Source organism: Pavona decussata, unplaced genomic scaffold (assembly GCF_977016875.1).
Source record: "Pavona decussata unplaced genomic scaffold, jaPavDecu1.1 SCAFFOLD_223, whole genome shotgun sequence".
NCBI lineage: Eukaryota > Metazoa > Cnidaria > Anthozoa > Scleractinia > Agariciidae > Pavona > Pavona decussata.
Window position 1 is genome coordinate 4162136 of NW_028145628.1, and position 136029 is coordinate 4298164.

Below are 136029 nucleotides of genomic sequence, written 5' to 3' on the forward strand. Positions count from 1 at the left end.
AAAGTATACAAAGGATCTGTAAAAGATCTTATCTGCAAAAATATAAATGACTCAAATTTCTGAAAGGCTGATCAGACTGCGTAAAAAACTTAACACGCCAGCGACATGATAGAGACCAAAGCGAGAATTGGTCTCTATCTATCGGTTCTACGCAGTCCGATCAGCCTTGCAGAAATTGGAGTCACTTGCATAAGTGTTACATGACCTGAATCTTTTCCTTGGACCAATACAATATTTCCCGCCATTTTCTGGCCTAAGAGAATGGAAATATCATTAAATAAAACGTTTTACATTTATCCCTGAAGCAAAAACCAGTTCACAAACCTAGCATAAATAAATGATATTGAATTGTTTCTACTTTTGCTTTCTACCTAACAAACAATGACAAACGAAACAAAAAACTATTGCGTAACAACCATTGCGTGAAATGACAAATGAAGTAACCAGAAGCTCTAAACTTACATTGGATTGTTACATTTCCGGTACGAGAAGGAAATTCCTCTGCCACATTTCTGGGTACACTCCATATATGGACCCCACTGCCCCCAGCGGCCATCGATAGGCTTCAGTCTCCGCTTCTTCACACACTGTCCCCTTATAAAATGCACCACTGGATGGAAACAAAGTAAAGATAGCATCTTTAGCATTGGGATTTGATCTGTTTCATAACAGGCATCTTCTTCCCATCATACCTTACGTTGTAGCAGAAATATAGAAATTAGGCAAATTCGCACATTGAACCGTTATCGTTCTTCCTTTTCACGCAAATGTTGTAAAGTTCAGTGTACATGTACTTTGGGGAAGACAAGGGTTCCCATGGGCTCCAGTTAATTTACCAGCTAACAACCTCACTCTCAGTGTCTCTTCTCTTCCAAGCGGTAGGGAAAAACTGGAAAAGACAAAGAGTTATGCCAAGCTGTTTCTGTGTTACCAAACGGCATGTTGAACATTAAAGGGAAAACTATTTCCTAGCCTATCTAACATTAAAATATGAAAGAAATTGAATTTTCCACCCTTGCCACGATATGTTTGATTTTTTTGGACAGCCGCTCTAAACAGTTCTGAACTGAGAAAACGTGCGCGGACCATACCTGATGAAAAGCAACAATCGGGATGAAAAAAAGTTACCCGCGATTGCGCAAGTATGAAGATTGCGCTTTTCAACTGTTTCAATCAAGACCCATTAATTTCACAGTATACCCATTCAGAGAATACTAACTTTACGCATTGATGGCTGTATTTAGTCTAAGAAGTTGGTGACTTTATCACGACTACAGTTAGACCAGGACCAAGGTTTGTCATCAAAACTCAATGAACGCGCCAGTGAGATGCTGATCCCCTCTGCTTCGTGTACAAGGATTGTTGTCACCCTCATGAGGCAGAATAAAACTGTCGTGAGAAGCAAAGAGGAAAAACTGTTTGAAAGGTCTTTGAAAGAATTTGAGATTGGTTTAAAATGCGGAGCAATGAGGAGCACAAACATGGCCCAGTAAAGCAAAGGCATACTTCTCTTGCTCTTACATTCGTGCATGTTTAACAACGTAAGAAATTAGAGAATCGATTCAAATTTTATTTGTGTTTGCGCCTTGTTGTGTAAACTCAAACAGAACGGTCACAAACGCATGCAAATGAAAAGACAAAACACCTTTTTATTGCGTTTCGCCAATTGTTCTTGACTTTTACGATTGAATTGAGATCTTGCGTCGACTCCTGCTTTGAGAATCATTCTTGTGCTTCCTTTTGCTTGCCTTTCTATACTTACACGTGTCCTAGCTCGTGTGCTGTGGTGTATTTAGACAAAAAAAATCATTACCTGGAGTTGTTCTTTTGTCTCTTCCTGAGAATCATCGCAACAAGGAATCTGTTGAAGGAGACACTGAACCTAAAATAAAGAGAAGAAAACTGAAATACCGGTTTTGCTATTTCATTTACTTTGTTGAACTTTATGGTGATCTGTGATTATTACGAAAACTTTTTGCCACTGAATCCACCAATTGCACCTGTGATCAACCGAAAAACCAATCGTGATCGTCTAGCGGAATTTTCCGCGCTTGGTGCCTGTTACATGTATTTTCGTTGAGTACTGGCCCCAGTTGTTCAAAGGCCGGATAACTTTATCCAGTGGATAAGTCACTATCCGACAGTTTCAATCTGTGCAAAGATTTCAGTATTTCATCGTGTACAAGTGAATATGCACACTCTAACCACAGTCTAATTTAAGACTATACGAAAACCTTGGACAACGTTGAACGTGAAGTATATTTTAGACCCCGAATAGTGCCTTATCCAGCGGATAAAGTTATCCGGCCTTTGAACAACTGGGGCCTGATTGGTTCAATAGTTCTTTTCGCTTGTGTGATTGGCTAGTTGGAATGATGAACTTTCTTTTGGAATGAGGACTTTAACGTGGAATCCACAGGGAGGAAAATTATTAGCACTCCAAGAGAGAACGCAGCAAAACAAAACAATTCTCGAAACAAGTGGTGCAAAGCGGTGGAAGAAAACCAACTTACCTTTTCCTCGTGTTGTTCTTTTAAGCTTGTCACAAACTCGTTAGGTGGATTTCCACCGTCGCGTAAATTTTACGTGCGTACAGACGTAAATTTAACCGGGCTTTACGTACGTAAATAGAATAAGAAGCGATGTATGAGCCGCGTGCGTAAACGTAAAAAGTTGAACAGCACTCAACTTTTCACGTTTACGCACGCGGCTCATACATCGCTTCTTATTCTATTTACGTACGTAAAGCCACCTAAATTCACGTCTGTACGCACGTAAAATTTACGCGACAGTAAAAATCCACCTTAATAAAAATTTTTAAAAATTTCATCCTGGTGCTGCTGGAGTCAAGGTCTGAAAAACAACGCAAAGCATTCAGATAGGTTATAAAACCCTTCAGTATACTCCTTTCATTTTGCCAACGACATGTAGCGCAACTTCGTTCTAGTCTTAAGACCTGCCAAAATTCACTGCTGAGCTCGGTTGGCAGTTATCGACGTTGTCGGACCAAACAGATCAGCATTTTGACTGGATGAAGATCCAATCTATGCAACGGAAAACACGGGCAAAACCACAGGGTAAACAGACTTTACGGCATGCGCAGAGGCATGCGCATATGACCTGATCGCTGGATAAGGGTAACTTTGGTAATGAGATTGGATACGTCATTTCCGTCACCAGGTGTTGCAGTGCACATTACGAAATTCGACAGCTATTCGTTCAAGCACAGGCAGCCCAAGTTCGCGTCACTAGAGAGCGTGTAATAATTAATTACTAGTGAGCATGATGACCTTTAAGTGCAAGCAGCCATTGAGAATTTAAACGCATTATAAGACTTTGTATGGGAAATAAAATACTGTCGATTATGAAGTTTAAATAACGCTAAATTTAACTTTCATTCAACAAAAAGAATAAAACTGCCAAGTTCGCGGCGTCACTAGAGAGCGTGTGATAATTAATAACTAGTGAGACGATGACCTTTGAGTGCGTATTATAAGACTTTGTATGGGAAATAAAATGCCGACGATTCTGACGCTTAAAAAAACGCTAAATTTAACGTTCGTTGAATAAAATGAATAAAACTGACTCACCTCTGCTGTATTCTTTTGCGTTTTGGGGTTTATTTTGCCGTTTCGAGCATTCTTTGAAATCACTGTCATTCCCCTCATAAGTAGGGGTATAGAATGGTAAAATCCGAGACCCGCCGCGTGAGACCTTCATTTAAAATCCGAGACCAAGACTTAGCTACTTTTTCTGAATCCGAGCCCGAGACGTCGCGATGCAAAACGTGTTTTTTACTAACACTGCCGAAAAGCATAGTACGGCAATTTACGAGCAGAATTTATCCAAGCTTACATGTTTCACAGAAGCTGCAGACGCGATTGCGATGTTGAGCCGTTTTTCAAGATTATTGTTTGTTGTCAGTTTAGGACGGTTAATTCAGCTTGGTTTGCGAGCCTCTGAGATTCAAATTTCAAAATGCGAGATTCCGAGACCCGTTTTATTTTTTACGAGCTCGAGATTCCGAGACTCCAGTTTGAGACGCCGAGATTTTCGAGACCCGCCGAAAATTTGCCGAGACCCATTACTTTTCAAGGACCATTCCCGAAACGGTGACATAGGCTACAAAATTCACAAGGATACACCAGAGGCGAGTCAGTTCTATTCATTTTATTGAATGAAAGTTAAATTTAGCGTTTTTTTAAGCGTAAAAATCGTCGGCATTTTATTTCCCATACAAAGTCTTATAATGCGTTCAAATTCTCAACGGCTGCCCGTAACCCAATACCGCTTGCACTCAAAGGTCATCGTCTGACTAGTTACGTGGGATGCCTGTTCAGCCCACGTTATAAAATGGGGGCTGTTTGTTCTTCTTTGTATCCACAAATGCGCATCTTTCAATTATTAACTCGTTTTAGATGTATCAAATTCAGTTTTCTCCTAGAGGGGATTCTTTTGTCAGGAGGGATCGCAGGCGAGTTAATTACTATTGTGATTATTCAGGTCCTAGTGATCTCTCGGTGGAACTTAAGCGGTAAATCGAAAGAATAACTTCTAAGAAGCACTCGACAGTTCAAACGGTGGAAATTGGAGAGTTCAAGGCGAAGGAATCATGCTTCTGTTTGACAGTTGTAGAACCATCCAGAATACGTGGGGGAAAGATCATTGATAAGCTAAAACACATATCGCATGACTTTGTTGAATTGATGCTTAAACGCACCTGGAAATCCACTTCACAAAAAGATTAACTGTTTGATTGTCAATTTTTACTAAAAGTTTTCATTTAGGAAAGGTTTTTGCCGGTTTTCTTTCTTTCTTTTTTTTTATGATGAAACGAAAACAATTTGTAATCTTACACTTCTATTTACATGACCAGAATAGAAAACGTGAGTCATGCACTGATGCGTGACTGACAGCAAACTGTTTTTCTTTTTTAGCAAAATAAGTTACTTGACGTCACACTTTTGTATGAGAAACAAAAATATGATGAAAGATGTCAAGTTTTCTTGTATGCAAAAAGTTATGATTAGCAGTGAACTTTTCAAATAAAAAGAGTGCTCCTCTCAGCTGAAGACATTGCGGGAACTATTTTTTGGCGGCAAAATTTCAAGTAGCGCAACGCAATATCACGCAATCTTTCTGACTAAAACTATTCAGTTTATAGCTCAATCGCGAAGGGAGGGTAGTTTAGAAAATCGGTGAGGCGTACATTAAATGAGGCCACTGGTGCTAAACATAATCAACGCATCCCACGTGAACGCTCTGAAAAGCGTCTTGTTATTAATTATCACACGCTCTCTAGTGACGCTGCGAACTTGGCAGTTTTATTCGTTTTATTGAATGAAAGTTAAATTCAGCGTTTTTTGAACTTCATAATCGACAGTATTTTATTTTCCATGCAAAGTCTTATAATGCGTTTAAATTCTCAATGGCTGCTTACACTCAAAGGCAGTCAAAGGTCATCATGCCCACTAGTAATTAATTATTACACGCTCTCTAGTGACGCGAACTTGGGCTGCCTGTGGTTCAAGCCGTAAATTTCGCTCGCCGAAAATCTAGGTTTATCGAATGTTTTGACAGAATTTTCGCGACTTTTGTTTCAAATATAGAAATCCTAGCTCAGATGCGAAGAATGAAGCTTTTTTATTGAATTTCGCCCGAGTTATGGCGATTCGAAAAAATAAGCCTAACTCGGCTTCTTCCCTTCCCGAATTCTTGAGTGTTATTCGAGCTAAGCAAACTTCCGAGCCCACAGTAATTTGGCCGGTGGTAAATATTTTGTGTAACGCAATCGTAACGCAATGTAGCTGAGTCATTTGTGAAGTATTGCTTGGTTTATAGTGCAAGAAAATATTACACCTAATCTAAAGAAAACAAACATATATAGTTGTTTCCTTGCAGACCTAAAAGAAGACGCAAGAAAACCAATGAGTCCAACTTTGTAAAAATGCGATCCTGTCCTGTCGCAGAAGAATTTTCTTTTGTCATCCAGAGATCATCATGCAGAGAGCCTCCGAGATTTAAGCTTATAATTATTTGGCACACAAAGGAATCAAAGGCTTCAAGTTCTTACCTAAATCCGGTTCGTGCAGATTGTCGCTTTGCACCGACAATCTGCTGAACACTTTTCAGCAGCTTTTCTGCAGGGACAGCTTTTGTTTGCGCATTTTCGAGTGCAACCACAGCCCTGTTTAAAATAATAGATAAAACAATAAATAAATAAATAAATAAATAAATAAACAAAAAATGGATAAATAAATAAATAAATAAATATACAAACAGAAAAATAAAAAGATATATATAAAAAATATATTTCATTGCGCATATCACGCACCATTGGCATTCCAATCCTTTTCAGTTTTGAGTAGCATGAAGGATGTTCGTTCCATGAACCTAGTTTAATGGCCTTAGCTCCTACGAGTCTATTGTAGCTCAGTGGTAGAGCACCCGAACTAATAATTGGAAGGTCTTTGGTTCGACACCGTGATAGGAGCACTCGGAATTTCCTTTTGCCGAGTATGCCTGTGTGATTCACTGATCATGAATATATCATACTCATACAAAATATTGTCGATTCAAGTAATGTTCAACAGCCAGTAACATTTTCGATTCCAAGTACCTTTACCTGTCCGGAATTATCGGCTTTCGGACGCCTCGTTTGTTTACTGAATCGCGGAGTTTTGACCCAGTCCGGATCACGGTGGACTGAGTCTTCTTCCTCACTGTCGCTTAATGGCAGGGCCCACTCCGTATCTACCACTTTTTGGCTCGATTTTTTCGTTTTCTGTTAAGAAATATGACAAGGTGCCTTATCAGAACTGTTGAGACATAACCATTATAGTTTACAGATTAGGCTTAATTTCGTTATCACATCTCATTCGCGTCGATTAAAGAGATGAGAATAAAAGTTTTAGGCCGTGTCTACACGTCCCAAACCCTAAACTTTTGAAACCACGGAATGAAAAAAAAAATAATAACAAAATAAAACCAGATGCGGTACACTGTATTGACTTACCTTCTCCTGTTTTTCAGTCAGTTTTTTCAATTGCTAAAGCAAAAAAAAAAAAAAAAACAAATGAATAAATAAATAAATCAGTTGAAGGACAGAACAATTAGAGAAACATTTTAATGCTTGTGGGGTCATGTATCTAAAACAATATCGAGATAAACGCCCGAGCTGTGAGGATAAAATCTACAGTTATCATATTTACAATCGAATTGGCGTTCAAATATTTACAGATAAAAGTTAAAGGGGAAGTATCACGAGAATTTGATGTCATTTGAAAACCCCAAACCTTTGCCTGTCAACAGAAACAAGAAAATAATTGTCTAGTTTTGTTATAAATTATCACCCCAGTGAAACAAAACTGTGGATTAGTGCCTCTATTCAGAGACAGAGAAGGCCGGTATGGATTGAAACTTGAAAAAAATTAGGCTAATTTTTTTCAAGTTCTCGCATTTTTGTTTCCAAAATGCGCAAGAATAGATCAAGAGATGTTCCTTTCAAGAATTGAGTTGATTTCTTTCCTCTCGTTGTTCTAGAATTATTTTGTAGCTACATTAAGGTCTTTTTCACCATTTTTAAGAAAAGAGGTCAAAAACACCATGACACTTCCCCTTTAAGTTACAATAAGATTACATGTTGATACTTTGTTGATCTTGGAAATGAAGGGTTTAAAAATTGTTATCCTTTGAGACTACTTCTTTCGGCTTCCTACCTCATGAAGACTACTATTCTCTTGTTTTGAGGCGTGCAGTTCCCGTTTGAGCTTCTCGTTTTCCGCCTTAAAAAACAAACAAACAAAAATATTCAAACATTGTAGACGAATCTTTGCAAATATGAAATCATGAGCATAAAATTAAGTATATAGAAAGTCATCTTTTCTAAAACTTACAAGTGGATGCAGACGTTATCTTAAAGCTGAATTCGTTAAAATCTATTTTATTACAGAAAATTAAAGGAACAAGTTCCTTTTTTCGAGATGTTGGAAAGGCGGTACTTCACCTACAATACAGCAACTTTTTCATTAAAAAAAATCCCTTCTAATTGAAAAAGTAACTTTCTTTCAAAGCGTCGTCAACTAAAAAGCCTGAAACGAGGTGTCTTCCATAAACGGCAACCTTACCTGAGTTACTAAAGATCTAAAATGATAAAAGAAAGATGAAAAGTGGGAAAAAATTAAACGGCCGTGTTCATCATTTTGTTTTTGTGGTTGTTGTTGCTGTTGCTTTTCCTTCGATGCACTCGATTTAATTTTCCCCGTCATTTGTATTACATGTATCTGATTTTCAAAAATCTAATTTAAATGAAACTTGACAGTTTTGTAGGGCAAATTTCAAAGCCTTCTTCAACTTGCTTTTCCATTTACTATACAAACAGCAGTTACCGATGTCACGCGGCGAAAAATGTGAGAGGTAATAATATATCAACAACGCCGGGGTGCAAGGTTTTTATAAGGTGCTCCAATCACCGCGAAAGTTTGAGAAGTGTAGTTCCTTCTCCTCAAAATTCAATTTTGTCCTCGCGCGCAACATTTCCGTTGTGGAAAACCAAACGCCTGACTCAGGGTAGCCTTAATTTGACATAATAAGGCCCGGTTTATGCGTCGAACTTTACATGAGCCGAACCTAATACCTATTAAGGTCGACCCAAATAATTAAGTTCGGCAGTTGATTCAGACGTCAAACCTAACTGTATAAGTAGTCAAACTTAAAGCTAAAGTGAGAAAATAGATTTTCGTGGTCAGCGGCTGTTGTTTTTATTCAGTAAGATTCAAAATGGCGGGAACAGGAATTCTGACATGGAAAAGCTTGTTATTACTCGTCGCGATGGCCACGAGTTATTGTTCTTGGTCTCGTTTTTTGTACTCGTTTGGGACGAGTTAAGTTTCTGGGCTTGTATTAAATTCTTTAAATTGTCGGTTCTTTGTACTCGGCCCGGGCCATGAGGAGTGTATACAACAGCAAGCCAGCGAGGCATGAAAGGCATGCGAGGCAGACGTGTGAGGCATGATCAAAACATGCGAGGTATGCGAGGCATAAACAAACCCAAATTTAATGCATGTAAACCTACAGTAGCTGCTGAAAAATTCGCGTTAATTTAGTGTAACGTAAATTTTCTTCGTGTTGTCAACGTGCATTGTTAATTTCCCATAAAAAGATAGGTTAGGCACAGAAGGGCGATATTCCGTAACAAACCGTCCGCAAAATGTTTTTGCGCGTTTTTTGTTTGTTTTGTAGTGCCGACATTCTTTCGCGGAAGTTGACTTCTGAAAGAGTTTTATCAGACTATAAGGTTATCGAGGTAACCTCTGTAGCGTAATCTCTGTTTGAATAGAGTAATGTTTTCTTCAAATGTTGTTCTTGAAGATTTTGTTCTGAGAAGTCTTGAGGCTTTGCCTTTGGTATAGCCTGTAATGGAAAGTTTCTGTCAGTTTGAAGTTCGTGTACACATCAAGAATAGATTCTTTTTTTTTTAATCTTTCGTATCTCAGACAAGTATATTCAGTTGTTTCGAAACAAGAAAAACAAGCACATTCCTCTTTTCCCGCCATCTTGTTCAGAATGAAGTCCTTTACGTATGCCAAGTCGAATGGAGCGCGAAGACCTCTGGGATGTATATAATTTATACGTAACGTATGCATTTGGTTCGGCACATGTAAAAGTTTGACGTCTGAATCGAAGTCGAACTTTTGACGTTCTATTCAACTGGCCAGTCGAATAGAACGGCGGGTTGACCCAAATACAAATCTGTCGATCCTAACTGATTCAAACGTCGATTGTTACATGCGCCGAACCAAATGATTAGGTTTGGCGCATGTAAATTTCGACGTATGAACCGGGCCTAGCACCTCTACATTTTGCATGCTATATTGCCTACATGGGTATTAAGCCTTACCTCGAGTTCTTTGACCCTGTCCTCCATTTCTTGGGTGTCAACAGATTTTCTTTCATGGCTGAAAATTTTAATCAGGAAAATGATCAAGGTTAAAATGATCTTAAATAATTTGACCACAAAAATAAAGACAACAAAAAAGCAAATACTTGATACTTGAAGAACGAGAAGAAAAACGCCAAATTGAGCCACCCATTCTTCCTTGTTCTGACTCGTTTCTTGATATTGGTTCCTTCAGGTGACAGCTTACGTAACAGGTGTTCATTTAGCCGAGCGCAAAGCCAGAGGAAAAGAAAAATAAATTATATCTATTTTTTTTTTAATTTATTGCGTTGGACTTAGAAAGAACGCATTCCTAATTGTGTTTGGGATTGTATGGGAATGGATCTTGGGAGGCGTATTTGGCATCCTCCGCAAAGGAGATAAGGCTGGGATCGAAATAATTGAACACACTTCGTAATTAGAAGAAATAAATTTTTCTCTCTTTCCTTCTTGCCTCGCAATCTGCTCTCGTCGGTCTAGAGCTTCCCGCTCAGCTAAATAAACGCTAGTTATGGAGTTTGTTTCTGCGAGAGGACTTGTTTTCGCGGCATTAATTTATATGCCCCACCACCTTCCTTTGTTTGCTCAGAGAAAAAAAAATCAGTCAATGACCCGTCGGTGTTGTACCTTGATGCTCCTGCTTCATTTTCAGTGACTCTTTGCAGTTGCATTTGTAGTAACTGAACCTTAAGAAAATGGAAAAATTAAATTCAGTGCATTTGAACATTTCCTGTAGAAAGACTTCGAATGACGTGCAGTATAAGCAAATTTGGTTAGCGTTCCTTTCTTCGTAGATTCAATTACTTCAGAACTATTAGCTGTGTACAAGTTGTTCGGCGTATGTAAATCCAGCGAAGATCAGTTTTGCTACTTGTAAATGGGAGTAACGATGGTATTTTTGCATAATTCAGATCAAGATTTATTCAGCTATTTTCCCCCTTAAAGGAACGCTATTTTGCTCCGCTTATTAGTTGGAGAAGAAGTATGTGTTGTTGTATTTTCAACGTACTTGTTCTCTTAACCTGGTAAGTTCATCTGCTGCAGGGTCGGGATTGACGACAACCGGTCTGTTTCTTATCTCCCTTGCGCGGTCCGCGTATCTTAAGGTGGTAAGTGTTTCTTCCACATTCTTGTCCGCTGGACTCACGCAGGCGATCATAAGTGTGCTGCTGTTTCCTCCGAGAGAATCTGTGAAACAAAAAACAAGGCAGAAAGTGGTGTTACAATGGTATTTTTTTTTTATTACATGTACTTTCTGTTAACGTGGACAAAACGTAGTTAGCGAACTATGACTTGTATGAAAAGAATTTATGACTAAGGAACTTGCGGTAGCTTCGCACACGCCCAAACGGAAGCGTAAACTAGTATGTTTAGCTCAACTTTAATTAAGTAATTTAGTTTTACCTGAGATCTGTATTGGACACGTTTACTGCATTTGACTACTCACCCGTTACACAGTTTCATGGTTATCCCGATCAAGAAAGATTAAGAAAACTCGCCATAGAAATCGAATAAAACACTGTTATAATTATACGGTTTGCGAGTATTCTTCGGAAACGGATCGTCTTGGTTTTCTTGCGAAACACTTTCTAAAGCCAACTTGGCTGTAGTCGATAGCAGGCACCACTCATAATTATTGTGGATAGCTTACTTAAAAGGAACAAAAACATAGCTTGGAATTACTCCCTACGCCTTGTACATACTCATGTGATATGAATCAGTCTTTTTGCCCACGAGTCTTTGACACATTTCCGTTTACAAAGATTGTTAATAGACCTACGGTTTTCAAATATCTCTGTGAAGATTTGTTCTGAAGTTAATGATTAATTATCTTCCAGTAAATGACAAGAAGGAGGCATGTCGTTGATTTTATCCCCTTTTCCACCAAGCGTGCTCCGATTTATTATTGAGGGGATAATTTGTTGCTTACCTTCAAGTAGGCGCGTTAATTTGGAGTCTCTAAATGGGACGTGAACTTCGTCTTTTCTAAGGGCACTTATCACATTGCCGAGGGCAAGGAGCCCTTTGTTGATGTTGACTCCTAAGAAATAAAAAATAATATTATATGTATTAAGTCAACTCTAAATATTAGGCGGACACCCAATTGACTACTGCAATCTGTCCCCTTGAAAGAGAGCACAGGTGTCCGCCCGAAACGATAGTTTAGTTGGAATAGAAACAGACCGTGAAAAAGACCCCTCCACGGTTTTTAAACTTTTACATTGACTAGTACGTTTCTTGTAACTCTTTTCTTCGTAAAAGTAAATTTGGTTGATTAGTTAGGGTAGTCCGCACTAGTTAGCGAAACGCTATTAATTAACACCGCTGGGGAGGACGCCTTGCCGGTCAAATTTGAGAGTGATATGTTGAGAACTGACGAGGATATGCATCCGTAAAGTTGCGAGATTTTACAGACGTTTGTATAGTAAAGCCGCCGTTACACGTTGAAACTTTTATCTGAAACTTGTGTGCAACGGCGAACGAGACCAGTTTCGCGAAGAGGTGTTACACGGTGAAACTCTTGTTTTTTCACCACTGCGACCGTTGCGAGCCGTTGCAGAAGTAGGAAGCGGTTCTACTTTTCGTGAAACTTGTCTCGCAACGCAAGTTCGAAAAAGTTTCAGGAAACCGACCATGTTACACGGTGCAACGCCTGCGGAAACTTGTTTCGCAGCGCCGTTGCACACAAGTTTCAGCTAAAAGTTTCAACGTGTAACGGCGGCTTAATGGTAGTGGAATTGGTGGTGGTGAGGGGAGGGGCAAGTTTGTGGTGCCCCCCATCATACCGGCAAACGTCTGTAAAATTTCGCGACTTTGCAGGGCTGTATCTTCGCTCGCTTCTAACATAACATTTTTCATACTTGGCAAGTTTACTGATTTTGTAACGCTCTTTCCACTGGTCTTTATCAAAAGTCGAACAAAAAAAGGGGGAGGGGAGGGTCTATCCAGCTGAAACCAGCAAACCTGACTAAGACTTCGACAGAGTCCCGGTACAATTAGTTATTCCGAGATTGGTGAAGAAAAGAATGATCATGATTGCTTGGGTTTTAAGTCACGCTTTCGCGCATTACTCCTTTTATCGATAACCGTTGGAGGAATCTTTTGAAAACTTTTATGTTTCGGTGTGGCCGGAAAAACACACGTGTATATTAATCACTGTCTTTTTTCTTTAAGCAATAACGTAGTTGTGAGGAGCTGAAAATGCTACTCTAGAGTCTGAACGCAATTAATGTGCTGTACACGTGGTCGACCAGGCCCCAGTTGCTCAAAGAGCGGATAACTATATTATCCACTTGATAAGTTGCTATCCAGAATAGCAACTGCTTTTGGCAAGTTTTCCACACATTCCCATTCTTAAATTTGACATACATGTATATGCTTCTACTCTATTCACAAATTATAGGACTATCGGGAAAATCTATTCTGACACACATTTTATCTGCCGGATACCAAACTATCCAGTGGATAAATTTATCCGCCCTTTGAGCAACTGGGGCCAGATGTTATAAACATGGACGGATTAACTTTCAAACACCCATCCTGACTGTGAAAGTTAACCTATTCTAAGCCAACACTTCTTCTTATTCGACTTCCCAGCTTCATACAAGTCACACTTTTAAAGCAAGCATCTCTCTTAATGGGTACGTGACCCCACACAAGGTTACTGCCTGTATTTGTTTAAACAAAACATGTCTGAGTTGTTTAGATACTTACCTTCTTTAAAGCGCTCCCCTTGAGCGTGGGTCTTTTTGACCCTCTCGGATCCTGCCAGATCAAAAAGTTGAAATTTTGCCTTTCTCAGCTCACCCCTGAAGAGAAAGAAAGTTTCAGAAGATACGCTGTATGCTATTTTTACACAAGTTTCTGATTTTTTATTAAATGGGGATTGACGTCTCTATCATTGTAAGTTTTGAGTACTTTAGCTCAGGAATGTAGAGGTGTCACTTTTGTCCACAGTGACCTAGATCCTTGGTTGGTTACAAATGACCAGTAAAGCAATGCATGCAGTTCAGATGATCACCTCATTGGGCAAGGGGTTGTTGAGACAGTAATTTTTCTTTAAATTTTATCGGTCTCTATCGCAATACTCAAGCAAACATAATTATCAACCTATTGCCCAAGGTGTCTACTCGTCACGTCCCAGGGAACGGAGAGAACCTGGGAGCGAGCCTTACTAATCATGCAAACCACATGCCATAGGGGCAAAACAAGATCTCTACAAGACTGGAACAAGCAAACCCGTAAAGAGGAGTGGGGGACCCAGGGGGAGTCTGAAACCAAGAGTAGCTGGCCATTTCACTAATATGAGTTGTGATCCGTAAAAGCCATTTGCTGGATGACAAAGACCATCCTGATCACGGTTCAAACACAGTCTCCTGAGAGTTGGGATCTTGGCAGGTCATATCCACTCAATAGAAGAAATGCCTTAGGACATTTTCAAAATAATATGTATTAAAATTACCCATGCAGATCCCTTTGTTCCAGATGAATCATGAACACTGCGTGGGATCTGCTCGATCGCATGTTCATAGCTGTTGCCCCGGTTGCCCGATAGCCAGACCCTATCGTGAGGCACCTTATCATGTCATCTCTTCCGCTAACAGGAACTTCCTGTAAACCAGCAATCTAGAAAAAGAAAACAATAATCCAATGTCAATAGATAGGACAGTCAAGCTTGTTATATTTACAGTCATTTACACTGTACTCGGCAGCAACCTTGCTGTCATGGCTCTGAAATGCAAGGATATCCTGCCATCCATTTCTGTCTATCCCTTATCACCACCCACCCAAATGTTACATTGTGTCCGATTGTGCCCTGCTGTCAGGGAGGGGTGTCAGGATGTATAATGGACTAAAAGGGAAGGCCCATAGACTCTACTTGAAAGGGGTCCTTTTTTTGTCTGGATGTACCACAGTTTAAATGTGAAATGGCAGGTATTCAGTAGTTGAAAGGGACGGGAAAACATTGCGAACCTAATAAATAACACAGTGCTTCATTGATTTGTTAAAATCATTCCCTTCTGGTAATGCTTGATGTTTTTCTGGGATATAATTTGTTGTAGTGTTTCTGCTTTACATGTGGGTATGTGAAGGGGTGCATCATTTTCTATGAAAGATATATCATGAAGGATCACCTTTTTTGTCAAAGGGTAAGGGTTTGGATTCCAGGGCAGAGCCTCCTCATATAAAATGTTGTTGAGTATCAGTTGCTGCCTACAGTGGTTATAACTTTACTACATACTAGTTATGCATTGCTTTCGAGTAGTATATCGTGAAAGGCTCGTGTGTATACTAAGAAAAATAAAGTCGTGAGTGGGATATTCACAGTATACCACGAGAAAAAACTGCACAACTAATTTATCCCATGCCACTCGTTGAATTAACTTTCCTATTCGACTTCCGGTCCCAGGAATTCAAATTATTAAGCTCAAAACTGGGGTATTCTTCTTAAATGTTTTGGTTGTTGACAGTAATTTTTTTTAATGAAAATTGTGCAGGCTCTTCAATCGTTCTTTCGGCGGGAAAATTTTGTAGGCCTCCCCCCCCCCCCCCCCCCCCCCCTCCCAACTGACTGCTCCTATATCTCTGAGGATGTCTACTGTCTTGTACTTGGCTGCCAGCAGTCATTATTACGATCTCAGTTCTCTATCAAATTACGCGCGCCTCCATTGGTTAAAATCGATCATGTGATTTTCATAAGTTCCCTAATATGGCCTCAAAAACTTTTCCATTTGCTGCCATCAGATTTTGCTATGTTTCATGTCTGCATAAGGGCTCTGACAACACGATATGGGTGCAATATTTGACAAATCTTATAATTACCTTAATCACACCATCCTGAGTTTTTCTGACCGCTAATTTTGATCCTGGTGTACAGGGATTTAACAGGTCATGAATCTCTCCATTGTAAATCTGCAGAAAACAAGATGTACCAATGCAGTTTATCAAGATCCCTTATCATACATTGTACACTACACAACGTTTTTCGGAGGTGAGGTAAAGTGTTCCTGAGCTTATTGGCTCTCAGCAGCTCCACAGCTTATCCCAGTTCCCCAGCATGAATTGGTTGGTGTTGGTGCTCAACTGGTTCCAGCCGAGACTACGATGAGTTCCTTATATAAACAGTTAAGAGTGGCTTCAGTAAGGAAAAAATAAAAGTTTGCTCGCCCAGGGTAGGTTGGGTAGGCAGGTGATTCTTTTACCTAGGACAACTTTTTGTGAGATTTCTGCACAGCATACATTAATTACACGTACGCGCACATTTTGAAAGTCACATTCTATTTACATACTGTACGCTCTTCGTTTCTAGAAGAGGGTTAGTCAGTGACAGAGATGCATGTATAATTAATTGGGGTTGAAGGCTTTCCCAACTTTCCTCCAAATAAACAGCTCCTCAGGCATATGCATATCAAAGAAGGCCTTTTTAAACTAATATTTTCCCAGCTTATATTATAATCTGGGAAAACGTAACGTGTACCGTTGACTGTATTACATAATAGTGACTGGGATAAAAAACAAAGCATCAAGAAGCAATAATTGTCATTTGTGGTTCATCAATGGGTGTTACTAAACAGAGTAACGCAGTAACGAGTAACGGAGTAACGAGAAAACGAGTAATGGCAAAAATATTCCTCAGGTTAAAAAAAAATAATAAAAAAAGAAAGAGAAAACGAGAAACGGAGACTGGGATGAAGGGAGTCAAGGATATCTTCGCGCCACTGAAAAATATCAGAGGTTCTCTTCCTCTTGCATCGCATAGACTTGTTTAACAGAGGACCGCTACGCCAGCAACTAAGGCTGAAAACAAGGGAGACTTGGTTACGGAAGAAGTAAGCTTACAAACATTGTTTGTTTGTTCGTTGCCGTTCTTTCCTTCGCTGCTTCACATTGTTTATATAAATAAATGCTTTTTCCTGCCAAACAGATAACTGCAATATCGTCATCATTTCGGACAGTACAAGGCAAGGTTTTCTCATAGAGCACAAACACATTTGCTGGGCAAGCTTTCAAATCTTTAAGCGGACTGAGTAAGAAGCAACAAAGCAAGGAAATGTTTCTTAAGTAATATAACGAACAGATTCAGTAATTTTGTGGCAAAAAAAATCGAACTTTGCCATTTCAATTCGTTCTAAAAATATAGCGCAATATGGCCGGCTTGTAATACTGAATGATTTGTTATCGAAGTATTGTATGTGTTTGTAGAGTGCAGCAAACCGATTGACTCATGATTCTAAATATAAATCAATTTATTTCGCCTGCAGCTAAGAGTTTACTTGGCTGAAATCTTTAAATAGAAATTTGATATATAACACCAAGCGAAAATGTCAAACCAGTTTTGAAACCTTCTTTTGTCTTTTTTTCGTTTATAAACCTGGTTAATTTCCCCCCGTTTCTTTATTAATTTCTTTCTTTATTTGTCTTCCGAATACAAAGTGTTTACTAAGTATACGTACATTTCAGTCAAGAGGCGGCAGTTCTTGGTTTGTAACCCCATATCTATCGCATGCTTCGGGGTTTTCTGATGTGTACACGAAAGAATGTGAATAAATTAAAAGTGGCTCGCGGTCATGTACGTGTACTTGAGTGTCAACCGTTTTACGACAATTTAGAAAAACGAAATTTAAAATGTCTTTTTTCCAAATTCAGAAAATATTTTGTGTTTTTTTCCTTCATTATATCAGGCAGACTTGGATCTTATATTTGTTCCACGGGTTTTATATTTACATATTTCTTCTTTCTGGAGAATCTTAATATCTAATTCATTAGAAATGTCAGTTTTGCCTGTTTCCGAGAGATTGTTTTCTTCCAGTCTCTTTTGAAGAGATAATATATCGGTTTCTAAGCTTGACTCCTGTGATTTCATTTTGGTTTTCTTTTTCTTTGCGTAGTGAAAAGAAGCTTGATCGAATTTGCATTTTCATAGTGTCCCAAAGGAGAACGGCGTCAACCTCTCTGTCATTTTTGTAATCATTCGCCACACCATTGATTGTTTCCTTGATTAAGTCAACATACTCGCTATCTGACGAGAAGGAGGTATTCAGTTTCCAGAAACCTGGTCCCCTAGGATTTGTATTATTTGCAAGATGTAGTGTTAGAATGGTCAGTTTTATAGCCAGGTAAAATGTCCGCTTTTGTAATCGTTGTACTTAAACTGGAACTGGTCAAAAAGAAGTCTAGACGGCAGTGCACATCAGCTTTCCTCCTTCTCCAGGTGAATGTTTTGACATCTGGATTAACACGCCAGATATCAACTAGATCTAACAGGCTAGCAATGTATCGAACTTCTTTTAACAAGTTTTATGAGTGGTCGGGTTTCCTCCATATTTTTTTTCAACCTCCAGAACCAAGTTATAATCACCTCCGAGGTCTATCTCTTCGCAGTCGAAAGAGAGAAGCTGATTGAGCACACTTTTAAAGAAGGACGGGTTATCGTCATTTGGCACATAAAAATTTCCTAAGGTCAAAGTCTTATCCTCTGTTTTGACTGTCTACTATGACAAATCTTCCCTTTGGATCAGAAAATTCTTTCAGAATTTTATGTTTAAAATTATTAAAAAGCATACAAGTTCCGGCACGAGCACTTGAATAGCTGCTAACTGTGACAGCTGAGAAACCCCATTCTGAGGTCCACAAGATCTCTTTCTCTTTAGTACAATGAACTTCTTGAAGAAAATAAATTGCGTAGTTTTTTAACTTGAGCCAGCGAAAGGTCTCACGCCTTTTCATGGTATTCGACAGCCCTCGCACGAGGAACAGATCACTAAATCAGATCACTAAATCTTCGGCGTAAGTGTTGATTGTAATGAGGTGTGGATGAAGACTATTGGTTGGATTTTCAAACCGGTAAAGATATGCGTGACGACTAACACCTTGCATAAAGAAGCATCATTTTTGGACGTAAGGAGAAAAATGCATTTGCAGATGCCAAAATAAAATACATACCAGAACACGAAAATACACATAACAAACTACATAAAATTCATCCTGGGTTGGGAAGTACACAAAATACAGTAAACAGGACCGGGAAAACAGACTTACATTAACATACACGAAACCAACAAAAAGGAATTCGCTATTAGACTTAGGTCTTTTGATAATAGGGCCATGTATCTCGATCACTTCAGAATCAATAGCGCGAGGCCTAATAAGAACTCAAACTCAAAGCGACCAGTACACGGTGCAACGCCTGCTGAAACTTATTTCGCAGCGCCGTTGCACGCAAGTTTCAGCTAAAAGTTTCAAAGTGGAACGGCGGCTTAACACCCACCACATGACCTGATGTCAAAGTTAAGTTAGTATACGCACCTCTAAAAAGGACGCCCTTAACAAGAATTGGGTCTTGTCTTTCCTCTCTTCTATCACGTCGAACAACGTTTTTATCAGTCGAGGAATCACGCCATTCATCTCATCCCTTTCGTTGCACATCACAGCCGTTCCCATCGAGTACGTTTTGCCCGATCCGGTCTGCCCATAAGCTAGCACTGTTGCATTGTAACCGTTAATAAAACCATCAAGCAAAGGAACCACCGCTTTTGAATAGAGATCCTCCTGTTTGCTTAACGGATCGAAGACATAATCGTATGTGAAAGCTTTTTTTTCTTCACTGCCGATTACAACTTGTGTGCGCCCTGGAATACACCTGACGCACTCCTTGCAGCCATCGCTGATCTCTCTCCGAATAAGCGGTCGTATTCTCAGAGCCACACGCACGGGAATGGTTTTTTCCTCTGACATGATTATTCTTTTAAATTTTCAAGAAGAGATCGGATAAACGCGATCAGTCAAGAATCGACAAGATTCTGTGAATAAAATTATTTTAACCGCTTAAAATACCCGCCACATTCCCGCCACATCCCAGAAACCTTCGCGTCAATCTCGTACCCAGAGTCCTCAGGCGGATGAGCGGATGAGCTCCAGGGGAGTCGAAAAAAAAAGAGAAATTTTTTGATTGACTGTCCCATAACAGTTTGCATTGTTTAAAAAATAGCGCAGAAATCCTGCGGTAATAAAATTCCAGTGCCCCAGCAATCTCGTACCCAGAGTCCTCAGGCTTTTTGGTCAGCGGGTGGTCTGAGCACTCTGTCTTGGGGTAATCCAGGAGAAGGGAGTTATCAGGGACCCGGCCTGATCAATCGATGACAATCGATCATCGGAAATCCAATCGATCAATCGATATCAATCGATGTCAATCAGTTAATTGATATCGATTGATTTCGGTCAATCGATGACCAATCGATAATCACAAGCTTGGGTCAATTAAGCGGACTGTTTTCGATTTGTAATTTTAGTTCCGCTCGTGGCCGTATACGTGACTGGTGACCCAAACCCGTACAACATGCCTGAAGTTATTTTAACTATCTACAACGTTGTAGTTAAAGGGTATCATGAATGCCCATTTTCTGTTGAACTTGATGAGTGTTTCGTTGCTCAAAAAAAGAGGGTAGATTGCGGGAACGCGCTAAAAGTTCTAGACACATCACGTGGTCGTGGGCAACTGGGTCACCTCCAACGGGATTTGGTAGCACATTTGTTTTCCGATAACAGTTTTACTTTTCTTGCCTATACCTACAATAGTTCTTTAGAAAACTTTTGAATGCAGAGGTCCACACAACGCAGGAATAAAACTTGCTGGTAATTTTGCCGGATCTCTCTTGTGAAAGACCTCGTGTCAGGCGTCACTTGAACGTGAAAATACAAAACTGAATGAAAGGCTAGCACTACGGCAAAGGGCAGATTTATTAGTGGCCAATATTTCGACTAATAGAATTAGTCTTCCTCAGGGCCAGAGCTATACTGAAGGAGAATATAATAACGGCTCGAGGTTAAAAATGAAAAATACATGGAAAAACATGATTGGCTAATACATGATATGATGACAGCGTACTTGTAAATATGAGATAACAAAAATATAGTAACGGCTCCTAAAATTAAAATTTGAAAAAATACATGCCAAAAAATGATTGGCTAATACATGACATGAAGACAGCGTACTTGTAAATATGAGATAACAAAAATATAGAAGTGTACAATCAAGGTTCAGCGTTCGTTTTTCCTGTTAATGCCTTCTGGAGATAACGTTTTCCCTCTATAATAGTTCTTTGTTACCAAGAGCCACACGCGCGAGCAGAAATGAATAATTATGCAAATCAGTCGGTAAAAACGAGGTGGGGTAAGATCGGAGGAGGTTGGACACGGTTCGAAAGGCATTATTGTTGGTCGCATTAGCGATTCACGAACGCTCTTTTATCGTGGTCATGAAATCAACATGGCGGGCTTTTAGGAAGAAGTGAGTATCAATATTAATCATTTAACGTACTTGTTTTTAGCTTTGCGATTTCAAACCCACAGGACACGTTCGAGTTGGTACTGGTCTAGTTGCAGGAAACTTTTCGACTCTAAACTTAATTTCTAAGACAAGTTAGGGCTCGACTTCGCTGCTTCATTGTCGGCCTTTGTTGCGCCTCGTGAAATTTGAGTTGATGTTACATTTTGTCAATTTCTCTCCAAACTCAAGCTTCTCAGACTTCAAAATTAATATCCATTCCAAAGAAGGTTAATTTCTTAATAGAAAATGACCAGGCGCCCCTAAGCGCCTCTTTGGTTAGTGAATTATACGATGTTGAAGTAGTTGGATTTTTGCCACTATTTGCCTTTCACGCCATGAAACGTGACGAAGAACCCGCGAGTCCGCGTAATCTCCTGGTTTAAAAAAATCAAATTTAACTACCGGTTCTTCATTTCACCAGGTAAAATCATGACGAGCAAGCGGCCAGTGGGTAGTCCAACTGAGAAAAGCTAACCAACTACGAGGAGAATAGATGGAATAATTGGAAGCATTGTTTTGTTGCTTGTACGTGGGCAAACATATCCGTTGGTTTGACGAGAGAAACTTAAAGTTAATTATCACAAGCACAGATCCACAGAAAAATTAATAACTAAAAAGGGGAACCACTTGCGACTTAGTTCCATAAATTAAGAATCAGCTGTGCAGAAATTACATTCTACTTATACTTTTAAAGTATATCTTGTATGCTTGTACAACAATTTGCATGCCTGAGCTGTATACACTCTATGCATAACTGACTGTATAAATTTCCATATATTCCCATACAAAAAAAATATTTTGTCACTTCAGGCATGTATTTTACATCAAAAGTCAAGCATATATGAAATCTCTATTGATGATTTGACTTATTACCTCTGTGCTTATTGTATAAATATATAATTGTGTATAAATTGTATGTAATTTGTGTTGTTAATAAAAGGGATTGACAGCTGATTTGCAAGATGACCTTCAAAGTAGATGTATGCTAATTTGATCTTAATTGCACTTGACTATTGTCAGTAGCTGAAATCTCTGGTATGCTCTGCAAACTATGTCAAGTCATCCACCTTCACATTGGTGTACAAAATACACTTCGATGTAAACAGGCCCTTAGTTTATGAGTGGGGGCATGCCTTGTGAGCAGAGTTCCCCTCAATTTGTATTTCAATATTTCTCCAAATTATCCAATAACATATAATTACTGGTATAATGGATATGTTGTAGATTTAAAGTGACTAGTACATGTAAAGGAGAGGAGGACATCTAGTGTGACTATAATACTGTGCCCCTTTGCCAAGTTATGAATCACATGTGCAATATGTACAGCAGTTTTCATTATAAATGTGATTGTTATTATTAAAATAAAATAAAAACAGATTTGATAGTTGGTAGCCTGTCTTGTTAGTACTGAACTAAAACTCTCCAAGATTAAAGAGAATATTGCTCACAGGTTTTTTGGAGTTTTTCATAAGGCTGGACCACTATAGTAATGGGAAAGGGGGGGGAGGGGAGGGGGGGCAAAACTTTTGTGAAGTCAATATTTTTATATTGTGTGCTATCATAGTTTGTTAGACTATGGAAACGAGATACCTTTTTTGAGCAGCTTTTTGTACTTACTCTGAATTTTTATTGTTCATTTGTGATTCCTTACCAACTTACTATTTGGCTTTCACACTCTATGTTTGAGGGTACTAATGTACATAATCTCCATAACATTGTTTTGTGTATTGATGTTTGTATTAAAAGGGCTTATTTTCTTTTGAATATATAATTAAAGAGGGAGCATGCACCCAGGCCCTATGCCCCACTGGGGGCTCAAAGGACTAAGAGAGAGAGAGAGAGATGCACCCAGGGCCCCTCACCTTGATCAAATACAGTACACTGACTCTTTCATACAAAGTAAGGGTCTGCCCAGTAAAGGAAGGTAGAGTATTTGGCATTGTTTACAAGGTTTTTTGACTTATTTCATTCAAGATCAATTTGATGTTTTCATTTCCCTCATGCAACATGTGATGTAATAAAACAAATTATTATTGAAGAACTTGTTATATCAAACATATTTAGTACTCCTGTGTGGCTAAAATCTATGACTCTTGCAAGCTGAACTTGTGTGAGAGCTTTTTTCCATGGCCCAGTCTCATTGGCAACCAGTATACAGAATGGTTAAACAAAATTCCTATCCAGTAAGGCCGTGAAAATCTTCATTTCCCTACAATCCTTGTTTACTTCATTTCGTATTATAATATTCGGCTATTTCCACCAGAATTGGATTCCAGTAGTTATGAACTCTGAATATTTCAATGCCAGATTTTCGAGCCCGTGATCGTACATTATAATTCAAAAGGTACGATTTCATAGAAGGACGACAGGATTGGTTTTGCAATTGTATGGAAGTGGTAATTACACTGATTACATGGAGCAGTTTCGGCTGTACCGGCTTTCGATCGATCGATCGCAAGGATCGCCGTATAAACCCAACGTTTTGAGCGTTAAATTAGTCAGTCGATGTGTGCTAACGGTAACCGGAGAAAACTCATCGAATAAATTGCCGAATTAACCGATTGTCTGCCTTTTTGAAGCGAAAATTTGTCATTCCTTGAGATCCGCACAGCACGAAGGTTTGTTACAACTGACCTCAAACCGACAACTCGTCCCAGCATGCCTTTCGAACCGTGTCCAACCTCCTCTGAGGTAAGATCGAGAAGCGAGTCACGCAATTTTCGGATCGCACTCACTCGACTATAACAAAGAAATATGAGAGATTACTCGCAGTCTACATAACCCCACATGTACATTTGATATATGAACCAATAAATTCTTGTTGCTGTTGTTGTTCGTTGTCTTATAAGCGGGACGTAATATGCAACCCTCCATAATCGGACGTTCGATCTATCTTCTTGTTAAAAGGAAATACGGAAACCGATGACAATCGATGACAATCAATGACAATCGATGGCAATCGATGACAATCGATGTCAATTAAAAAACACACGTTTTTTGATCATCGATTGGTCATCGATTTCCGATATCAATCGATTAATTGTTATCGATTGGCATCGACTGCCATCGATTGTTATCGATTACCGATTTCATCGATTGATCAGGCAGGGAGTGAGCGCGGCTGATTCGAGGTCTCGGGCCATCGTGACGTCACGGGAAACTCGAAAATGGCGGCCGGGTTTGTGTCACTACTTCAAGCTTATTTTTCTTGATTATTTAAGCTTGAAAATGGCTTGTCATTTGGTTAAGGAGACTTAAAATATTGTTCTGTTGCTGGAGAGGTGAGTGAATATTTATTGTTATTTCAGAATCCTGCGGAAAGGCTTTTCGAAGCGTTTCGGCTTGCACCCCTGTATGAAAAATTGTGCCAGAAAGATGTGTTTGTTCGCCCGGAGAAATTGGGTTTTTTTCGACTTAGATACTATCAGTAAACTTGACACTCGACTCCAGAGTAGCTTATAGTTCTAGCAAAATATCCAGTATGTTAAGGCATGTACTAAAACCAGGAACACGGGAACACCGGAACACCGAATTTGACGGTGTTGTTTTGTTTTCCCATTACAGACCATGTAAAAAATTTATTTATTTATTTATTCACCACGACATACAAACATAGAAAGTTACAATGAATAATAGACTAGGATTACAAGTACATAAGTTTAGAGTAAATAATAATAGTAAAAAGAAGTAAGAAGTGGCGAGGAGACCTCAAGAAACCCCCGGGCTTATTCTGAGAGGTCTCCTCGGAGATATGTTGGGACTTTAAGACCAGTAAAGACATTGTATTGAGATTTTTTAACATACGGTGGTGGTAAGACTATAAAGACATAACAGAGTCGGACGTTTCATGCAAATAACTGAGGAAATCAAGAAGCTTTCTTTTGAAGGTGGATAGACTAGGGGAAGACGTAATTGATAATGGCAAAGCATTCCATATTTTTGGCCCTCTATAGAGTATAGTAAATTGCTTGATATTAGTTCGGCAGGTGTGAGGTCACTGTTCATTGAACAAACTAACAATTAAATTTATGGCCGAAATTTCAGAGAATGAGACAAGTTTTCTTAACAGAATTATTTTTAAAGGAAAACGTTTCAGTAATGGCGGTGAATCGATCCTAATGAATTGATCCATGTACGAATTACAAGCCTACTGAAACCTTTCAGTATACACATTATATCTCGAGCCATCCACTGGGTGTGAAAAGATGTTTTATTAAAGGTTAAGCACTCAGAATACTGAGAACAAACTGTTCTGAAACAAAGTTTGAAGAAAGTATCTCCAATTTTAACTCGCGCTTCGTAACGCGCGGATACCCTATCAAGATCATACAGACAACGTTATCAGAAGTCAGCTTCGCCGAAAGACAGTCGGCTCTACAACAAAAGAAAAAAACTCCTAAACAAATCTTGCCTTTTGTAACAACATACCACCAATCAGTGCGTAACCTTAAAAACATGTTGATGCAAAACTGGAACACAAAATCAGCCTTTGCTGAAAAGCATATTAAAAAATCTGCCAATTACATCCTACAAGAGAGGACAATAAGGACCTGCTCGTTGGGGCAAAAATATAAGGCAGCGTACATAAAAATGTACACTTGTAACATAACGCAGTGAACCGTACAGGCCGGTCATTTCTATTATTATCACTGTTGTAATAATTGTTGGAAAAGTTAAATATTACTTTAAAAGCTACAACTTCCTTCTATGTGGAGTTTTGCGTCTGAGATTGTGGGGGGGGGGGGGGACCTTCCTTGGGTTTGATTCTTTATTTGTTCCTTTCTTAATACCTCCTTACCTGCTTATTACTTTATTTCTTCATTTACTTTTTTCTTTCTTTCTTTCTTTTTTTATTTATTCGTTCTTTTTTTCTGTCTTTCTTTTTACTTTTTTTCTATATTTTTAGCGCCTGCTTCTAAGCTTATTATTATTATTATTATTATTATTATTATTATTATTATTATTATTATTATTTTTAGAGCAGTCTGAAATGCTCAGTATTGAGTGACAGACCTACTCGGTAAATAAATAAAGATAACACTGCAGAATTGCCTGGGGAATACCAAATGAACATCATTAATTCACTTATGAACGATGCACATAGTGTGTTGATGAGGAGATGCATTTTTTGACAACAACATGTAGAAAGATTTGGGGAACTATAAATCCACATTTAGAACAGTGCTGGAACATTTCTTAGTGTGTCCGTATCTGTCTTCAATGAGCTTATTGTAGTCAAACAGATCAGTAGGCTGCTACAGAAAGATTTATTTAATAATAAGTGGATGAATTATGCGGACGCCCGAGGAAACAAACATTTCGGACTTTCCTCGCTATTTTGTCCCCGGGGTAGTTAATCGATAAAAATCATTCGATAAATCTATATCTATCAATAAATTGAATTTAAACAATATCGACTTTATCGGTCAATCGATAAAATTCGATGCTCACACGCCGACGAAGTGTTAATGTTATCGATTGTATCGGATTCATCGATGGTTAGTGAATGGTTAAAAATTATCCTGTTTCCATTGAGGGAGTGTTTGATTGTGACTCTTTAAATTTAGATTTCAAAGGCGGCAATGAAATGATTTGCTGACAAACACTGTACAAGACACCAAAGAGACTGCATTATGATTTTCTTCCTGATTTTATTGTTCGATTAACCGGGTTCAATCACAAACATAAATTATTTTTCCTTTTCCAGCTTCTCGGCTTTAAGGTTGTCGTCTAAATTTTCTCTTTTTCCTTTGTTCTGTTGGTTTTGAAACCATGTTTTAACCTAAGAAATATGGGGAACAAGAAGTGATCAATATCAGGAATGATTCAAAAGTATTTGCATGACTACAATGTAGCCTCCTAGAGCTCGTCACGTGATTAGCCTCCTACGCAGACGTTCATATAGTTTCCTTCGCAGCCGTTATTAGGGTCGTCATGCAATGACCCTAATAATGGCTGCGAAGGAGACTAACGTTCATAGGGCCCATCACGCGTTTCTCCTCCATGTGGGGGAGGAACACGTGATTGTCCCTGCGAACGTCTGCGTAGGAGGCTATTGCATATTTATAATTCAAAAGTATAGTTATCGATAAAATAATCATCAATAATATTTGATAAAATAAACTAAATACACCTTTTTTAAGGAAAGGATTATACAAAGAGTTGTAAAACTCATTAGTCTTACCAATGTTTCGCTTCCAAATCTAGAGTCTCGGCCAATTTGTCCGTCAACTCTGGGCTTGCATGGCCGTTAGTTCTTCGAAAGGCTTGCCTCAATCCAGACAACTGATACTCAAAAAATCACGAAAATCTTTCCCTTTTAAGACTGGGTGAAAGAGCAACGAGCGTGCCATTGTGTTACATCAGCAAACAAGAAGCTGTTTCCAGCTTATACTCGGGCCATATTTGACTGTGTGGTGCGTAAAGCCTACAATCTTTTAACAGTGATAACCTCAAACATCGCCAATTCCCCCAAATAGATAGCCTGCGTGCAAGCTCTCTTGGGGGTGGATCCTTTTTCCCCCTCCCGCCCCCCACCCCCAAGAGAGCTTGCTCGCAGGCTACCAAACAGATAGATACAGAGATATAGTGAGGCAATAAGTAACCACCAGATAGAATTGTATTTCTTGCAGTCAGAATGAAATACAGGGGAAAATGACATTTGTCATACGAATGCTTTTTTATAATCCCCGGGCTTTAATCCTTACATTTCCACCTTTCGTTTAGAGACAGAAACCATTTGTACGGTCCTAATATGTATATTTTTGGTTAAACAAAACTAACCTTGAGGCACTCAGGTTAGCCTAAAAAACACTCCGGTTAGCCTAAAAAACACTCCGGTTAGCCTAAAGAGCACTCCAGTTATCCTAAATAGCACTTAGCTTAGCTTAAATAGCTCCCCGGTTAGCTTAAGGGTTAGCAGTTTATGTTGGGGTTGTTCATGCCTCGCATGCCTAGCATGTTTTGTTCATGCCTCGCACGTCTGGCTTGCATAAATGTTGGCTTCACACTAGAAGCTAAGCTAGTTTCAAGTAAGCACTTGATTCAAGTGCACTTAAAATTCTCAAGTCGCACTTTAGATAACTTGGCTTCACACCTGGTGACAAAGTATACACTTGAAGCACAAGCTGTCAATCATCGTCCACGGCAAAATCAGAAATGCTATTGTTTGCCGGAAAATCATGGAGCCTTTGCCACGGAAAAACGTTTTATGTTGTTTACTCTTTATTTTGTCTTTAATTTTAACTCAGAGAGTTTAACATTACAGGAAATGCATAGGTACTTCCTTGTTTACGAGTACTTGGTGACAAAACAAAAAAACAGGCGACATCTTCTGAACTGAAAATCGATGGTTCAGGCTGTCTGTAAAGATGAAGTTCAAATAAGATCGTAAGTTTAACAATTTGTATCGGCTTTTCCTTCTTTTTTATGTTTACTTACAAAAAAGACTCTTCCATGGAGTCCTCAAACTGCGAGGCGTATATCCAGCCATCCATTTTGATTTTTTTTTGATTGATTTTAGTTCACGGCAAAATGTTTATCTGTCCTGGCACCGCAGCACGTGGCTTTCAGTTGGTTTCCCTTTTCCTATTGGTCAAGTACGTTCTCAAGTGTGGTGTTGGCCATACTTGGCGGCGTACTTCGGCTTCTTTGAACTACGAACGTTTCCATGGTCACTAAGTAAAGTTCAAGTTGGTAGGTTTTACCCCTTCACACTCAAGTAGGTTTCAAGTGCACTTATATTATACTTACAAACTCTAGTGTGAAGCCCCCAAATGTAAACACTCCTCACGGCCCGAAAACAAAGAACGCGACTGAGAATTTAAAGAATTTGATGACACGACAGAAAACGTAACTCGTACCAGCCGAGTACAAAAAACAAGACCAAGAACAATAACTCGTGGCCCTGAAGTCTTATCTCTCGGCCCATCACGACCCCAAAAAGAAAAAAGAATTTGATAATGCTACCGAACTCGGTCCGCCTTACGGCCCGAGTAATAAATGAAACAGTGGAATAATCAACCAGGGATCTATATCGGATTTCAAATACAACACACGCTGGGTAATACTAAAAGTTTGTAGAAAAGATGAAGCAATTTTTATCGTTTAATGAACCGGGAAGTTGTTGTAAGTGTCTCTGCAAGCTCTTTAATATCTTTTGGTGTTTCCGTTTGGAAAATTGGAACGATAATTCAGCTTCGATAAATTTGATATTTATCCATAAAATCGATAGCCCTGATTCAAAAATCGATAATTATCGATTACTCACAACGAAATCTTTTATCGAATTTCGAAAAAATTAATCGATTTTTATCGATTGTTAATCGAATGCTATCTATTATCGATATTATCGATTGACTACCCCGGGTTTTATCGCAATAGTTTTTTATCAAACCATGCACGTATGCAAACGGTTCCTGGAAAATATGAACATCATTTTTTTCTCAATGTTGGTTTGAAAGGCCCTTCGTAAGAAATGTTTTTGGTCCTTCACAGAATTCGTGTTTCAATACGATAATGTTGACTTGAACGAGGACACATACTGCGGCTAGTTCTGTTTATAATATGTAAGTTAACATTACAAAATAAATTGGTCAGATCACTTACCAGGCTACAATATTGATACTGTATGTTTTTACGTCCTTCTGTAAAGTCGATAGTTCCCATAAATTGTTAATTGTTTATATATTTTTTTTTATAGAGGAAAACTCGAAGCTCGCGTGAAATTCCTCGTCAGTTCATTTTGCTCGACGATTATTGATATACCATTTTTGGCATTTTTATGCCATTTAAACTACAATCATACAATTATCTACTTAAGATATGAACTAAGCAAGTAGTATTCTACTTAAAGGTCCTAACCGGTTTGCGACAGGAGCTTTTTTGTCGCATTAGTTGATGTTTTTCTCGCTAGTTTTAGCGGCTGTCACGCAATTTACCTCCAAAGAACGGTGTTTAAAGCTACTGATCATTTTTATAAAATTGTTACATGATTTAATTTTTCAGAAATTAGGAAGATGCCATACCAGTAAAGCTTATGTTTTTGTCTCCAATCTATACATTTTTGGGTTTGTGAGATACACTTTATGAAAGGTCGCAACCTGCTACAATTTGATGTTGACATCTGATCGATCGATCGCAGCATTTGGGTATTTTTCTCCTTTAATTGCAAGTTTTTTGGACAGCATTCCATTCAGAATACTTTATATTGAATAGCATGTAGCATAGCTTGAGTTCTTTCATTGTATTGTTATGGACTACTTGAAATATTGGGCTTTAGGTAAACAAAGGGCTTCCAAAAAAATGTGTCTCTTTGAAATTCCCGGGCTGGTGTTTGTGTGATGTCACGGTGGCCGGATACCGAATATTTTCAACGCTGATATCTTCATTGGCGCCCAGGCGTAAGTTTATCACTCCCTCCTGGGGTAATCTGTCGGGTACGCCAAGGGGGAAATTTGAATACTTCCCATTGTTCTTTGCATTTCTTGAGGATGAATGACTTCCAGTAAAAGCTTTGAATATGTGTACTTTAGTCGAAGTTCGACATGGATGTTTTTGCTTCACAAATGAGATATGGCAAGTAAACAGGTTTTACTATGTTGCTTACAGTAATTCTTAATAGTGTGATTAATCTAAGGGGAATACGATCTTCTAAAAATAATTTTATGAGTCTTGTTTGTTGGTTGGTTGTCATCAGCCACTGATCCACAATGAGTGGTAATAAGCATTTTGAATTGTTCTAGCGGCACACAAAAGTAACTTGTCAAAAGCCAAAGATTATAAAAATCAACATTTTAAACCTCAAAGTTTGCTATGAAAAGAATTGATCTCTCTTGAACTCTCGTTTTCGCCCCAAAATTTGCCGTTGAACGTAGGTTATTTCTGGTGTCATATTAGTCAGACATGCAAACCGGTGTAAACTGCAGGTTGCAGGAAATTAAAAATAAATAAAACAAAAAATAACATAAAAAAATAAAAAATTCACCGGGACAGAGACTGGCGCCATATTGTCTGAGGGCGCCCACGTGCAGTTTTTGTGGGTTTTGAAGATTAATGGCCGTCGATAGTTAAATAAAAAGATTGATATAAAGTCTTAAGGATAATCTGTAAAAGAGTACTGTTATAAAACCCCACATCAAGGCACTGGTTTAAAAAAGTAATGGTAATTAAGGCTACGCCTTTCAACATGTTATTTGATTGTCAATCCACATTTCCCAAATCATAAAAAGGAATCAACCAAGACCGAATTTACAATCATCTATTATTACTTAAATTGTACCAAAACTCTGTTTTTATGTTCAATTTTATTGTTCTTATTATGACTTAAATTTACATAGTATTCAGTTGCAGTGAGTAAAAAATTAATGTTTGTTGTTACTTTTGTTTGTTGTACTGCACCATGTTGACAAAACAATATGTCCCATTGTGTTCACAGACACCAAACTTTTAGTCGAGCATTTAAAGAGTGGAAGTTCTGCCAGCATGAGTTAGACTGTCTTCAAGGACTGAACTGGATGCATTGTCCTTCTTGCTCCATTTCTCAGCATTCTTGTCACGTGGATGGCAATATGAAACTTTATTGTTTTAAGTCATCAGGAAGGTCAGTATAAAGATTTATTGCACAGGAATGTTTACTTTTAGTCTGAGTCTATGGTTTCTTCTAAACATCACATTTTGCCTTAAATTTCTTAAGTTTCTTTTATGTTGCATGTAGCAATAATTGAATGTGAACTCAAGACACTTTTAACAATAATAGTTGTGGGCTGTGTGTATTGTAATTTTGTCTTACAGTGTACATTGTAGCAAAGATTTGATACATGTTCTTTTTCAATACTTCTCTGTTCACAGTCAGTGAAGGCATTCCTACTATAGAGATCTCTTCATTGCCAATAAGGACAATGTTGACAGTCACTTGAAGACGGTCATATGCAAAGTAGTTCAAATCTAAGGTTTATTGGGAACACTTTGTGTCTATCCCATTATTACACAATTATACCTAGTTATTTGCCCAGGAAATGTTTCTCTAACTCTTGTACAGTAAAATGTTGAGGTAGCTTTTTCTTCTTTTTCTTCTTTCCTTTTTTTTTTTCAGGTTAGACTTATCATACACGTATATACACTTTCTAGCAATTTTTTTGAAGTTTTGGTTATTTTTGAAGAAAATATTCCCTTTTTTGCTTTGAAATCACTTGTTTGTATGTTTAATTGATGTCCATATTCACAAACTCAGGCACTTTAATAATAACTCATATTTTGCTACGAAAATTCTTTTTAAAAGGAATTTAAGTTTCAGCAACAAATAAATGACCTCAGGCAAATTTGTGACAACTGATACCTGTGTTCTGAGAATGTCTAGTTCTGAAGCTTACTCAAATTGCATGTTGCCTTCAACAAGGTTTCTTTTGTTTTTGTAGGATAGTGATAATATATGTAGATGTGGCGATTCACACTGGAGGGCTGCAAACATCAAAGGAAGAAAGTCAGCCAAACTTGATGAGACTGGACTTGAAATAGCAGGTCAAAATATACTTTAAACAAATTATTACTCCCATGCTTTAAAGTTTATCACATACTGTAGCTGTTTTTGGCAGACAGACTTCCTCTGAGTGAGAACTCTTGTTATAGGTTGCAGGCATGGTGTGGCTCAGTGGGCTGTGAATATGTTCCAGGGGGAGTTGTTTGGTTATGCAAACTATATACATTTAAAAAAAAATGATACCTACTGGTGTCAATGTTTTTTGGGAGGATAAAGTTTGTAAATATAATATACTGTATTGGAAATGGGCAAGAAAGACTGGTGGTCCAGATGGAAGTGACATGAAACCTGCCTTGTCAGTAATGCTGTGCTTAAAGGTGCACAAACGTGTCAGGTAATAATCAATACTTGTAATCTCACAAAGTCTTTAACAGTACTTGTCATGAACATGAACTACAAGTTACATGTACATTCTTGGCAGCTTTTACCTGGAGAAATTGCTATGAATTGCAATGAAATTTCTAATATACAGGTCATATGGTTAGGCCGTTGGCAGGAGGGAAGTGCCCGTTCCACAGGTGAGGAAGTGGAGCAAATCAACTCTCACATGTCACAGTGCGGCAACACAACAAAGTACATGCTTCCTGAGAGTAAGTGGTAATCCTAAATGATAATGCACTCATGAAGACCCCTCCTTTTTTGTTTGTAATTATGATGGCCATTTTCATTGGAATAATTTGTTGTAATGATATTATTATTGACAATTCATGTATGACCTTGTTATAATTTAATATACCTACTAGGAATGAGTTGAATGTTTATGCAAACTGTTTTTCAAAATTTTCCAGACAGCTAGAGAAGGGCTCATTACTTAAGGAACAGGAAGAAAATTATAAGCATGGTACAGAGTCTTGCTCAATGATACACTCGCATAAGCTTTTTATTTTCCAATGATTTGTGGAAAGTCAGCTGTCATTCCCTCAGGGTTAACGCTGCATAAAATTTCAATAATTTCCATTATAAAAACATAAGTTTCCATGTCTGTTGAGTGAGGTCTTTTTAAGCACTTCATGGCCTTTGTCTTTTTAAGTTGTAAATCTCTCACAGTAGATAAAATGCAATTTCATTATTTTACAGCTGTATGTTAAGTTTTTGAAATGGTACTGTTTGTTTTCTTTAGTCAATTCTTGTTTATCTTCCATTGCTTTAATAGGCCGTTAAGATGGAAATTGCATCTCAAAAAGAGTTCAATGATGCTCTTGAAACATACCATGTTTCCTTACATCAGTTCAAACCAGAGGAATGGAAGAAAGTTGTGATTGACCATGCCAAAGGTAACTACTTTCTAAAGTCACAAATCAAATGTAAAAGGAGATCCTTGAGATACTATACGTCTTTCTGTATTACAGTAACTGTACAATATTGTATAAGGACTCCACCTTATTTGATTTTTTTTGTTTATCGGTGGGAGTGGTGGGAATAACTCCTTCTAGTGAACCATTTTCAATGACACAACTTAAGAGCAATTCTCCAGGAAAGTGAAGCTAAGTTGGAAATGAAAAATTTTAACCCCTCTTCATTTTTTGTGTGGAGGTAGGTTACCTGGAGGGATGAACAAAAACAACCATATTTGGATCAGCACATGTGTCGTTATCATGGTAACCGCACTTGATGACGTCGGCCTGAAGTCTATGTTTTGACTAAAAAATTCACTCTCAAATAAACGACTCTGGTTCTCGAGTGCATGTCAACCAATTCAAATGAAATTCATACAGACGGCAGAGGCACTCTCCCAGTTTATAAAATTTGCCGTTAAAGTATTTTGGGTTTTATAATCAAGAAGACAATGTTCATATTACTATGTTACCTGTCAGCCATTTTGACAAGTAGGAAAAACAAGTACAACGATATTCGTAATTTCTCCGAAAGTACTATTTCCCAAAAAAACAAATTAGCAGCAGCGCTTACATAGATATTGATGTTTATAAGTATTATGAAATCTATTTGGGGAAATTATATTCTGGCCATGGGTGTTGAAGACATCAGAGACAAGTTGCAAAAAATTGCAAAATTGGAAATGTTGAGGGCTCCAGTATTTGGCTCAAACAGGCCTTAGATAGAGAATATCAGCTTCAGAAACCTGTTTTTCCATTCATCGTATCTGTTATCTGCATTTGATCGGTTAGATTTTGGCCAACGAATTTGAAGAAATACAAATTGAAACAAAGCCTACCTTGCAACTTTTGGGAATTTCTTCAGGATGCTTTTGTCGTGTAGGATGGGTCTCTCCTCAGTTTGCTTGCTCCATTTTCTTGACCAATCTTGCACAGACTCTAGTGGAAAGGACAAATCTAACTGGCTAGCCTTGCCGAACATCTACTTACTTTTAGACCAAAGATGATGATGCATTAACCCGAATAAAGAACAGTTGAACAGGTCAAACACAGTTGTGTGTCGAGTATCGAAATAATTCATCAATACAATCCATCCAGGAAGTTAAATAGATGCATCAAGATCACAGCTAAGCAAATGCATGTCTGCGGCGATTCTGAATAAAGTCTTTGGCTAACTCAAGCCGTACATTCCGTGGTGCATGGTTGAGAAGCGAAGAAATCGTTGTTTACGACCTGTTTTAATACGACCAAACGTATGTAGACCGGAAATGCGAGGAGCAAAACTGCTGACCAGATGTACTTTAAAATGCGATATATGTGCTTCTTGTTTGTTTGTTTGTTTGTTTTTGTACCTTTCAGATATAGTGACATTGTCGCAATGGCATTGTCTCTTCTTTAGTTATTTCTGGTACAATATATCATTGACAGAGGGATAAAAGGACGACTTTTGATCCGCTTTTATGACTGTTTTACAGTGGTGAATTAAGAGGACAAAATAAAAGCGCTTCACTGATCGTTTTACGCAACCACATTAGCCGCCCATGTTTCCTGGGTTTGTTATTTTTTTTAATTCATTGCTTATGGGATATTAAGGATGGCCTGCATGTAAGATACGTCTCTCGTTTGGGGCATTAGCGTACACATTAGAAGTTACGAAGTTGGAATATTTGACCCACCTCACATCCAGAAATAAATAAGTCTTCTCCAGGCCGATAAATTTTCACATTTAGTACCTAATCCCTGCCCAAATTTTGGCATTCTTTCTGTTTGTTTATTTATTTGTTTGTTGTTGTTTTTTGGGGTGGGGGAGGGGTGACCGGAAGTAAATTTGTGCCGTCGATCAAAAACACTGTAAGGGAAATTTGCATATCGTCGTGTGGAGGAAAATATCCTGGCCGGGTAATGGAAAGTTGTTCTTTTTCAAATCCCAAAAGGGACGTTTGTGAGTGCAGTAGAAAAAAATACAAAACTCAGTGAATGTTAAAGGGATATTTCCAGGCACGCGCAAGCCTACGGACTTGGTATAAGCTGTTATGAAATCAGTGTATCATTTCACGTGCGAATTTTTCATTCTCTTGTCACGAATAGTTAATCATAACTGAATTTGTAATTGCATTTTCAGTCTAAAAAAGCAATCTTTTTTGGGGTGCGGCTATTATGATCATGCATTCAATTTTCACCCAAGCTTCAGTTCAGCTTCATTTCCTTTGTTTTTGTTTTCATTCCGTTTTTCGGTTTTCGTTCTTTTTTTTTTTTTTTTTTTGACTTTCTTCACCATTGCCATTGTAAAACAACTTCATAACAAGAGGATATCATTACACTTACATCCAGTGTTACATCCCATTACATTGTGTTACATCCGGTCAGCAGTCGTGTTTCTCGGACTTCCGCCTATGCGTTCAGTTTATTTACTATTCTTGGCTTGTCGACTATCGCAATATCTGACTCGGTTTTAGCCAAAGTCGTTACTTTGAATTGTTCAAAAGCATGCTTTCTCTTTGTACATTGATCTCAAAACATTTACTTTACTTCCTGGTTGGATGATATTGATGAATAGGTGCTCGATGGCAGAAATCGCAAGTATTACGAACATGTTTTGGACCTTATCAACTATTCTTTGTCAAGTGTATGCAGGCTACTTGTATCATCATCTCTGGTCTGAAACGCGGCAAACTGGATATTCGATGGGAGTAACTGTTAGATTAGAGTCTGCGCTAGATTTGGTCAAGAAAACGGAGCGTGCGAAGGAGAGACACTGGAGAGAACCACGCGACGAAAGCATCCTGAAGAAATTCCCAAAACCTTAAAGATAGGTTTTGTATCAATTTATATTTCATCAAATTTGTTGGCTAAAACCTTATTTACTAAATGTAGGTAGCAGACAAGATGATAAAAGATACTTTTGAAGCTGATTTTTTCTCTCTAAAGCCTGTTTGAACCAAATACTGGAGCCCTCAAAATTACCAATTTTGCAATTTTTTGCAATTTATGTCCCAGGTGTCTTCAGCACTTAAGCCCAGAATATAATATTTTCCCCAAATTCATTTTATAATAGTCAGAAACGTCAATATCTGTGTAATCTCTGCTGCTAATTTGGTTTATGTGGAAAGAGTACTTTCGGAGAAATTACGAATATCGTTGTGCTTGTTTTTCCCGATTGTCTAAATGGCTGACAGGGAACATAGTAAGACGAGCATTTTCTTCTTGTTTATAAAACCCAAATTATTTTAACAGCAACTTTTATAAACTGGGAGAGTGGCTCTACCATCTGTATGAATTTTATTTGAATTGGTTCACATGCACCCGAGAACCAGACTCCTTTACTTTGACTTTTTGAGAATGGAACTTTTGCTCAAAACATGGCCCTTAGGCCGACGTCATCTAGTGCGGTTACCATGGCAACGATACATTTGCTGATCCAAATATGGTTGTTTTTGTTTATTCCCCAAGGTAACCTACCTCCACACAAAAATTAAAGGGGGGTTAAAATTTTTCATTTCCAACTTTGATTCACTTTCCTGGAGAATTGCTCTTAATGGAATATGTACATATCTATTTATTTTTAATTACAATAGAAGTGGAGGCCTTGCAGGCAACCTGACTGGTGTTCGACTCCAAGATGAAATTGAACCGTTGGTTTCAAATATAGAGCTCACCACTCATGCAATGAACAGATTATCAGGTATTCATGACTTTGCAGCTCTTTCATCTACAAATTTCAGTAAACTTACTTCATCGAAAGCATTAAATATTGTCTTTGGTGTTTCTTGGGGTGAAACCTGTTACTAACATTATTAATTCATTTTGTTTCGTCCTTTGCATTGAAACTCCTTATGCTTTGCAATATCTTGCATTCTGTCATTATCTTGTATTTATTCCGGATTATTTGAAGTGGTGTTTAGCAATGGAAAATAGCTACTTCCTTAATCTATTTTATTGTGTTTAATGTCCTTTTTACCTTGTTAAATCTGATGCAGATTCATGCAAGTAGCGAACGCGACTTTGCAGTAAGATCAGCGCGGACAAGGGTAAATTGGCTTCTTGTCTTCAACAGTACAATGCAGAAAGGAATTGTAGTGATCAAGAATCCAACTGCATCTTGTCTGAAGTCATGAAAGGAAACTTTCCTTGGGGAAATAATGCAGGTTAGCCGTTTGACATTGTTTGCTCATAAAGGGCTAACGCTCAAAACATCAGCACTCTCATATCTCTTTACGGTGGCCAATGTACACCCGTAGCTGTAGTTATCAACTGTTGATAAACCAAAACGACGTAGCAACACAGTTGTTTTAGAAACTAATCCCGTTATCCATTTGAGACATTACTCTATTGAACTTTCCATTCAGTATAGCCTGTTTATTCGCAACAGACGTACACAAGCGCCGTGATTGTCTTAATAAGTCACAAACGTTCCTAATCCTTTCTTCATTTTTCCAGGCCTTTTTTTATTGTTATGTCATTTAAGGGGTACAGCTTATAATGGGGATTTAGTTCTTTGTTCTAACCACTTTGAAGTTTTTCTTCTTCAATAAAGTTGTTTGTTATATAAACATGTCCCTGTATGCAAAAGTCATGTATAACTGTTGTGACCAAAGCACTCTCCCTCCGAGTCGGTCCATTTTATTACTTTACTAACTTGATTGCTGTCCACGGCTGCGTGTTACTCAGACTCTGCCTTTCACAGTCTTACACTGTATTTTAGTAATTGAAGGGTTTTATGCAAAACTATTGTAAGTGATGATTTTGGCCATTTTTTTGTTTATTTTGTTAATTTCATTCAGTCTGGGTATTCTTGCTTCGCCGTGCTGATGAGGCCCAACAAGGCCGAAACAGCTTTTAAAAATTGCTCTTCAATTACTCCTAACAGTTTATACAATTTTTGTTTATGGAGAATCCATTTTGAGCACAGCTAGTCAAACAAGAATAGGCATGACTCTGTCCTGATATTGGGGCAGCAGCATTGGCGCAGTGGTGAGAGCGCTCCCCTCACCTCCAATGTTTTCCCAGCCCTGGTATTAAGTTCGTACACGTTGCATAATATGAATGAGTTGGAATATCCGCCAAGTAAAGTGAATTTGTACTTTGAAAGTATCAGGAGTTGGGGGGAGGGGAGAAGCTTATTGTTTCCCTCCCCCCCCCCCCCCCCCTTGCTCGCAGACTATAACTACTACTTATTATTAAGCCCCATTACAACCTCTCACACATATCCATTAAAGTATTCATTGGCAGCAGTAAATGTCATGGAAAATAATAATGGTAAAACTGACTCCAGTTATAATGAAGAATGTCACAAATGAACCTAGAATATAGTGTGAATTAAGGCATCAGGAGCAAGTTGCAGTATTTTGTATTTAATGCAAGAAAAATAGCTGTAAAGTATTTACAGCAACCGCTGCATGAAAATTATCACAGAACACTTAGCTTAATGGCTCAAAGACAGGAATTAATAAAAGAATCTGATGTACATAATGAGTAACACAGGGATTGACAGACTCAATCCCAGCACCAGGGTGACAGATCAGAGTTGTTCCCCAAAACAACACAAACAGAAGCTTTCCCACTGACTAAAAATCAAACAGTTTATCTTTTTCAGCTTCAATCAGAAGGTCTACATTGTACTACATTGTACTGTAGTTTACAGGATATTCTCTTCAAGATACTAACTTTACATTAATATCTTAAAGCAATTGGATTGCGGTAGTTTTTACTCGTAAACAGAAAATTATGATATATTTACCCAATCAAAATGACGATGTATAGAAGCTAAGGAGATTAAAATACATCATAATTCTATTGCTTTTTATGGCTAATGCCTGTACTAGTGAGCTTAAAATTTAATCTCACAGGTTTCATTGCATCTACATATTTAACATGATTGTTATTAGCTAAAACAACATGTCTAATTGTCTAATTCAAGGTGAAATGTTAAGTTATGATCCTTGCCATATATGTAAAATTATTTTGAAATATTTTTTAAACTATATTTATTGAGACAAAATTAAGGGTAACAAAAAGAAGACGACACTTGAATCAGTGGTAACCACTGCACATCTCCCAAAAACCTACATAATTATAAACAAATAACCACCAACCACAAAATACTGTAGCTAAGTTGGGCTGCAGGGCTCATAATAACAAGCAGGTAATATTAATACCTCCATCCTCTTTTTCTGGGCAAAGTGTCCCCTTGTTGACTTGAATCTGAAAAGGGGTAATAAAATAGTAAATAAGTAATAATAATAATAATAATAATAATAATAATAATAATAATAAATAAACTTGAACTTGAAACTTGAAAAAAATCATTTCTCTCACCACTGATTGGCAAATATTTCATAAAGAAACGATGATAGGGTATATTTGTTACTCATGATAGATCAAAGAATTAACGAATTAACTCTGCTTTGAATGCCCAATTTTGTCTACAAGCAAGAAGATGATATGCATTAAAGAACTGCTTTTCAGTATTTCTTAAATTGTTCCTATATATCATATATATGCACCATATAACTACTGGTAATTAGTATCATAAGGTAAAATTAATACCTGATCATTTAAATTACTGGAAAAAATATAAAAATAACATCCAGCCTTATTTTCAAGATCTGCGGAAAACTTTTATTTTACCTGTTTCCCAGCTCTTGGCAAATCCCATTGACTTCTGGTTGTTATACAGATTTGTGGTCTCATGTCAGAAGCTAATTTCTGAGATACTGTGCTGCACTTTGAACCTGCTGGCATTAGGACTGTTAACAGCAAGGGTTCATTAAATTCTCAGTGGTTCTTTTACATTCCCCAAATTGGAGTCAGGATTGCCCTTTTCTATGAATCGAAGATCATCCAACCCAATTGTGAATTTCTGACGATTTGCTGATGTCAATGCAAAGGCAGCACCTTCTCCTCAGTTACATGTATTTTTAATACCTGAGTGTGGGTCTGGCCAGGAAAGTCTGTGACCTAATGTACAGCAGTCTGCTGCTCTACAAACTGACCTTAAGGGGGTGGCTTTTTTATGATTAAGTTATAAGAAATAATAATGTTATCCTTGGCTACCAGTTTACATCAGTCAAAGCCGCAAAAGATGCAAAAATTGAAGATACCCTTTGTATGCATAGCAGAGTATAACACTGAGATTAGATGACTAAGCTTTACTTTCAACAATGGAACAATGCAGTCATGATATAACAAATGCTTTAAACTCAGGCTATGTTTATTCTATAAACAAACAAGGTAGTGAAGGAGAGGGTGGGGGGCCAATCACAAATCATGAAAATATTTTTCCGAAATTACAATTCAATTTTGTGTGTATTTTATGGCGTTTCACGAAACACATTTTATATTGAAAAGAGAAAAGTAAGTCAAAGCAATTAACTCAACTTAAGTGTTATTCAGAGACGAAGTTCTTTGAAGTCACATAGTGCATAGTACCAAGATCTGTGCTGTTTTAAAACAACAACGCTAACACTTTCAAAAAAAAAATAAGGTAAGTATTTGTGATAAATGTTCAACAACAGGCCTTTCAATTTATGGTTATTAATAGCCCACATTTAACATGATGACGCGACAACACTCTATTTAACCCTGTGATCAAGCTTTGTTACCATAAAGCAATGGTTAAATCCAATAAAAAAGTTCACTGCAATATCATTTAAACTTCACCAGGACCTCCCCTGGAATTTGGTTATATCTCTGACTTTCCACACTGACATAAAAATGGTTGAACCTTTTGAATTTTTAGGTAAATGTAGAGTTATATAATTAAAAATATACCGTAAAATGGTTAGTCAATGACCCTGTTGAGAGCCTGGTAACATCACTTTTTTGAAGGGCCTACCCTACCCCCCCCCCCCCCCCTCAGGGGCAATTCTATGACTCTACTCCCACGGGAGGCTCAAAACCTACCCTATAGTAGGTTTTCTTGCATGCTGTTTCCATTTTTAATGTTTTCACTTGACTCTGACAAACGCAAAGTCAAATACTCATCCCTTTATGAACGGGGAAGCAAAATGACGATCTTGGTAGGTGGCCATTTTCAATCAGGAATATTGCCAATCAAAAGAGCGTCCAAAAAAACATAGTTGGGACACATTTTTGTTAGAAATTGGCGACCTAACCAAAAGTGCACTTTTTTTGGTGGGCCTACCCTACCCCCCTCAGGAGCAGTTCTATGAGTCTGCTCCCAAGGGAGCCACAAAACCTACTCCATAGTAGGTTTTCTTGCATGCTGATTCCATTTTCAATGTTTTCACTTGACTATGACGAAGGCAAAGTCAAATACTCACCCCTATATGGACGGGGAAGCAAAGTGACGATTTTGGTAGGTCGCCATTTTCAATGAGGAATGTTGCCAATGGAAAGAGCGTCCAAAAAAACGTAGTTGGGAGACATTTTTGTTAGAAATTGGCGACCTAACCAAAAGTGCACTTTTTTTGGTGGGCCTACCCTACCCCCCTCAGGAGCAGTTCTATGAGTCTGCTCCCAAGGGAGCCACAAAACCTACTCCATAGTAGGTTTTCTTGCATGCTGATTCCATTTTCCTTGTTTTCACTTGACTATGACGAAGGCAAAGTCAAATACTCACCCCTATATGGACGGGGAAGCAAAGTGACGATTTTGTTAGGTCGCCATTTTCAATCAGGAATGTTGCCAATGGAAAGAGCGTCCAAAAAAACGTAGTTGGGACACATTTTTGTTAGAAATTGGCGACCTAACCAAAAGTGCACTTTCCTCCCCACCTCCACCCCAGCCCGGATGTGCGCGTTTCTGTAACGTAATCTCATTGTTTAATCATGGCGAAAGGTCAACAGAACATAAAAAATTTCATGACGAGAATCATTCACCAACATCATGTATGAAACCTAAACAGAAGAGCAACGATCAACTGATGCTGTAAATTAGTGTTTTACTTGCCAACCCCCCTCCCACGCTCCAACCAAAAAAATACAACACAAGGGCTTATCATATTTCACATTATTCTGGGACAGCAGTTTCCTATTTAGTACCCGAAATGCATAAAATAGCTTTGAAAGTAATCTTGAATGCCCCCCCCCCCCCCCTCCTTTTTTAATTTAGGAGCTGTTCCATTTTTGTTTCCTCCCCACCCCCACCCCAGCCCGTCTGGATGCGCGCGTTTCTGTAACGCAATCTCATTGTTTAATCACGGCGGAAGGTCAACGGAACATAAATGATTTCTTGACGAGAATCTCCAGTTCAAAGCAGGATTTAAATCGTTGCTAAAAGAATTTTTGGCAATGAAGGATAACAAAGAAATATTTGACACCTTGCACACGGCAGCTTATGGGGCGGAAGGCAATTTTTTCGGCCGATCGTTGTCCTGAGTTACTTTGAAGAATTCAACTGAGTTCAACGGCTGCGGTGTATTACAGTGATTTCGCACAACAAATCATCGAAAATGCGGCTGTATCCGACTGAAACCATAGTTTGATATATTTTGAAATAACCAGTTCTCGATATTTCACGAGGTAAGTGGAATTTATCATTATTTTCTTAGTAAATCGTTATTTTCATGTTGTTATGCTAATTACGAAGGCGGTGTTTGTTGACAAAAGTACAGTTAAAACTTCTTCTTCTATAATTTTCTCTTTTTAACTGCCCAAAAATGTTATTGCATATTCTTACAGACGAGACATTGCTCTTTGACCGGGATTCTGTTTTAGGATGCCAACTAATGTATCTTTAGCGATATTTTCCTTTAAACTCGGCCATTTTGGGGGCACTTGAAGAGTAGTTCAATAGGGAAGAAATTAAAAAAATTGTAAAAAATATCAGATTTCGTTTAAATTCTCTAAAAAGCTTCTAAACACAACAACAAACATTTGCTTGTCTCAAATAATGAGATTTTGTTCGGATTTGTAACGCTTTCTTTGTAAGGCAAATTCTGAAAAGTATGGCCTAAAATGGCCGCTGAAAGCCCTCTCAGAGCGGTAAAACCAAGATGGTCGCACGACAGCTAAAATACGAATCGAACTGAGCTAAAAGTTATATTTATGTGAATCACTTATATAGACCATTCTTCTGAGAAAATTTGAGGGATTTCATTTTTTCTCGTCCAAACGACGATAGTCGATATTTACAGAGAACGGCTCTTAAAATCCTTAACCCCCAAAAGTAAGAAAACTAACCCCCAAACGTAAAAAATTAAATACTAACCCCCAAACGTAAGAATCCTTAACCCCTAAACGTAAGAAAACTAACCCCCAAACGTAATAATTACTTACCCCCAAGCGTAGGAAAACTAACCCCCAAACGTAAAAATCCTTAACACCCAAATGTAAGAAAACTAACCGCCAAACGTAAGAATTACTAGCCCACAAAGGTAAGGAAACTAATCCTCAAACGTAAGAATCCTTAAGCCCCAAACGTAAGAAAACTAACCCCCAAACGTAAAAAAACTAACCCCCAAACGTAAGAATCCTTAACACCCAAACGTAAGAAAACTAACTACCAAACGTAAGAATTACTAGCAACTTAAAGGTAAGAAAACTAACACCCAAACGTAAGACTCCTTAACCACCAAACTTAAAAAAACTAACCCCCCAACGTAAGAATTACTAACCCCCAAACGTAAGAAAACTAACCCCCAAACGTAAGAAAACTAATCCTCAAACGTAAGAAACCTTAATCCCCACACGTACGAAAACAAACCCCCAAACGTAAAAATTACTAACCCCCCAACGTAAGAAACTAACACCCAAACGTAAGAATCGTTAACCCCCAAACGTAAGAAAACTAACCCCCAAACGTAATAATTACTAACCCCCAAACGTAAAAAAACCCTAACCCCCAAACGTAAGAAAGCTAACCCCCAGACGTAATAATAACTAATCCTCAGACGCAGCGGGGGCTGGCAGCTACCTTTGATCTTGCCGCTTTTCGGAAATAGATGATCGCCCCAGTAAAGAAATCTATCAATCATTCGAAAACCGTAACGAGCATGCGCGAAATGCGAAGGATTCACCGTGGCGACTCGACGGTGGAAAACGCAGTCGTAGTTAGTTATTGGTTATTTACTGTCAGCATGTTTTTTTGCGGTAGTACGAAGGTTGAACACTACGATTAATCAAGACCGCTGGAATGAGGTGCCAGCTTTGTTTTAGGTTAGTAGAGCCGTCAGCATTGAAATTGCGAGTGACATGTTCTCAGCTGAGCTAAGATTTTACCAGCGAGTGTATGTGGTGAAGAATATGATTTGTAATGTAGCGAACGATTATGGTTTTCGTCGTCTCAGGAAGATATTGTACGTCGACAAAATAGTAGAGTTCAATTTCGATTCTTGTTCAGTTCTAGAAGCCACTAGAAGCCACGCAGTGTTTCACGACTGTCATCGCGAAAGCCCATAATATAAGATCGGCTTGGAACTTTAATGTAAACTTATTAAAAGTATTTGTCCCACATTTTATGCGCATTAACTGTTGAAAGCGTAGTTACAAATGAAACAACATGTCTATTTTATGGAATTCTCCCTCTGTTTAAATGTTGCGAGACGACAGTTATTCCTGTAAGTTTAATTTTGATGCACAAATGGTTTAAATGCATACACAAGGAAAACGGCTTGAGTCCTTAAGAAATTTTTAGGTAAGAAAATTTTGCAACTGGAAAGGATAGCTTATAAAGATCCCAGAAGATTGCTTAACATTGTTGTGAATAGAGCTACCAGGTTTGTATGAGCGGATGCAGGGGTGTTTGTCTCTTGTCTGTACAGGGAGATTAAGTTACGTGAAAAGACATTCAGGTCCTTATTCTCTTGTGCAAAAAATTCAATATTTATGGCTCACTTGGCAAAGTTGAAGAGCAAAGCGCTGCTTACATCACCTCTCAACTTTTCACCATTTAGAAAAGATTGAAAAGGAAAAATCTGTTTTTGAGAGTATGATAGTAACATTTTAACTTAAGCAAAACAGAAAATTAGATCACCAGAACCTCCAGTTTGTTGACTCCCAGTATGTAGTTGCTGTAAAGGGAGGAAATTCTACAGTGTACATAAATGTAAAAATAGGGAAGGTAACGATAAAGTGGTATGGAGGAAGTCTTACTACCTCTCTCGAGTGTCAATTTCTACAGGAGCAGGTCTAGCCTTGTGAACTATGTGTCAGATCTAACTAGTACTGATCCTCTCCGGGGTCAGCTAGTCGTTGGTTGCAGTATTTTCGTTTTTCGCTGAAAAATTTGCATCCGTGATCCCTCTTGATGAACAAACTTCAAGTAAAAAAGCGACCGAAACCTTCCTGTGATGTTTGGACGTCGAATAGCCAAATTGTTTCCGAATCCGCACAGAAGCGCTTTCACGTAAAATCGCCGCCATGCCATCGCCTTCCTGTGATGTTTGGACGTCGAATAGCCAAATTGTTTCCGAATCCGCACAGAAGCGCTTTCACGTAAAATCGCCGCCATGTTTGTTTATCAAAAAATCAGTACCTAGTCTCGCTCGGCCAAATTTCTTAACTAGGGCGATCATGCAAACTCGGATCCAGGCCTCGCTGCTGGCCCCCCCTGCTCAGACGTAAGACAACTAACCCTTAAACGTGAGAATCCTTAACCGCCGAACGTAAGAAAACTAACCCCTGAAGGTAAGAATTACTAGCCCCCAACCGTACGAAAACTAACCCCCAAACGTAGTAATTACTAACCCCCAAACGTAAGAAAACTAACCCTAAAACGTAAGAATCCTTAACCCCCAAACGTACGAAGACTAACCACCAAACGTAAAAAAAACTAATCCCCAAACGTGAGAATCCTTATCACACAAACGTAAGAAAACTAACCGCTAAACGTAAGAATTACTAGCCCCCAAACGTAAGTAAACCAACCCCCAAACTTTAGAATCCTTAACCCCCAAACGCAAGAAAACTAACCCCCAAACGTAACAATCCTTAACCCCTTAACGTTAAAAAACTAAACCCCCAAACGTAATAATTACTTACCCCCAAGCGTAGGAAAATTCACACCCAAACGTAAAAATCCTTAACCCCCAAACGTAAGAAAACTAACCGCCAAACGTAAGAATTACTTGCCCCCAAAGGCAAGAAAACTAATCTTCAAACGTAAGAATCCTTAAGCACCAAACGTAAGAACACTAACCCCTAAACGCAAGAATTACTAGACCCCAAACGTGAGAAAAAAAAACCCAAACGTAAGAATCCTTAACCCCCAAACGTAGGAAAACTAACCACCAAACGTAAGAATTAGTAGCCCCCAAACGTAAAAAACCTAACCCCCAAACGTAAGAAAACTAACCCCCAAACGTAAGAAAACTAATCTTCAAACGTAAGAAACCTTAACCGCAACACGTACGAAAACTTAAACCCCAAATGTAAGAATTACTAACCCCCAAAGGTAAGAAAACTAACACCCAAAAGTAAGAATCGTTAACCCCCAAACGTAAGAAAACTAACCGCCAAACGTAAGAATTACTAACCCCCAAACGTAAGAAAACTAACCCCCAAACGTAAGAAAACTAATCTTCAAACGTAAGAAACCTTAACCCCCAAACGTAAGAAAACGAACTCCAAAACGTAAGAAACCTTAACTCCAAAGCGTAAGAAAACTAATCCCAAAACGTAATAATTACTAACCCCCAAAACGTAAAAAAACTAACCCCTAAACGTAAGAATCCTTAACCCCCAAACGTAATAATTACTAATCCCCAGACGTAACAAAACTAACCCCTAAACGTAAGAATCCTTAACCCCCAAACGTAAGAAAACTAACTCCCAAAAGTAATAATTACTAATCCCCAGACGTACGAAAACTAACCCCCAAAACGTAAAAATCCTTAACCGCCAAACGTAAGAATTACTAACCCCCAAACGTAAGAAAACTATTCCCCAAACGTAAGAATCCTTAACCCCCAAACGTAGAAAAACTAACCCCCAAACGTAAGAATTACTAGCCCCCAAACGTAAGAAAACTAACCCCTAAACGTAAGAATCCTTAACCCCCAAACGTAAGAAAACTAACCACCAAACATAAGAATTACTAGCCCCTAAAGGTAACAAAAGTAACACCCAAACGTAAGATTCCTTAACCCCCAAGCGTAAGAAAACTAACCTCCAAACGTAAGAATCCTTAACCCCCAAACGTAAGAAAACTAACCTTCAAACGTAAGAAACCTTTACCCCACACGTACGAAAACTAACCCCCAAACGTAAGAATTACTAACCCCCAAACGTAAGAAAACTAACCCCCAAACGAAAGATATACTAGCCCCCAAACGTAAGTAAACTAACCCCCAAACTTTAGTATCCTTAACCCCCTAACGTAAGAAAACTAACCCCTAAACGTAATATTTACTAACCCCCAAACGTACGAGTCCTTAACCCCTGAACGTAAGAAAACTAACCCCTAAACGTAACAATTACTTACCCCCAAGCGTAAAAAAACTAACCCTCAAACGTAAAAATCCTTAATCCCCAAACGTAAGAAAACTAAACCCCGAACGTAAGAGTTCTTAACCCCAAAACAAAATAATTACTAACCCCCAAACGTAAGAAAACTAACCCTCAAAGGTAACAATCCTTAACCCTTATACGTAAGAAAACTAACCCCCAAACGTAAGAATTACTAACCCCAAACGTAAAAAAACTTACCCCCAAACGTAAGAATCCTTCACATCCAAACGTATGAAAACTAATCCCCAAACGTAATAATTACTAACCCCCAAACGTAAAAAAACTAACAGCTAAACGTAAGAATCCTTAACCCCCAAACGTAAGAAAACTAACCCCCAAACGTAATAATAACTAATCCCCAGACGTACGAAAACTAACCCTTAAACGTAAAAATCCTTAACCGCCAAACGTAAGAATTACTAGCCGCCAAAAGTAAGAAAACTATTCCCTAAACGTAAGAATCCTCAACCCCCAAACGTAAGAAAACTCACCCCCGAACGTAAGAATTCTTAATCCCCCCCCAAAAAAATTAGTAACCCTCAAACGTAAGAAAACTAACCCCCAAACGTAAGAATTACTAGCCCCTAAATGTAAGAAAACTTACCCCCCAAACGTAAAAATCTTTAACCCCCCCCAAAAATAATTACTAACCCTCAAACGTAAGAAAACTAACCCTTAAACGTAAGAATCCTTAATCCCTAAACGTAAGAAAACTAACCCCCAAACGTAAGAATTACTAGCCCCTAAATGTAAGAAAACTTACCCCCCAAACGTAGAAAAACTAACCCCCAAACGTAGGAATTACTAACCCTCAAACGTAAGAAAACTAACCCTGATAAAAAAGAATCCTTAACCCCCAAACGTAAAAAAACTAATCCCCAAACGTGAGAATCCTTATACCACAAACATACGAAAAGTAACCCCCAAACGTAATAATTACTAACCCACGAACGTAAGAAAACTAACACCCAAACGTAAGAATCGTTAACCCCTCAAACGTAAGAAAACTAACCGCCAAACGTAACTAAACTAACCCCCAAACTTTAGAATCTTTAACCCCCTAACGTAAGAAAACTAACCCCTAAACTTAATATTTACTATATAAACCCCCAAACTTTACAATCCTTAACCCCTGAACGTAAGAAAACTAACCCCTAAACGTAATAATTACTTACCCCCAAGCGTAGGAAAATTACTAACCCCCCAACGCAAGAAAACTAACCCTCAAACGTAAGAATCCATAACCTTTGAACGTAAGAAAACTAACCCCAAAACGTAATAATTATTAACCCCCAACAAAAGAATCCTTAACCCCCAAACATAAGAAAACTAATCCCCAAACGTAATAATTATAATTACTAACCCCCAAACGTAATAAAACTAACAGCTAAACGTAAGAATCCTTAACCCCCAAACGTAACAATTACTAATCCCCAGACGTACCAAAACTAACCCCCAGACGTAAAAATCCTTAACCGCCAAACGTACGAAAACTAACCGCCAAACGCAAGAATTACTAGCCCCCAAACTTAAGAAAACTATTCCCCAAACGTAAGAATCCTCAACCCCCAAACGCAAGAAAACTAACCCCCGAATGTAAGAATCCTTAACCCCCCCAAAAAATAATTACTAACCCTCAAACGTAAGAAACCTAACCCTCAAACGTAAGAATCCTTAACCCTTAAACGTAAGAAAACTAACCCCAAACGGAAGAATTACTAGCCCCTAAATGTAAGAAAACTTACCCCCCAAACGTAAGAATCCTTAACCCCCAAACTTAGAAAAACTAACCCCCAAACGAAGGAATTACTAACCCCCAAACGTAAGAAAACTAATCCCCAAACGTGAGAATCCTTATCCCACAAACGTAAGAAAACTAACCGCTAAACGTAAGAATTACTAGCCCACAAACGTAAGTAAACTAACTCCCAAAACTTAAGAATTCCTAACCCCCAAACGTAAGAAAACTAACCACCAAACGTAAGAAAACTAATCCCCAAACGTGAGAATCCTTATCCCACAAACGTAAGAAAACTAACCGCTAAACGTAAGAATTACTAGCCCACAAACGTAAGTAAACTAACTCCCAAAACTTAAGAATTCCTAACCCCCAAACGTAAGAAAACTAACCACCAAACGTAAGAAAACTAATCCCCAAACGTGAGAATCCTTATCCCACAAACGTAAGAAAACTAACCGCTAAACGTAAGAATTACTAGCCCACAAACGTAAGTAAACTAACTCCCAAAACTTAAGAATTCCTAACCCCCAAACGTAAGAAAACTAACCCCCAAACGTAATATTTACTAACCCCCAAACGTAAGAATCCTTAACCCCTGAACATAAGAAAACTAACCCCCAAACGTAATAATTACTTACCCCCAAGCGTAGGAAAACTAACACCCAAACGTAAAAATCCTTAAACCCTAAACGTAAGAAAACTAACCGCCAAACGTAAGAATTACTAGCCTCCAAAGGTAAGAAAACTAATTTTCAACCGTAAGAATCCTGAAGCACCAAACGTAAGAAAACTAACCCCTAAACACAAGAATTACTAACCCCCAAACGTAGGAAAACTAACCCCCAAACGTAAGAATCCTTAACCCCCAAACGTAAGAAAACTAACCACCAAACGTAAGAATTATTAGCCTCTAAAGGTAAGAAAACTAACACCCAAACGTAAGATTCCTTAACCCCAAAACGTAAGAAAACTAACCCCCAAACGTAACAAAACTAACCCCCAAACGTAAGAAAACTAACCGCCAAACGTAAGAATTACTAGCCCCCAAACGTAAGTAAACTAACCCCCAAACGTAAGAAAACTAACCCCTAAACGTAATATTTACTAACCCCCAAACGTAAGAATCCTTAACCCTTGAACGTAAGAAAACTAACCCATAAAACGTAATAATTACTTACCCCCAAGCGTAGGAAAACTAACCCCCAAACGTAAAAATCCTTAACCCTTAAACGTAGGGAAACTAACCCCCAAACGTAAGAATTACTAGCCCCTAAATGTAAGAAAACTTAACCCACAAACGTAAGAATCCTTAACCCCCAAACGTAGAAAAACTAACCCCTAAACGTAAGAAAACTAACCCCGAAACGTAAGAATCCTTAACCCCCAAAAGTAAGAAAACTAATCCCCAAACGTAAGAATCCTTATCCCACAAAGGTAAGAAAACTAACCGCCAAACGTAAGTATTATTAGCCCCCAAACGTAAGTAAACTGACCCCCAAACTTTAAAATCCTTAACCCCCGAACGTAAGAAAACTAACCGCCAAACGTAAGAATTACTAGCCCCTATAGGTAAGAAAACTAACACTGAAACGTAAGACTCCTTAACCACCAAACGTAAAAAAACTAACCCGCAAACGTAAGAATAACTAACCCCCAAAACTAAGAAAACTAACCCCCAAACGTAAGAAAACTAATCCCCAAACGTAAGAATCCTTATCCGACAAAGGTAAGAAAACTAACCACAAAAGGTAAGTATTATTAGCCCCCAAACGTAAGTAAACTGACCCTTAAACTTTAAAATCGTTAACCCCCAAACGTAAAAATTACTAACCCCCAAACGTTAGAATCCTTAACCACCAAACGTAAAAAAAATGACCCCCAAACGTAAGAATTACTAACCCCCAAACGTAAGAATCGTTAACCCCCAAACGTAAGAAAACTACCCCCAGACGTAAAAATAACTAATCCTCAGACGTAAGACAACTAACCCTTAAACGTAAGAATCCTTAACTGCCGAACGTAAGAAAACTAACCCCTAAAGGTAAAAATTACTAACCCCCAAACGAAAGAAAACTAACCCCCAAACGTAAGAATCGTTAACCCCCAAACTTAAGAAAACCAACCTCCAAACGTAAGAATAACTAACCCCCTAACGTAAGAATAACTAGCCTCCAAAGGTAAGAAAACTAACCCCCAAACGTAATAATTACTAACCCCCAAACGGAAGAATTACTAACCCCCAAAAGTAATAAAACTAACCTCCAAACGTAAGATAACTTAACTCCCAAACGTAGGAAAACTAAACCTAAAGGTAATAATTACTAACCCCCAAACGTAAGAAAACTAACCCCTAAACGTAAGAATCCTTACCCCCCAAACGTAAGAAAACTAACCCCTAAACGTAAGAATCCTTAACCCCCAAACGTAAGAAAACTAACCCCCAAACGTAAAAATAACTCACCCCCAAACGTAAGAAAACTAACCACCAAACGTAAGAATCCTTAACCCCCAAACGTAAAAAAACTAACCCCAAACGTAAGAAAACTAACCCCCAATCGTAAGAATCCTTAACCCCTAAACGTAAGAAAACTAACCCCCAAACGTAAGAATCCTCAACCCTAAAAGGTAGGAAAACTAACCCTTAAAAGTAAGAATTACTAACCCCCAAACGTAATGAAACGAACCCCTCAAACGTAAGAATCCTAAACCCTCAAACGTAAGAATTACTAGCCCCCACATCGCGCAGAATGCCTGGACATCATGAATAATTCATAGCCGCTGAAGCGGCAAATTCGAATGCGATCGCGCTTCGAAGAGCAGTAAATAAGAGAAGAATGGGCCGAAACTAGGCAACTAGGCTTCACAAAATTCACTTTCCCGAGTCTCAGAAATGATAATCTCAAGGTTCACGCACGGCTTCTTGAAAATCAAGGATTAGTCTACAATTTGCACTAAAAAAGAATGAAATTGAGAAAGTAGAAGTTTTATGTTTTTCCACTTGAATATACAGTAAATTTTGCAAATTTTCGTATAGACAGTCATTTTGGAGAGTTATTTTGGGAAAACTAACATACCTACTAGACTTTCACGCACGGCAAATGGCAGACGAGTCTTTCCTTGAAAAGAATCCGTTTTAATTTCGAAAATTGGTCACGAAGAACCTTTATGTTTTTCAGTTTGAAAATTGTTGGTCGTAGTTTTATTTGAAAATGGCGCGTTCAGAGCTGGCAAGCTATTGTTTTCAGCCCAGACATGAATAACAATACATGCCAAATGAAACAATGCCTATTGTTGAAAACCACTCTGCATGAAAAAATATCTTAACTACCCCGAATTTTAAAATTGCCATATGCAATAGCTGTTTAACTCACGATCTACGGTCAAAACAAAGATGACGGCGTGCGCGACCAATAAATACAATAGTGATCGGGAGCTCTTTTCAGAGCTCTTCGAAAACCCGCTCCGTCCGTTGATACTTCACATCGTGCCGCCATACGTTAATATTATAAACTCTACTTACGATTTTCAACTGAACGGAGAAGGTATATGGAAATCATTGTGGAGGGACGTTTGCGAGAAACCGGCCAATTTGTTTGACCATCCTTTCCTTCGCCTACAAATTAGAGGAATGTGGTCGCGAGCGCGAATGTTCCGGTTAAAGCTTCTCTTTTTTCACAACAAAGAAAAGGCACGCTTGCGCGAGTTTTTTCGAGCATAAGCTACTCAAGGTTCAGGCGCGACAAGTATATGTTCGAATGCCTGCGAAGGCGCCACATTTGTTGCCGTGGGTTTGGCTGAAGAAAGGACTTGCCCTTTTCACAATTAGTATAAAGCAGGCCAAACGGCCTTTCAAAAAATTCGATCTGTTATACTATTGAACGTTAATACACTTGCTGCCGGTGCGCACTTATTCAGCCATACTGCAAAGGTGCGATATTAAGAAACAATAGAATGAACAATAGCTTATGTGGCCATTGTCTTTAAACTCCGACCTGACAAGTTAATGAGCTAAGCGGTATTCCCTGCGGAGCACGGCGCGCGTAGATTTGGACCAATGACAGTCACTCAGTTTACGCTTCACCGCTAATATTACAGATCTATAACTTTTGCCGTACAGTAAGTAAATGTCCCCAAAACAATAGGCATTCTGCGCGATGATCGTAAGAAAACTAACCCCTAAACGTAAGAATCCTTAATCTGCAAACGTAAAAAAATTAATTATCAAATGTAAGAATTACTAACTCCCAAACGTAAGAATCCTTAACATCCAAAAGTAAGAAAACTAACCCCCAAACATAAGAATCGTTAACCCCCAAACGTAGGAAAACTAACCCCAAAATGAAAGAATTACTAACCCCCAAACGTAATAAAAGAAACCCCCAAACGTAACAATCCTTAACGCCTAAACGTAAGAAAACTAACCCCCAAACGTAAGAATCCTTAACCCCAAAACGCAAGAAAACTAACCCCAAAACTTAAGAATCCTTAACCCCCAAACGTAAAAAAACTAACCGCCAAGCGTAAGAATTACTAGCCCCTAAACGTAAGAAAACTAACTCCAAAACGTAAGAATCCTTAACCCCCAAACGTAAGAAAACTAACCGCCAAACGTAAAAATTAATAACCCCCAACGGTAAGAAAACTAACTCCTAAACGTAAGAATCCTAAACCAAAAACGTAACAAAACTAATCCCCAAATGTAATAATTGCTAACCCCCAGACGTAAGCAAACTAAGCCTTAAACGTAATCTGAATCCTTAATCCCCAAACGTAAGAAAACTAACCCACAAACGTAGGAATCTATATCCCCCAGACGTAAGAATTACTAGCCCCAAAACGTTAGAAAACTAAGTCCCAAACGTAAGAAAACTAACCTCCAAACGTAAGAATTACTAACCCCCAGACGTAAGAATCCTTAACCCCCAAACGTAATAAAACTAACCCCCAAACGTAATCACTGCTAACCCCCAAAGGTAAGAAAACTAACCCCCAAACGTGAGAATCCCTAACCCCCAAACGTAAAAAAACAAACCGAAAAGAATTACTAGCCATCAAACGTAAGAAAACTAATCCTTAAACGTAAGAATCCTTAACCCTTAAACGTAAGAAAACTATCCCCCAAACTTAAGAATTACTAACCCCCTAACGTAAGAATCCTTAACCCCCTAACGTAAGAAAACTAACCCCCAAACGTAATAATTACTAACCCCTAAACAGAAGAAAACTAACCGCCAAAAGTAAGAATCCTTAACGCTTAAACGTCAGAAAACTAACCTCCAAACGTAAGAATTACTAGCCCCAAAACGTAAGAAACCTAACCCCCCAACGTAACAATCCTTAACCCCCAAACGTAAGAAAACTAACCCCTAAACGTAAGAATCCTTAGCCCCCAAACGTAACAAAACAAACCCCAAAGGTAAGAAATACTAACCCCCACACGTAAGAAGACTAACCCCCAAACGTAAGAATCGTTAACCCCTAAACGTAAGAAAACTAACCCCCAAACGTAATAATTACTAACTCCCAGACGTAAGAAAACTAACCCCCAAACGTAAGAAAACTAACCGCCAAACGTGAAAATCCTTAACCCCAAAACCAAGGGAAATTAACCCCCAAACGTAAGAAATACTAATGCCCAACAGTAAAAAAAAAAAAACAACTAAACGTAAGTATTCTTAACAACCAAACGTAAGAAAACTAACCCTTAAACGTATGAATCCTTAGCCCCCAAACATAAAAAAATAACCCCCAAACGTATCAACCCTTAACCCACAAACGTAAGAAAACTAACCGCCAAACGTGAGAATCCTTAACCCCAAAACCAAAGGAAATTAACCCCCAAACGTAAGAAATACTAATGCCCAAAAGTAAAAAAAAAACAAACAAACTAAACGTAAGTATTTATAAACACCAAACGTAAGAAAACTAACCCCTAAACGTATGAATCCTTAGCCCCCAAACATAAAAAAACTAACCCCCAAAGGTAAGTATTACTATTCCTCAAAAGTAAGAAGACTAACCCCCAAACGTAAGTATAGTTAACCGCCAAACGTAAGAAAATTAACTTCTGAACGTAAGAATCCTTAACCCCTCAACATAAAAAAACTAAACCCAAAACGTAGGAAAATTAACCCCCAAACGCAAGAATTACAAACCCTTAAACGTAAGAAAACTAACCTCCAAACGTAAAAATCCTTAACCTCAAAACGTAAGAAAGCTAACCCCTAAACGTAAGAATCCTTAGCTCCCGAATCTAAGAAAACTAACCCCCAAACGTAAAAAGTACTAACCCTTAAACGTAACAAAACCAACCATCAAACGTAAGAATCCTTATCCCCTAAACGTAAGAATCCTTAACTTTAACCTTAAGAAAACTAACCGCCAAACGTAAGAATCCTTAACGCTCAAACGTCAGAGAACTAACCACCAAACGTAAGAATTACTAGCCCCCAAACGTAAGAAACCTAACCCCCCAACGTAAGAATCCTTAACCCCCAAACGTAAGAAAACTAACCCCTAAACGTAAGAATCTTTAACCCCCAAACGTAAGAAAATCAACCCCCAAAGTTAAGAAATACTTACCCCCACACGTAAGAAAACTAAACCCCAAACGTAACTAAATTAACCTCCAAACGTAAGAATTACTAACCCCCAAACGTAAGAATTTTTAACCCCCAAACTTAAGAAAACTAGCCCCCAAACATAAGAATCCTTAACCCCCAATCGTAAGAAAACGAACCCCTCAAACGGAAAAATCAATAACCCTCAAACTGAAGAAAAGTTACCCCCAAAGGTAAGAATCTTTAACTCTTAAAAGTAAAAAAACTAATCCCCAAACGTAACTAAACTAACCGCCAAACGTAAGAATTACTACCCTCTAAACGTAAGAATAATTAACCCACAAACATAAGAAAACAAACTTCCAAACGTAAGAATTGCTAACCCCCAAACATAAGAATTGCTAACTTTTAAAAGTAAGAAATATAACCCCCGAACATAAGAAAACTAACCCCCAAAAGTAAGAATTACAAACCCCCAAATGTAATAAACTAACCACCAAACGTAAGACTCCTTAAACTTTAAAGGCAAGAAAACTAACCGCCAATTGAAAGATTTTTTAACCTCCAAACGTAAGAAAACTACCCCTCAACGTAAAAATGCTTAATCCCCAAACGTAAGAAAACTAACCCCCAAACGTAAGAATTACTAGCCCCCACACGTAACAAAAATATCCCCCAAACGTGAGAATCCTTAACCCCCAATCGTTAAAATCCTAACCTCCAAACATTAGAATCCTTAACCCCCAAACGTAAAAAAAATAACCCCCAAACGTAAGAGTTACTAGTCCACAAAAGTAAAAAAACTAAGCCCTAAACGTAAAAATCCTTAACCCCCAAACGTAAGAACTACTAACCCTTAAACGTAAGAAAACTAACCCCCAAACGTAAGAAAACTAATCCCCCAACGTAAGAATTCATAACGCCCAAATGTAAGAATCTGTAACCCCCAAACGTAAGAAAACTAACCCTTAAACATAAGAATCCGTAACCCCCAAACGTAAGAAAACTAATCCTTAAACGTAAGAATTGTTAAACCTTCAAACTGAAGAAAACTTACCCCCAAAGGTTAGAATCTTTAACTCCTTTAAAGTAAGAAAACTAATCCCCAAACGTAACAAAACTAACCCACAAACGTAAGAATTACTGATCCCCAAACGTAAGAATCCTTAAACCCCAGCGTAAGAAAACTAACCCCCAAACGTAAGAAATTACTAACTTCCAAACGTTGGAATCCTTAACCCCTAAACGTAAGAAAATTGACCTCCAAACTAACCTTCAAACGAAAGAATCCTTACCCCCCAAACGTAAGAAAACTAACCCTCAAACGTAAGAATTACTCAGTCCTAAACATAAGAATTATGAACTTTAAAACGTAAGAAAGTTAACCCCCAAACGTAAGAATTATTAACCCCCAAACTTAAGAAAACTAACCCCCAAAAGAAAGAATTACTAACCCCCAAAACGTAAGAAATCTAATCCCCGAACGTAAGATTTACAAACCCCCAAACGTAAGGAAACTAACCCTTAAACGTAAGAAATCTAACCCCGAAAGGTAAGAATTACTAACCCTTAAACGTAAGAATTACTAACCTTTAAAGGTAAAGAAGCTAACCCCCAAACGTAAGAAAACTAAGCCCTAAGCCTAACAATTACTAACCCTCAAACGTTAGAAAACTAACCCACAAACGTCAAAATTACTAAACCCCAAACGTAAGAAATCTAAACCCTAAACGTAAGAATTACTAACTTCCGAACGTAACAAAACTAACCTTAGACGTGAAAATCCCCAACCACTAAAGGTAAGAAAATTAACCCACAGACGTAAGAATTACTAACCTTCAAACGTTAGAAAACTAACCCCTAAACGTAAAAGTTTGTAGCTCCCAAACGTAACAAATCTAATCCCCGAACGTGAGAATTTGTAACCCCCAAACGTAGGAAATCTAACTTGGTGGTTATAAATCCTTACGTTCGGGGGTTATAATTAATTACTTTCGGGAGTTGTAAAATCTTACGTTTGGGGGTTATCAAACCTTACGTTCGGGGGTTGTATACCCTTACGTTTGGGGGTTGTATTTCTTACATTCAGGGGTTATAATTCCTCACGTTGGGGCTTGTAGTACTTATGTTTGGGGTTGCAACTTCTTACGTTTGGGAGTTATAAATCCTTACGTTTGGAGGTTATATTTTTTTTACGTTTGGGAGTCACAAATCCTTACATTGGGGGGGGGTTGTATTTCTTACTTTTTGGGGTTATAAAACATTACGTTCGGACGTTGTATTTCTTACGTTTGGGGGCTATAAATCCTTTTTTTCGGGCGTTGTATTTTTTACGTTTGGGGGTTATAAATCCTTACTGTCGGGGGTTATATTTCTTATGTTTGGGGTAATAAATCCTTTCGTTCGGAAGTTGTATTTCTTACGTTCGTGGATTATAAATCCTTAAGGTTGGGTGGTTTGTGGGTGATAAATCCTTACCTTTGGGGGTTATAAACCCTTACGTTGGGGGGTTGTATTTCTTACGTTTGGGGGTTATAAATCCTTACCTTTGGGGTCATATTTCTTACGTTTGAGGGTAATAAATCCTTTTGTTCGGAAGTTGTATTTCTTACGTTAGGGGGTTTTAAATCCTTACGTTCGGGGGTTGTATTTCTTACGTTCGTGGATTATAAATCCTTACGTTTGGGGGTTGTATTTCTAACGTTCAGGGGTTGTAAATCTTTACTTTTGGGGGTTATAAATCCTTACGTTCGGGAGTTGTATTTCTTACGTTCTGGGGTTATAAATCCTTACGCTCGGGGGTTGTATTTTTTACATTCGATGGTTGTAAATCCTTACGTTTGGGGGTTATAAATCCTTAAGTTTCTGGGGTTATAAAACGTTACGTTTGATGGTAGTATCTCTTACGTTCGGTTATTGTAAATCCTTACGTTCTTGGGATGTATTTCTTACGTTCGGGGGTTGTATTTTGTTACGTTTGGGGGTTATAAATCCTTACCTTCGGGGTTTTTAAATCCTTACGTTTGTGGGTTATAAATCCTTACGTTCGAGGTTGTATTTCTTACGTTTGGGAGTTATAAATCCTTACTTTCGGGGGTTCTAAATCCTTACATTTGGGGGTTATAAATCCTTACGTTCGGGGGTTGTATTTCTTACGTTTGGGGCTTATAAATTGTTACGTTCGGGGGTTATATGGACGGGCAAATGAAGTGAAGATTTTGGTGGGTCGCCATTTCAATCACGAATGTTGCCTTTCGAAAAAGCATCCCAAAATTCTTGGTTGGGACACATTTTTGTAAGAAATTGGCGACCATACCAGAAATTCACGTTTTTGGCGGGACTACCGGTTGCACAAAACCTATCCCAAAGTAGGTTTTCTTGCATGCTGATTCCATTTTAAATGGATTTACTTGACTCTGACGAAGGCATAGTCAAATACTCACCCCTGTATGGACGGGGAAGCAAAGTGACGATTTTGGTAGGTCGCTATTTTCAATCACGAATTTTGCCGTTTGAAAGAGCGTCCCAAAAAACTTGGTTTGGACACATTTTTGTTAGAATTTGGCGACCTAACCAAAAGTGCAATTTTTTGGCGGGACTATCCTACCCCCCTCAAAGGACGTTCTATGACTCTGGTCCCACGAGATATAGAGGCACAAAGCCTATCCTAAAGTAGGTTTTCTTGCATGTTGATTCCATTTTCAATGTTTTTACCTTGACTCTGACGAAGGCAAAGTCAAATACTCATCCCTATATGGACGGGAAAGCAAAGTGACGATTTTTGTAGGGCGGCATTTTCAATCACGAATTTTGCCGTTCGAAAGAGTGTCCAAAAAAACTTGGTTGGGACTCATTTTTGTTCGAAATTGGCGACCTAACGAAAAGTTCTCTTTTTCGGCAGACCTGCCCTACCCCCTTCAGGGGCAGTTTCATGAAATTGGTCCGATGGGAGGCACAAAAACAATCCGAAAGTAGGTTTTGTTGCATGCTTGTTCCCTTTTCAATGTTTTTACTTTACACTGACGAAGAAAAAGTCAAATACTGACCCCTAGTTTTGATCCCTTCGATGGCTTAGCAGAAGATATAGCGAACGAGAGAAAAAATATGACAGCAGAAAAGATAGATAAATCGCCACGTGACACGTGGGACACGAAAATATTCGCAAACAAGGCAGTGTGCGATAAATCGACGCGTAAACATAAAATCTGCTTCCCCGATCGTGATTTGCTGCTGCTTCACACGTAAGACAAAACACTAGGTGAACAACTGCGAGAGACTGGAAACAACATACTTTAATCCCATGAGGCATTTTGAGCAAAAAAATCAACATGGCCGACCAAGTGAAGGCGAAAATCGCTCTCTGTGGTAGAAAATTTGTCCTCCATAAACACAGCTTCCACTCGAAAAAGAGGAGCGTATTCATCAAGGAAAGACAAAAGAAGTAATTGTCGAGATAGCCTAGCCCTCGATGGGAAAAATACCAAGTATCGTAGAGTGCATATCGTAGCGAATCTGGAGTAAGCGAAAGGAACGTCAAACGTGGCCCTAATCAAGGAAAAGGAAGAGAACTGATCGCAGAACAGCAAGAAACTAGTGAATACTGTGAATTATGAGACATAAGACGCTTTCATAACCTTCATGCAACAAGATGTGGAACGATCGAGGAAGATCAGAACGAATGCAACACGTCAGACTTTTGCGTACGTGACAAGAATACTGATACAGCTGACTCGATCAAAACAATACAGTAAGCGAGAGCGACGTTGATTATGATTCCGACTTTTGAAATGACTCTGATTTGGATGGATATTGCAGAGACAGTCGCAACTAGCCGCTTGGAGCCGTTTCACCTCCGTTGTATCAGCTTCCTCCATCTCGTTCACCATACGTATACACTGCTCCGATTGCTAAGCTTAATAAGACTGAACATTTGACGATGGATAATTTTTATATGCTATGCTCTTAAACACTGCTTAACTTATCAAGCTTTTCAAGATCTCCTCCGTTTGATTTCACTGCACTGTCCTCAGCCTTATTTTTGCGAGCTTTCTGTTTTGAAGGTGAAAGCCTTATTTGTTTCCATAGAGGACAAGATCGTTTACGAACCATGACTAAGTCTGTGAGAGCTGTTTTCCGTTATTTCGGGAATCTGAAGTGGTGTGTCAGAATTGCATCAAAGAGGAAAACGGAGGAAAGACAAGGTATTCACAATTTATAGTCATGGCTATTCATTTTGATTTAGGGAGATTATCGTTTGTAAACAGTGTGATCCCAGTGATTGAATATACCATTATACAAACTTTGTTTATACCAGGTCTTTATGACTGCTATTTTATATTTTTACTGTTGCTTATGATAATTATCTACATTTTTTGCTAGTTTGAGACCAAGATTCCACTATGGGCTATTGCCCTTCTGCCATAAACTACGATGCTGGTCAAAACAATTGAGACATGTTCTGATTGTACTAATAAGTTGAATTTTATGACAATATAGCCCCACCTCCTAATCACTCACCGTAATCAACATTGTGGTCCTCTGAAAAGTGTTGTGCAAGGTTTAATGGAACCTATAGCAAAATAGCAATTGCATGAACTGATGCCACCATCCTTTGCTAACTTAGTTAGCACTTGCAGTTTATTGTTTATCATGTGGCATCCTTAGCTTGGAGACCCAGGGCCAGTCAGTCGGGTTGCGGGTGAAATGGCACGACAAAAGTTTTCAAGAACGGGTGTTCTCTACACCTTTCATTGCACCATTTCGTCTGCCCTGACTGATTGGCCCTGTGTCTCTGATGATGACCATGTGGTGTATTGTCAACCAAACAGAATGTCTGTTTTCTTATCAAGGTTGAGGTATCAGGGCTCCAGGGAGGACCAAAAGTTGAAAAGGAGAAAGTGTTTCTTCATGTCAGTCCCTATTGAAGACCAACTCAAAACTATTATTTTTTTAAAGTATCACTGTTAAGTAAATTTTGTATTTGCAACCAACTAACATCACCCACAGTTCTAAATTCTGTCAGGTTAAAATATTCCAATAATTTAGTTGTCCAATATAAATGACACTTATCCACACTACCTGTAAGTATCTCTTAGTGTCATTGTCTTTTGTGGATTGGGAGGTGTTTGTATTGGTTTATTACAATTAGTATCTAGGTAGAGGTATGTCTTTACTGTTTCTACATCTATAATGCAGGTTTCCATTCTTGCCTTGTAACAAATACCGACAGGGAAGTGCAACCCTTGGCTGCACTTTACCCCAAAGTAAGGCTTAGCCCTTGGAGCCAGGTCTGGAAAAATATCCATTCCAGGGTGTTGATCCTCGGTCCTCCCTGATCTGTACTCCACTCAGGATTGCCCCCCTCCTGATTCGGGACTCACCCTACTGGAGACTGATCAGGACCTCTGATCTGTCCATTCCAAGGTGGCTACCCCAGGTACCACCTGATCTTCTCTCCTGCCAGGAGAGCTCCACACTTGGTTTCCCTTATCCTTACATTAGAGTACTTCCCTGTCACCCATATTTTGTCCATTACTTCTGTATTATGTTCTTTATGTTGAAATAGCTGCTAAGAGCTCACAATAGTTATTCTGGAGTTCATTAACAATTAAGCAAATTCTGGTATCTGACAAGATATAGGAAAACAAGTAAAGTACAAACCAATACTTAATCATGCATTGATGGGTCACAATTCAAGTCACTTTTTTCCGGAGCAGAGAATTGTGCAAACATGGCATTAAACCTGTATGCATGGAAATGCAAATCTGTAGAAAAGAGCCTCTAGATAGTTTCTAAATGTAGCCTTCATTTGGTGATCATGATGAGAAAACTTTTATGTCATATTTGCATTGATTTCACAACTTGGCTCATAAGAGTCCTGATTAAACAAGCAAACTAAATGTATTAATTGCATATTTTTTTGGCACTCCTGAAGTCAGTTACTGTGCATGTATGTATAATTATTTTGATTTGTCACAGAGGAGGAAGTGTGGAATCACGTGGTGAACAAGTTGACAAGGCAACACCCTTCCAAAATATGTGACATTGTTGATGGATCATCTTACAGGGAACACTGTAAACCTGGATGATTTCTACATAACCTCAACAATTTCAGTTTGATATTCAACACTGATGGGATTCCAGTACCCAAAGTTCTGGTGTTGGAGTATGGCCAATTTATCTGGCAATTAATGAACTGCCTAAAAGTCAGAGGTATTCAATTCTATTTTAAAAATAGTAATAAAACAAATCTTAGGTTGTTTTTCTTACTCAATATAAATAATTGACAAATTATTTGTCATGTCAGCAGAATTCAGTAGGCCATTTCCGAGCTGCCTTGAACTTGCTGTTACAATGGGGCTATAAGTGCAAAGCCTTTCATATGAAAATTAGTTTTGTTTGCAGGTGAATGACAACAAATTTTCACAATAAAAACTTTACACTTAGCCTGGCTTTCATAATGAGGTTCAAAGCAACTCGCAGATGGCCTATTGAGTCTTTAATTATTAAGTACTGATTGAGATGTTGGTATTTTTTTCTTTTATGGCATGGATTTATTTTCAGGACAAATGCCTACAGTTTTTAAATTCTTTGTGCACTTTTTGTTAGGTTCTCAAAAAAGAACTTAGTTGTTTGGGGCAAGGGAAGGCACAACCTGCAATGATCACATTTCTAACTCCTTTTTTAGTGTCTGTGCAGTCACTATGAAAAAAAGGTGTGTTATTATTTTAATAGTTAAAATAATATTATTCCCAAAAACAAACAAAAAAACCCCCTTTATTTGTGTAGGTTTTTGCCCTTTATCATCTAAATCGTTTCTATTTTGAAAGGACTTGCTGTGAGTATGCCATCAGGAATGGTTGTGCATTCTTAAGGAGCTGTATTGGTTAGCAGTATGGATTTACAGGCTAAAGCTAGAAACATCAATAATTATGCATCAGCAGAATGATGAATGTGGATGCAGCACTTGTGAGGCAAGAGGCCAGCATGTATGATCTGGAAAAGGGCGGGCTAGACATTATCCATACCATCCAAATGGGAAAGAAAGAACTCATCAGAGTATCATGGAAAATGCAGGTCATTACAGAAAGGTGTGTGCAATGTACTTTACAGAACTTTTTAACTGGCCATGTAGTTTGTTTTAAGTAGAAACTGATTGTCTAAGTAGTTAATAACAAGAAATGATTAAAACAGACAGCTTTGGATAACTTTTGTTGACCAAATATAAGACTCGTCAAGGAGAGGGTACACTGCAACATATAACTTCAAAACAAACAAGGACCATCAAAATTAAAAACATGAAATGAATTAATGCATTGCCTTTGAAAAAGCATGACACTCAGGGTTTTGAGTCAACCTTTAAACTATGCCTAAAAATAATTTAAAGAAAACTGGAAAAAATCAACATTTAAATTTGCTTTCACATTCAGTGCTGGAAATTTGAGATACAGTCTTATGGAGTAGGAAAAAGGTAGATCTCACTTTTTTTCTCAGAATTATAGCAACATGTGTTGGATTGATGATTATTTGAAAATTATATTCCTAACTGCATTACAGTTCACTAGCTTATTAATGGTTTTTCCCAATTTTACACTTAGATCTCTAAAGTAGATTCAAGACTGCCAAAAATGCGAAAACCTGATTTTATCAGGCTTTCGCCTCGAAGCCTGAAGTCAAATTGAGGTCACGTGGAAGGTAATTATAACCCTACTTTTTGTGAAACATTATTATTTCATTATATACTTTCATTTTGAAAGAACCAACCCCATTTAGAAACCACCTTGGTACTATAATTTGACAGCCCTACTATTTAATTATATGGCCTACACATGTATGTTAAGTAGTCAGCAACCAACTCTGTGACAAAGATGAAGTCCTGGCTAATCAAGGTTTAATAATGACTACAAGGGACAAGATATGTAAAAGGCTATCTTGAATTGAATGATAGTATACTGTGCGCTGTCCTGTCTAGCTGGCAGGCTGGCTGAAATGACAGTCTGGTTCACCATTTTTTTTGGTCTCAAACAACATCTCAGTCATGTCAATTAATAAAAACCGTACAGTTCATTTAATTTTTATGCCAGTTTACAGTTGTAAGTACTAGTACACTGTCATGACTAATTTGATCAAACAATTTGTGATGTAAATAGGTTCTAATTAAATAAGTTACTTTCTCGCATTTTGGATTCAGCATCTGAATTGTTAAGCTGGCTTTTGTTTTATGCCTTGCCCTACCTTGATGGTAATTCCTGCCAGATATATATTTAGAGCACTTTGCCGCACCGGTGGAAGGCATACACATTCTTCTTGGGGACTCAATTTCAGAAAGTGATTTGGTGAAAGCGGAGCAGTGCTTGACCTTTTTTTTTTGGCCAGTATGAACTTTTGTATGGTAAGCTAGAATAATTATTTCTAATGGTTATACCTCATGAGCTTTAAACAGTGTTTCCAAACAAAGACCTCCTTGCCAACATGACTCCTTTTTGCTATTCAGGGAAGGAAATTACGGTTTTTAAGATACAGGTATGTATTTCAAAATACTGTTAATTCAGGCAAAATCCCAGTTACATAAAGTAATTATGACTTCACAACGAAAAATGTAAAATAATTTTTATATTTTTATTCTAGATGAAGGCAGCTGCAGAATCAACCATCACAACTTTATGCACCTTAAGCTTGCAAAGTTTATGAAATGCTTGGGACCACTGTGGTCTTGTTTTGGTTTTGAAGGGATGAAAGGAAGCTTGACAAAGTTCATCCACGGGACAGGGATGATTGGAAAACAGGTACTCTTTATTAAAAAACAAAACTAATAATTTGACATGTGGTTCCTTTTTGAAGCTTCAGAAACATGTCTTGAATTGATGTTCCCTGTGACTAGGGGATATGGGACTCACCCTACTGGAGACTGATCAGGACCTCTGCTCTGTCCAAGGTGGCTACCCCCGGTACCACTTGAACTTGTCTCCTGCCAGGAGAGCTCTGCACCTGGTTTCCCTTATCCCTAGATTAGTGTACTTCCCTGCCACCCATATTCTGTCCATTACTTCTGCATTGTGTTCGTCATGTAGAAAAAGCTGCTAAGAGCTCACAATAATTATTCTGGAGTTCATTAACATAAGCAAACTCTGGTATCTGACAAAATATAGGAAAACAAGTAAATTGAACAAACCATTACACTTAATCATGCATTTATGGATCACAATTCAAGTTACTATTTTCTGGTGCAAATATGCAGGGCTTCTGATATTACGCGATGGTGCGATTTCGCGTAATCGGCCTCAAATCGCATCCGATCACATAATTCCGAAAAAATCGCATAATGCATGAAAAATCGCACAATTTGAACAAAACAGACTATAAATGATTGCTTTAGCTTAAAAAATCCGAAGATACACGTCATTTCAAGGTGATTTTACCTTTCAAAAACTTCAGAAACCTTTCAACCTTCGATGTTGTTAAAATCGATCTCCAAGGCGTTATTTGCGTGATTACGCGGTCGGGGCCTGGTACTAAATTTAATTCTAAAGCCATTGCCTATTAGTACGGCAAAAACAGTCCTTTTCTGTGAGTTGACAAATCAGAATTGCTGATATATATTCATGACAGATGACATATGATATCTATACTCGTGTTGTAAGTATCAGCGAAAAACAAACCGGGAAAAGCGCTTCAAGACAGGCAAATCATGTAGCTGCCTTTGTCGAATGCGAAACTACGTCTTCATGGATAAGTTTGTTGTTAAAACGCCGCTTGTGTCTTCGACAGAAAAGAAAAGCTCGCACCTTCCAGTAAATATAACTGCAAAGGAGAGGGCAAGAAAATACTGGGAGGTAAATAGCAAATTCTACAAATACATGTAGAGTTTAACCAGGAAATCAGCGCGTGTGAAAAACACTTATACTAACCTGTTTTACTCCAATTTACAAGTATGCATATACGTAGATGCTAAATTATTGTTCCTTTATGTTCTAATTGTCGTTTGAACAGCATAAGAGTGGTTTTCTTCCTCTGAAACCTAGTAAAACATGCATAAAAAAGCTTCAGAAAAAATCGCATAATTTGCATAATTTTCCGCATAATAGTCCCTTCTTATCGCATAATTTGCCATGAAAAAATCGCATAATTTCCATTTTTTTATCGCACTCTATCAGAAGCCCTGAATATGGCATTAAACCTGTATGGAAATTCAAATCTGTAGAAAAGAGCCGCTAGTAGTATAGGATATGATGGTATAGGCACATTTTCCGAAATTGAGCTAAAAAATTGCGACAAAAAAATTGCGCCAAGAAATTGCGACAAAAAATTGCGCTGTAATTTTAGACTCATTTACAAGCGAAAACATGGACACCGCAAACCTGCAAATAGCGAAAGTATTGCATTCGTGAAGCCGCAAATACCCATTTCATGCGAAAGTAAATTTGAAAAAAATGTAAAAATTAAATGCTTGAACAGTACAACATATATACAAAGAGATGCCATTTCAAGAAATGACCAAACTTTTGAATGAAATGGGCTCGGGCGAGCTCACCAATCATATAGTGAGAAATTACAAAAATCCAGAAAATTTCCCGAGGTCAAATCCAAAAAGGCTTAAAGAGAAACTGCTTATATATTAATATGGAGAAAATTCCAGAAAATATTTTGGTTTTATAAATATTAGCTAATGACCATTGTAATCTATTAAGTTACTGATGTGAAATTCATTAAGAAACGCTAAACAAATAAATAAATAAATAAATATCTTAAGAAAAGGTAACAAAAACGTCAATTTCTGTAGCCACCTTCTGGAAAATCAGCTCAGAAAACACAAGGGTATAGCCTTGAATTTGCAAGAAAGGATTGATATTCTGCTTTGCATCATAAATCACTTCAGAATGATCCGTAGCAATGAAATGAACAAGAAACGGTGCCTTTAAGAGTTGTATTTTTTGGCTAGAAATCATGTCCTTAATGACTGCCATAGAACAAAGGCTGACAGGTCTCTTAGATACAACATATCCTGAAATGACAGGCTAAGTTCGGGCTTCAAGGGCCTCTGTTAACATCAGTTACATTGCTTAACAAAAAAGAAATGTGATATAGACAAGCAGGGCTATAACATATGCACCATATTTTCATTTGATCAAGCTCATTGGACTCATTTGACTTATACCATTGAGCTTTCTGAGCTGATTTTCAAAAAGGTGGCTACAGAAATTGAGCACATTTTGATACTTTCTAAGGTGAAGGAATATGCTAGTCATTAACAATACTCCAGTTACGGTTCATCACAAGAAAGTAAGGTCAGGAAATACTATGAAAGAGAAAAGAGGGGCTTTTCTTTAGAATTAGACGTGACATTGACACCCGAGTGAGATGAGACATGACCTGTGATCCGACTAAACAAGTGTGACACTTGGTAATTATTAACGGCGCCAACGCATCTTAAATCTCAACCAAAACCCGGTCTTTAAGCGCTCAAGACTAGCCTTCCACAAAAGAATCGGCTTAATCGGGGCAAACCAGTATTTTAAATTGATTTTCCGTGTTAATTATTAGTTCAAGACGTAATGAGAATCACGCCGAACGAACATCTGGAAATTATTTATGACATTGAGTCCGGAAATCCGACCAAAATCGCACTTCTCGACTAATCGATGACTAGCCTAACAACGCTACAGTTATAACGGCGAAAAATAATAGAATAGCTTTTCAAACTCACGCCTCTTGAAGAGAAAATCCTTGCCCATTCTTGCTAGTGTTTTCCATATCAGCTTATATCCCGGATGTTGAAATCAACATTTGAAAAGGGAAGGGTTAGCGCTCTTTTCCACCACAAAAATATACTAAGTCTTTGGCTGGGTGAAAAATTCGCGAAAATTTCACGTTGCCTGAATAGAACTCATCCCTAAGACCTACTTTTTAAAGCCAAAGACTGTCACCTCCTCAAGCAAAGCCCACAATATACAAGCCTTTAATAGTCCAAGCCCGAGTAACTGAAAATTACTCGGTTAGCTTTAAAGAGGACTACTGGTAGCAAGCATATTAGACGAGGCAGGAACTGCACTCGTAAGACTTTTCCCTCACTAGACTTAATGATGTCCTCAGGAAAACTTTGCTTCAGGAAGCCAAATGAGACGCTAGGTCCAATGACTTAGTTCTGATCTCAGAGCGCGCGCCGAATTCAAAGCCAAATCGTTGCGCGGTTAGAAGACGTTTGAGAGAGAGTGGGGCTAGGTTAGCAAATCAGGGAGGGAGGGGGGGAGGGAGGTAGGAGAAAAATATTTTGGTTTTATAAATATTAGCTAATGACCATCGAATCTATTAAGTTACTGATGTGAAATTCAATAAGAAACGCTAAAAAAAAAAAAAATTAAATAAATATCTTAAGAAAAGGTAACAAAAACGTCAATTTCTGTAGCCACCTTCTGGAAAATCAGCTCAGATATAGATGGATTGATAATTTGGAAAAATTATCAAAATCTGAATTATTACAAATTATTTTTAAGCAGAATGAGAATGTTGCTGCATTAACGAAACAAGTGCAACAATTAATCGAACTAAACAAACCAGTTCCAGCTCCTCGCACTAAAGTTGCTTCAAAAATTATGGAGCGACCTATTCCAGCACCACGTAAAAATGTCAAGCAAATGATTAAAGAATATGAGGAAAATATTAAGCCAGTTCCACCTCCCCGAACTAAAATAAAGCAAGTGAATAAAGCTTTGAAAGGTTTTACTGAATCATATGAGGTTAATATAATAGATGAAACAGACCCTTTAGTTCAATTACAGAAAACTAGAAAAAAACTAGGATTTTATATCAAAAACATATTAGAGACAATGAAGGGTCTAAAGTTTATTGAAACTCTAAAAATAGAATTTGAGAAAACAACAGGTGATGTATTTATATCCAAGGAAGCCTATTTTAACAGTAAGGCTCAAACAATTATCAACCAAACAGAAATTGCTGAAGCACTAAAATTGGCTGCAGAAGAAATCTTGAATAGGATATCACGATGGATATCAGAGGGTTCAGGATGGGTCATTAAATCAATCAACAATCATTATATAAATATTGTACATTATCAACCAACAAAAAGTTCATCATATCTGAAACTACCAATTGAATTACAACACCCTCGTAAAGGATTAATTAATCTGCAGAATAAAGACAATGAATGTTTTAGATGGTGTCATGTGAGGCATCTATGTCCAATGGATAAAGACCCACAGCGTATTAAAAAATCAGATAGAAAATTCATCGAAAATCTTAATTATGATGGAATTGAATTTCCTGTATCCATCAAGGTGATAAATAAAATTGAATTACAAAATAAAATCAATATCAATGTTTTTGGTTATGAGAATCAGCAACCATATCCATTATTTGTCTCAAAAGAAAAGTTTGAAGATCATATGGAATTATTGCTTATATCTGAAAATGAGAATAAACATTTTGTGTACATCAAAGATTTTAATAGATTTATGTTTAACAAAACCAAGCATGAAAATAAGAAACATTTTTGCATGCATTGTTTGCAATGTTTTAGCACGAAAGATGTGCTTGATGTCCATAGAAAAAACTGTATTGCAATAAATGGAGAACAAGCTATTAAAATGCCAAATAAAGATAACAACATTTTACAATATAACCATTACCACAAGCAATTACCTGCTCCATTCGTAATATATGCCGACTTTGAAGCTTTAACAGAGAAGATACATAGACTTGCTTACAAGTCGAGCTTAGAGAGCGCGAAGCGCGATTGTCAGAGCTCGAGCGAGCGAGCGCGGAGCGCGAGCGAGCGAGAGCTCGACTTGTTTCACTTGCTGGAAATCGAATCAAGTGACGTCATTTTGGCGCGAACTTTTCAGGGTGCGAAGTTATCAAACTGTCAACTCAATTGCATTCTTGTCATTTCAACACATCTTTGGAAACGCCGACAATTGCATTGGAAAACGTTCTCAATGCGTTTCAAAACGTTGGAAATGTTTCTGAACGAAACCGAAATGCGTTGAAAATCATTTAAAAATTGGGCCAACGCATTTGCACTTTTCAAACGTTGACAACGCATTTGAACAGTGAAAGGAGAAGTCATTTTCTTTATCAGCCCCGCGAAACGACTGTATCGTACTACACACTGTTCATGCGAAGATTTTGTTTACATTTTGATGACTGCAGAAATTATGTCGAATCGCTTCGCGAAGATTTTTGAAATGCTTTACTTCGAATGTGCGAGTAATAATAATAATACCGGCTACTGCTAGCGCTGCTACTGAAATAATAAATTTTAAAATGAAAGCACTACACAGCATGACATGCAGAGTGCTGCTCTTGACGGAAAAACCTGGAAAACAACATAAAATGTATCAGCTCTAATGGGTTTCCTATTATATACCGAACGAAATTCGGCCGTTAACTCGTTTGGGATAACGGCCGAATCCGTATCGGTATATAACAACCGAACAAGTTAACGGCCGAAAAATGCTTGCTATATACCGAACAAGGTTGAGGCTTATCTCGTTATTATCAAAACACTCATTAAAAATGCAGCATATAACTCTTTCAGTATAAGCCACAAAATACCGATCGATCGCCTCTTGATGTTGATGTCCGTTTAACCGGAACCAAGCAAACGGACATAACCTCTTTTCTTTCGCCGTGACGAAGAAAATCGAAAACGAATGGGGCCACCTCAAAGGTCAAGCTTTTTTTCCCGATCATCCTGTAGGCGCCGATAAAAACACGCCCTTTCCACAACAGTGACTTTCGATTACTTTGCGCTGATGTTCGCGGAATTCTCTGTACTTTGCTTTTTGCAACCCATACACGAATTGCGTCGTTAAATGAACGTATAATCAGTGCGAGGAATTTAGAAGTTCTTGGTCGTGGCCCCAAATAACAATCGCTATCGAAGAGCTAGTGTTGTATGTTCGAACAGCTCCGCGCGTGATCTGGTTATGATCTGGCTTGATTGACGTGTACTTTCATATCGCTGGTTCTGATTGGATAATGCTACAGGAGGAAAATTCCTCCTGTAAATTTGGCGCGCTGCAAGTGATAAAAGTCGCTCGCGCCAGGTCCATTCAATGAGAAGCGAGCGAGCGACTTTGAGAAAGTCTAAGAAGATACATGGTTGCCAACGGAATAATGATAAATCTTTTACAGATGCATATCAAAAGCATACAGATTGCGGATATGGGTATAAAGTTGTTTGTTGTTACGATGATAAGTATACCAAGGATGTTCAATATTATAGAGGTGAAAATGCTGTTTATAAATTTTTGGAACAAATGTTAGAAGAAGTTAGTTACTGCAAAAACATTGTCAAATACAAATTCAACAAGCCATTGAAAATGACCAATGTTGATGAAGAAGAATTTCAAAAAGCTGATAAGTGTCATATTTGTGGTATATTGTATAATGACAAAGATATAAGAGTCAGAGACCATTGTCATATAACAGGATTGTTTAGAGGTTCAGCACATCAAGATTGGAATTTGTCGTTAAAACTCAATGACAAGATACCTGTGGTTTTTCATAATTTGAGAGGATATGATAGTCATTTCATAATGCAGCAGATAGGTGAAATTGTTAAAAAACATACATATGTGAATGGAAAAGGTGAGGAGTGTCAAATGAATGTCAATGCAATTCCAAATAACATGGAAAAATATATGGCTGTTATGTTAGGAAATAGTTTAGTATTTATTGATAGTTTTCAGTTTATGAGTCAATCACTTGCTAATCCTGTTAATAATCTTCCAAAAGATGCTTTAAAATACACGAAAGAATTTTTCAAGAAGGATAAATATTTCAATCTAATGACTAAGAAAGGTGTATACCCATATGATTACATGGATAGTTTTGATAAGTTTAAAATGACTGAATTACCATCAAAAGAAGAGTTTTATAGTCAATTAAATGATGAGCATATATCTGATGAGCAATATGACCATGCGAAAATAGTTTGGAAAACCTTTAAAGTAGAAAATATGAGAGTATATCATGATCTTTATTTAGCGAGTGACGTAATTTTATTGGCAGATGTTTTTGAAAATTTTAGAAAAACGTGTTTGGAATATTATAAGTTAGATCCGTGTCATTATTTCACAAGTCCGGGTTTGAGTTGGAATGCTATGTTAAAAATGACTGGTATCAAATTAGAACTTATGACTGATATTGATATGTTCCAATTTATTGAAAAAGGTCTGAGAGGAGGGACAAGTTACATAGCTAATAGATATGGGAAAGCAAATAATCCATACATGAAAGAGTGTGATGAGAAAGACGATAAATCATATATAATGTATCTGGACGCAAATAATTTATATGGATGGGCTATGTTTCAATGTCTTCCAACAGGAGGTTTCAAATGGTTATCAGAGAAGCAGATTGAAGAGCTAGATATATGGGATTATAAGGAAGAATCAAATAAGGGAATAATATTAGAAGTTGATTTGGAATATCCAGCAGAACTACATGATCTACATAATGATTTTCCATTAGCACCAGACCAAGTATGCGTAAAAGGAGATATGTTATCAGAATATTGCAGGTTGATTAAAGAAAAGTATAATATTTCAATGGTCAAGTTCATAAATTAATTCCAACGTTGTCTGAAAAACGGAACTATGTATTACATTATAGAAATTTGCATTTATATCTTGATCTAGGTTTGAAAATAACCAAGGTTCATAGAGTACTTGAATTTGATCAATCTCCATGGTTGAAACAATACATAGATTTTAACACTCTGAAAAGAACTAATGCAAAAAATAGTTTTGAAAAAGATTTTTTCAAACTGATGAATAATAGCGTATTTGGAAAAACCATGGAAAACCTCAGAAAAAGAGTTGATGTAAGGTTAGTTACAGATGAAAAGAAACTTATCCGATTAACATCAAAACCAAACTTTGTATCCAGTAAAATTTTCAACGAGAATCTTGTGGCTGTTCATACGATCAAAGAGACAGTAACCCTAAATAGACCAGCATATGTTGGGATGTGTATTCTAGATATAAGTAAAACACTAATATATGATTTTCATTATAACTACATCAAATCTAAATACGGAAACAGAGCAAAATTATTATTTACAGACACTGATTCTCTAACGTATGAAATAAGAGCAAATGATGTTTACAAAGATTTTTGGTCTGATAAAGATAAATTTGATAACAGTGATTATCCAGCGGATAGTCCGTTTTATGATGCTAGTAATAAAAAGGTAATAGGTAAGTTTAAAGATGAAGCGGCTGGCAAACCAATAACGGAATTCATTGGTTTACGTAGTAAAATGTATTCATACACCAAAGATGATGGTACCAACATTAAAACTGCAAAAGGTATTGCGAAAAATGTGATTAAAAAAAGTCATCAAACATGAGGATTACAAAAATATATTGTTCAACAACAAGCAAATGTATCATAAAATGAAAACGATCAGAAGTGATTTGCATATCCTCAAGAGTTTTTCACTGAACAAAGTGTCATTGTCATGTTTTGATGATAAAAGATAAATTAAAAATGATGGTGTAAATAGTTATGCATATGGTCACTACCGAATAAAAGAAGCAGGAGATTGAATCACCAGTATATGCTGGATTAATTTTTCAAAGAATCAATAACGTATTCAATTAATAATTCAATTTTTCGATTTTTCAAAGGTTGTAAACATTCACATATTTTAATCAATGTTGAGAAAAAGCCATTTTCTCCACTTATGAATTTTTCTTTCAAATGTTTTAAACGATATTCAGTTATATAACCGAGAAGAGTTCCATCATTTTGATAATCATAATATCTCAACATATCATCAAATAATTCTGAATGAAATTGGCGGTTATATTTATAAAATTTGTATAATATTTCGATGTAACAATCACTAATTTTAGTTAACATGTATAATAATAATGTAGATTTCATTTTTACATGGTTTTGGTGTTGGGTTAAAGAAATGTCACTATTATAAAACATGATAGAAATTTCCTCTAAAAAACGTGATTATTCGTTTGTGGCAAATAATCATACCAATAAAAAATTTGTAAAAGCCATCAATTGTAGTAATAATGAGGTGACATACTTTAATAGTATGTATGCTATTCAACAATATCTTGGTATTAATGCAGGGATAGTAAAAATGGTTTGCGAAGGTATTAAGAGCCGTCCTCTGTAAATATCGACTATCGTCGTTTGGACGAGAAAAAATGAAATCCCTCAAACTTTCTCAGAAGAATGGTCTATATAAGTGATTCACATAAATATAACTTTCAGCTCAGTTCGATTCGTATTTTAGCTGTACTGCGACCATCTTGGTTTTACCGCTCTGAGAGGGCTTTCAGCGGCCATTTTAGGCCACACTTTTAAGAATTTGCCTCAGAAAGAAAGCGTTACATATCCGAACAAGATCTCATTATTCGAAACAAGCAAATGTTTGTTGTTGTGTTGAGAAGCTTTTTTGGGAATTTGATCGAAATCTGATTTTTTTACAAAATTTTTAATTTCTTCCCTATTGAACTACTCTTCAAGTGCCAAAAAATGGCCGAGTTTAAAGGAAAATATCGCTAAAGATACATTAGTTGGCATCCTAAAACAGCATCCCGGTTAAAGAGCAATGTCTCGTCTGTAAGAATATGCAATAAAATTTTTGGGCAGTTAAAAAGAGAAAATTATAGAAGAAGAAGTTTTAACTGTACTTTTGTCAACAAATACCGCCTTCCTAATTAGCATAACAACATGAAAATAACGATTTACTAAGAAAATAATGATAAATTCCACTTACCTCGTGAAATATCGAGAACTGGATATTTCAAAATATATCAATTTATAGTTTCAGTTGGATACAGCCGCATTTTCGATGATTTGTTGTGCGAAATCACTCTAATACACCGCCGCCGTTAAACTGAGTTGAATTCTTCAAAGTCCGTCAGGACAACCAACGGCCGAAAAAATTGCCTTCCACCCCATAAGCTGCCGTGTGCAAGGCGTCAAATATTTCTTTGTTATCCTTAATGATCAAAACTTCTTTCAGCAACCATTTAAATTCTGCTTCGAACTGGAGATTCTCGTCAAGAAATCGTTTATGTTCCGTTGACCTTCCGCCGTGATTAAACAATGAGATTGCGTTACAGAAACGCGTACACATCCAGACGGGCTGGGGTGGGGGTGGGAAGGAAATGAAAATGAAACAGCTCCTAAATTAAAAAAAGAGAGCCATTCAAGATTAATGTGAAAGCTATTTTATGCATTTCGGGTACTAAATAGGAAACTGCTGTCCCAGAATATTGTGGAATATAATAAGCCCTTGTGCTCTATTTCTTTTGTTGGGGCGTGGGAGGGGGGGGGGGGGTCTGGCAAGTAAAACACTAATTTACAGCATCAGTTGATCGTTGCTCTTCTGTTTAGGGTTCATACATGTTCACAACTGTCCCAAGCTCACTGACAGCTATATATTTGTAATGTAAGGTAACAGTGAAAAAGTTATAATCACCAGCACGTAAAATTAATATGAGGGTTCATGGGAATACATGCAAATTAGCGGCTTACATAGAATTCCAATAAAAAGCGACTTAGCTACTTACTTGTTTTTTTTTTTTGTGTGTGTGTGTGTGTGTGTGTATTACACTTGCTTGTTTGTGTTTTGGAACGTTGTCATAGCGTTTACCATTACGAGGACTTAGAGCCAGAAAAACTACCAAATCTGAACATCGTTGGAAATGCTATCAAATGTTACGAAGGGCAACCGACTGACAAATAGGGCACAATAGCTAATAGTAAGTGGCATTTATTGAGAGTGGCAAAGGGTTTTTTTGCGACGCGTGATGGCCCATAAAAAAAGCAGCGTGACGGGTGATGGAACTAGTCTGAAATGTCAGCCGTCTACTCCCCCTAACCTTGTGGGTTAGGGAGAGGAGACGGCTGACATTTCAGAGTAGTGATGGAACCCGTGCGTGAATACATTAGTACAAATTTTTTGTATACACTGAAATTCGCACTTTCCCACGGTCTCCTAGCATGTGATTAATATATGCCTCAGACCAAATTTGATAAGGAAGAAAATATGATAAGGAAGAATTTATGAGATTCAAATACGTGTTTTTCAAAAGCATAAGTTTAGAGAGTACGATCTAATGGGACAGTTTGGTTCTTACCAAGTTGCATGCTTTTCACTCCGCAAATGCTTCTATTTTTAGCGTCTTCGTGTGAAAAGGTGTAATGAAGTGTAATTGCAGGTGATAACTTGTGATTCGAAATGGCATGGATACCAGGTTGTGAATTTCGTGGGGGAGTTCAAAATAAATGTATTCGTTTCAAGGAATGAATACTTATAATTTGTACTTTGGTGTTGCTAAAATAAAATTATATCAAAATACTCATACCATACCTGCCCAAACGTGCAGTGCTTTTAAATGGACACTCACGTCCCCTCGGCAGTCACTCAGTAGGACACACTGCACATTTTTATCGTTTTGGGTACTGGATCCGCAGGTACCTCCAACATTCGACGAGTACCTACAGGTGGCCATGACCAGGAATTTTCCATGGACCAATTAAAAGTGCGGCTACTAAGCCATTCGCTTTACGCGTGTCACAAAAAGAATGTATATATTAAAACTGGAAACAATACGTTTTGATTGCCACATTATATTTCTGTGGTTCTCTTTTGCGACTCAAACGACTTAAAATATTAAACAACGCAGACGTCCTTTAACAAATCGACAGCAGTTTTCTATGGTCTATATTCTTATAGACCATAAAATGACGTCAACAAATGTTCAAAACTCAAGTGGAACCACGAGCCGCAGGCAAGTGGTTTCACTGCCAAGTTTGGACATTTTTTGGCGTCATTTTATGGTCTATAAGAGTATAGACCATAGAAAACTGCCGTCGATTTGTTTTTTACAATAACATGGAAAAAGTGCGAGCGGAATTGGCTATTTTTTTCGTTGAGAAAGCGCGCGCGTTACGTCTGACGTCATTTTTATTGTCTGCACTCTTATAGACAATAGCTACGAGCCAATCAGCGCGCGGGAATTTGGACAGTTATTGTAAAATAAAGGTTCGTCATGCGTTTCCTCCCCCACGAAATAAAATGAAAAGTAGCCGCACTTATGAAATTTAATTTGATATAGTCATTATATAAATCTACTTAACGATCGGCTTCGCGTTTCCGCAGGGCAATTTGATCACAGTAAGAGAGGGAAAGAAAACATGAAACGAATTGTCGACGAAAGTTCCAGAAGTCCATTTTTGCCCCTAGATCTACCACAAAATATTTGAACTCACTGGAAGAGGTACCCATCTAAATTAGAGACCGTGACTTTACAGAGGGTACTTCCTACTACGACAGAAACCAGAAAAAAATTATAACCTACACAAATTTCTCAACGTTCCCCAAAGTCACTAGTCATGTTCCATTATTCCAAGATAGGTGTTTAATTTATAGCCCCGAATAGGCGAAGAATGGCTAACACTTTTGCAGCATCTTACAAGCTAAAGTGCGTGACATTTTTATTTCCTCCTCACCTCCACCCCACCCGGATGTGCGCGCGTTTCTTTAACATAATCTCATTGTTTAATCATGGCGAAAGGTCAATAGAACATAAACGATTTCTTGATGAGAATCTCCAGTTCGAAGCAGAATTTAAATGGTTGCTGAAAGAAGTTTTGATCATTAAGGATAACAAAGAAATATTTGACACCTTGCACACGGCAGCTTATGGGGCGGAAGGCATTTTTTTCGGTCGATGGTTGTCCTGACGGACTTTGAAGAATTCAACTCAGTTTAACGGCTGCGGTGTATTAGAGTGATTTCGCACAACAAATCATCGAAAATGCGGCTGTATCCAACTGAAACTATAAATTGATATATTTTGAAATATCCAGTTCTCGATATTTCACGAGGTAAGTGGAATTTATCATTATTTTCTTAGTAAATCGTTATTTTCATGTGTTATGCTAATTAGGAAGGCGGTGTTTGTTGACAAAAGTACAGTTAAAACTTCTTCTTCTATAATTTTCTCTTTTTAACTGCCCAAAAATTTTATTGCATATTCTTACAGACGAGACATTGCTCTTTAACCGGGATGCTGTTTTAGGATGCCAACTAATGTATCTTTAGCGATATTTTCCTTTAAACTCGGCCATTTTTTGGCACTTGAAGAGTAGTTCAATAGGGAAGAAATTAAAAATTTTGTAAAAAAATCAGATTTCGATCAAATTCCCAAAAAAGCTTCTCAACACAACAACAAACATTTGCTTGTTTCGAATAATGAGATCTTGTTCGGATATGTAACGCTTTCTTTCTGAGGCAAATTCTTAAAAGTGTGGCCTAAAATGGCCGCTGAAAGCCCTCTCAGAGCGGTAAAACCAAGATGGTCGCAGTACAGCTAAAATACGAATCGAACTGAGCTGAAAGTTATATTTATGTGAATCACTTATATAGACCATTCTTCTGAGAAAGTTTGAGGGATTTCATTTTTTCTCGTCCAAACGACGATAGTCGATATTTACAGAGGACGGCTTTTAACTGCTGCAAAACTGGAATTTCCAAAAAGAATGGTATTTCTTACGAGTTTGAATATGTGAAAAAAGAAGATATGCTGGATGATTATATCAAATCATCAAGAACAGGAGAAAAAAGAATGAGATTATTAACCGATGAAGAAAAATGGTCCAAAAGAACATATACCTGTGAATGTGGTCAAACAATGAAAAATCAATATAAAAATTATCATAGAAAAAAATGTGGAGAAATTAATGTTTAATAGTATTTAGTTTTTTTAACACTCTTTTACGTTTTTTCTTTAGTTTATTTATATCTTTTATTAGTCTCAATAAAGAAGGATCAGAAGGCTTGTTTGAGCATCTGTCACGAAATCCTTGAAGTTTATTTATACCCTTATCTAACTCTGATAAAAAAAAAAACTTAGAAGACTTTTCTGACATTTTATCTATTTCATCATTTGAATCATTTGAATCATCATTTGAATCATTTGAATCATCAGAAGAGTCAAAATAGTTATCTGGAAAGTATTTTTTTAGAAAAGCCTTTTTTTTAGAAGAGTCAGAATTGTCATCTGACTTTTCTGAAAAGCATTTTTTTTTCAGAAAACAAAAGAGCATCAGAATAATCATCAATTTCATCATCGTAAACGCTACTTTTAGTTTCTGTTATTTTTTCGTAAATTTTCTTATAGTCAAGGTAGCTACTTTTTTTAATAATGTATAATAATTTATTTTTCCAATAAGGATCATAAAATTTTTTTTTATTTGATGGGAAGTCAACAAGAGCATTTAATTCATCAAAATCTTCAATGATACACTTCCAGGAGTGTGTGTCATCATGTGAATATGCCAGTTCATTGAACAGTTTTTTTTCCAATCTATATTATCCATATATGATTTATGATATATTAATTTCTGTTTAAACCATTAAAGACTTCAACGGTATCCAAGAATTAAAGTCATCACTATATCCTTTCCATTTCACTAAAGCTTGTTTTTTCTTGTGATCTTTCCGGATGACTTTGTCTATTCTAAATACCTCTTGTTTTGCTTTCAACAATTCAGCTTCATAAAAGCTGCCTTGTATCTCTTCATTATTGAGATCTTTCAGTTTGTAAGTGATCGGATTGGTGTATTGGATTTTATCGATAATGAAAATTTCTTCAGTCCAATTTGGTGTGTAACCTTTATCAAATACCTTTCTTTTATACTTTGATATCCTGACCTTGTCACGTACTTTAAACTTAGGTAATTTTGGTTGCCTCATATCACCATATAGGTTAAAGTAAACAGTTCCTTTATTTTTCTTTTTTCTGGCTTCTGTTGGTGTCATTTTGATTGAACTGTGTTTAGACATATTATACTGTTTCAACAACATGGGTAATATATCCAGGTACATTGTATTGCCTTGGGCAGTGAACTGCTTCCACATCTTGGTTTTGATTGTTCTATTCCATCTTTCCACCACTGATGATTTTTCTTCATTTTCTGTTGAATAGAGTTTTATGTTGTGTTTATGGAGTAAGTCTTTCATATGTTTGTTGTAGAACTCTGAGCCTTTGTCAGTCCATAGATACTCTGGTTTATCCCCTTCTTTGAAAATCTGTTGGAATGCTTTGGTTACAGTTTCACCTTTCTTATCTTTTAATGGAACAATCCAGCCGTATTTACTGAAGATATCTATAACCATGAGAAGATACTTATAACCTTTGTTCCATTTACTCAACTGTTGCATTTCAACAAGATCAGCAGCCCATATTTCATCAACATGATTAACAATAACACGCCGTCGAGTAAAGTTACGCTTTATGGGTTTATGCAGTTCATCAGCTAATGTTTCTTGCCAGTTTTTACTCGACGGCTTTTGACGTTTTTTGAAGCTCTAAGTCCAAGCTTTTTCTTTGTGGCTATTGCAGCTTGAGCTAAGCTTGTACCCCAAGGTCTTTCACGATAAGGTATTTCAGATATTCTTTTTAGCATAATATCATCAGCTGCGTGTTTATCGGATAATGATCTAGCATTACTATAATCTATATCATGTTGTTGGCAAATAGCATCTAGTTTATTTATTGGTTCTCGATAATTGGGATCATTTGATGCTAATCTTTCTTCTAATTTTGTGCCAGGTCCACAATAATTGTATTTTTTCCCCTTAGGAGTTCTCATATGTAATTCTCCAAGTTTGGATAGTTGAAATCGCCTGAACCTCTTGGTTCATGCGCTTTGGACTTCAAGTCGAAACCACTCCCATCGAGATCCTTTCTGTCAGTGACATATTTTTTATTAGGACGTACTTTAGTAGATAATTGATCAAGCATTTCAGAACCTGTCTTCTTTATAAAAGGAGTAGCTTTTTCTAAAGCATAATCAAGAGCCTTCTTTTGTAGCTTGGGATTTCTCAATGCTTCAGATCCGTAAAATCTACCCATTTCTACAGCCTTTCTACCCAACCATGGGATACCATGTTGAATTAACATGTCAGTACCAGTTGATGCTAAAGTATCCATTATGCCCGCCCCTTTGGGCGGGCTGCTCCGTTTCCCTGATTTTGTTTAACGAATTTGGTTTTTTTTATTCCACATTCTGCACAAGTACAAAAAAACATTAATCTATTATTTTTTGTTTGGAAATAACCAGAAGGTTCAACACATTCAGTTTGTTTTTTCTGTTTAACACAATACGATTTTACCATTTATACATATATATTACACAATATTTTTGAAATAATTTATTATGAATTCATGATTATCACTATCAGTAGTATTCAAATGTAAATTGGTATTATGAATTGTTTCTAGAATCGATTTTCCTTTTTGTCTTTCAAGCAGATAATAGAGACACCAATATCCACATAATACAGAATCTCGATCTTGAATTTCATCTGATGAATATATCAAAGGTTTACCACTTGTTGCAAGATATTTTTCCACTTCTTTTGGCATAGGTAATCCGAAGCTGTCAAAATATTCAGCATATTTGTTTCCATTTCGATATGCAACCCAATGTGTGCCTGATCCGAGATAATCATCAAGATTTATGATCCCCACTTCATTGTTTCTGATGGACATGGGTAATTTATCTTTGCTGAAAACTCCTCTGAAATATTTGATACCTTGCTGTTTAACCCAATTATTAAGATCAAAATTGCTAAGCGGAGTATTAATAAATTCTACAATATGTCCACTGCCTGAAGGCTGTGCAGATCTTACAAGATATCCCCGATTAGTGGAATGTTTTTGAAAGGACTGTTTTTTCCCAGTAGTAACCCTTTTCCTTTTTTGGAGGTTTTTTTTTTTACTCCCATGCCTATGGGTTGTTTCCAAGTACCATAAAATGGAGGTGGTCTATAATCAGCCGGAAGAACCAAACCACCATTGGTATTTTTTGGAACATAAACTGGTACAGACCATCTTGATCTCTCTCTGTCCACTTGCAACCCTTTCCAGTCAATGCATTCAACAATAAAGGAACGCCAATTGAAGCCAACAATGTACCCAATAAACCACCTGATTGACTTTTTGTGGGTTTAATAACAATCTGTCCACCAGTATGAATTGCATTAACGATTTGTTTCTTTTGTTCATTTGTCAACCAATCTTTATACTTTATCAATTGATCAACTTTATTTTGTGGAATTAAGAACCCACCAACCTGTCCTTTTCCGAATATCTTATCAACACCAAGACTGGCAAGACCAGATAATGCTCCAGTAGCCAGTGGACCAGCAGCTTTTAAAGCGAGACTTGTTACAGCTGGAAGTGCCCTGGCACCAAGACTGAATAATAGGCTCCCTCCCATTTTGAACGGAGAAAGGAAAGTTCCTTGGAGATGCGTGACACTTGAAAATGTTTTCGGATTGGATTGATATAAAAATAATTATCAAAAAGTGTCAAAAATGGACCGGTTTTCTCCACACTGAAGAAGGGTTATATACCCGAAACGTCTGTGTTTCTTTCAATCCCTCCCATTTTGACTGCTTTTCGTATCTGTGTTTTTGATATTTTAATGTCAGAACCAGTACCATTTGCCATTGATTTTCGTAATCTATTTATTTGGGTTTTGGTTAACATAAGTTGGTCAGGTCCATTTAGTTCATCATGTGATAATCTCATTGTTATTGCTGAATTGTTTCTCAATGCTTTTGCTAATTTTTGTTTTTGTCCTTGAGACAATTTTACACCATGTGAATGATAGCTAGTCATATCTTATATATGATATGTGTAGATAAAATTATATTTATCTGAATAAAAGCTTGCCGTCTTTCTGTACAAGTTCAGCATCTTGTTCGTATAAAGTGAGGGCATAAATTGAGTAGTTTGCATTTGTGGCACCTGATAGTTCATAATGAAATACCAGTTTAGTTGTTCCATCTCTAATATCCATCTTTTGTTTTGTTTGATCAAAGTATAAAAACCCGAATAATGATTTGAAATTAGATGTATTCAAAAGTGTACCTTGTCCATATTCATTGTTTGCATGAACATACTTCAGTACATCTCGGTAAACACGTGTCATATCAGTTGATGGGTTGTAGTGCATATCAGGATATTCATTACCATTTGCAACAACCAGATGACCAGATGATAGTGCTCGATCATTAGCAACATTGAATGTGTTGTACAAGAAAGGATTAGTCGTTTGTGCACCAATATTGGCATCATTGATGATGAACACAAACACATGTCTTGGTCGTTCGATGCCAGTTGATATTGTAAATGTGCCAGATCGTAGTCTAGTACTGTTTGATCGTTCGATGTTTTCACGGAGATAGGCCCACTTATGTGGTTTCATAAAATGATCAATGTATAATGACTGTCCTTCTAAATTGAAAGTTATTCTTGGCACAACTAGTTGCATCCTCATTATCATAACACGGCACGCAGCCCCAGCTTGCCAAATAAGATTATTATCTGATTCAATTTGTAGATTTATTTCCAATCTTGTTGAAGGAAGAAGTTCATCTCGTAGTGCCTCAAAAAATGAATAACGGTTCAGTGATATTTCCGTGGGAACCTCAGCTGAAAGACCGAGGGTCGCTTTTCTTGCAGCAAACCCTTTATTGTAATTTGCCTGAGCAGGTCTTTCTTCAGCGTGTCGGTTTGTATCCAAATAAAATAATTCATTTGTTGCAGTTGATTGGGCGTATTCTTGACTGTATTCTAACAAATTTTTGATATTAACAGCTTGATTTGCATCGTTACAGTCATAAACTTTCCGACCATTTAGTTTAACATCGAAGTTGTTGATGAATGAATGGGATCCATTAACAATCCCAGTATGATCCTCAGCCGCAATATTAGCGTTAGCCATTGTTTGTGCTTTGAAGGTCATTGAGATTCTGGCATTATACCAGTCGAAAGGTGCTACCTCACCTGTGTTGTCAACCACAAACCTGTATCCAGTCTTCTTCTGAGATGCATCGTTAGCTGGAGCGGTAGTATTCAGTGGTGTTTCAAGTTCGAAAAAGACATCTTCATAACGTTCTAAATATTTTGGATTCCTGAATGATTTCATTATACTATTATATTACACAATTTTCCTCCTTCTGATTTTCCCACCAGATATTATCTGATTCACTCGATCTGCTATTTCCATATCAGAGAGTTGTTTTGTCACCTTTGGCCGAGTGGACACACTAGTAGGTGACAAAATTGAGGGTTGTTTTTTACTCAATAACTGAACTATCTTATCTCCGGCTTTATTCCCAATATGCTCTCCAGTTTTTGTAACAGCCTTTGTAGCTGCTGTTTTAACTCCTTTTTTAGCTAAGACTTTGGTTGTTTTTCCGAATAATTTTGATGCAATTGATTTAAATATATTCCCACCAACAATTGATTCATCGTAAATATTCTTTCTAACATAACGACCCATTTCTGGGTCAAATCTTCTTTTGAATTCACTTTGTCTCATTATACAATTTCATTACACAAAACTTGAACGTAAAATTAAACTCATAAACCAATCTATATTATTTAAATCAATGGGTCTGTTTAATGCATCCGTTACCGTTATTCTGATTTCAGATATAATATTCTTTGATACTGGACTGAATAAAGCTCTTTTTGGCTCAAAAGTAAATGGAAATGATCTTCTTAAATTATCTGTTGGAATCATTATTAATGTATTTGTTAATACTCCATCGCTAATACTGTCAGTTATAAGATTACAATTTATGTTTATGACATCAATACTATTGGTTATATTTGGAATTTTGCTGCTATATTCAGTCTGTGTTATTATTTTGGGCTCAAAACCGATCAGATCACCGAATTTTGAATTGGATATATCTAATCTCCATTTGTTTCCAAGTTCGACAACGACACGATAACTTGATAAAACAAAATACAGTTTGACAGCTACACCATTAGCTGGTTGATCATCAGTCGTTTTGTTTAATGGCTTGTGTAATATAATTATTGAGATCATCATAACTGTACATACCATCAACAAATGTGATTGTTTCCCAATTGGCTCCACTATCTTTGGAGTATTTGATTTTATTATTGTTGTTTTTATTATTGATATTATGCCATGAATAAGTCATTGACACACGATTAACTGCTAGTTCATGTTTCATATCGCTGCCAAGATGAATTGGTGGATTAAACTTGATTGAAAAGTCTTCAGGCTGACTCCTACCTATTTTTTGACGATTAACGGATGATATCTTTATTTCTCGGTCTCGCATATATATCATTATAATACATAATTATTCAACAGCTCAATGAGTTGTTTATTGGAAATCGTACCTAGTTGATTCAATTTATGGGCAATCTGTGAAAATTCATTTTTTAACGGAGTTATTCCCAGCTAAAATAGATCCGCCGAGAAGTTCCATTCTGTCAACTAGGTCATTTATATTATCGAAATATACAACTCCTGATCCTATTTTTTTGAACTTATTACTGGTTTTATGGATTGGAATTTCACTCAGTTGGTTTAATTCATTGAAAACCATTTTGGCTATATCACTGTATTTCTTTTTTGAATTGAATCTCTTTGTGAGGAGATCAATGGTGTCAAAATCAACCTTCTTATCAAGCACTTTTTGTCCATCTTTTGATGCAATAAGACGTAATTGTCCCATCAATTTGGGGATATCAATCATGAGACCACCATACTGACCATATTGATTTATCTTATACGCATTCCGCTTTGGTTGATTATAACCGGATCCTGTTTTAAGAGTCTTTTGACCTTCTTCTATAATACCTATTCGATTTCTGTATTTTCTTATAGTTTCAATCTCTTTATCATATTTGGCTATTTTATCTTTATTTTTTTTTTTTGCTGTTTTTGTTGATGACAACTGTCCCTTTTGCAGGCCTATTCTTTGATTGGTATCACCAGATTCTTTTATTACTTTTTTAATAATTGTTGGATCTTTAATGGTTTCTAACAAAACATCACCTGGTAAGGGTAATTTATATTTTTGTATTGTTTCTAATTCTTCTTCTGTGAATCCTTTATTCATATCAGATATCATTTGTGGAGTTTGTTCACCGCTTTGTCCTGACAGTTCTAACCTTTTCACTTGTTCTGAATACGGTAATACAAGCGCTGATGTGATTGCTTTTTGATTTTTGTCTAATTGCTCAATTAATTTATCCTGTTTGGCATCAATTGTTTGTTTTGTCTCTTCCTGAGCTTTAATTATTGGTTTGAACGTTTCTGATAAACCCAGTTGTAAATCTTGTTTATTATTCTTGTATTCCTTCAACGTGTCTCTTACCTCTTTAGTTAAGATTCCAGCCTTAATCTTGGCTTCAGATATTTGTTTTAATCTTTGTAAGTCCATTATACTATTCGCTTACATAAACTTATCTAAACTTATCTAAACTTATCTTTCATAAATAATATACAAATCCATCATTTTTATTGTCTAATAAAATAGTATAATGGATATTCCAAACTATGACAATGAAAATGAAAACAATAATCTCAAATGGCTTTATGGATTCATGCCAAATGATACATTTCGAATGCTTATCTGTGGTAATACTGGTTCGGGTAAAACTAACCTTCTTTATCACATGCTTATGAGACCATTATTATACTATGATCAGATACATCTTTATGCAAAAAATCTAGAACAAGCAAAGTATAAAGATATGATTCAAAAGCTAAATGATATATCAAATAGTGTTGGTTATGATGTGATAGTTTATGGCAATGATCAGATAGTTCCAGTTGAGAGTTTAATGGATGATGAATCACAAAAGATTGTCATATTCGATGACTTTATTTGTGATAAAAACCAAAAACCATTAATCGATTATTTTATAAATGGTCGGCATAAAAACTGCTCTGTTATTTACCTTAGTCAATCATTTTACAAGACGCCAAAAGACATCAGGTTGAACTGTTCACATTTCTGTGTCTACGACTTCCCAAGCAATAATGAACAGAGTCTGATATCCCGTGAATTGGGAGTTGATAAGGTAACATATATTAAAGCCACCAAAAAACCATATTCTTTTCTCTATGTGGACAGACCTTCTAAGGTCGTAAAAAGAAACCTTTACGGAAATTTAAACTAGTTACTGAACAGTCTAATCAATTAGTATAATGGGAATTTTCAATGATGAAACAACTTCTGCATCAGGTTCTGGATCAATAGGACAACAAGGTCCTCCAGGTGTTGGTTTTATACTAACAGATAATGGTGATTATAACTTACAAAACAAAAAAATGGTTAATGTCAAACAAGGCACTAATCCTAATGATGCTGTCACAAAGAGACAGATTCAATTATTGGATGGAGCTAAACCAGGTACAGTCGTCAATAATAAATCAGTTACTTACAGCAATACTGGCAGTGTTCATACCAACAGCATATATTTACAAGATACACCAGACAATGCTGGTAGCTCCAATGATGTTCGATTAATGACTGAGCATCAGTCTTATGAAAACATTCATCTTCATATACCAGATTTGCAAAACTTTGATGGTTATGGTGGACGAGCTAAAAGCGAAATAATGGTCACATCAACAGAACAACATATCACCGGACGGAAAACATTTTTTGATATTAATGTTTTAAAACCTGATAATGATGATCAAGCAGCGAATAAAAAATACGTTGATGATTCTGTTAAAAAAATACCATCGCCCGATTTATCAGGTTATGCTCGGGTGTCTGAGCTGAATCTCAAAGCTGATAAAAACTATGTTGACAATCAAGATACCTATGTTATCAATACTGTTTCAACTTTAGTTAATACCAATTTGAACACCACCCTGAGAAGAGATGGGACCAATTCAATGACTGCTGATTTAAATTTGGATGATCATAAGTTGATAAATGTTAAAGAGCCAACCAATGACAAAGACGGTGTAAATAAAAAGTATTTTGAAGATAAACTTGCTGAATCACATTTGATTAGCAGTCACAAAACAAACGAATTCAAATACCTGTATGACACAGATGAATCAGCTTCAGAATATAATATAAGGGTAGATGGGTTCGAAGAAAACTTCAGAGAATCTGCTCATCAAAATGAAAAAGCTTATTCAATCACAATGATTAAGGATACTGATGGGTCTAATGATTATCGAAGTGGTATCTCATTCAACATTTATCCATTACCCATTGGTACGTTCACAATGATATTCGAATACTATTGGCCTGAATCCACCAATGTATCATTATCAACTCAAGGAACAACTGTCTATATTCACAAACAGGTCTACCGAGCACTCGACACGTACGGCAAACTGCTTGTTCAGATTAATAATAACAGTAAAAACACACCCGATCGTATAACATTGGTAATCCATGGCAGAGCTGTTGTCCAGAACCCAGAAGGATACTTGGTTATTTATGGAATCAAAGGATGGAGTGATAGTGTAGATCCAAGGGTTTATGATGGTTTGAAAAATGAGATGTACGCTGATATTAATATGAATAATAATAGGATCGTAAATTTGGCTGATCCTACAGAAGATAAAGAAGCTGTAAATTTACAATATCTACAGAAAAAAAATGGACCAGTTCGGATTTTCGGAGATGTTATACATAATGGTTATTTCATCACAAAAGGCACTTATCTCAGATTCGATAAAAAAAATATGGATCACAGATATAAGACTTATGAGAAGAACTTATGAAAGAGTCACAGACACAATTATTATGACACTTCTAAGTAATCAAAAAAATAATTATAACTTGGATTTTCAAGATGCTAACACAGTATGGATAACTGTAAATAGATTATTCGATACTATTGTTTCACTGCAATGTGCAAAATTAAGAAACATCTATTTTACTATTTATCACAAAGCAATATTAATATAATCATATCATATACAATGCCATACGTAGAAGATGAAAACGGAAATAAGTTTGAATATACAGTCAGACATGAAATGCAGCAAGATATCATATGGAAAGAACCAATTCACGTCAATGATGATGGTCACCTTGACACAGAAGACCGTCATCTGATTATCAAAGATGGAACACAACCAAATCATGCAATATCTCTGAGTCAACTCCAGAGCTACACAGAGGATACTATCAAACCACTGATTAACAATAGTATAAGACAATCTTTGGTGCAATTGGATTCTGACATCAAAGGACTATTGGAGAATATGATGCGTGCTAAAATAAAACCGTTAATAATCAGCACGATTAATGAAGCTCTTAAAAAATCATAAAATTTTGTATGGACAATAATTATAAAAGACTATGATTGATGTAACAGAGTTCAACCATTTCAGCAACACATTATCATCTGACCAAATAGATGAATTGAAATCTTATTACAAAACATATCACAAAAAAATGTGGATTTACAAAAAAGCTTATAAATCCTATAGAAAATGGAAATTAATTGGTAACATCAGTTCTGCAATTATTGCTGCTGGTGGTATATCCAGTAGTATACCCACTTCAGGTATATCTCTTGTTGCGGCTACTGCTGTTTCACTTTTCATTCAAATATATTTGAAGCATAAAAATGTTGATATAAAAACATATCAATGTCATTACGCCTACCAAAGATACGGGCACTTGTTAATATCCATAAAAGAAATCCTTAGAAGTGGTGAATTCGATGATGATCTCAAGAAAAAACTACAACATGCTGATGATTATATTTAAGACAACACACCGATTGTCGATGAACAAGCAAAAATGTATGATAAGTTATTTTACTAACCTATTTCACCACCAATCGAATCCAATACACTATCCCAATACTGTTTATAACTAGCCAATGTTCGGTCACTCTTAATACAAACAAGCGGACTGTGCTCTAATCCCATGGCTCTTAAAATTTGTTCTAATAAAAATTTTATACTGATAATACATTTCCTTTTCCCATTAATATGGGGAAGGATTTTATTTATTTCAGCGAAAATACGATGTATTTTTACCCTCTGTTGATAATTAATACGAATCATCGATGCTGCCAATAAATCATCGATTATATTTTCAAGATGATATTTTCGATTGTAAACGCTCTTTGTACGAACTCGATAAAGATTCTCTCGGAAATTAACATATTCGTTTACTACTTTATAGCCAGCAACTTGCCCGCAATTTTTACAAACTGAATAACCTCTATCAAGAATTATATGAGCATAATTATCACAACATTGTTCGCGTTCGTTCGACTTACGATTTTCAAACTGCTCATGACAGAAAGGACAAGACTCTCCAAAATCCTTGAAACCTTCATGAATTTCTGCTGAACATAAATCACAATTCATTCTACTATACAATATATAATTGTACACAATATTATTTAAAACGTGTAAGAAAAATAACGAAAAGAACTCATAAACAAAAAAATCCTTTGTCATGCAAAATGTGAAACTTTTTAATATTTAAACAGTTTCAATCAGTCAAATCAAACTCAAACTCATTTTTGTGCACAAACTTTCTCAGTAAAGATCGTTAGTAAAAGAAAACTTTATGAGTAAACTTTGTCGGCAAAGTTTACTTGTTTGATTGTGATTGGTCGATAGAATCATACGACTGTCACATGACCTTGGACACAAGAGACTAAATTTAGACACAAGCGGGAAAGTCCTATTGCATTACATCATTTCCGAGAAAGTGAAACAGTGTTTGGATAATGGTGTGGATGCGTTTCTTACGCGTAAGAAAAAAAGTAACGACGAAGAGACAAGCTATTGACAGTAAAGAATAAATTTTCCAAAAAGGCTTAAAGAGATATTACTATTTAATAGTATAAAGAAATGGAAAATAAATGTATCATAAAATTTCCAATTAAAGCCGAAAAACACATGAAGAAGGTTATAAGCTATTATCCAATGGAGGATATATGTCCATGCATTAAAGTAATAAATCAGTTAACCAAATGTTATAGTTGCAAAAAAAGAAGAACATATCGGCAATTTTATTATGATGGCAAAGTAACTTCTGTTTGTGGAATCTGTTTATACAGACGAGATCCAAAAACAATTAATCTGATATATTCAGGTAAGCGGGTTCGACTGGAAGAACGTGATATTTGTTATACTAATGTTTTTGTGATAACAAATTTTTATTTGGTTGTTTTCAGGGCACATTATGGAAGCATTCTTATTCATGAAAATGGGAAAAAAAATTCATATACATGTGATGGAACAACTAAAAATATGACTTTGACATATTTTGATGAATGGAAAAATCATCTACAATTCAAACGATGACATTTAAAGCAGTGACTCCATCGTCGCTTCGCCTGACCCATATAAAATTGAATGACTGATTTTATTACTCTAACAACTTTAGTCTATTTTTTGCACTCATATTTTTTTAAAAAATATTAGTACCTTCTCTTTAATCCAAATTTTCTATGATTCGCCTGAACCATATGATGCTATTCTGTTACCAAATGATGATAATTTAATATAAACGCCATTTATTTAACCAGTTTTTTCCGGTTTTCTAATGGTTTAACAACTTTACCCTTAGATCTTATTATTATGTTTGTGTAATGAACACCTTTCCATCCCAAATCTTTATAATGGCTCAAAACGTAATTAAACAGGTTATCCAAATCCAAACTTTTTTCAATTTTTTGTTTCAGATTATCAATGTCAGTTCGATAATATTTAGTTTCCCTATAATCATATCCATGAATATCAAAATGTATTCTATTCTTTTCCTCATGAAAAAGACAAAATCTATGGTTAAAACAAAAATCACCATATTTTTTAATAATATCAAGCATGACATCATAAATTTCTTTCATATTTAATCCCTTCAAATGTTTATCCAAGCATCTAATTTTAATAGCCATTACAAGGCAACAACACCCTTCCAAAATATGTGAAATTATTGATGGATCATCTTACAGGGAACACTGCCAACCTGGATGATTTCTACACAACCCCAACAATTTCAGTCTGATATTCAACACTGATGGGATTCCAATATTCAAAAGTTTTGTTGTTGGAGTATATGGCCAATCAGTTTATCTGGCAGTTAATGAACTGCCTAAAAGTAAGGGGTAATTAATTTTATTTTGAAAATAGTAATAAATCTTAGATTGTTTTTCTTACTTAATATCACTATTTGACAAATTATTTGTTATGTCAGCAGAATTCCGTAGGCCATTTCTGAGCTGCCTTGAACTTGTCATTAAAATGGGGCTAAGTGCAAAGCCTTTCATAGGAAAATTAGTTTTGTTTGCATGTGAATGACAACAAATTTTCACAATAAAATCTTTAACACTTAGCCTCGCTTTCATAATGAGGTTCAAAGCAACTCGCAAATGGCATATTGGGTCTTTAATTATTTAGTACTGATTCAGATGTTGTTTTTTTTTCTTTTATGCCAGAATATTGGATTTATTTTCAGGACAAATGCTTACATTTTTTAAATTCTTTGTGCACTTTTTGTCAGGTTCTCAAAAAAAACTTAATTGTTTGGGGGCAAGGGAAGGCAAAACCTCCAATGAGCACATTTCTAACTCCTTTTTTGGTGTCTGCGCAGTAACTATGAAACAAAGGTGAGTGTTATTATTATTTATTGTCATAAACAATGCCATTTAGTGAAGTAAAAACTCACAGGTCTGGTTGTTTGAAGGCGAGATCCAATTCAACTAAAGACTGTCAGATTTCACAGTACTATATAAGCAGATTATGAAGATTATGTAATTTAAATGTAGTTATGTTTTCTTTTCTTCTTTAAAGAGCATTCATAGTGACTTTTTCCATAACAATCTGTGGAATTGGAGGCAAGCTAACAACAATTATCCCAACTGCAAAGTTGAAAGAAGCTTTCAAGAAGTCAGGAGTTTCACTGGACATCTGTGTGCCAGTTGAAACGTTTCAAAGGGCAGTGATGGCTAACATGGAATTTTGCAGTAGGGAGTACACAAGGATAGCAAAACAACACTGCAGTGTGGTCTACTTTGACAACAAGTTTGGAATAATTCAGTACTTTTGTGCCACTGCAACAAGTGGGGTATGCATGAGTAATAATAATAATAATAATAATAATAATAATAATAATAATAATAATAATAATAATAATAATTTAAAAAAATTAATGGAATGATAACTTTATTATTTACAAGAATAAAATCTACTAGATACAGTTTGATTCTATTAAAACCTGAGGGATTTTAGAGTTTGCTGTCATAAATACAGTATATGTAATAATAATAATAATGATAATAATAATAATAATAATAATAATAATAGTAATAATAATAACAATAATAATAATAATAATAATAATAATAATAATTTTTTTCTTTTTTTTTTAAATAATTAAACTTTATTGAAATATTCGGAGCAAAATCTATATTTACAAGTTAAAACTATTAAAAACCTATTTACAATTCATGCATCATCACTAAAATATATATTTGGAAGTTAAAATACGGTCCAGCTAAAATTGCGAAAATTAAGAAAAGAAAAGATAAAAAAAAAAAACTGAGAAATTCGTTCTCATCCTAAAATCTAAAATCTAGCCAGGTTTTTATCGATTTCAAAGTCGGTATCTGCAATCTTCAGTGGTGCTCTTCGCATACAACGTGAGCCTCTCAAGCATAGCAGTGCAGATCTCAGGAGGGCAAGTAGCCCAGAAAGGAGAGACCTGGGACATTTTTCAACCAATCTCAATTCTCCCCCCTTTCAGCATAAAAACCAAAAAAAATCAAGCAACAGCCAAAATTAACACCAGAAAGCAATTAAGTAGTATATAAAAATCAGAAAAAAATAAAAAATCCGACCACTTTTTCAAAAAAAAGTGTCCCAAATCAAGTAAACGTGCTTCACAACATTTTAAGAGGAAACCGCTTAAGACTTCCTTTCTTGTGGCGAATTGAAATATTACGTCAGCTTTAGAGGAAGTCAAAAGTAAAAACTTCCTAACCGAAGAAAAATAGTATCACGTTTGTTCGATTACATCATGTTAAAACCACTTGATTGGTCATCCTTTGACAGGATTGACTTCCTTTTTCTTTTATAAAAGAGCAATCAACGCATTTTCGCATCAATTTTAAAATGGCTGATGATGGGGAAATGTTGTGGGATGACACTTGTGGTACTGAATTGCTTGGCGTTGCAACAAATTTAACTATCTCTAAAGAACAAGAAGCAATACTGAAGGAATATATTAACTACCACGATGAAATGAAAACATTTCTTGAGACCTGTCTTGATAAAGGACAAAAAGAAGATGAAATCGCGGCGAGTGTTTACTTCAAAGAAAACAAACCAAGCAAACCGAAAGCGAGTCTTGGAAACTTGTTTGGGCACAGAAGTCGGAGACACCAACAAACTGTGGAAGAAATGCATGAATTTCTGAAATCAAGAATCATAAATCAGCAACTTCAAGAAGCAGAGCCTGCTTTTAACTCTTCTGTTTACCAAAGTTGGGAAGAAATTTCACTTCAAATAGAAAAACACATACTCTTCGGTAAACATAAAAAAAATCAAGCTCTTGTTGCGGACATCAATCTTGGTCTTCTCTTGGAAAGTGGATCACAAATTTATCAAAGGGAAAAAATTATCAAGCGCGTGACTGGAACTTTCGATAAGTGGATTACAAATAACACAGACATTTCTGTTCGTCATGCAAGAAGACTTAGAGCTTTGGCAAAGGCTTTACAACCATTTCCACGCTTGAAAAAACTTGATTTAATAACAACAGAGATGTGCAACAACCTATCAAATATTCTCAAAGTTCTTGAGATTCCTGAGTTTAAAACCTTTTGGTCACAAACAACTTGAAACTTTTTTTATCGTTGCCAAGAAAACGATGCCTTAGAAACAGCGGCCATAAATGTCCGCCGTTGCCAAGAAAACGATGCCTTAGAAACAGCGGCCATAAATGTCCGCCGTTGCCAAGAAAACGATGCCTTAGAAACAGCGGCCATAAATGTCCGCCGTTGTCAAGAAAACCATGCCTTAGAAACAGCGGCCATAAATGTCCGCCGTTGTCAAGAAAACAATGCCTTAGAAACAGTAGCCATAAATGTCCGCCGTTGTCAAGAAAACAATGCCTTAGAAACAGTGGCCATAAATGTCCGCCGTTGCCAAGAAAACAATGCCTTAGAAACAGCGGCCATAAATGTCCGCCGTTGCCAAGAAAAAAAATGTCTTTAAAACTAAATAAAATGATTTTTATTTCATACGCTTGTGATGTTTATTTTTCACCAAACTAAAATTTACATATCTTCTTTGGATATGTAAATTAATCGCTTTTAATTTTTTTCCCGCAAAACAAACAACGAAAAACCTCCTGATCTCTTCTCAAATTCAACTCTCAACTCGTTACGTCGAGAAGTGATCCGAGTTTTTTTTGATATTTTTTTTTAATCTCCTCTTTCAAGGCTTCAACATCAACTGGCTTCGTCTCAGGCTCACTCTTCACTTTCACTTCCTTCATTTGTTTATTTCGAAGTCTCTCTTTCATCGAAAAATATTTTTCAACCTCTCGCAAAATCAAGTCAAACTCGCCATCAGAAATAAATCCATCCTTCAATGCTTTTGAAATCAATCTATTTACGGACAAAAGCGACGATTCAGCAAGAGAAACCGTTTTTTCATGTTTTCTAACTTTTCTTTCAAAATTCGCACTTCCAGCCATTGAAGCCGATGATATGAGAGTCGTGATCAATGCTGTCAAACTCAAAGGAACTCCGACAGCAATCCCGATTCCACTCAATGAAGTTCCAACACTGCTTGATGCCAACACGGTTGTCAAAAAAACTGAAACTGATGTTATTTTCGAAGCGATTGATTTTGCTCTCTTGTACTTCTTGCTCACTCGTTTGTAATGAGAAATTTCGCCTTCGAGTTGTTTTTGACAATCACAAATCTTTTTCAATCTGAATTGCGCAACGTCGCTTCGCTCGCTCACTTCGTTCGCTTCGAGAGAAGGATAAAGTTGTGGCGCACTTGGAATAATATTTTGTTCACTCATATTTTATTAAAAGATCTCAAATAATTTCAAATTCAAATCTCAACGGAAGCCCATTAAAATCGATGACCTCACCAGTTTCTTCCGTCACTGTGATTCGCAAAGAATCGATTATTTTTTTCCCACCTGCTATTTTCCGAAACGGGCTATGTTTTGATGAATATTCAACTCTTTCGAAAGGACTTCCTTTGATGTCAAAACACGCCAAAACATTTGAAGGTTTTTCATTGAAAAAATTTTCGTTTTTATCAACAAGATCGCAGTTGATGAAGAGGTTGTTGAATGAAGCCAAACGATTGATGATGGTATCTCCACTTTTCAGAGTGTGCCGTCGTTGGGCTTTTGGCGAAACGTCCTGACTGATATCAATCAGACCAAGAAGATGAGTCAGGTCACGATCAAAAATAACTTTTCTTCCAAGAGGATTTTCAATCACAATTGGACCTTTTTGGTCATCAAGTTTTACTTTGATGTTTACTTTTTCAAGTATTTTCTTTATATCTTTACCGATTGTGTAAAGAGTGTAATTTCCAGGATAAATTCTATTGACAGCACTAACGTTTTTGTCATCAAATATGCTGATTTCTCCTCTTTCTTTCAAATTAAACCAAGAATTATAAAAAGAGCAACTGATCAACCTGATGAACCCAAATTTTTCAATTGGTTCATCAAAGTAAACCGTGTGATCATTTGAATTTGTCAAAACAGTCAAAACAACCATTTTATTTTCAAAACATAAAAAATGGAAAACTTGTTAAAATGGATAGATTCCCACCCAAAAGAAGCAAAAAGACTTTCCGAACAAGCAGAAGAAAAAGCGTGGCGAAACTTCAAAGCCAAATTTCCCAACGCTGACCTCAGCAAATTCGTTGCACAAGTGGATATGACCGACAAAACACACGCAACAGCTCAAATAAATTTGGTTATTGTTCCCGGTCAACATTGGCAAATTGTTTCACCCAACCCCAAAGATTGGTCTGTTGAAATGAAGAAAGCTCTTGGATTTGGAGGCTTTCCAATCGAGCTAATTCTCAATTCAAATCCTTCAAATCCAGTTCCAGCTGTTCCATTTTCAGACAAAATCCCCGAATCTTTTGGGGAAATCCTTAACCAACCAATCAAAATTTTTGTAAAACCCAACGAAAGCTTCACAACAAAATTCCGAGAAATTTTCGCGAAAACAAAGATCACCCACAAAACAGCAAAAGAATCAAGAAAATGGCTGAATCAACCAAACATGGACCATTGGCCGCAACAACTCAACTTTGCCTTTTGGTGCGCAACAACAGCTTCTGGAATCTCAAGACATCTCGTCAATTCACTCCCACCTCAAATCAAGTCCTTTCTTCTTTTCCACATTTATTTCACAACAAGAAGGATTCTCTTCGAAATGGGAGGAATTCAAAGTGAATCTGCTCTCCCAGGTGATCCCACATTCAGTCAAACTGAAAACAAATTCGACATTCCTTCATACAAGAGAATCTGTGCAGAATTTCAAATCTCGCCAAACGCAGATTTCAGATTCACCTTTGGTCAAAATTTTGGACTTGGATATGTTAACATATTTTATCCAGGAGAAGGAGACTATGCACAAAAGCATTGGACTTATCCTCCAGCAACCCTTCAAAACCCATCAAGTCAAAGATTCTCCGATGAAGGCGGAACTGACGCAAAAGGAAACAGAATTGATTTCATCAGAAACGATCAAGGAGCTGACAAACAATTCGAATTTTTCATGTCAAACGGACCTCTCAATGGACTTTCTCAAGCAGGAATGGCAAGAATCAATCAATCAATTGAAGCATTCGTTTATTGCATTCTTGGAGCACAAGTCAACGTTAGATCATCAATCCTTGGTGAATTTGGAGGCGCAAAGGAAGCTCAAAGAGAATTTCTCGTCCTCATGGAAGATGCAATCAGACAGCCTGACTTGTCAAAAAGCATCAGTAGATATCAGCTTGCGATTGATGAGGCAAAAGTCAGGCTTGATCTTGCCATTTCACCAGGAACATGGTTGATGCCTTCAAATTTTGTCATTAACACTCAAAGCACAGTTGGATACAACAACAATCTGAAAAAAGCAACTGGAAACATGAAACTCGGAGTCAACTCTGATGTCAATGTTGACTTAAAAAAAGTTGGAGCCAGGAATATGGATGGAGGACAATCAAAAAACAACAGATCAACTTCGCATTCTTCAAATCCAGAAAATGAAAACAAAAATACAAAACCACCGTCTTTGGATTCACAACAAGTCACAAAACAACTTCAGGAAGCGAGTGAAAACCAAGAAAAAGAAGAATCAAGTCAACACGAAACTTTCAAATCTGGCGTCATCATTGCAGCATCACTCGGAGCATTTGCCATTTATCGGATTTTTCGTTGAGTCCAATCCAATGGATTAAACTCAATTTTTAACTCGCTATCGCGCGCTCGCTCCGCTCGCTTTCTTTTGAATCTTTTCAACCATGAAAACTGCAACAGCAAGAATCAACAGCCAAGCGTTTTTTCCAAGGAATCCAACAACTTGTCCTGCAGTTTTGAAGATGAAACTGACGATTGATCCAATCAATCCAGGAAGAAGTTGACCAAGCTTTTTTCCAAGATCTTTCAAAGCATTTCCAACTCCTTTAGCAACAGATTTGAGTCCTTTTGAGAGCGCATTCACAATCACACCGATTGTTGTGCCAACAGCAAGGAAAACAGCAAAAACTGTGAATCCATATCTCTTGAAAATGTTTTTTATTTTCTCTCGAAGAGGCATTTCTCTTTCTATTTCTTCAATTTGTGTTCCCAGCCTGGCAAGCTCCTCTTCATTTTCTGCAACTCTTGCCTCAACTTCTGCTCTCAGTTGGGAAGAAGTGTTTTCATCTTCTAGGATTACTTTATCATTTTCAATTTGTTTTTTTAGTTCAGCCTCTCTTTCATTCAGTTCATCAATGGTTTTTGTCGTGTTGAGCCTTTCTTCAAGAGTGTTTCTTTCTTTTTGTTTTTTTGCAAGATCAGATTTGAGTTTGTCAACCTTTGCTTGTCCTTTTTCTTTCGCTTTCACTTGTTTCTGCAAATCCAAATTTTCTTTTTTTGCATTTTCAAAATCTTTTTGCAAATTCTTTTTCATTTGCTTCAGTCTTTGCAATTCTGTTTGATTTTCAAGACTCGAACCATGTTCTTCTTCCAGTGCATCAATTTTTGCTTGCGTTTTTTCGAGTTTGTTTCTATAATCTCTGATTTCTTGAGCATTTTTGTGGAGTTCTTCAGCATTCTTTTCTGCTTGTTTCAATTGTTTTTCTGCTTCTCTCAGTCTCTGCCGGTTTTCTCTTATTTCAGAATTATCTTTAGCGATCAAAGATTCAGCATCAGTTCCCAAAGCAGATAATATTTCTTTTGGCAATTGTGGGTTTAATCTTTCTTTTCCTGTTGTTTGCTCTTTGGTCATTAATGGGTAGAATTTTTTCCCACTTTTTTTCATCCTGACTTCTATCTTATCTTTGAAAAACGAAGCTTCGAGTTTATCATCTTCTGCATTTGGGTATAATATACTGAGATCATCCCATGCATCTTTTGTGAGGGATTGCGCTTCTCCCCACGTTTGTTGACCTTGAGTTTCACCTTCAATGAAAGATGTTTCTGCAGTTTTTGGTCTTGCTCCTTCTTTTCCATAATCTCTGTTCATTGTTGTCTTTGGAGTACTTTCACTGGGATTGTTTATTTCTTGATCAGAATCTTCATCATCATCATCATCTTTATCTTCATTTTTATCTTCTTCATCAGGATCAAGATCTTCTAAAGGAATGTATTCTGCCATTTTAAAAATAATATATTAAAATGGAAGTCAGTGAAAAAATCAATCCGAATTTTGAGAAAAAAACATCAAACGCTCTCAAGGCAGACAGAACTGTTCACAGAGTCACATTCAACCCAAACAAAGCTTCCCCAGGTGAAACACTCAGGATTCCAGTTCCAAAGCTTCATGAGGGAACAGTCTTGGTTCCAGATTCACTCGCGTTGATTTTTGATTTGCTTGTGAGTGGCCATGCAAATAATTTTCTGGTAAACAATGTTTCAAGAGCGTTGGTTTCCAGATTGAAAATCAAGTTTGCTGGAGAAATTCTCGTTGACACAGACGGTTGGGATCTTTTCAAGCTATGGGAAGATCTTTTTTTGACAAAACACGAACGAGAAAACATGTTGAGTGAGGGAATTCAATCTGAGGCTCTCTCAAAAATCAGATCCAATGCTGGAGACAAACCAACTTCTTCAGTCGTGAAGGAAAACAAGCTCAATGATATCTTCAAAAGCAAATACAGAATCAGACTTGATCACGAAATTTTGAAAGATCACGGAGTTTTTTATCCAAGAGCCTTGTCTGATGAACTGGTTTTTGAATTGACCCTTGCCCCTGCAAGCGGTGTTGTGAAGGGATCTGACGCAACAAAACTTGCATATGAATTGACAAACATTCAGCTTGAATATGAGGTTATTCAAAGCAAAAAGCTTTCAGATGAAGTCAATTCAAATCTTCTCAACGGAGATCGTTTCATGTTTGAGCATGTCACTCATCACAAAACAATCACATTTGCAAAGGGAACAGACTCAATTATCAACGAGTCAATCAATGTTCCGAGAAGATCAATGAAGGGAATCCTCCTCCTTTTCTTCGAACCTTACACTGCAGGTGCAAGAGATTCAGAAAAAACATTCAATCCTGACATCACAGAGGTGAAAGTTGACGTGAATGGAGTTCCAAACAAGATTTTCAGTCAAGGAATGAAAACGAGAGACATGTTTGATGAAGTTTTCAGAAGATTTGGAAAGGAAAACTCCTCAATGAACGCAACTGAATTCTTTGCTGGAGACAAGTTTGCATTGTTCATCGATCTCAGGAGCATGAAAGACAATGATCTTCATGGAAGTGGAATGAGATTGGTGAACACAAAAGACGGAGTTTATTTGTCAATCAAAAGAAAAGCAAGTGGTTCAAGAAATGTCAAATGCCACATCTTCATCTTGGCTGATGCGCAATTCAGCATTTTGAACAAAGAGCTTGAGAGTGTAGCATATTAATTTCTTTTTGATCAATCAAAAAGAAATTTTTCAAACCGGAGGCAATTCAGTTCCAGGAGGAACAATCATTAACTCTTCTCTGACGAATCCTCTTTTTGGACCATCTTTCAAATAATAAAGAACCGGTTCTTTTTCATTCACAATTGCTCTGTCAATTGAAAAAACTTTCAGAGACCAATTCGGATCAGTTGCTCTTCTTTGACCTCCTTCAAGTTCACCAGGAGCAAAAAGAAACCTCACATTCACTGAAGAATCGAGTCTCTTTTCATTTTTTCCAACAGGTCTTGAATAATTTGGTTTCTTTGAATCAACCACCTTTTCTTTGATTGCGTCAATTGGTTTCTTTCCTGTAAGTCGAGTTGTTTCATTGTTCAATGCTTTCACAACTTCTGGAAGTCTTTTCACCCATTCCGTGGATCTTTCACCTGATTTTAAGTTCATTTCTTGGGAATATTGAAAACTGAAAAGTCTTTCACCCAAAGTTCGATTGAATCTCTCAACAATTCCTTGATCACGGTGAACATTTGGATTTCCTCTTCTGATTCTTGTTTCATGTTTTGACATTTCCTTTGTGACATCACCCATAAATTCTCTTCCTGGATCAACTTGAAGAATTTTTGGCCATTTCAAAGGTCCTTTGTAAATTTTCTGAAAAGCCTTTGAAACTTCAGATGAATCTTTTGAAGTGAGAGGTTCAGCGGCTTTGAATCTGCTTGCAACATCAACAACAGTCAAGGCATATTTGAAAATCTTTCTCCCTCTTGGGAGTTTGTCATGCGGAAGAAAGAGAAGATCAGCTTGATGAACTGCATTGGGAAATTCAACATCAAATGTTGGTCTTTGGATGTTTTTTGGAACAGGCAGGTAGATTTGCCAGATTGCTTGTTTCATCAACCAAAGTTTTGCTTCATCTTCAGAAACATTGGCTTCTTGAGAAAGTTTTTTCGCTGCTTGAAAGCCTTTCCAATATCCTTTTGGGGAATAATAAATTTTTGACAATTTTTTGTTTGACATTTTTAAAGGAAATGACTTGCTGCAAATCCAATAGCCAAAGCTGATGTTCCAACAAAGATCAACTCTCCCTGTTTTTGAGATTCGCTTGGTTGGTAAAAGTCTGAAAATTGAGGTTCTTTGAGATGATCAATTTTTTGTTGATGAACCTTGTTATAAAGTTTTAAAGCATAATCAGTGTTTGTGAAATTTTGTTTTGCTTCATCTTTGATTCTGTCATTTGTTTGAATCCAATCATTCAGTTTTGCTCGATTTTCTTCGTATTTTTCGAGTTCTTTTTGATATTTTTCAACTGCCAGGTTGTGTCTCTTTTTTTCCTCAAGTGAGGCTGATTCTGAATCTCCAGAAATAAATTTTGCGAGATATGATCCACCAACAAAGGCGGTTGCATTGATTATTGCTCCTCCAATCATGATTGCGATGCTTGCCATTTTAACTTGGCAATATTTTTTTTTTTCAAGATAATCTTTTGTTGCTAATGAGGCAGCAATGATGACAGTGAATTTCACATAATTCATGAGATTTGAGGAAGGATCAGAAGTCATTGGTTCTTTGATTACTTTCTTTGCAAGCCATCCAAATCCTGCAGCCAATCCAGTGATTGTTGCAGCATCAGTCATTGTTTTCACGAGTTTATTGTCTGACATTTTATTTAAAAAAACAAATTAATCCATTTGTTTTAATTTTGGAGATTTTTTTGTTGCAGCTTGCTGCGTCCCACTATGTGGGACTTCAATATTTTGCCTCTCAACTTCTACCATATGATCAATCAATTGTTTTTGTGCTTTTTCACTCCTTTCTCTTCCCACGTTGCTTTTATTTTTGAAAAGATGTTTCAATTCTTCCCTCTTGTAATACAATCCAGCAAGTGAAACAACAATGCTGGCAACCGAAAGCACTTGAGTGAGAGAAAATGAACTGCTTTGCTCGCTTTCGTTTTCAGTTGGAGGGTTTTCTTTTTGTTCTACTCTTTTAGTGTCTGTTCTCGTGACTTCTTTTGCTTTTTTCTTTGCTTCACGTGCTTTTTTGTTGTGTTCAGCAAGTTTTTTTCCAGCTGCAATTCTTCCTGGATTTTTCGGAACTGTTTGTTTTGTTGTTGTTGTGATTTGTTCAGAATCAGGTTTTTCTTTCTTTTCAGAACTTGTTTGAGGTTCTTTGTTTTTTTCAGGTTCTTTAACTTCTTGAGTGTCCATTTTAAATGATTTTTCAATTTCTTGTCATTTCATTTAAAATGGAAAAATTAAACAAAGAAGAACTTGTAGTGCTTTTGGAATATTTCAAAAATGAATCAGAAGAAAACAGACAAAGGCATCAGCAATATCTTGAAAAAGACGATCTTCAAGAAAATCATGAGTCAACATTTCATTTCTTTCGAAACCAAACGGGAGAAACAAAAACAAGACTCATGCAAGTCTTCAATGACAGACTCAAACACGAGATAAGGTTGAAAAAGGATGTCTTGAAGGATATTGAAAAACTTGTTAAAAATGAGAAAAAAACTCCTTTCTTTCACAAGTTTGTTGGTTATTCCGTTTCTCTTTTTCTTTTGTTAAAATCAATGCAAATAATAATGAAATAATTTTCAAAAAAATTTTTTTTATTTTTAATTAAAATGGAAAGTCTTCAAACATTATCAGCAAGAGTTCTTGCAAAAAACAATTTCGATGAGAATTTTTTCCCCAAAAAAACCATTTGCCATCAGGAAATCAAAAAACAAAAAATTTTGCAATTATTCAACAATTACAAAAATTTTTGTCTTGAAATTGAAGAAGATTTGAATGTTGCAAGAGAAAATTGTTCAAATTTTTATGAACATTCAATGTTTCTTGCATTTGACAGAAAAGGCACCCTTGAATTTCTTCAAAAAAAATTGAAAGAACTTGATGAAATAATTGAAGAAAATATGCCATTAATTATAGAAAAACAAAATAAAAAAGAAAAAATTGAAGAAGAACTCAGAGAATTTAAAATTGAAGAAATTCAAGATTCATTTGATGGTTACGTTGGTAAGAATTACTTGGTGGAATATTATGGAATTAGAAAATATTATCAACAAGCATTTGATTCTTTGAATGTTTTTTATTGAAATTTCATTTGGTTTCCAAATGAAATCAGTCATCAAAAATATTAGGATCATTCAAAAAAAATTTTTTTATCATTCTAATTTGGAATGAATAATCTTTACAAAAATACACATCAAAAAATGAAATACGAATTTGATCAATTTCCTCATCTCTTTCAATTTTTGAAAGTTTTTCTATTAATTTTTCTTCCATTGATTCTTTTTTTTGCTCTTTTTCTTTTATTTTCGATTCTTCGCAATTCAAATATTCTAAAAAATCAATGAATTCATTCGAAGTTTTGTTGCCCACAAAATAAATCCATTGGATTTCTGGCAGGTAATAATTTTGATTTAAATCATCAATGTAATCAAGATGATCTTCAATTTCAAGACAAAAATTTTCATAAACACTGAATTCATCGAAAATTTCTTGTTTTCTTGCATTTCTTATTTCCCAGTGACACATGAGCTTTTTGTGAAAAAAATTTTCGTTGAAATCATTTTTTGCAAGAACTCTGGCTGATAATGATTGAAGACTTTCCATTTTATTTAAAAATAAAAAAAATTTTTTTTTGAATTTTTTTTGAATTTTTTTCAAGTTATTTCTCAGGTTCTTATTCAATTTCTTTCACAGGTTCTTTTCAAGTTCTTTTCAATTTCTTTCACAGGTTCTTTTCAAGTTCTTTTCAATTTCTTTCACAGGTTCTTTTCAAGTTCTTTTTCAAGTTCTTCTTCAATTTCTTTCACAGGTTCTTTCACAGGTTCTTCGCTTCTATTCGCTCCTTCTTCAAGTTTCAAACTGTTTGCTGCCAAAAGACTTGCACTCGCAGCAGCCATGTATTTTCCGTATTTCAAATAAAGACTTCCAGCAATCAAATTGAGTTCTCTGTTCACAATGAAATCATTTTTCAATCCCCTCAAAAACTTTTCTTGGTCAAGAGGAAGGAAAAAACAAAGTGCTTTTGCACTTGCTTGCAAAAATGTTTCAACAATAGCTCCGCAAGTTTTTGAAGACAAAGAAGCTTCGTATCTCTTGAAATATTTTTCCACATCTTTCTTGGAAAGTCTTTTGATTTGATCTTGTGTGAGTTCAACTCCAATCATTTCCTTGCATTGGCCACTTGCTGCCAAAATGGCAAGATTTTCTCTGTGATCTGTTTCAATTGGTTGGGGTTCAGTTTCAAGAAGCGACATGACTTCTTTCAGTGATTCTTGTTCTTGGATTTCCATTTTAAATCAAATGAAAATTTTTTCAGTTCAAAGAAATTTCAAAAGGATGCCTGAGGGAGAAATCAAGATGAGAAAACTTGACTTCTTTCAACTCTTTCATATATTTTTCCTTTTCATCTTTTGTCAAATCTCCTGCGAATTCTTCGAAGACTGTTTTCATGTCTTTTGCTGATGGAGTGAAAAAAAGAATCAAAGAAGCAATGTTTTCTCTGAAAGGTTTTGCTATGCTTGACATTTGTTGAGTGAGAACCCAAACGCTGATTCCTGAATGTCTTGCAGAAAAAGCGAGTTTCACAAGTTCATTTGTCCTTTTTTTCACATCTTTTGATGAGGCGCAATCATCGAGAATGATCAATGTGTTTGTTCCCTCAAAGGCAAAAGAGATTATTTTTAGCCAGTCATTGATGTGATGGTGTTCTGGGATGATAATGAAAAAATCTTTGTCATTCTCAGCAAAATTATCCCAGGTTTTGTTGTTGACGAATGTTGGACAAAGGAGGAAAATGAAATCAAATTTTTGATTGAATTTTGTTTTGAGAAGATTCACAAGAAAAGTTGTTTTTCCTGAATTTGTTGGTCCAACAATTAAAGCATTGAATGGAATGTTTTCTGGATTCATTTTGTTATTTTATAATGTCCTTTTGCAAACGTGTGGATTCCATCTTCTCTTATGACTCTCTTGTCATCATTTACAGAAAGAGCAATCTTGTTAACTGTTTCTGTGAAAATTTCGTGTTTGTATGATCTGATGATATTCATTGATCTCATTTGTTTTTTTCCTGAAATGAGACAATCTTTGTAATCTTGATGCGTGATTGTTTTTTTGATGACTGATTTTTTGATTCCTTTGCATTTTTTTTCTTCTTTTTTGTCTTCATACATTCTGACTGAATAAAGTTTTGACCTGAGTCCAACAAACTCTTCAATGATTTTTCCTCCAGCTTCATCTTTCATCATTCCAATGACTTTTTTGTTTATTCCAGTTGGAATGTTTGAAGGATGTATTTTTGGGAAATTTGATGTGTCAAACTTTTCTTTAACATCAGCAGAAATATCCTGAAAAAAGTCATCTGTTTCCATTTCATAACAAAGAGAATCAGTGTCTGTGAAAAGGAGTTTTGCTTTTTCTTGATATTTCGGTTTGATGTAATCATAATGAAAGTCAAAGATGAGAGTTTTTGAAATGTCAAGAATCGACATTCCACAATAAATTGGTTTGTCAAAAAGAAGTTTCACTCTTTTCATGTGAATTGCAATCAAATTTTCATCAAATATTGTGCAACTTTCAAAGTTTGGTTTTGCAGCGAATCGCAATGCTGAAAATCTGTTGTTAACCAATTTGATGTCCACCCTTTTCCTGATGTTTTCCATGGTTTTTCCGAAAACAGAATTGTTCATGAGTTTGAAAAAATCTTTTTCGAAATCATTCTTTCCGTTTGCTCTTAGTTTTGTGTTGAGTTCAATGTAAGGTTTCAACCAGGCTTCCTCTTTGAATTTGATGATTCTGTGAATCTTTTTCAGTTTGAGTCCCATTTGGAGATATTGCTTCAGATTTCTGTGATGAATCACATATTTTTCTTTTTTGTTGAGAGTTGGAATGAGTTTTTCAACATTGTTGACAATGATTCTTTCAGGAGCAAGTGGGAGATCATTGTGGAGATCGTGAAGTTCTTTTGGGTAATCAAGGTCAACTTGAAGAATGCAAGGAAAATTTCTCCAGTCATTGAATTCTTTTTCGTCAACCCATTCAAATCCACCTACAGGAAGAGGTTCACACATTGCCCAACCATAAAGATTGTTTGCATCAAGATAAGGGATAAATGTTGAAGGTTTTTCTGGGTTGAAATCTTTCATATACTTATTGTTGGCTTTTCCAAATCTGTTTGAAATCATTGAAACACCACCTCTGGTGCCTTTTTCAATCATTTGAAGCATGTCAATGTCTGTGAGGAGTTCAAGTTTCACTTCAGTTTTCTTCAAAGATGCATCCCATGCAAGTCCAGGAGAAGTGAAATACCATGCTGGATCAAGTTCATAGTTTTCAAGGCAAACGTTTCTGAATTCCTCAAAAACATCAGCAAGGAGAAGGACATCTGTTTTGAGATAAAGATCGTGATAAACTCCCATGTTTTTGCATTTGAAAGTTTTCCAAACTTTTTGAGCATGCTCAAAGTCTTGTTGTGTGATGTGTTCATCGTTGAGTTTTGAATAAAATTTTTCTTTTGGGGGAAGATTTGTTTCTTGAAATTTGTTGATGTTGTCCATGAAGTCATAAGGATAAACTCCTTTTTTTGAAAGAAGATCAAGTTTTTCTCCCAGTTCTTTTTTTTCTTCTTCAGAAAGTTTTTCTTCTTCCAGGGTTTTTCCTCTTTCTTTCAATTTTTCTCTCAAAAGACTTTTTTTTGTTTCAATCTTTTTGTCTCTTTCCAGATTCTTGACCAATGCATCAAGAGAAGATGCCATGAATTTGAAAGAATCAATGAATCTGATGTCATGTCGGATCAAATGTTCTTTTCCTTCTTTGTCAATCCAGCTTCCCACAATAATTTTTTTTGTGAATGAAATGTATTTTTCCTCGTTGTTTGGAATACATCTGATGTCTCCTTCAGTTTTTCCAAGATTCTTGACGAAAAGATGAGCGTCATAATTTTGAAGATTGTGAAAAATCACTGGAGTAAACCATGGCTTTCTGTATTTTAGATTGCATGAGTTGTGAGCTGCTCCTCGGAATTTCCCAGTGAAGTGACAGTGATCTCTGACTTTTTTTTCGTCTTCTTCAAATTCTTCTTGGCAAATCCAACATTTTGTTGATTCGTTGAAATCTTTCCAGTCATTTTGTGTCATAATCAAGGGTTTTGGTGGAATATTTTGAATCCTTGTGATATCATCTTCAATCATTTCAACAAAGATTTGAGAAATGTCTGCGTTTTCACTTTTCATTCGATATGCCACAGTTTTTGAAAGATTTTCGTTAAAAGAGCATTTGATGTGATAACAAAACCCACAAGGTTTGTGTTTTTGAAACTGGTTGGTGAAACAATTTTTTGGATTTGGTTCACATCCGCTGATTGATTCAACAAGACTCTCGAAATCAGCATAAATGACAAATGGCATTTTTTGTGAGCGAATGTGATTTTCGAATTGGATAAAAGTTCCCTCTTCTGGCATTTCGATGAATTCATTGCTTTGACAAATCTCTTTGTGAATTTCAAGTTTTTCATTTGTTTGAAAAGCATTCAAGCATCTTAAACAAATATGAATTGATCCATTGTGTTTTGTGATTTGACTTGACAACAGTTTGCTCATGTCTTTGATGAGACAATAATGCTTTTTTTCACAATCTGCAATCAAAAGAAGATTGATTTGGTGTTGCCTTTCTGGAGCTTTGAATATTTTAAGAGGATAAACAACTTCTTGAAATCCAAAAACATTGATTGAAATGTTTTGATTTGATTTTTCAAAATGTGTTATTTGTTTCACATCAATTGGAAATTTCAGTCCATTCCAATTGAGTCTTTTTGAATTTTCCCTGAGATTTTTGTCAATTCTTTCAGGATGTTTATCTGCAGGAAAAAGTGCTCTGGTGACACACCATTTGAAGCATTCATTATCATCATTTTTCATGTTGATAATTGCTTTTTTGTTTGCTAGAATTTTTGGCAGTGGGATGTATGATCTCCCTCTGAGTGGGATGTACTGTGTCATTTGAACGTCAAGTGACAGAACTCTTTCAAGAACCCAGTTTGATCCTCTGTTAGTGAAATTTTGAAATCTTTCTTTGATTGTTTCAATCATAGAGTCAATGATTTCTGATTCATTCGTCCCTTCATGATTTTCAATTGTTTGAGAATGAAAATATGGATAAGCAGTTATAATATTTCCGTTGGTCAAATCAGTTCTTGTCATATAGCAATTGAGAATGAGTCTAATTCTTGTTTGTCGATTTTCTCTCATCAATCGCAAAACATCTGGTTTGACAAATTGCATAAATTCACTTTCATCAAAATTTCCTTCTGATTCAACTCGAAATTGTCTTGCAAAACCACTCAATGCAGTTGCTGTTTCTGTGATTTTTGCTCTTATTCTATTGATTTCTTTCAATTTTGAGATTTTTTTGTCTTTCTCGATTTCTTCGGGTGTTGATATTTTGATTTTTGGAAGAGAAGGGCTTGTTGGTTTTCTCAAACCAAGCATTTCCTCAAGTTCTCTGATTTCTTGGCGATTTTTTTCTTCAACTTTTCTTCTTTGAATTTGATCTTGATTTTTTTTCACTGCCCTTGTTGGTTGGATAATTTGTGAATTTATTTCTGGAACTGGTTCATCAAAAATGGGTGAGAGGTTTCGAGCTCTTTCACGTTCTCGTTCAAGAGCTTGATTTATCGCATCAACGAGTTCTGCTTTTCTCAATCGACTGAATCTTCTCAGTCCAAGCCTTTTTGCTTCAGATTTTAATTCTGGAACTTTCAATCTGTCCATTTTATATATTTTTTTTTTTAATTTTTTTTTAAAATTTTTTTTGAATTTTTTTTATTTTTTTAAATTTTTTTAAAAAATATATAAAATGGAAAAAGAACAAATTGAATTAAAAATTTTAGTGAGTGGAAAAGATATTTTTGAAATTTTTTTCAATGGTTCATCATTGGATTATTTGAACCAAATTATTTCAAAAAGTGATGAAATCAAAGTTTATCCAACTCATGCAAGTCTTTTGAAAATGGCAAATAAAAAAAAAATTCAGAACAAAATGGCATACACAAACGATGAACTCAGAAAAGCTTTTGGTTTTCCTTCAAAACAAAAAAAATTGAGAAAATTTGTTTTTGAGTCACCAAATGAAAGACTTGAATTTGACACAAGAAAACAAGCATTGGAAAAACTTCAAATATCAGCAAACCGAATTGCTGATGCTGTGAAAAATGGAAAAATTGAGATTGGAAATGTTAAGTATGATTTCAAAAGAGAATAATTTCCAGAGAATTTCTGTGGAAATCAAAATTTCATTTAATTTTTTATCCCATAATTTTCCCGAGATTTTTTTCCCAATAATTTGTTGGTTCTCTTTGAATTTCTTTTTCAATTTGTTCAATCCATTTTTCCCAATATTGTTTGTCTTTTTCAGGATTGTTTTCTCTCCAGCTTTCTGCTAGTTCTTTCTCTTGTTGAATTTTTTCGTTTTCAATGTGCGCCATCCATTGAAGCCAATATTCTCTCGCTTTCTCAGGGTTGTTTTTTCTCCAACGACGTGAACATTCTCTTGCTTTTTCTCGTTGTTCTTCATTGTCTCGATAGTTATTAGTGTAATCTGTTGTTCTTTTTTTAGCTTCTGAGTGGATTATTTTTGAAGGATCTTGATCATTCTGTGAGAGAATTTCAATCTTCTCTTGTTTTCTCATCTTTGCTGCATATTTTATCTGTCGTTCTTTACAAATTTGTGTTAATTGTTTTGAGGAAAGTTGTGAGTAATCCATTTTATTTGAAAATTTTTTTGAATTTTTTTGGAATTTTTTTTGTTTTTTTGGTTTCACCATAATTTTTACGCAAATCAAGGGAGACTTGATTTGGGACACTTTTTTTTGAAAAAGTGGTCGGATTTTTTATTTTTTTCTGATTTTTATATACTACTTAATTGCTTTCTGGTGTTAATTTTGGCTGTTGCTTGATTTTTTTTGCTTTTTATGCTGAAAGGGGGGAGAATTGAGATTGGTTGAAAAATGTCCCAGGTCTCTCCTTTCTGGGCTACTGGGCAAATGAGACTGGCGCGAATCCATGACAATAATAATAATAATAATAATAATAATAATAATAATAATAATAATAATTTTTTAAATAAAAATATGAGAACTCTTTATTAACATATTTCAAGCAAATTGCTATTCACAAGTTAAAAGTAGAAAAATAACTATTAAAAAGTAAAATTAATTAAAAATAATAATCTTTATTAAGGTGGCTGAACACAGTTTGCGTGCGTTTTCTGTAAGTGATGTTATTAAGCACGTGCTAGGGTTGTGGTACGCAAATACGGCGGTCGATAAAGTGATCCCTCAATTTCACATGAAATGAATAATAAAGTTAAGTTTTGATCCTAAATAACTAACTTTCTCGTTTCTGGACTCTTTTTCTTTTCTTTCCGAGAAAAAAAAAAGCATTCACCAAGACCTTTCGCATGCTTTTCATCTTTGCCATGAAACCCAAATAAAACCACGCATGCACATTTGACCAAAAAATTGCGACTGGTTGTTTTCGTGGAAATGTTTCTAAGGAACCGCTCATTATAATTCCCTGAAATTTGGCATGAAAATAGTTCCCATAAGCGTAACTCGCCTACAAAGAGAAACCTTAATCTAACAGAGGGTATCTTCACAAAACATTAAAATGCAAAATCAATATTTGCAGGAGATCTCTCTGTCAAAATTACATGAAAATAGTGCAACTGTGTCAGTGTTTTGTGTGTTGTGCTGGATACAAAAAATGGGAAAAATCTAATGGGTACATTTTCTAAAAATAAAGGAAACCTACTATTTTTGGGCGTTTAATAGTTCGCTGCGATGCCATGGAAACGGTACTTAGCTCAACAAGACATACGAAAATACATTTTTTCTTAGTTGGTCTTACACCATACCAATTTTGGGCGTCCGGAAATACATAGTTTCCAAATAACGTCTTCTGACACCTGGATACTAAAAAACTGAATTCGGCCACCTTAACATATTCCAAGCTATTTACAAGTAAAGGAAAAAACAAAAGTCATAAACTTACAAAAAGCTATTCTCATTTGTAATAAAAAGTCATATTATTATTATTATTATTATTATTATTATTATTGTTATTATTATTATTATTATTATTATTATTATTATTATTTTAATTGCAGTAAAAACTTCTGGATGCCCAGATATCCTAAACAATGATTGGGCGGCCAGCCGTAGCCAATCAATGCAACGTCCAAAGTCCTTACAATTAAAATCCCAACTCCTAATCATAGAGATCCCAGTAATTAAATTCTAAAACTATTTACTGTCCATAAAATCCTCAATATAAATACTAAAACTTCTGTTCCTCGCGATGGAGACACACAATGATGGTGTGCACTTGTGAATTGGTTTTTTAGGATCTTTTTAATAATTCTTTTATCCATAATATTCGCTTGAGATTTACCATACTATTTACAAGGCTGAAAAGTTAAGAAGATATTAAAACCAAAACAATTTCGACTAATCAAGTCATCCTCAGGGCAAAAAGACCGTCCGCTACATGCATATTTTATATCCTTTAGGTGATTCCCGATGGGAACAGTTTTGCTACGTAAGAATGGACTTGTTTGTTCAGACTGGGGCTCCATTGTTGGATCATTAAGCCTTCAATGATCCTGCGCTTGTGAAAAGTTTGGGCTGTACATTTGGAACTAAAAGAATGGGTCGGATTCTCCAGTAGGTGACGGACAGGTTCAGAGTCATTAAAGGAGTTTGAATGTTCATCAATTCGCACCTCCACATTTCTCCTGGTTTCCCTGATGTAATCAACACCGCAAGAACAGTCACTTTTATAGACCACATGTGATCTGTGATCTGAGAGTGTTTTTGTCCTCAAGGTGGAAAAGACTTTTGATTTATCTTGTTTTCCAGGGGACGACTGAAAATGTGTTGAAACCCGTGAAATTGTACAGCTTAGAGATAAAAGTTTTCCTAAGTTTTTCATTTCTTTGACAGTAAGGGAGCTTGATGAAAATCGTCTTACACTCTTCAAGAAGAAAACTCGGGATAAGATTGTCATCTTCGGGTAGACTTGCAGAAAACTGTTCACTGTGTAAGAAATAAAACGCTTGGGGTATCCCGCATTTAGAAACTGCCTCTGGAAAAGATCAAACCGACCTGTAACCAACCTGCTTTCCTGTATGGGACAACCAAGACTCACAAATTCAACAATCCTGGTGAAATCACTAAAGAAAACCTCAAACTCCGTCTGATAGTCAGCACTTGCAACCCTTTTAGGGACCGGACATAAATTAGAGGGGGGAGGGGAGGGCTGGCCCATTTTTATTTTGGCCTACCAGTTTTGGGGAGACCCTCCCCATTCCAGGTGCAGAAAAAATGTAGACCCTCCAAAATAGTTTGCATAATTTATCATGACCCCCCCACCCACCCCTCCTGCCACACTAGGCCTACCTGTATTGCAGCATGGCCTGAATTGTATGACACTGACCTTAAACTAACAGAATGCACGCAAGTTTGTCAAACTGTTTTATCAAGAAGGTAGACGGCAGTATGATTCTCAGCAAAACATTTTCACTTTGAATCTCGAATAAAAAGTATCATGAGCAGCAGTAATCCAGTTGCAGCTGGGAAATTTTATGATGACAATTATGTCATTGTAAAATCTGATGATATCATTATAAGGTCTAACATCAAAACTATGGTTGATCTTTAGAAGAATAAAGTTGGTTGTGTGTATCTCAGGAACTGCTTTACTCATTGCCTCTCTAACATCCTCATTCCATTCCAGCGTTTATTTATTATTATTATTATTATTATTATTATTATTATTATTATTATTATTATTATTAAAGGCATGTCAAACTCAAGTGGGAAATGCAACCCGAACTCTTTAGAAAAGTGGTATGATTGCATGTTTTCTACATAACATATTTCAATTTTTCAAATGAGTACAAACTATACTGGAGTGGTTCATCAAGTATCAGTCATGATGGATGTAAGGATCACTACTTATAAACCAAGCAAGCAGAATACTTCTTCTCTCTGTCTTCTCTCTAGATCTTTGTTAGCATGATAATGTTCCCAAGGTTAATGAGACATTCATACTCAACAGCTTCTTTGCCAATAGGGATGCGATAACTTCTACAGTCTACTGTAATTTGTAACTAATGTGCATTTGTATCAACTACATGTATTTAAGGGGCTTACACACTATACTCTGCTCATTACCTCTAGAAAGATTTTTATTTCCCTTAAAGAAGTGAAAACATTGTTTTGTAGAGGAAGAAAATGTTCTTTCATTGTCAGACTTACTTATACATACACATAATTTATGATAAATTTGTATGCTTAACTTGATAACGGGAAAGCCAGAACTGGAGGAATTGAGCTTATGAGCTCCAGTTTCTGGCTTCACCTGGTTTAAAATATAACAAACAAAACAGCTTTCTTTCTGATGATTTCAATTCCAACTGTGCAATAAATTAGCAGTAAGCATGCAAATGCAAATGTCTGCAGAGTAAACATTTTACAGCCTTTACAGGCAACGGTGTTGGCATTCTAATTTAACAGGTGGAATGGAAGTCGCCAGAGAGAACTGACTACTGGTTTTCCACACAGCACTGTCAATTTGGCAAAATTGCAGTTTTGCAAAATTGCAGTCTCTACATTATATATGAACTTTGTATTTTCCATTATGATTGTTAAGCAGGCACCCCAATGAAAGTGAATGCAGATTGATAAATGATTATAGTAGAGATTTTCATAACAGCCATGCTCTTTGTCAACATACACTGTAATGGCAAACCTAGTCAATCGTAGTTTGAATAGGACAGGTTGTTTTAAGATTTAAAGAAATAGTTCCTCTATGAAAGGGCAAGCCCCTCTTTCCTTTCACACCATTCGGTTGTGGTATCTTTGCTGACTCAATTCTCCTTTGAAATTTCGTACTATCACAACAGCAATATGAAGATTTGTTTTTTAATTGGCTTAACAGGGTTTATACCGAAAACTAAGCCAAGGTTGTCAATACTAGTTTTTCAAAAAAAATGCTAGTTTGTTAGTTGTTTACCTTGGTGAAGGGCTGAAGGTAAGAATGGTCAGGTCAGGCCCCTTTTATACTGGAACTTCCTGTCTAAGTTTCTGGAGGTGTAATTTGTTCTATTGCTCTTATTTTATTGGGTATTTTCCGTAATAAGAATAATAGGGAATGGGCTTGAGTAATTTCAGCTGTAATTTGATAATTCTTGTCAACATGGCCCGTAAAATGGAAAAGTTTGGATGTAATATATCAAAGACAAGGAAGAATGGTTCATCAGATATCCAAACGCTGAGAAGTAGGTTGAAAAAACAAGGGTTATGATTTAGACACAAGGTTGTTCTTCATTTACAAAAAGCTAGTGTTAGCTAATTCCCAACCATTGTTATTTTGTTTGTGCCATTAATATTTTTAAAATTGACTCAATAAAGTTTTATTGTTGACAAAATGGAATTAAGTTCTTGCTTCAAGCAATGTAGTGATGTGATGGTGTATGCTTATCCACGGCTAATGGGACACTAATTGGGTAAGTTCTATATTGCAAAAATATAATAAGGCATGGCACTCAAATGACAATATTTCCCATTTCTGCTTTAATTATTTAATGAATAGGCCTTTGTTTTTTGTTTTTTTTTTATTGCTGCCATGTTGGTGTACCCATAAAAAGAACATTTGGTTACACAAAAATTGAAGTAAACTCTCAGGAGAAAAAAATTGTTGTTCCTGTTACACCAACATGGCTGCCTTGACATCAAGCTCAATCCATCAGTAGTCATTTAAGGCATTTAATTTGCTTCATTATTGGTTTCATATGTCATCCTTTGTCTCAAAGATGAAATTTGTGAGCTATAAATTTGAAAAACCAGTTTAACTCTCTAGAAAATAGAACGTTTCTGTCTCATTACTATTAAAATCTCAAGAGAATACAGCTTGGGTGATCATATGCTAAATTCTCATTACCTCAAGAGTTGAATAAGCATTTTCATTACAAAGAGACATTTGATGCTGATCACTGTTAGGGCATAAAGGGTTAAGGAGGTAAGTGTAAATTTTTCTGCAGTGTTTAATTTCTAGGAAATGTCAGGCAGTGTTCCCTTGACATCCCTTGAATGCATTGCATTGAGAAATAGCGATGGAATTTAATGACGAATTCAGTGGTTATATGCTTTGTTTTAATGTCGTTACTGTTATAGTACAGAACTACAAGCTAGATGTTAATGGTAACTTACTCTTTGGAAATGTAAAGAAGCAATAAATGAATCCATAGTTTTCGTTCTCGTTGTGCAAGGATGAAAAGACGAGAGAATCTGGGAAATAGTCATTTCGCACAGCATAGTGACGTCCTCTGGCGGGAAGGAAAGCTTATGTTGATGAGCGTTCGCAGTCGTGATATTACATTCGTGTGGCGTAGTTATTCTCGATTTTTGAGCCGTCTGGTGGTTAAGGGACATCATAAAGTCCCGATACCCGCAAGTCACTGGCACATTTCAAAGAACTGAGACGTGTCTTCCATCCTTCCATCGTTAAAAGCGCTTTTAAGCGCACTTGTTTTGGCGATGGCTGGTGGATCGATCCAGACGGAAAGTTTATCACCAACTCTTCAATACTCCTGTCCACGGTAATCTTTAGTTTAGCCGGTATCATCGTGAGTTGTGGCCCATTTGCCAACCTACGTCGTGATCGAATTCGGGAAATGAAGAGTTGGTTTTAGACTTATAATATTTTCCTCTGACGTCGGGAATGTATGTTCCGCGTCAAAAATGTCCGCCGTTACCCACAATGCAAAGGGAACCTTCAATAAGGAATGTTGCCAATGAAAAGAGCGTCCAAAAAAACGTAGTTGGGACACATTTTTGTTAGAAATTGGCGAGCTAACCAAAAGTGCACTTTTTTGGTGGGCCTCCCCTACCCCCCTCAGGAGCAGTTCTATGAGTCTGCTCCCAAGGGAGGCACAAAACCTACTCCATAGTAGGTTTTCTTGCATGCTGATTCCATTTTCAATGTTTTCACTTGACTATGACAAAGGCAAAGTCAAATACTCACCCCTATATGGACGGGGAAGCAAAGTGACGATTTTGGTAGGTCGCCATTTTCAATCAGGAATGTTGCCAATGAAAAGAGCGTCCAAAAAAACGTAGTTGGGACACATTTTTGTTAGAAATTGGCGAGCTAACCAAAAGTGCACTTTTTTGGTGGGCCTCCCCTACCCCCCTCAGGAGCAGTTCTATGAGTCTGCTCCCAAGGGAGGCACAAAACCTACTCCATAGTAGGTTTTCTTGCATGCTGATTCCATTTTCAATGTTTTCACTTGACTATGACAAAGGCAAAGTCAAATACTCACCCCTATATGGACGGGGAAGCAAAGTGACGATTTTGGTAGGTCGCCATTTTCAATCAGGAATGTTGCCAATGAAAAGAGCGTCCAAAAAAACGTAGTTGGGACACATTTTTGTTAGAAATTGGCGAGCTAACCAAAAGTGCACTTTTTTGGTGGGCCTCCCCTACCCCCCTCAGGAGCAGTTCTATGAGTCTGCTCCCAAGGGAGGCACAAAACCTACTCCATAGTAGGTTTTCTTGCATGCTGATTCCATTTTCAATGTTTTCACTTGACTATGACAAAGGCAAAGTCAAATACTCACCCCTATATGGACGGGGAAGCAAAGTGACGATTTTGGTAGGTCGCCATTTTCAATCAGGAATGTTGCCAATGAAAAGAGCGTCCAAAAAAACGTAGTTGGGACACATTTTTGTTAGAAATTGGCGAGCTAACCAAAAGTGCACTTTTTTGGTGGGCCTCCCCTACCCCCCTCAGGAGCAGTTCTATGAGTCTGCTCCCAAGGGAGGCACAAAACCTACTCCATAGTAGGTTTTCTTGCAAGCTGATTCCATTTTCAATGTTTTCACTTGACTATGACAAAGGCAAAGTCAAATACTCACCCCTATATGGACGGGGAAGCAAAGTGACGATTTTGGTAGGTCGCCATTTTCAATCAGGAATGTTGCCAATGAAAAGAGCGTCCAAAAAAACGTAGTTGGGACACATTTTTGTTAGAAATTGGCGAGCTAACCAAAAGTGCACTTTTTTGGTGGGCCTCCCCTACCCCCCTCAGGAGCAGTTCTATGAGTCTGCTCCCAAGGGAGGCACAAAACCTACTCCATAGTAGGTTTTCTTGCATGCTGATTCCATTTTCAATGTTTTCACTTGACTATGACAAAGGCAAAGTCAAATACTCACCCCTATATGGACGGGGAAGCAAAGTGACGATTTTGGTAGGTCGCCATTTTCAATCAGGAATGTTGCCAATGAAAAGAGCGTCCAAAAAAACGTAGTTGGGACACATTTTTGTTAGAAATTGGCGAGCTAACCAAAAGTGCACTTTTTTGGTGGGCCTCCCCTACCCCCCTCAGGAGCAGTTCTATGAGTCTGCTCCCAAGGGAGGCACAAAACCTACTCCATAGTAGGTTTTCTTGCATGCTGATTCCATTTTCAATGTTTTCACTTGACTATGACAAAGGCAAAGTCAAATACTCACCCCTATATGGACGGGGAAGCAAAGTGACGATTTTGGTAGGTCGCCATTTTCAATCAGGAATGTTGCCAATGAAAAGAGCGTCCAAAAAAACGTAGTTGGGACACATTTTTGTTAGAAATTGGCGAGCTAACCAAAAGTGCACTTTTTTGGTGGGCCTCCCCTACCCCCCTCAGGAGCAGTTCTATGAGTCTGCTCCCAAGGGAGGCACAAAACCTACTCCATAGTAGGTTTTCTTGCATGCTGATTCCATTTTCAATGTTTTCACTTGACTATGACAAAGGCAAAGTCAAATACTCACCCCTATATGGACGGGGAAGCAAAGTGACGATTTTGGTAGGTCGCCATTTTCAATCAGGAATGTTGCCAATGAAAAGAGCGTCCAAAAAAACGTAGTTGGGACACATTTTTGTTAGAAATTGGCGAGCTAACCAAAAGTGCACTTTTTTGGTGGGCCTCCCCTACCCCCCTCAGGAGCAGTTCTATGAGTCTGCTCCCAAGGGAGGCACAAAACCTACTCCATAGTAGGTTTTCTTGCATGCTGATTCCATTTTCAATGTTTTCACTTGACTATGACAAAGGCAAAGTCAAATACTCACCCCTATATGGACGGGGAAGCAAAGTGACGATTTTGGTAGGTCGCCATTTTCAATCAGGAATGTTGCCAATGAAAAGAGCGTCCAAAAAAACGTAGTTGGGACACATTTTTGTTAGAAATTGGCGAGCTAACCAAAAGTGCACTTTTTTGGTGGGCCTCCCCTACCCCCCTCAGGAGCAGTTCTATGAGTCTGCTCCCAAGGGAGGCACAAAACCTACTCCATAGTAGGTTTTCTTGCATGCTGATTCCATTTTCAATGTTTTCACTTGACTATGACAAAGGCAAAGTCAAATACTCACCCCTATATGGACGGGGAAGCAAAGTGACGATTTTGGTAGGTCGCCATTTTCAATCAGGAATGTTGCCAATGAAAAGAGCGTCCAAAAAAACGTAGTTGGGACACATTTTTGTTAGAAATTGGCGAGCTAACCAAAAGTGCACTTTTTTGGTGGGCCTCCCCTACCCCCCTCAGGAGCAGTTCTATGAGTCTGCTCCCAAGGGAGGCACAAAACCTACTCCATAGTAGGTTTTCTTGCATGCTGATTCCATTTTCAATGTTTTCACTTGACTATGACAAAGGCAAAGTCAAATACTCACCCCTATATGGACGGGGAAGCAAAGTGACGATTTTGGTAGGTCGCCATTTTCAATCAGGAATGTTGCCAATGAAAAGAGCGTCCAAAAAAACGTAGTTGGGACACATTTTTGTTAGAAATTGGCGAGCTAACCAAAAGTGCACTTTTTTGGTGGGCCTCCCCTACCCCCCTCAGGAGCAGTTCTATGAGTCTGCTCCCAAGGGAGGCACAAAACCTACTCCATAGTAGGTTTTCTTGCAAGCTGATTCCATTTTCAATGTTTTCACTTGACTATGACAAAGGCAAAGTCAAATACTCACCCCTATATGGACGGGGAAGCAAAGTGACGATTTTGGTAGGTCGCCATTTTCAATCAGGAATGTTGCCAATGAAAAGAGCGTCCAAAAAAACGTAGTTGGGACACATTTTTGTTAGAAATTGGCGAGCTAACCAAAAGTGCACTTTTTTGGTGGGCCTCCCCTACCCCCCTCAGGAGCAGTTCTATGAGTCTGCTCCCAAGGGAGGCACAAAACCTACTCCATAGTAGGTTTTCTTGCATGCTGATTCCATTTTCAATGTTTTCACTTGACTATGACAAAGGCAAAGTCAAATACTCACCCCTATATGGACGGGGAAGCAAAGTGACGATTTTGGTAGGTCGCCATTTTCAATCAGGAATGTTGCCAATGAAAAGAGCGTCCAAAAAAACGTAGTTGGGACACATTTTTGTTAGAAATTGGCGAGCTAACCAAAAGTGCACTTTTTTGGTGGGCCTCCCCTACCCCCCTCAGGAGCAGTTCTATGAGTCTGCTCCCAAGGGAGGCACAAAACCTACTCCATAGTAGGTTTTCTTGCATGCTGATTCCATTTTCAATGTTTTCACTTGACTATGACAAAGGCAAAGTCAAATACTCACCCCTATATGGACGGGGAAGCAAAGTGACGATTTTGGTAGGTCGCCATTTTCAATCAGGAATGTTGCCAATGAAAAGAGCGTCCAAAAAAACGTAGTTGGGACACATTTTTGTTAGAAATTGGCGAGCTAACCAAAAGTGCACTTTTTTGGTGGGCCTCCCCTACCCCCCTCAGGAGCAGTTCTATGAGTCTGCTCCCAAGGGAGGCACAAAACCTACTCCATAGTAGGTTTTCTTGCAAGCTGATTCCATTTTCAATGTTTTCACTTGACTATGACAAAGGCAAAGTCAAATACTCACCCCTATATGGACGGGGAAGCAAAGTGACGATTTTGGTAGGTCGCCATTTTCAATCAGGAATGTTGCCAATGAAAAGAGCGTCCAAAAAAACGTAGTTGGGACACATTTTTGTTAGAAATTGGCGAGCTAACCAAAAGTGCACTTTTTTGGTGGGCCTCCCCTACCCCCCTCAGGAGCAGTTCTATGAGTCTGCTCCCAAGGGAGGCACAAAACCTACTCCATAGTAGGTTTTCTTGCATGCTGATTCCATTTTCAATGTTTTCACTTGACTATGACAAAGGCAAAGTCAAATACTCACCCCTATATGGACGGGGAAGCAAAGTGACGATTTTGGTAGGTCGCCATTTTCAATCAGGAATGTTGCCAATGAAAAGAGCGTCCAAAAAAACGTAGTTGGGACACATTTTTGTTAGAAATTGGCGAGCTAACCAAAAGTGCACTTTTTTGGTGGGCCTCCCCTACCCCCCTCAGGAGCAGTTCTATGAGTCTGCTCCCAAGGGAGGCACAAAACCTACTCCATAGTAGGTTTTCTTGCATGCTGATTCCATTTTCAATGTTTTCACTTGACTATGACAAAGGCAAAGTCAAATACTCACCCCTATATGGACGGGGAAGCAAAGTGACGATTTTGGTAGGTCGCCATTTTCAATCAGGAATGTTGCCAATGAAAAGAGCGTCCAAAAAAACGTAGTTGGGACACATTTTTGTTAGAAATTGGCGAGCTAACCAAAAGTGCACTTTTTTGGTGGGCCTCCCCTACCCCCCTCAGGAGCAGTTCTATGAGTCTGCTCCCAAGGGAGGCACAAAACCTACTCCATAGTAGGTTTTCTTGCATGCTGATTCCATTTTCAATGTTTTCACTTGACTATGACAAAGGCAAAGTCAAATACTCACCCCTATATGGACGGGGAAGCAAAGTGACGATTTTGGTAGGTCGCCATTTTCAATCAGGAATGTTGCCAATGAAAAGAGCGTCCAAAAAAACGTAGTTGGGACACATTTTTGTTAGAAATTGGCGAGCTAACCAAAAGTGCACTTTTTTGGTGGGCCTCCCCTACCCCCCTCAGGAGCAGTTCTATGAGTCTGCTCCCAAGGGAGGCACAAAACCTACTCCATAGTAGGTTTTCTTGCATGCTGATTCCATTTTCAATGTTTTCACTTGACTATGACAAAGGCAAAGTCAAATACTCACCCCTATATGGACGGGGAAGCAAAGTGACGATTTTGGTAGGTCGCCATTTTCAATCAGGAATGTTGCCAATGAAAAGAGCGTCCAAAAAAACGTAGTTGGGACACATTTTTGTTAGAAATTGGCGAGCTAACCAAAAGTGCACTTTTTTGGTGGGCCTCCCCTACCCCCCTCAGGAGCAGTTCTATGAGTCTGCTCCCAAGGGAGGCACAAAACCTACTCCATAGTAGGTTTTCTTGCATGCTGATTCCATTTTCAATGTTTTCACTTGACTATGACAAAGGCAAAGTCAAATACTCACCCCTATATGGACGGGGAAGCAAAGTGACGATTTTGGTAGGTCGCCATTTTCAATCAGGAATGTTGCCAATGAAAAGAGCGTCCAAAAAAACGTAGTTGGGACACATTTTTGTTAGAAATTGGCGAGCTAACCAAAAGTGCACTTTTTTGGTGGGCCTCCCCTACCCCCCTCAGGAGCAGTTCTATGAGTCTGCTCCCAAGGGAGGCACAAAACCTACTCCATAGTAGGTTTTCTTGCATGCTGATTCCATTTTCAATGTTTTCACTTGACTATGACAAAGGCAAAGTCAAATACTCACCCCTATATGGACGGGGAAGCAAAGTGACGATTTTGGTAGGTCGCCATTTTCAATCAGGAATGTTGCCAATGAAAAGAGCGTCCAAAAAAACGTAGTTGGGACACATTTTTGTTAGAAATTGGCGAGCTAACCAAAAGTGCACTTTTTTGGTGGGCCTCCCCTACCCCCCTCAGGAGCAGTTCTATGAGTCTGCTCCCAAGGGAGGCACAAAACCTACTCCATAGTAGGTTTTCTTGCAAGCTGATTCCATTTTCAATGTTTTCACTTGACTATGACAAAGGCAAAGTCAAATACTCACCCCTATATGGACGGGGAAGCAAAGTGACGATTTTGGTAGGTCGCCATTTTCAATCAGGAATGTTGCCAATGAAAAGAGCGTCCAAAAAAACGTAGTTGGGACACATTTTTGTTAGAAATTGGCGAGCTAACCAAAAGTGCACTTTTTTGGTGGGCCTCCCCTACCCCCCTCAGGAGCAGTTCTATGAGTCTGCTCCCAAGGGAGGCACAAAACCTACTCCATAGTAGGTTTTCTTGCATGCTGATTCCATTTTCAATGTTTTCACTTGACTATGACAAAGGCAAAGTCAAATACTCACCCCTATATGGACGGGGAAGCAAAGTGACGATTTTGGTAGGTCGCCATTTTCAATCAGGAATGTTGCCAATGAAAAGAGCGTCCAAAAAAACGTAGTTGGGACACATTTTTGTTAGAAATTGGCGAGCTAACCAAAAGTGCACTTTTTTGGTGGGCCTCCCCTACCCCCCTCAGGAGCAGTTCTATGAGTCTGCTCCCAAGGGAGGCACAAAACCTACTCCATAGTAGGTTTTCTTGCATGCTGATTCCATTTTCAATGTTTTCACTTGACTATGACAAAGGCAAAGTCAAATACTCACCCCTATATGGACGGGGAAGCAAAGTGACGATTTTGGTAGGTCGCCATTTTCAATCAGGAATGTTGCCAATGAAAAGAGCGTCCAAAAAAACGTAGTTGGGACACATTTTTGTTAGAAATTGGCGAGCTAACCAAAAGTGCACTTTTTTGGTGGGCCTCCCCTACCCCCCTCAGGAGCAGTTCTATGAGTCTGCTCCCAAGGGAGGCACAAAACCTACTCCATAGTAGGTTTTCTTGCAAGCTGATTCCATTTTCAATGTTTTCACTTGACTATGACAAAGGCAAAGTCAAATACTCACCCCTATATGGACGGGGAAGCAAAGTGACGATTTTGGTAGGTCGCCATTTTCAATCAGGAATGTTGCCAATGAAAAGAGCGTCCAAAAAAACGTAGTTGGGACACATTTTTGTTAGAAATTGGCGAGCTAACCAAAAGTGCACTTTTTTGGTGGGCCTCCCCTACCCCCCTCAGGAGCAGTTCTATGAGTCTGCTCCCAAGGGAGGCACAAAACCTACTCCATAGTAGGTTTTCTTGCATGCTGATTCCATTTTCAATGTTTTCACTTGACTATGACAAAGGCAAAGTCAAATACTCACCCCTATATGGACGGGGAAGCAAAGTGACGATTTTGGTAGGTCGCCATTTTCAATCAGGAATGTTGCCAATGAAAAGAGCGTCCAAAAAAACGTAGTTGGGACACATTTTTGTTAGAAATTGGCGAGCTAACCAAAAGTGCACTTTTTTGGTGGGCCTCCCCTACCCCCCTCAGGAGCAGTTCTATGAGTCTGCTCCCAAGGGAGGCACAAAACCTACTCCATAGTAGGTTTTCTTGCATGCTGATTCCATTTTCAATGTTTTCACTTGACTATGACAAAGGCAAAGTCAAATACTCACCCCTATATGGACGGGGAAGCAAAGTGACGATTTTGGTAGGTCGCCATTTTCAATCAGGAATGTTGCCAATGAAAAGAGCGTCCAAAAAAACGTAGTTGGGACACATTTTTGTTAGAAATTGGCGAGCTAACCAAAAGTGCACTTTTTTGGTGGGCCTCCCCTACCCCCCTCAGGAGCAGTTCTATGAGTCTGCTCCCAAGGGAGGCACAAAACCTACTCCATAGTAGGTTTTCTTGCATGCTGATTCCATTTTCAATGTTTTCACTTGACTATGACAAAGGCAAAGTCAAATACTCACCCCTATATGGACGGGGAAGCAAAGTGACGATTTTGGTAGGTCGCCATTTTCAATCAGGAATGTTGCCAATGAAAAGAGCGTCCAAAAAAACGTAGTTGGGACACATTTTTGTTAGAAATTGGCGAGCTAACCAAAAGTGCACTTTTTTGGTGGGCCTCCCCTACCCCCCTCAGGAGCAGTTCTATGAGTCTGCTCCCAAGGGAGGCACAAAACCTACTCCATAGTAGGTTTTCTTGCATGCTGATTCCATTTTCAATGTTTTCACTTGACTATGACAAAGGCAAAGTCAAATACTCACCCCTATATGGACGGGGAAGCAAAGTGACGATTTTGGTAGGTCGCCATTTTCAATCAGGAATGTTGCCAATGAAAAGAGCGTCCAAAAAAACGTAGTTGGGACACATTTTTGTTAGAAATTGGCGAGCTAACCAAAAGTGCACTTTTTTGGTGGGCCTCCCCTACCCCCCTCAGGAGCAGTTCTATGAGTCTGCTCCCAAGGGAGGCACAAAACCTACTCCATAGTAGGTTTTCTTGCAAGCTGATTCCATTTTCAATGTTTTCACTTGACTATGACAAAGGCAAAGTCAAATACTCACCCCTATATGGACGGGGAAGCAAAGTGACGATTTTGGTAGGTCGCCATTTTCAATCAGGAATGTTGCCAATGAAAAGAGCGTCCAAAAAAACGTAGTTGGGACACATTTTTGTTAGAAATTGGCGAGCTAACCAAAAGTGCACTTTTTTGGTGGGCCTCCCCTACCCCCCTCAGGAGCAGTTCTATGAGTCTGCTCCCAAGGGAGGCACAAAACCTACTCCATAGTAGGTTTTCTTGCATGCTGATTCCATTTTCAATGTTTTCACTTGACTATGACAAAGGCAAAGTCAAATACTCACCCCTATATGGACGGGGAAGCAAAGTGACGATTTTGGTAGGTCGCCATTTTCAATCAGGAATGTTGCCAATGAAAAGAGCGTCCAAAAAAACGTAGTTGGGACACATTTTTGTTAGAAATTGGCGAGCTAACCAAAAGTGCACTTTTTTGGTGGGCCTCCCCTACCCCCCTCAGGAGCAGTTCTATGAGTCTGCTCCCAAGGGAGGCACAAAACCTACTCCATAGTAGGTTTTCTTGCATGCTGATTCCATTTTCAATGTTTTCACTTGACTATGACAAAGGCAAAGTCAAATACTCACCCCTATATGGACGGGGAAGCAAAGTGACGATTTTGGTAGGTCGCCATTTTCAATCAGGAATGTTGCCAATGAAAAGAGCGTCCAAAAAAACGTAGTTGGGACACATTTTTGTTAGAAATTGGCGAGCTAACCAAAAGTGCACTTTTTTGGTGGGCCTCCCCTACCCCCCTCAGGAGCAGTTCTATGAGTCTGCTCCCAAGGGAGGCACAAAACCTACTCCATAGTAGGTTTTCTTGCAAGCTGATTCCATTTTCAATGTTTTCACTTGACTATGACAAAGGCAAAGTCAAATACTCACCCCTATATGGACGGGGAAGCAAAGTGACGATTTTGGTAGGTCGCCATTTTCAATCAGGAATGTTGCCAATGAAAAGAGCGTCCAAAAAAACGTAGTTGGGACACATTTTTGTTAGAAATTGGCGAGCTAACCAAAAGTGCACTTTTTTGGTGGGCCTCCCCTACCCCCCTCAGGAGCAGTTCTATGAGTCTGCTCCCAAGGGAGGCACAAAACCTACTCCATAGTAGGTTTTCTTGCATGCTGATTCCATTTTCAATGTTTTCACTTGACTATGACAAAGGCAAAGTCAAATACTCACCCCTATATGGACGGGGAAGCAAAGTGACGATTTTGGTAGGTCGCCATTTTCAATCAGGAATGTTGCCAATGAAAAGAGCGTCCAAAAAAACGTAGTTGGGACACATTTTTGTTAGAAATTGGCGAGCTAACCAAAAGTGCACTTTTTTGGTGGGCCTCCCCTACCCCCCTCAGGAGCAGTTCTATGAGTCTGCTCCCAAGGGAGGCACAAAACCTACTCCATAGTAGGTTTTCTTGCATGCTGATTCCATTTTCAATGTTTTCACTTGACTATGACAAAGGCAAAGTCAAATACTCACCCCTATATGGACGGGGAAGCAAAGTGACGATTTTGGTAGGTCGCCATTTTCAATCAGGAATGTTGCCAATGAAAAGAGCGTCCAAAAAAACGTAGTTGGGACACATTTTTGTTAGAAATTGGCGAGCTAACCAAAAGTGCACTTTTTTGGTGGGCCTCCCCTACCCCCCTCAGGAGCAGTTCTATGAGTCTGCTCCCAAGGGAGGCACAAAACCTACTCCATAGTAGGTTTTCTTGCATGCTGATTCCATTTTCAATGTTTTCACTTGACTATGACAAAGGCAAAGTCAAATACTCACCCCTATATGGACGGGGAAGCAAAGTGACGATTTTGGTAGGTCGCCATTTTCAATCAGGAATGTTGCCAATGAAAAGAGCGTCCAAAAAAACGTAGTTGGGACACATTTTTGTTAGAAATTGGCGAGCTAACCAAAAGTGCACTTTTTTGGTGGGCCTCCCCTACCCCCCTCAGGAGCAGTTCTATGAGTCTGCTCCCAAGGGAGGCACAAAACCTACTCCATAGTAGGTTTTCTTGCATGCTGATTCCATTTTCAATGTTTTCACTTGACTATGACAAAGGCAAAGTCAAATACTCACCCCTATATGGACGGGGAAGCAAAGTGACGATTTTGGTAGGTCGCCATTTTCAATCAGGAATGTTGCCAATGAAAAGAGCGTCCAAAAAAACGTAGTTGGGACACATTTTTGTTAGAAATTGGCGAGCTAACCAAAAGTGCACTTTTTTGGTGGGCCTCCCCTACCCCCCTCAGGAGCAGTTCTATGAGTCTGCTCCCAAGGGAGGCACAAAACCTACTCCATAGTAGGTTTTCTTGCATGCTGATTCCATTTTCAATGTTTTCACTTGACTATGACAAAGGCAAAGTCAAATACTCACCCCTATATGGACGGGGAAGCAAAGTGACGATTTTGGTAGGTCGCCATTTTCAATCAGGAATGTTGCCAATGAAAAGAGCGTCCAAAAAAACGTAGTTGGGACACATTTTTGTTAGAAATTGGCGAGCTAACCAAAAGTGCACTTTTTTGGTGGGCCTCCCCTACCCCCCTCAGGAGCAGTTCTATGAGTCTGCTCCCAAGGGAGGCACAAAACCTACTCCATAGTAGGTTTTCTTGCATGCTGATTCCATTTTCAATGTTTTCACTTGACTATGACAAAGGCAAAGTCAAATACTCACCCCTATATGGACGGGGAAGCAAAGTGACGATTTTGGTAGGTCGCCATTTTCAATCAGGAATGTTGCCAATGAAAAGAGCGTCCAAAAAAACGTAGTTGGGACACATTTTTGTTAGAAATTGGCGAGCTAACCAAAAGTGCACTTTTTTGGTGGGCCTCCCCTACCCCCCTCAGGAGCAGTTCTATGAGTCTGCTCCCAAGGGAGGCACAAAACCTACTCCATAGTAGGTTTTCTTGCATGCTGATTCCATTTTCAATGTTTTCACTTGACTATGACAAAGGCAAAGTCAAATACTCACCCCTATATGGACGGGGAAGCAAAGTGACGATTTTGGTAGGTCGCCATTTTCAATCAGGAATGTTGCCAATGAAAAGAGCGTCCAAAAAAACGTAGTTGGGACACATTTTTGTTAGAAATTGGCGAGCTAACCAAAAGTGCACTTTTTTGGTGGGCCTCCCCTACCCCCCTCAGGAGCAGTTCTATGAGTCTGCTCCCAAGGGAGGCACAAAACCTACTCCATAGTAGGTTTTCTTGCATGCTGATTCCATTTTCAATGTTTTCACTTGACTATGACAAAGGCAAAGTCAAATACTCACCCCTATATGGACGGGGAAGCAAAGTGACGATTTTGGTAGGTCGCCATTTTCAATCAGGAATGTTGCCAATGAAAAGAGCGTCCAAAAAAACGTAGTTGGGACACATTTTTGTTAGAAATTGGCGAGCTAACCAAAAGTGCACTTTTTTGGTGGGCCTCCCCTACCCCCCTCAGGAGCAGTTCTATGAGTCTGCTCCCAAGGGAGGCACAAAACCTACTCCATAGTAGGTTTTCTTGCATGCTGATTCCATTTTCAATGTTTTCACTTGACTATGACAAAGGCAAAGTCAAATACTCACCCCTATATGGACGGGGAAGCAAAGTGACGATTTTGGTAGGTCGCCATTTTCAATCAGGAATGTTGCCAATGAAAAGAGCGTCCAAAAAAACGTAGTTGGGACACATTTTTGTTAGAAATTGGCGAGCTAACCAAAAGTGCACTTTTTTGGTGGGCCTCCCCTACCCCCCTCAGGAGCAGTTCTATGAGTCTGCTCCCAAGGGAGGCACAAAACCTACTCCATAGTAGGTTTTCTTGCATGCTGATTCCATTTTCAATGTTTTCACTTGACTATGACAAAGGCAAAGTCAAATACTCACCCCTATATGGACGGGGAAGCAAAGTGACGATTTTGGTAGGTCGCCATTTTCAATCAGGAATGTTGCCAATGAAAAGAGCGTCCAAAAAAACGTAGTTGGGACACATTTTTGTTAGAAATTGGCGAGCTAACCAAAAGTGCACTTTTTTGGTGGGCCTCCCCTACCCCCCTCAGGAGCAGTTCTATGAGTCTGCTCCCAAGGGAGGCACAAAACCTACTCCATAGTAGGTTTTCTTGCATGCTGATTCCATTTTCAATGTTTTCACTTGACTATGACAAAGGCAAAGTCAAATACTCACCCCTATATGGACGGGGAAGCAAAGTGACGATTTTGGTAGGTCGCCATTTTCAATCAGGAATGTTGCCAATGAAAAGAGCGTCCAAAAAAACGTAGTTGGGACACATTTTTGTTAGAAATTGGCGAGCTAACCAAAAGTGCACTTTTTTGGTGGGCCTCCCCTACCCCCCTCAGGAGCAGTTCTATGAGTCTGCTCCCAAGGGAGGCACAAAACCTACTCCATAGTAGGTTTTCTTGCATGCTGATTCCATTTTCAATGTTTTCACTTGACTATGACAAAGGCAAAGTCAAATACTCACCCCTATATGGACGGGGAAGCAAAGTGACGATTTTGGTAGGTCGCCATTTTCAATCAGGAATGTTGCCAATGAAAAGAGCGTCCAAAAAAACGTAGTTGGGACACATTTTTGTTAGAAATTGGCGAGCTAACCAAAAGTGCACTTTTTTGGTGGGCCTCCCCTACCCCCCTCAGGAGCAGTTCTATGAGTCTGCTCCCAAGGGAGGCACAAAACCTACTCCATAGTAGGTTTTCTTGCATGCTGATTCCATTTTCAATGTTTTCACTTGACTATGACAAAGGCAAAGTCAAATACTCACCCCTATATGGACGGGGAAGCAAAGTGACGATTTTGGTAGGTCGCCATTTTCAATCAGGAATGTTGCCAATGAAAAGAGCGTCCAAAAAAACGTAGTTGGGACACATTTTTGTTAGAAATTGGCGAGCTAACCAAAAGTGCACTTTTTTGGTGGGCCTCCCCTACCCCCCTCAGGAGCAGTTCTATGAGTCTGCTCCCAAGGGAGGCACAAAACCTACTCCATAGTAGGTTTTCTTGCATGCTGATTCCATTTTCAATGTTTTCACTTGACTATGACAAAGGCAAAGTCAAATACTCACCCCTATATGGACGGGGAAGCAAAGTGACGATTTTGGTAGGTCGCCATTTTCAATCAGGAATGTTGCCAATGAAAAGAGCGTCCAAAAAAACGTAGTTGGGACACATTTTTGTTAGAAATTGGCGAGCTAACCAAAAGTGCACTTTTTTGGTGGGCCTCCCCTACCCCCCTCAGGAGCAGTTCTATGAGTCTGCTCCCAAGGGAGGCACAAAACCTACTCCATAGTAGGTTTTCTTGCAAGCTGATTCCATTTTCAATGTTTTCACTTGACTATGACAAAGGCAAAGTCAAATACTCACCCCTATATGGACGGGGAAGCAAAGTGACGATTTTGGTAGGTCGCCATTTTCAATCAGGAATGTTGCCAATGAAAAGAGCGTCCAAAAAAACGTAGTTGGGACACATTTTTGTTAGAAATTGGCGAGCTAACCAAAAGTGCACTTTTTTGGTGGGCCTCCCCTACCCCCCTCAGGAGCAGTTCTATGAGTCTGCTCCCAAGGGAGGCACAAAACCTACTCCATAGTAGGTTTTCTTGCATGCTGATTCCATTTTCAATGTTTTCACTTGACTATGACAAAGGCAAAGTCAAATACTCACCCCTATATGGACGGGGAAGCAAAGTGACGATTTTGGTAGGTCGCCATTTTCAATCAGGAATGTTGCCAATGAAAAGAGCGTCCAAAAAAACGTAGTTGGGACACATTTTTGTTAGAAATTGGCGAGCTAACCAAAAGTGCACTTTTTTGGTGGGCCTCCCCTACCCCCCTCAGGAGCAGTTCTATGAGTCTGCTCCCAAGGGAGGCACAAAACCTACTCCATAGTAGGTTTTCTTGCATGCTGATTCCATTTTCAATGTTTTCACTTGACTATGACAAAGGCAAAGTCAAATACTCACCCCTATATGGACGGGGAAGCAAAGTGACGATTTTGGTAGGTCGCCATTTTCAATCAGGAATGTTGCCAATGAAAAGAGCGTCCAAAAAAACGTAGTTGGGACACATTTTTGTTAGAAATTGGCGAGCTAACCAAAAGTGCACTTTTTTGGTGGGCCTCCCCTACCCCCCTCAGGAGCAGTTCTATGAGTCTGCTCCCAAGGGAGGCACAAAACCTACTCCATAGTAGGTTTTCTTGCAAGCTGATTCCATTTTCAATGTTTTCACTTGACTATGACAAAGGCAAAGTCAAATACTCACCCCTATATGGACGGGGAAGCAAAGTGACGATTTTGGTAGGTCGCCATTTTCAATCAGGAATGTTGCCAATGAAAAGAGCGTCCAAAAAAACGTAGTTGGGACACATTTTTGTTAGAAATTGGCGAGCTAACCAAAAGTGCACTTTTTTGGTGGGCCTCCCCTACCCCCCTCAGGAGCAGTTCTATGAGTCTGCTCCCAAGGGAGGCACAAAACCTACTCCATAGTAGGTTTTCTTGCATGCTGATTCCATTTTCAATGTTTTCACTTGACTATGACAAAGGCAAAGTCAAATACTCACCCCTATATGGACGGGGAAGCAAAGTGACGATTTTGGTAGGTCGCCATTTTCAATCAGGAATGTTGCCAATGAAAAGAGCGTCCAAAAAAACGTAGTTGGGACACATTTTTGTTAGAAATTGGCGAGCTAACCAAAAGTGCACTTTTTTGGTGGGCCTCCCCTACCCCCCTCAGGAGCAGTTCTATGAGTCTGCTCCCAAGGGAGGCACAAAACCTACTCCATAGTAGGTTTTCTTGCATGCTGATTCCATTTTCAATGTTTTCACTTGACTATGACAAAGGCAAAGTCAAATACTCACCCCTATATGGACGGGGAAGCAAAGTGACGATTTTGGTAGGTCGCCATTTTCAATCAGGAATGTTGCCAATGAAAAGAGCGTCCAAAAAAACGTAGTTGGGACACATTTTTGTTAGAAATTGGCGAGCTAACCAAAAGTGCACTTTTTTGGTGGGCCTCCCCTACCCCCCTCAGGAGCAGTTCTATGAGTCTGCTCCCAAGGGAGGCACAAAACCTACTCCATAGTAGGTTTTCTTGCATGCTGATTCCATTTTCAATGTTTTCACTTGACTATGACAAAGGCAAAGTCAAATACTCACCCCTATATGGACGGGGAAGCAAAGTGACGATTTTGGTAGGTCGCCATTTTCAATCAGGAATGTTGCCAATGAAAAGAGCGTCCAAAAAAACGTAGTTGGGACACATTTTTGTTAGAAATTGGCGAGCTAACCAAAAGTGCACTTTTTTGGTGGGCCTCCCCTACCCCCCTCAGGAGCAGTTCTATGAGTCTGCTCCCAAGGGAGGCACAAAACCTACTCCATAGTAGGTTTTCTTGCATGCTGATTCCATTTTCAATGTTTTCACTTGACTATGACAAAGGCAAAGTCAAATACTCACCCCTATATGGACGGGGAAGCAAAGTGACGATTTTGGTAGGTCGCCATTTTCAATCAGGAATGTTGCCAATGAAAAGAGCGTCCAAAAAAACGTAGTTGGGACACATTTTTGTTAGAAATTGGCGAGCTAACCAAAAGTGCACTTTTTTGGTGGGCCTCCCCTACCCCCCTCAGGAGCAGTTCTATGAGTCTGCTCCCAAGGGAGGCACAAAACCTACTCCATAGTAGGTTTTCTTGCAAGCTGATTCCATTTTCAATGTTTTCACTTGACTATGACAAAGGCAAAGTCAAATACTCACCCCTATATGGACGGGGAAGCAAAGTGACGATTTTGGTAGGTCGCCATTTTCAATCAGGAATGTTGCCAATGAAAAGAGCGTCCAAAAAAACGTAGTTGGGACACATTTTTGTTAGAAATTGGCGAGCTAACCAAAAGTGCACTTTTTTGGTGGGCCTCCCCTACCCCCCTCAGGAGCAGTTCTATGAGTCTGCTCCCAAGGGAGGCACAAAACCTACTCCATAGTAGGTTTTCTTGCATGCTGATTCCATTTTCAATGTTTTCACTTGACTATGACAAAGGCAAAGTCAAATACTCACCCCTATATGGACGGGGAAGCAAAGTGACGATTTTGGTAGGTCGCCATTTTCAATCAGGAATGTTGCCAATGAAAAGAGCGTCCAAAAAAACGTAGTTGGGACACATTTTTGTTAGAAATTGGCGAGCTAACCAAAAGTGCACTTTTTTGGTGGGCCTCCCCTACCCCCCTCAGGAGCAGTTCTATGAGTCTGCTCCCAAGGGAGGCACAAAACCTACTCCATAGTAGGTTTTCTTGCATGCTGATTCCATTTTCAATGTTTTCACTTGACTATGACAAAGGCAAAGTCAAATACTCACCCCTATATGGACGGGGAAGCAAAGTGACGATTTTGGTAGGTCGCCATTTTCAATCAGGAATGTTGCCAATGAAAAGAGCGTCCAAAAAAACGTAGTTGGGACACATTTTTGTTAGAAATTGGCGAGCTAACCAAAAGTGCACTTTTTTGGTGGGCCTCCCCTACCCCCCTCAGGAGCAGTTCTATGAGTCTGCTCCCAAGGGAGGCACAAAACCTACTCCATAGTAGGTTTTCTTGCATGCTGATTCCATTTTCAATGTTTTCACTTGACTATGACAAAGGCAAAGTCAAATACTCACCCCTATATGGACGGGGAAGCAAAGTGACGATTTTGGTAGGTCGCCATTTTCAATCAGGAATGTTGCCAATGAAAAGAGCGTCCAAAAAAACGTAGTTGGGACACATTTTTGTTAGAAATTGGCGAGCTAACCAAAAGTGCACTTTTTTGGTGG

The 136029-nt window shown here is 37.6% G+C and overlaps 3 protein-coding genes, 1 long non-coding RNA gene and 1 pseudogene across 13 annotated transcripts in view; 3 read left to right on the top strand and 2 right to left on the bottom strand.

Moving 5' to 3' along the window:
* LOC146459267 (A disintegrin and metalloproteinase with thrombospondin motifs 4-like) overlaps positions 1–856 on the bottom strand; it is a 4764-nt gene extending 3908 nt beyond the window's left edge. For 2 of the 3 annotated variants that reach the window (XM_085089817.1, XM_085089816.1), the window contains exon 1: positions 463–856. The gene's annotated coding sequence lies outside the window, so the exon portion shown is untranslated. The remainder of the gene's footprint in view (positions 1–462) is intronic. The other variant, XR_014858040.1, reaches the window with a different exon arrangement.
* The window catches only part of LOC146459260 (chromosome-associated kinesin KIF4B-like), a 120718-nt gene extending 101046 nt beyond the window's left edge, over positions 1–19672 (bottom strand). Inside the window, exons 1-4 of the mRNA XM_085089810.1 lie at positions 19244–19672; positions 15761–15850; positions 14400–14563; positions 13652–13746 (exon numbers count right to left, since the gene is read on the bottom strand). Coding sequence (XP_084945936.1) covers positions 13652–13746; positions 14400–14563; positions 15761–15850; positions 19244–19672 — 778 coding nt within the window. The remainder of the gene's footprint in view (positions 1–13651; positions 13747–14399; positions 14564–15760; positions 15851–19243) is intronic.
* Positions 19673–21105: 1433 nt separating this feature from the next.
* On the top strand, positions 21106–22217 carry LOC146459268 (uncharacterized). Its single transcript, XR_014858038.1, has 2 exons — positions 21106–21224; positions 21685–22217. It is a non-coding gene; the product is annotated as an uncharacterized LOC146459268 (long non-coding RNA).
* Positions 22218–30808: 8591 nt separating this feature from the next.
* On the top strand, positions 30809–38973 carry LOC146459269 (uncharacterized; annotated as a pseudogene).
* Positions 38974–60441: 21468 nt separating this feature from the next.
* On the top strand, positions 60442–118593 carry LOC146459270 (uncharacterized). Of its 8 annotated transcripts, none has more exons than XR_014858030.1 (9): positions 60467–60700; positions 61101–61283; positions 61928–62043; positions 63909–64054; positions 64672–64932; positions 65440–65536; positions 66470–66627; positions 94203–94308; positions 94493–94518. XR_014858030.1 is itself a non-coding variant. In XM_085089781.1 (9 exons), exons 6-9 carry the CDS (start codon positions 93720–93722, stop codon positions 114404–114406), a joined length of 501 nt encoding a protein of 166 aa, XP_084945907.1. In that variant the 5' UTR covers positions 61928–62043; positions 63821–64054; positions 64672–64932; positions 65440–65536; positions 66470–66627; positions 93655–93719; the 3' UTR covers positions 114407–118593. The 8 variants fall into 8 exon arrangements, 1 of the variants encoding a protein (XP_084945907.1); XR_014858033.1 differs by adding an exon at positions 62692–62751 and having other exon boundaries at positions 60549–60700; positions 61101–62043; positions 63821–64054; XR_014858027.1 differs by having other exon boundaries at positions 60567–60700; positions 63821–64054.
* Positions 118594–136029: the final 17436 nt, after the last annotated feature.

Excerpts from the sequence above, each read along its gene's own strand:
- LOC146459270 (XM_085089781.1), top strand. The coding sequence starts at position 93,720 with ATGGGATTCCAATATTCAAAAGTTTTGTTGTTGGAGTATATGGCCAAT. Across the intron at positions 93,808-94,202 it reads GAACTGCCTAAAAGTAAGGG|GTTCTCAAAAAAAACTTAAT; the intron begins GTAATTAATTTT and ends ACTTTTTGTCAG. Across the intron at positions 94,767-114,373 it reads GTGCCACTGCAACAAGTGGG|GTGATTCCCGATGGGAACAG; the intron begins GTATGCATGAGT and ends TATATCCTTTAG.